Consider the following 112,660-nt stretch of genomic DNA (forward strand, 5'->3'; position numbering starts at 1 on the left):
TTCACTGCCTACTCCCGACTTCTTATTGAAATCGAATAACTGTTATTCTATATTTTTTTGTATCAGGGGCATTTGTGGTCTCCGAATTGTAGGAAAACAAGGCCTAATATTTTCGTAATATCTAGAGAGAGAGAGAGAGAGAGAGAGAGAGAGGGAGAGAGAGAGAGAGATACAGAGTGGGAAGATGGGAGAGAGAGACAGACAGAGAGAGAGGGACAGAAAGAAAAGATAGAGAAAAGGAGAGTGAGAGAAACACAGACACAAACACAAACCGTGATGCCCATATCATCAGGTGACTAATCATTGTTGAACTTGTATTTCTTTTTCTGATCACTTATTGGTATACTATATTTAGTTTTATTATTATTATTATTATTATTATTATTATTATTATTATTATTATTATTATTATTATTATTATTATTATTATTATTATTATATATACACACCTTTGATGTATAAACGTTTTTTTTTGTTTCAAAGAACTGTATGATTTATTTATGTTTTCACTTGTGTTTTTCTTTATTGATTATTTGTGATTTGAGCACTAATTGTTTCTGAGACATTTTCCCAGGAATCCCCATATTAACCATTTTGCTACTGCACACCGGCACGTGATAGGGAAACTAATAGGGTTGACGGTATAAAGGTAGCCAAGGCAAACACAAAAGGAGAAAGAAAAAGGGACAGAAAAAAGAGACCATGAACCAGACGCACAGGGGGAACGGAAAAAAAAAATCACTAACCAGGTGTACAGAACGAGACACAGAAGACAATATGATGACATGCAGAAGATACAACCAAGGCAGGAAGTGTAACACCTCAAAATAAATTAACAGGAAGAGAGAATGAAAGCAAGGACAAGGAACGGGATGAGAAGTAAATAGGAACACTGAAATGGATGTGTTGTTTTAAACTATTTAAAAGAAATTGAACCAAAATAAATTTGTTCTGTTTATTTTTTTAACAATTGTTGTTGTTTTTTAACCACTCTGCAGTTTCTTTCTGCATGCAAGTTTTACCATTGTTTTAAAATCAAACTCCCTATTTTTATTTAATAAAAATACAACTTTTAAATTATTTACCTGTGGTGTCTCCTGTTCAGTGCCTGAGGAGTGGACATAGACAAAGAACCTGATAAGGAAAAGCAATGGTTACAAGTAAACACTAATGATTATAGAATATTTGATATTATACTTGAGGTGTCCGGGAAGCATCTTTCCCCCACATACTCCAAAGGGACCTGATGCTCGCAGATTCTCCACCAGGTGGCGCAGTCTGCCTTCAAGTGGTGACACCCCCACACACAAGGATGGACACACTTCTATTGCATAGCACTTTCACTCATTCCTAGCAGCCATTTCATTCAGATAACAGCAAGAAATAGTTGGTCAATTAAATGATTATTAAAACTATATTACAAATACAATTGTCAAAAATACCAGATGTTACAGCGATTATTTCTTATTTGACCATGCATCTGTGTGGTTACTTAGTACTTTCTGCACAATTTTCTTATTGTTGTAATATTTCACATAGTATGGGTAATGTTATTGTTTATCCATTGGTTTAGAGTAAAAGTAGAGCACAGGTGAATATAAAAAATGGTATAGTCTGTTACGCAATGTAATTTATTGTAGGGCACACAACACTTTCGCTGCAAAATGGTCATGTGCACCAAACCTCTACACTAATCCTTATTGCCACTACCACACAAGGAAACAACCCCATTGCAAACCTGGAACGGCTACAAGCAGCTGACTCTGTTGCAAAAGCACAAATGCCCCTGCTATTCGCTCCGCCACCGCTGCACATCTCAGGCACACATTATGTTGACACGGTCTGTTATCTTTGACTCGAGATCCTAAGAGAGTACATATAGACTGCTTTGGCATAAGCACTTTATTTTTTCTACTCCTCACGTTAATTCAAAATGAAAGCATGCTCAAATGTTTTCTTGTTTTGCGATGCTGTTTCCGTTATGGCTTTGCAATGAAGTTGTTTTGTTTCAGAGCCTGAGTTAGCTAGCTCGTGCAAGAAAGCTGGTAAAACACAAGCTGGCTGAGAACATGGATGCAGACAGATAGGGCAGGTGGCCAAAGCACAGATCAACTTCACCTAGGGGAATATGGTTTTTAACTCTTTTAAACCATGTAACACTGAGGTACTGACTTGCAAATGAGCCTTCAATTATAAGTTGTCAACCCCTTTGTGTTTTACAGTGTGACGAACCCTATTTTTTTTTGTTTAAGGAATGGATCAGAGAGCATACTGACTTAGCATGTGTGGTTGTTGTTGATCAGAGAGCTAGCGACAGCACAGTTATATTTGCTGCTGCCACTTTATCCCCTTTTGAGACTTTTGTAGAAGTCTTAAGGATTATTAATAGTATGGATTAAGTTATATTGTTGCTAGGTAAACTCGGGTCTAACAGTAAAGGATGCTTCATTATTGTGCACCTGTCTCCTGTGTGGCCTTTTGGAAAAGGATCCAACACCATTGAAGGTTTGGGACCCCACCTTTTGGACCCTTTTCACTTTTCACTTTTTGATATTTGATGTGTATTTTTGAATGTGTCCTAAATATCCAACCTTTGTCATTTTAAAGCAGTGTTTATCAAAGTATTCTCTATTTCTCTATATGAAGTGTGATTAACTTTACTCCGTAGATTTCATACCAAAGTAAAACCTATGTAAAATGTTAAACAGCTAATGGCTTCTTTGGTGTGAAGAAAATATAATGTTATCCAAAGCCAACCAAAGGCTGGGGCTTTTTATACTCTGAAACTGACATATTAAAACTACCAGCACGTGTGGTTTCAGTAAAGGTTAGAAAAGACTTCCTGTACAGACACTCAACTGACATTTGCTACAATTGGGCAGACATGTCTATCAGAAGAAAGATAGTCTATGCTGTTTCTTTGCTGTTAATATGTATTGTTGAAGGTAAGTTTGAACAACATTTATGGAAATATTTTTATATTTATTCTGCTAATGATTAGCCTATTTGTAGTTCCTTAGCTGTTAATGTTTGATAACTATAATTCAATCACTGTTGTAGCAAGAAATGTAATAATGTAAGGCCTTCCTGATTGAAAATCCAGCAAGTTACATACAGCCTGTGCCTTGATTTTCAGCTAGTTCAGAAGACTTGGTGCTGATTCAAGAGCTGGTTTAGCTGGTCCAAGAAAAGAATTATACTTGGTGTCCCTAATGTACACAACTGCTAAATGTTAGTAACGTTATTTTTTCACTAACAAAACTTATTTTCAAAATTAATTTTACTAGTTTCTTTTTAGTACTAAAACATCTTTAAAAAAGTCTAGTTAAATAATAATAATAAGTAGTAGTATTGTTGTTTTTACGTTCTTACTAATGCTGTACTAATGTTGATTTTAAGTTCTCTTATTTTAATATTTCATTAATGAAAACTATCAAATTTGACCCACTTGGAAAAATGGTACAGCATTTCAATTTATATAGTACATGACAGAAAGTAGGGTTCACACAACCTTCTGATCACTAATTCTGGTCATGTAGTTTCAGTTTGTATAATACTGAGAGCAATGTATTCAAAATACTTTTTAAAACAATGAAGTGTAGGTGCCTACTTCTAGAAAAATTGTTCATCCCGTTGTAGCACAAATATCTCAAATCATTCAAAATGTTATTTAGAATAAAAATCTATTATTAGGTATTGTGATTTCATGATCAGTGTTCTAAATTCAATGTCGAAATTAAATAATTTCCAATAATAAAACAAAAAAATATCATTTTTAAAATCAGTCCTATCGGTGAATAAAACTTATGAAGAGTGCTGAGTTAAAAGATTACCTCAGGTCAGAAGGGTATAGTGACTATTTTGTTTGACTACAAAGTTGCAGTGAAAATACATTGTGATTATATAATTATGTTAATTAAAACAAAATAAACCCATTGTAAAATAAGTTTAGGTTGCTATTGCTATGATACTATATTGTATTATGATAATTGAGTGAAGCTCTTTTCCGAACAAATACCTTTATTACGCTCTTTGACACAAGAAATATTAAAAACAGTGATTTATTGCACTTATACAGTAAAATATAGTACTTTTCGAATTTTGCATCAGCGTGGATGAACCTAATTAACTAAATTTGTGAAAATATTAAGGGCACACTGTTTATTATTTTTCAATAAATTAAACTAAAGAAAGAACTGTAATAAAGTCCTTTCTTAGTAAGTCAGTTCGCTTCCCATCTATATGCAGAACAATGGAAACATTAGCCCTATTAGAATTATTTTCTGCAGTAAAGATAGACAACGCTCTTACCACATTGTGTGAACCCCATCCGTTTTGTTTAAGTAGCTTTAAGCTGTCATGTCACTGTTCATGCATATATTCAGGTTAGGTTTCTTCTATTGCTCTGTTCTGTCTTAGTTTGTGGTTATGCTTAGACATTGTTCTCTTCACTTCCTGTAATGACGGCTAGACAAGGTTAATTCTCACATTTTCTAATTTTGGTGGTGGTGGTGGTATTTGTCATACTGTTATGGGTCCTTTTGTTTTGATTTCATACCTTATATATTTCAGAAGGTATATGAGACTTGTGAAAATATATGTTTTCCTGTAAGTGTAAAACTCTTGCAGAGTTTGTATATTATAATTATAACCTTCTAATGCTGCAGTTGCCTGGACAGACAGCTAAACTACGGAACCAATAGCAAAATCAATCACCATAGGTTTGTCCTACTCAGAGCTAGTAGTTGAGCTGGCTCTGCTGGTTTTGCTTGACCTGATCTTGTGCCCTGTTCCAAATGCAAGAAAAATGACTTTCATACAGTGTTTTCTATTCACAGTCAAACTGTTTAGTATCACTCCGAAGGGACAAAGCAATGCTTAAATTAAGCAGAGGGTAGTTCATCAGTTTACAAATAACCTGGCAAAAACACACATTTTGTTGATAGAACAAACATTATGGTTTTGTCGTGGAAATTGAAGCATACAAGTATTCATTAATATTCTGTAAATGTAAAAAAATTAAATAAAACAAAAAAAACTTCCAATCTAATCATATAAACAGTAGTGGGTCTTTATACCTCCTTATTCTCTGAGTAAATCATTTTACCGTATCTTGTTTTATGCAATCAGTGGGTAACCATTCACCCCTGGGGGGAAAACGCCAGTATAATTAATTTTGAGTTAAAATAGACCTCATCATTATAATGAAAAACACAAAAAAGCTGTAAACATACACAAAGAAGTGTGTACTGGGTCATACGTTTTTTTTCAGAACATTTCAATACTGTACAGCAACTTACTTACATTTAAGCCTAATTGTGTTTTATTATTCTCAATATATTAAATGGGATGGAAATCAGTTTTATATATAAATAAATAATAAAGAGAGGGTTTTGAAACCCACAGTGATATTATGAAGCGTTTTTTCCCCATTGACTCCCATTATACTCTAGGTTATTTCAATGGTGTGATAACACCGTGTAACAATTTTTTTTTTTTTTTTTGGTTCCTGGGTAGTAAGTGTTATTTCCTAATTGCTTATGCCTCAAAAGTATAGAAAATGGCTATTATTCCCCATAAACTTTGCTTTTGTGACCAGGACGGTGATATTTTGAAATGTACCTATTTTCCAGAACATTCCAGATAGATTTAGTGCTGAGTAAACTTGGAGTAACTTCTAGAACTTCTAGAACTTTCCAGTAATATAAATAGTAGTATAAATACAGGGGCCTTAAGCCCACCAGTTCAGTTTAGTTCCAGCTGCCTAAGTGGATACATATCTGCATTTTTCTGAGATGGCATCAAGAGGCTGCAAGCATCCGGCAGACTCATTTTGCAGCCAATTTATCAAGACAAGAGCGAAAAAGTACTCCGTGGAAGCATCTGCTAAGATGTGTGAGGCCTACAAGGCATATTTCGGCATGCCTGTGGGGGATCAAGACAAATCCTGGGCACCTCATTTCACCTGCGAGCACTGCAAAAAAACTCTGGAAGGTAAGATGGACAATTGTTGCTCGGAATTTTATGTTATAAAATTTGTTAATTTTTAAAATTGTAAAAGTTTTTAATTTTAAAATGTTTTACAATTTTCAATGTTATTGAAAAAATATATCATATATGAAAAATGTTGCGAGAATCTCTTACACATTAGTCATGGGTGAAATAAATGTATTTTTGTAGGATGGTACAGAGGGGAAAAGAGAGCCATGAAGTTCGCTATCCCAAGAATTTGGCGGAAACCCACTGACCACTCAAGCAACTGCTACTTCTGCATGGTGGACCCTTCCAAACGTCGGACTGGCAAGAATGCACCTGCTATCACGTATCCGGACCTTTCTTCATCCATCGCCCCGTGCCACACTGCCATGAGCTTCCCGTACCCACTCCTCCGGAGAGAGAGAGCAGCCGTCTTTAGAAGAGAGCAGCAAGTCAGAGAGCGAGGAAGACGTTGTAGATCCAGATGACAATTTCAGAGGTGGAGCTGAGGAGAGAAACCCATACTACCCCAACCAAAAAGACCTCAACGACTTGATTAGAGATCTTGGTCTCACCAAGTCCAATGCCGAGCTTTTGACGTCTAGGCTCAAGCAATGGAACTTGTTGGATGAAAGTGTGCAAGTCGCAGATCAGAGGAAGCGTCACCAACCTTTTTCCAGCTTCTTCACCCGTCAAGATGGACTCTGCTTCTGCCACAATGTGACCAGTCTGTTCGAGGCAATCGGAATCGCCTGTAACCAGAATGAGTGGCGCCTCTTCATTGACAGCTCATCCAGGAGCCTCAAAGCCGTGCTGCTCCATAATGGTAACAAGTACCCGTCTCTTCCCCTGGCTCACTCGGTGCACCTCAAAGAGGATTACAACAGCATCAAGACCTTGCTCAATGCCTTGAAGTATGATGAGTACGGCTGGGAGGTCATAGGAGACTTCAAAATGGTAGCATTCCTGATGGGTCTCCAAGGCGGTTTTACCAAGTTTCCCTGCTATCTTTGCCTTTGGGACAGCAGGGACACCAAGGCGCACTACCACAGGTGGGACTGGCCACAGCGGACCGAGTTCTCTGTGGGGAGGAACAACGTCAAGTGGGAGCCACTGGTGGACCCCCGGAAGGTGCTGATGCCACCACTGCACATCAAATTGGGCCTTATGAAACAATTTGTCAGAGCTCTAGATAAGGAGTCGGCAGCCTTCAGGTACCTTCAAGACTTCTTCCCTAAGCTGTCTGAGGCAAAGGTCAAAGCCCGTGTCTTCGTCGGACCACAGATAAAGAAGATCCTGGAGTGCAATGAATTCCCCAAGAAGCTCACTAGTAAGGAGAAAGCGGCTTTGAACTTTGAACGCCGAGACTACATTTGGGGGCTGATTCGTGAAAGTGATTTACAGTATAATTGTAAATCTCGAAAAACTACTCACTTCTAAATCTTTTGTAGTCATTTTTGTATTACTTTAGTATAAATACATATGTTGTATTCATATATTGTTTTTTTTCTGACTTTATGTGAACGAAAAGACACAAATTCGCCCGTTTTCTCATTGGAAATAGGTAAATTTCAAAATATCACTGTCCTGGTCACAAAAGCAAAGTTTGTGGGGAATAATAGCCATTTTATATACTTTTAAGGCATAAGCAATTAGGAAATAACGCGTACTACCCAGGAACAAAAATTGTGTTACATAGTGTAATAAGTGTTCAGTCAGGGAACTCATACAATAGATAGAATATTTCTTACACATTAGACACGGTAACACATTTATGCGTATTATACGTTCTTGGATAAAGATTTAACATATAATACATCTGTGGCCTTTGGCCTCACCTCAGGGAACCCCTGCCCATATATTTCCCACTGATAAGTGGAGAGGCTGACTGAAGGGAAGCCATGGGCAGGGGGCAGGATAGCTGCCCTCCCCCTTAGATGAAGCCAAAAAACAGGTGGAGGCTGGGGAGAAGGAGGCAAACTCTAACTCACAGCGGGGAGGTAATGGATCAGGTAAGATCTAAATCCTTTCCTTGACAATCATTGGACAAGTAATTACGTTGTTAGAGATAAGGTACTGCTATTTCACGATTGACAATGTCTGGTTATTGAGACTTAATAACTTGATTTGATTGACTGATTAAAAGTGAGTTCCCAGCCTGCACCACTACTTTGCTTAATGAGAGTGATATTAGCAGGTTTGACTGTTCAAGAAGCATTGAACCTCATATTAACTTAATTGGTTCAGTTTTCTGGAAAACAAAGTGTACAGTTATCAGCTGCTAACTTTACCAATGGTTTAGTTCAATATGAAGTTTTAGTGTGACTGCATTTTCCATCCCTTAACATTAGCCTTACTTTGAATCACGTAAAACTGATTTTGTTGTCTTATGTTTTTAATTGATCTTGCTTTAAAAGGTTCACCTGAAGACTTTCTTGAACATGGAGTCGTATATGCTACTGTGGGCCAGAATCTCACCCTAAACTGCTCTGTGGATGACAATGAACTAAAGGTTTCTCAAATTCAATGGGAAAAGACCAACAATAGAAAAAAAGAGATATTAGTGGTGCATAACCCACAATTCGGGACTGATGGTAAACTTAAATCTAGCTTTGCACCTCTACAGAATAAAACATCTGGGCAACTATATGGTGCAACTCTAAGTTTATACATGCTGCACATGTCAGACAGCGGTCAGTATTGCTGTGAAATTGTTACATTTCCGAAGGGATCAATTAAGGACATCACAAATCTCTCCGTAGGTATGTTAATCCCTCTTTAACTTGTTATTGGCACCTGGAAGCAATGCATATCTGTAATTCAAGTAAACGTGTTTCAACAATGATAATGTTTCTGGTGTTAATAGAGGTATTGTAGGAACATAACAGGTTAATATAGTCTCTATGACAGCCAAAGAGATAAGGAGTGTAGTTTTGTTGTTGTTAGTGTTTCAACGGTCTTTAAAATTGTACTGATCCTGCAAGTCTGTAACCAGGATATGAGAATTGAGTGAGACTGGCTCAGTTCCTATAGCAACACTAATAGGGTTGAGACCCGCTGAACAAAGGAGAGAGCAGGAATTAACAACTGAACTGCACTGCTAATAGCATCCAGCAAATACTCACATCAGTGAATAATGAGAAAATGGAAGGCAGCATGTAACAGCTGAAACTGCAAACTCTGAATAATAATAAAAAACATCAAATAATTAATAATCTTGAAGGGACTTACAAAGAACTTCACTACCTGGGATAGTCATTATAGAAAAAGACAACCAATGATTAAAGACTCAATTAATAGACTGAATTGATCTACCAGGAATTGGTCAATTTTACAGGAAGAATTTATGTGATGTTAAACAATGCCTGAAAAGGGACACGCTCTGCGGAATCATTACACAATGCATCAGCCATGCGAAATAAATTGAGTATTCCCAATTAAATTAAAGCATAGAGATTTACAGAATGGAATGGAAAAATGTGTATTTGCAGAAAAGTTGATAGTTGTGTAATGTAAAAGCATGTATGTTATATTTAGGGGTTTTTTTAGAAAAAAAAAAAAGACTAGTTTTAGTCTTCCATGAAAGTGAATTACCAAATAGCTACAATAATTACAAGGCGATCTATGAACTTGAATAAGGGGTGCTGAATCTTATTCCCCTTAAAGAACAGATGAATGGGTGTTAAAATATTTTTCTGGTGTGATTCTGAACTAAGGATATATTTTTAACAACAGACTGATAAAGAATTGACTACAATTTTGTAATATCCTGTTAATTAGAATCCATTGAATTTATATTAATTTATTTGCTAAAATGTTGATAAAATGTATACAAGATATAACGGTGTTGTGTGTTTTATTGTGCAATTGTTTACTTTACGATCTTGAGCTCGTTTGAGAGAAATTTGTAACTAAAGCCCCTTTCACATTGGCACTTCTACCTGGGTGCGGACCCGGGTTCTATCTACTGGGGTCACAATCTTGTGTAGTGTGAAACCACATACCTGGGTGGTACCAGGGTTAACCCGGGTCTCAGAGACCTTCATGCCTGCATGAAAGGGGCTTAACAGTGCTAACTGAATTAAACCATTACATACATCAATTACTTATATTAATTGGGTATCAAAACACCAAAACGCCCTACAGTACATTTTCTAAAATAAATATAATTGCTTAATAATGAAATTTACAACACTGTGTTGCTCTAAGTGGGCCCTAATGCAATTTTTTCGTAATAAAACCCCTTACAGATGTACAAGAAGAGGAGCTTTCATTCACCACTGTTGATGCACAACTTAACTACGAAATACAAATACAATGCTTGAAAAACATGACTGGGATCATGCAATCTGGAATGGTTCTCGAGTGGGTTGTGGTATGTATTTTTACCTTATACTGTATAATATCAGCATATAACTGCAGCTGGGATAAAAAAAAAAGAGAATAATATTTAGAGGTTATAGTGAATTGAATTATTAATACTAGAACAATTGCACAGCCGAAACGTTGTACAATTAACAATTAGGATAAGTCAAGAACGGACAACCGCGTATCTTTCGGACACACAGAGTAATTTAAACTTTAAAAGTGAAAAACGCCAAAATGACTGCTGTGGTGGTTCTAGTGTTAAAAAAATTTACATCCACTGTGTGGGGTGCAGTTGTGTATAGGTTAAAGTACGCTATCAGTGTTCTAAATCAATGAGTTTGGAATGGTCAACACTTTTTAGGAACTTGTATATTTTACAATGAAATATCATCAATAGCAGCAATATAGTTAAGTAGAACCTTGGTGTATTTCGGTGGGCCCAAGTTGGGCCCCCCCCCCCCCCCCCCCCCCCACCCCCCTCCCGATCAGACAGTCAGTCTGTCAGTCACCCTACAGTCACAGTGTAGCCAGGTCACCGTAGCCAGCTTCCTAATTCTCGTCTTGCTTTTCAGTTTGCTGCGGTTATCCTCGCAGACTTGCAGACTCAAACTTAAAACAAACCTTGGTTTCAATGACTAGTCATCTGAGGCAGCTTTTGTTTTTATCTGACCCAGATAAAGAATTTTTCTCTCCTTCTGGCTGTCTTCCTTCAACAAATAATCCACCGTAAAAACTTTAAAAGAAATTCGCCCGTACCACTTCTCCTCCATTTGACAATGCTACTGCTTCAACCTCTAATTATACAGCTGTGCCCACTGCCGTTCCTCTTCACCGCCCTAAACGCATTAGACCTCAGGGTGATTCTCCAGCGTAACTTTCTTTTACAAAAATTGGCCTATCAACAAACTTGAGAAAGCTCTTTTCAAAAAAGGATTGCCATAAAAGCAAGGCATGATTGGGCTGCTTTATCTGTTTCATATTGCAGTTACATAATGACCGAACCTGTCTTTCCTCCTCAAAGCAGAAATCCAAACTAGTCCATTCAGCTCTGCCCCTGCTACATTGTAAGCTTTTCTCTCCTCTGATTAAGCAAACACAACTCCTCTGTTTTCAATTTCATCTTATCCTTCCTCCGATTTGCTTTATCAGATTTTTGACAATATCAAGCAACTCATTCAACCTCTTTCAACCACAATTTCTACAGTATTTGATCACCTGGATGCGCTTGATAACAGAATCAATGGCTTGGAATCAGCAGCCATTTTATCCTCATCAGGGACACCAGCAGCAGAGCGTGCCTCTCCGACTGCTTCAGTAACGCCCACACCTGCTCTTGAGCTACCAATCTTCACTCTAGCAACTGCTTTTAGTTCAGAATCCTCCTCTGTTTCAATAGTTCACTGCCACTCTATCTCTTCTCAACTGAGACACAATATCATTGAAGGTAAAGATGCTAATTTAGTTTCAACACTTACTGGAACTTCAGAATTTCTGGATCACAGCGGTACCATTTTTTATGAATATCATAAAGCTTTTTCAGCCAAAGTAGCATCTTGGTTAGCATTGGACAATACACTGATTGACTAGTCTCAACCTGATCAAGATTTCTTTAAAGATTCTTCAGTGGTCTCCATGCTAATGTTGTGGAATGTGTGCTTCCACTGCCCATTTTACCTCTCTGTGTCCAAAGGCAGCCTCCTCTTCAGTCTCCTCATCAGCCTCAAATTATTCCCCCCTTGCTCTCTTTTTTTAGGATTTGTGTTTCTCAGTTTCTTCTATTCATTCTTCAGCTCCACCTGATGGAAGACCCATCATATATTACGTTGGCAGTCAGCTGTGCAATAATTTAAATTCCTCATTCTGCATTTCCAAAGGATGCTGTTTTTTTTTACATCTGTGCAGTTTATGTGGTGATGCTCATTCACATTCCATCTGCCCTCTTTCATCTAAATGACAGCCCCTCTAGCTGAAGCACTCCTAGAACTCAGGTCTCTCTTGTCGGCTTCTCAGATGTCTGGCCTCCAGAAATCAAAAACTGTTCTCCTCAGCTTAAATCCACAGCCTTACTTGATGTACTCCCTACGGTCATTGTAGTCTTTGAGGCCCATTTTCACAAAAACCAAAAATCTTAATCTCTTGTGATAATCAATCTACTGTTCATATTATTAATAAAGGTTGTTCCTCTTCCCTTCTAATTATGCAACTTCTTTACCAGCTAGTCTGTATTTCAGTTATCAATAAGTTATTTTGAAAGCCGAACACCTTCCAGGTATCTTTATAGTTTACAGATCGCGCAATTCAAACGTCCCTCAGCTCAAACCTTTCCCTCTACCCATCCCTCCATCCAGAGAACTGGTTTTCAACTAACATTTACATTTGCAATCTTGTCTTCAGCTCATTCTACAGCTGTTCTTCCTCCCTAATTGCATTCTCCCATTAATTCTGTATAAGTGCAGCAACATCAGCAGCTAACCTTAAAATCAACCAGTCCTTCCTAAGCGGCGGAATCTTACATTCGCTCTTTTCTTCTCTATATTATTCCACCAAACAAAGTATTGATAGCTTGCCTAGAGTTGGGTAAGTACAGCTGGGGGGGGGGGGGGGGGGGCAAGATCCCTGGCCCTATGTGGATGGGAGCCCTACCCCTTTGTATAAGTGTGCACTATATTATTTGTATTATTTCCATTATAATTATGGCTGTTTTGTTTTGATAATATAACTGTATATATTGGGTTTATTAATGTGATATGTTGTTATCATTATTATGATTTGGGTCTGTGTATTTAATTAAATATTATGATGAACTGCATTATTTTGGGTTAGCTGGCAAGGATGGGGTTAACTCCCCATCCTAACTGAATGATTGTGGAATGTGACAGGTGGCTAGGAGTTAAGTGATTGCCAACTGTGTAATTAACTCCTAGCCACCTACTATGTAAGAACCCAGCTAGGAGTAGGAGTGGAGCGTAGTTAGGAGACAGCTGGAGAAGCCGAAAGAGAACTTGAGAACCCGAGTAGATACTCATTTCATTTGATTTATTTGTTCCTGTGTTGTGTTTTGAAACCCTTTTGTTTGGCCTTCATGCCATTTTGTTTTGTATTTGAAAAGTGCTTTGTTTGTTTTACTTTTATTCATTTAATAAATACACTGCTATGGCAGTTTAAGCCCCACATTTTCCTGTGTATCCGTACTGCTTCCTGGTCTGTGACATCACCACTACAGCCATCCTGTCACACCCTCTTTATGTGTTTATTTCTTATTCTCTCTTCCAGCGCTTTTGTTCTCCCTGCGTAGATCGCAAGGCTCCCCACGCAGCCTCTGCGTGTCAGCCGAGTCTGACCTCTCTCAACTAGATGACTCAGTAAGCCAGGGAGCCCTTGGTTCAACCTCCTATCCTTCCTTAGTTTCCTCTTGGGGAAATCCTCGCTTCCCAGCCTTGGAGGTCGATCAGTTTGGCCTCACCTCAGCGAGGGCAGTTTTCTGAGTAGTCAAGGGGAAACTCCTATTCTGTTACTAAGTCACAAGCACTTTGTCTTTATTCAGTAATCCCTTTTTCAGGCATGGCTCCTGGCTTGTGAAATAATAGTGACATAAAGAGTATAATGAATTCTACAATTGTTTTTTTACATGCAAGTAAATGGCAGATGCACCTTGAAAATGCAGCCATCTGTGTCCCTAGTCACAATTAGTCATCAAGTGAGATAAAGATCTCAAGCAGTTTGAATCCATCAATATAGGACAAAAGGCTGCCACATTGAGAATATCTTATCAGCACTCCCATGAAGAGAACATTTTATTTCCTGTAGATTTAAATCTTTATTCCAGTGAATATATCAGGGTTGAGTAGCTTGCTTACAGGCATACAAGACAAGCCTCTAATCAGCAAAGCAGTAAAGGCTTGGGTTTCTGGCAGTACTTTGGACAAAGTGGTATTACTAATGGTATTGTAGGATCTGAAGTCTCAGGGTCCAGAATCAGGCCAGCCTGGTGAAGGACTAGCACAGCCTGCTTATAGCTTTCACAGGTTGGATCCAAGTCTGGCTAGGTTGTAAAGTAGCCAGAATTTTTATTATGTTTGTAAAAACTCTCTTAGACTAAAAATTGCATTGCAATTTTGAATAAACTGCTAACCCACGCAAAAACATTCCTTTTTTCCCCCAAGTTTTGGGAATATAACCCATAGTCTTTGAATTAACACATTATTTTAATCTTACAATAGGTGCCAAATTCTTTAGCGCATACACCTGGAACAGTGATTATGCAGCCAGACAGCCATATTTTTGACATTTTGACATTGTGTTGTTTTAGCAAGGCAATGGAACTGAAGAATTAATCGTAACATCCAACGGGACGAACAAGATTGATAGCAACCTTCCAACATATAAAGGTCGTTACCAACTGAACAGCCATTATTCACTGATTGTCAAGTCAGCAAAAACTGTTGACCATGAAAGAGTATTCATTTGTAAGATCAAGTCACCTTATAGACATCTCAAGAGCAGTTCCAGAGTTAAAGTCTTTGGTAAGTCTTATATTTCTTTATCCATGTTGTCACACTATCATTTCTTTGTCACTTAACATACTGATAGCCTTTTTAAAAGGTGTTCAATAAATCAGGGGTGTTTTCAGCCATGAAAAATGATGAGGCACTTGCCCAATCTAGAAAACAATTGCTACCCGTGCTGGTTTAACACCAGAACCATACTTGTTTGTCTGTTTATTTTGGCCACTGTGCTGTTTTGTCAGCTTTGTGAAAGTGCTTTGTTTAAATCTTTTATTTATTGTTAAAACTCGCGCACCAGTGCATTCAACCACAGTACAGTGTCCGGTCTCTTCCTGGTCTGACGTCACCACAAGTCATCCTGTTCACATGCTCTTATAATGCAAATGCATAATTAATCATCGCAATCATTATTCATTTTATTTGACTACTTTAGCAAGGGTGAAGTCTTTGTTTGATGAAACAGTTAGTGTTGTAGCTACAGCCTCCAAGCAGGGAGGTTAAAGCGATCATCACTGTGGTTTTAGGAATGTATAGGCAAAAAAATAATTGAGCTTATTGTGTCATTATTATTTTTCCATGATTAACTTATGAAACTGAGATGGTTCAATGATGCTTTTTTTCATTCCAAAACTGACAAACTAAATTATCTGACAGACTCGATGCAAAACAGCACACAACATGTACTGTCTCCCTTACCAATTCTGCATTCATAGCAAGATTGCATTTGCTGAAAATAATTGTGAAAGCTTATAATTAGGTCTGTCACTCTATTAAAAATTGATCGGTTAATTTATGGGCTAGTTGATTACTCGGTAGATTTAAAAAATAAATAAATAAAATAAAAACCCAATGGGGAATTTGGTGTTTTTAAAAGCATTTTTTAAAATTATTTTTATTTTAGTAAATGTAACACATTTTTACAGAACAACCATTCTTTTGGGTCACTGTCAGTCATATACCTGAAAACACAAGGTAGCTGAGCTGCGTTTCCATCATCGGTTGTTTAATCTACCGTTACAGTTATTTCCTTGGCTTCCTGTACTTCTGCTTTAGTTCATTTTGAATCTTGTAAGAGGTACCCGAGAAGACTGTGGGTATTAGCAAGTGATTGCTTAACATGCTGTCATAGTCAGAAATCAGAGAAAGTAATTCCACATACATACCTCTATTTGAGGAATTGGTGCATCCATCGTGCCCTCTGAATGCCAGTTCTTGTTTGCCAAGGTAAACAACAGAATCAACAGCTTCTTGTTATGTATTGTATCCCTATGCTTCTGCTCATCCAGTTGAAGATCAATCCGGATTTGTCCAAAAGTTTTGAGTGTAACAGTGGCTCGCAAGTGACTTTGAGAACGCTCATGTTTTTGTGCTGACTTCGGTAGGCATGCTAGATTGCTGTAGCTAGTGCTGTTTGATACTGCCCTCCCTCTACTGAACAAAAGATGGTTCCAGCAATATACTTTTTTTAAATTGATAGCTACCGTTAAGCCACGGATACTTTCATAATTAGAATGTTGGAAGTGGCGAGTATATCCCTTCCCTTCCTGCACCAGTTTTGTTATTTATGGTGTATTTTTAACCATCTACAATTTTTCTGAGAAAGTTCTTCTTCAAAATTGATTCGTAACCAAATCGACTACGATGTCTCCATTATCTGATGACATTTTTATGTTTTAATAGGTAAAAATTATAATTCTAAATATTACTTTGAAGTTCTCAATATAATTTCCCAATAACAGTCTATAATATTAGCAATATTGCACAAACTTCAGCTATTGTTACACCGCTTACCCTAGCATATTTATGTCCCGCCTTTGCTCACTAATGATTGGATTTCAAAACCAGGGCAGATGTTTGACTTTCCCATTGCATAAACCTACTCAAAACCTTAAATTGTTTATGTCCCGCCTCCGCTCACTTACGATTGGACTGCCACAGAGAAAATGCAGATTTCTATTGGCTGATTTTATTTAATATAAAAAAATGTAATTCTGCACGATTAAAATTAAAAAAAAAAAAAAAAAATCTGTGATCACCTCTTTAGTTAAGAGCATAAGAAAGTTTACAAACGAGAGGAGGCCATTCAGCCCATCTTGCTTGTTTGGTTGTTAGTAGCTTATTGAATCTCATCAAGCAGCTTCTTGAAGGATCCCAGGGTGTCAGATTCAACAACATTACTGGGGAGTTGATTAATTGGTCCAATTAATCTGTTAATAGGAGCAGCTCTACTTACAATACAAAGTGAAAGGTGTTTAATATCATATCAATGTTTACATAGACACCACACACCTGTTTTTACTAGGCTATAATATAAATCCTTCTGTATTTTATTGCACACATTTTGTTGTGATTATTTTTTATTTGTTTAAATCTTTTATTATGTTATTCATTGTTTGCTTGTTTCTTATTTCTATGGTCTGTGATGTCTGTATGGTCTTTATATTTTTTCATTGTAAAAGCTTTGGGATATTATATTGTATGTAAAAACGGCACAAGTATTAGGCTAATATTGTCAGTTTATTTGATTTCATTTTTATTTTCGGCCTGCAGTTGCAAGGTCTTTTATCGCTTAGCATGCAGCAATCTTATTTATTCAATTGGACACATGCTAGTCGTGTGTATGCTATATTACTTTTCTACTTTGTGAACGAAATATCTTTATTCTCCTTCAGTTTAAAATAGTCATTGAATCCTAACATTTTTTTAAACATTATACTAGATATTTAGTGTACGTGAAATAGCAGGTTTTTATTTTTTATTTTAAATGCTTAAAACAGTTATTGGGATCATTTAGGAGAAGTGAATAGTCAGATTGTTTTCCAGATGGTTTCATGTGGGAACATCCAGCATTAACATTTTGGAAAATCCAGTATTGAACCAAATATAGCCTTGCAGCCAGATAATATTTCTTAACAGGCAATGATAGCCCTCCTAGTTTAGAGAATGAGAGCCCCCTTATTTATTCTGGGCTGGGAACCTTCCATAGAAAAATCTACCCAACAGTGAGATTGGCAGCATTTTCCAGTTCAGCGTGCACCGTTAGTCCACCTTGCGTAACCCTCTAGTCCACTCACTATTTTCTGTAGGAGTCAAACCCTGTTTTAAATTACACAGATGTTAGATTTAAACTCAGCTTTTGCATTTCTTCCCTGGCTTTAAGTTTAACCATTGTTCAAACAATCTTACAGCCCACTTACATACTTCTCAAAAACCGATCACTTGCAATGATATTAGGTCTGCATCTTTTTTAGGTTTGGCAAAACTATCGATAACTTACCTCTCCGTTTCTGCAATGTGAGACAATTGGTTGAACTAAATGTAACAAAAGAGCAAAAACCAAATCCAATTACTAAATCATCATCATTTATTACACTATGTGACACAATTTTTGTTCCTGGGTAGTAAGTGTTTGCTTTTGTGACCATTTTCTAGCAGGACACAAAGTTCTGCATCACATTCCCTCTGAGCTTGTAATATACTAGAGTTTCAATACAACTAGGGGTTAAATTCTCATGGAATATTTCCCGGAGTCCAACCATGTCTCTCCGATCCATTTTCTAATTCATTGTAACATTTCATACTCATTAAGCTTATACATTATCAGGTAGTGAAACCGATATCTTGTTTCAGGTCTGCCAATAGCAGTGACTTATAACTTGGTTTCAGCAGGTCTTAACACACTGCTCAATTATCTATTGGGGACCCTACTGCACTGTCATCAGAATCACTTGGGCGAATATTTTATGCTTGCACTTGAATTTGCACTGTGATCAGAATACAGCCCAAAGTGCTGAATCATTTATGACCGGTACACAACATATTTCACTATGTATTTGGCTAAAACATATTATATGGAAAGTAAAGCATGCTTTATTGTGCCAAAATAATATTTTTGCCTTCTCTTTTTTGTAGGCCAATCAACGAAACCTGAAATAATTTTCAATTACCAATATAATAACCTCCATACTTTAAGGATGGTAAGTATTTTAGTGATGTGGAAAGAAATGCAGTAGGCTGAAGTTTCAGTCATGATATTACTGTTTGGGCCCACAACACACTCTATAGGCCTGCACTTTCTCAGGACTATGTGGCAGCAGATAATCACAGTGCTCCTCCAGGTCTTTTCGTCAGGTTCACAATTGTGAGTGGTCCACTTTTCCTTTCCCCAGTTCTAGCATGTACTGGCTGCACTGTACAGTATTAGAAAGCAGCATCAACCTAGAAATCTGTCTGTGTTAACTTCATTTTTTATTCCATTATGATCCTACACAAAGGGGAAATACATAAATATAATATGTTTTTTGTGTAAAAGAGAAACGATAAAAAATGCATTGCTATCTGAAATCAAATGAACTGAAGCTACAATCTTGTAAATGTGCCATTGTATTACAGACTTAATAAAAGTGCAAATCCAATGGAAGTGAAATATAACGTTTCTGTTTTGCAAGACAAATAATACAAATATTACTAAATGTACTATTTAAGAACACAGGATATACAGTTCTGGCAATGTCTAAATCAGATTGGCAGATTTTACCCAAACTCAAGTCCAAGTAGATACCATAGTCCATGGCTTCAATGAAAGTGAAAAAACAGCATCCACAAACTTGAATTTAAAATTTATCTAGAAACTTCAGGTGCATTCACATAGTATTCCAATTCCAATCCCAAAAGAAAATAAGATAGTGACAGACAAGTTGAAAAAGTCACGTGAATTGAATAATCTAGCTAGAAAAAATAAATAGAAATCATCTTTGTTGTATATATATAATATTTTTTATTATTTGTGCATTTCTCCTGAGGGATATATACTGCATATATACTTTATTAACTGAGTGTCTTTCTCTTTTCAGTACAGTCTCTTACAATCATTAAAACAGTAACTCGTACAAAGCCAAAGAACTGAAAGCTTAAGTGCAAATTTCAATTTCTGTAGCACTGCACAATCTTACAGGTCACAGTTGATGCATATTTGTGAAAATGTCCTCTGAATTTTTTTTTTTTTTTTAGACTGGTACTTGTCTTATTAGGAATGCATTTCCCAAACCAAAGCTCACATGGTACATAAATGGACACCTTCTACAGGATAAGGAAAGAGGTACTTTGTCTATTTAAGTATTATCCAGTTTTTAGAATTTATAACAGTGCATTAAATCATGTTCTCTTCATGGATAATGTGTTTGTCTCATGTAAATCTAACACAATTTCATTGTTGCTATTCAATTTAGGAGCTTCGATACAATCTGAAGTGTCCAGAGATGTTGAAGGACAGTACCAAGTGAAGACTACTTTGCACTTACTCATTAACCAGTCAAAGGGAAATCAGTCCTTGTGGTGTCAAAGTGTGTTTATTCATCAGAACAAAACATTGCAGAACCAGTCTGAAACAATGATTGTCCTTGCCTGTAAGTAAATAGCAGTATGATGTACAAAAGTATCTTAGAAAAGTGTATTTTCCAAAACAAATACAAACAACACCATAGTGTAAGGTCATTTCAAGTCCATGAGAATTCGTCCCCCCACAGTCACTACTGTCGCTTTTGCATCTCACTCTGGTTAACTTCACAAAACAAGAAAGCTGTCCAAAAAAAATCCCAACATGACATGAGTTGCTCTCGCAGTCTATTACCAACATATTACATTTATAAAGCCCCCCACCCCCCCCCCCCCCCGCTCCAGGTGAACCACTAAAAACAGTCTCATCAACAACAATAGCTTGTTGAAGTGAACGATCAACAGTTTCTATGTGGTTACACAGTCAACATCTTAAAAGCACACACACATATTTATATTATGACTCTTAAAATATGTACATCTAGTAATTGGGGCAAATTGTCAGAGGGGGGGATTGTCGGGATTGTCGTGCACCCGGTTATTTCAAAGTGTATACGTCTCAAGAAGCACATCACACATACTTTGCTTGGTGCCTGGAACATTCTGTGGTTTATCTTGTTTTATCTTATCTTGTGTCAGGTGTAGATGTCAAGAATTTTGTTATGTTAACCTTGATGGGGGAAAGGGAAGCAGATGTTACCTAGAGGCTCAAATGTGCTTGCTCCCTCTCTTGCTATTTAATCATGCAGTGCAATGCAGCCTAAATATGAGCACAGAAGTCATGTAAGCTGAATGTAAATGAATGCTTTACAGAGTGACTCTTTTGTTCAAAACAACATCAGCTGAGACACTGAGGAGACGCTCTTCATACTCTATTCAAGCTACCTTGTTCCTTGCTGTTCGTACAATAAAAAATGGGTTGATTTAAGGAATACTTTTGTCAAGACTGCTTCAGAAAAGGAGCCGTACACAGGTATAGGACAAATTACAGTGTATATGTAATTATGATACCTCAACAAATTTCCCCATTATACTCTATCTTGAATGAATGCAGTTGATGAAAAAAATCTATATTTCATTTAAGCAATAGAACCAGAAGAGGGCTTTACCATCTGGTAAGGCTCGTCTTGTGCTGGTAAATATCCTGAGCCAAAGGCAAGGGCTTTTAACATAATGAAAGGGCCTTAACAGATGTAAAGCCCTCTTTTGAGAGTTCTATTGCTATTAGGAAATGGGTATGTTAAAAAAAAGTTTTTCGGTTTGTTTTTTTTGTGATTTTATGCAGCACTGGTTGCTAATGAATATAAATGTGTTCTTCTATATTCCATGAGTAATGCAGTTTACTCTGAATTCCATCTGTGGTCTTAGTAGCCTTTAGGCTTCATTATCCCAGCGGTGGACTATGACTCTTCGTGGGTATTTCCAATAGCCTAAATAATACCACAGTACTAAATAAAAATCCTCTACTTGCATGGAGCTGTTCTTCAGTTCAGGTACCTCATAAACAAAAGGGAACATGGTTTGTGAACTGTTTGTAAAACATGTAAAAGAAGAGTAACGTTAACATTTTAATTTTTTATTAGGGTTTTAGTGCAGGTTTGTGTATATAGTTACTGTTAGATCCCAAAATGTATTAGCAAAAATAAAAACACATTTTAGTAATTAAAAATATCCAGTCGTCTACATGTGTTAATGCTGATCCTGTTGTTTGTTCAGTAGCTTGTTCACAATGTGTTCATAAAGTTTATTCAAAGCCTTGACTTTGATAAGAGAAGAGAACACCATGCCTGTGTTGTTATGATATGCTGAAATAAAGTTGTTGAAAGTTATCAAACTGCATCCAGTGGTTTGAGTTCTCGTCATTCAAACAGGAGACGAGGTGCTATTGTGCTTACACTGTTGCTGCTGATAGCAAACCATATTCTTATTTTTTTTGTTTAACTTGATTTACTTAATACATTTAAATAGGTAGATTGAATGTATATAGGACTGCAAGGAAGCAGATCTAGTCTTCATTGACAGATAACATTCAGACGGCATAATCGAGAGTACAAAGAAGATCAAATGCATGAATACTGTATTGATGTATTTTCCTACGGATTGATTTGGAACAGTGATTAAACATAGTTTGAAGGTCCTTTATCAGACATTAGGGACCTCATACTGACCAATCAGGTTAAAGGAACACTAATCAATTTTTCAATTTATTGTTTATGCTGTTTATACAGTCTATGAATATAGAGACACTAAACAAACACTTACTCTTTTTTTCAGATCCTGATCTATCCATAGAAATAACACAACCGACAACTTTTATAAAAGAAGGGGACGATGTACAAATCCAATGCAAGAGTAGCCTTCCAGCAGATCAATATGTGTTTTGGTCAAGCAAAGTAAGACATAAAACAGTTCATTGCAGCATTATAACATAGTTATTGAACAAATGGCTGTGTAGTTACAATGCAACTGCATGTTCAATTACAAAACATTACACCGTTTTTACACATGTTGTTAAGCACAATGGAACCACATGCACAATTACATTTGAATAATAATATCCCTCACCTTTAAAGATGTAAGCAATCATTGGCAAGCAAAAAACGGCCCATAAATGCTGGTTCTTGGGTAATCGTGTTATATTGTGACCTTTCAACTCTTTTGTCTGCTTCATGCTAAAGTATAGACACAAGTGAAGCCCCCAAGTCGAAAGGTTACAATATCACATGATTTCAAGCAAGCAGGTTGGCTTCCAATAACACAGAGCAATAGATAAAAGGTATTTGAAAAAATCTTGGAACCGGTTGGATTTTAATCTTGGAGCCGGTTGAGTTAGGATTAGATATTAATATATATATATATATATATATATATATATCATTTATTTTACTGTGTTCACATTTGTTTTCTTTACTTCCAGAATACATCTAAAATCTACAGCAGTAAAGATGGCAATCTGAATTTGAGACAAATAACAAGACACCAAAGTGATGCATATGTTTGCAAGCCTGAATGGTCAAACTTTGATTATTTTAAAGAACGGAACATCACAATACCAGTTCTAGTTAACTGTAAGTATTGCAGTTGTATTAATTTAGAAATTGAGCTCAATATGTTGAGTTATAATAGTAATAGCTGGAAACTCTTCAAATACAGCTGCAAATATACCATATGATGTGGAGGTACATCTTTGCAACAGTAAAGAAGAGACTGGCTAGGGAGTTAACTCCCCCTTCAAACTTTAATCCGTGGCAGCTACCAATAATATTCAAGCCAATATTCTTGCCAGTCTCTGCTGTACATGTTGAGTTTACAGTCTTCTCCCCATCCTCCACATAATCTCCGGGCTCCTCGGCTGGGTTAGCCATCGAACCTCTTAACTGCCTCTCAGATGTATATCAGAGGCAGCACTGAGTGCTTTTAAAGGCGGGGTTGCAGAATAAAACAGGTCAAAATGCTGTAATACATGAATCAAAATAGTTTTTATATTTCAGGTTTTCCTAATTGAAACTGTAGACCCAATTAAAAGGTTGAAGCTAGGGTTCATGAAAGGATAATGAGTAAGCAAGGTGCTGGCAGTAAACATGAATGATTCCCCTCACGCTGCAAACGTACCTAAATCCTGAATCTGAACACCCTTTGCCTTTCAGCCTTGCGCTGTGTTGAATTGTGCAGTGATTGTGAGACTAATGTCAACGGAAGTCTCTTATTAATATTACCACGACTTCCGAACTCATTTAACCTAGTCAGAAGTGTCAGACCTAGGTGTCAAGACGTGAACAGCATGGCAGGCTAGTGAGTTAGCCTCTGCACAACCTAACTCTCGTTACTCATGAAACTTTACTCCAAGAATATGTGCAAATGTTCTGTAAAGTGTGGAAGTGTTGTGCAACACAATAATAAGCTCCATACCCTCTTTAAAAAAAGAGAAAGGTTTCATGAAAACCAAACCTTATTTAATTTTTGTTTTGCTCTCTAGACATAGATATCATTCAATGTGATCGTAGTAGTCCAGTTGAGGTTGAAGCCTACAGTCATTTACAGATTAAATGCTTCTCACATGCTTCAGAATCTCCAGAGTACATGTGGATACAGGTAATATTATAATTCCACAAACTGTATATTGGATAAATCTGACATGCCTTAATCACCATTTTGGTATTTGCATAATTATATTATGTCTATAAAAATTCCCCTCTGTAAGTTCAATTGTATGTACTGTAATTCAAACATACTGTTTTTTCTTGTTCAATGTAAAGAACAATTTCAAATCTAAAACTGTATATAAATAAAATGTTGTATTTTTTTCTGGCAGAATAATTACACAGTTTCAAATTCCAGTACTCTTGATTTTGAAAAGATGACAAAAGAGAAAACCGGAATCTACAAAGTGATTGCAACAATTCCAGGAATATCTCTTCAGAGTCACGCTGAAATTGTTGTAACTTTAAAAAAAGGTAACTGATTATATTACAAGCTTGAAAAAGAATTGACCAGAATCAGGTTTTTTGCAAGTGATAATAACTAGAATAATGTACACCACTGAAGAATGAGAAAAAGGCAATGGTCACTGGCAACAGTTTCTTGTTTGCATTCAAAGCTGATGCCCTTTAATTCAATCTGGAGATGGCACGCCCCGCCCCTGTGTGTACTATATTATTTGTTGCATTATTATTTAAAACGTATTGTTTATGTGTATAAAAACACATTGTTTTTATTGTTAATGGTTTTGCAGCATGGGTGGGGTTAAACTTCTCTATCCATGCTAAACCTGTACAGAATGTGACAGTCTCCAGATTGATTCATTTACTGTCTGGAGATGGTCACATGTATATAAACCCGTCGCTTTGGCTGATTGAGGTTAGTGTGTTCAGAGGTGAGAGTCAGGAGATGAAGTAAAAGAAATACAGTAAATCATAACAATTGCTACCCGTGCTGGACTGTCTGTTTTGGCCACTGTGCCGTTTTGACCTTTTATTTTGTTTATTTATTATTAAACGTGTGCAAGGGGCGATATCAGTTACCCCAGCGCTGTCTGTGTGTCAATCTCTTTCGGATCTGACGTCACCACCAGCCATCCTGGTCACATAGTCCCTTACTGTAGGATTCAATTCCAATTATGAAGCTGCTATCCTTTATCAATTATCAATGTTGATAGTACAAAAAAAAACATTATCACCAGTTATCATTATCATAGCTGCTATTTTTTTGCCATGTATTACTTCTTAAAAGCTGCTATAAGGATCATTACAATTTAAGCCTGGGGCTAGTGAGTAAATGGTGACGGAATCATTCAAAATGAGATCACATCTTCTCTAAAGTAAATGCAAAGCTTATACTACTTTTTACACCCTGACCTTCATAATGCAACACAATGCAAAACAAAAGGGCATCTAAACTGTTTCCCTGGTTAAAATTATGGCCATTATTATGCCACTAATGGGAGGTACTACGACCTCTGGCTCATTTGTATGGATACATTTGCTGTATCCTATCAATTCCCTCTTAAAGATTCTTGTCACAGGACCGCATCAGACAAGCTGACAAAGGACTGCAGTGCATACCCGACAGAATGAAGTTGCACTGTTGGGGATAAATAAAGCAGCTCAGTACTTTCTCTGTTATTTTAACTGAACACAAAAACCCAGTTTATAATGTGATGCTTTTTCAAAGGTCTGCTCCTGCACGTGCCTGTGGTACTTTTTTTATGCAAAATCTGAAAATACAAAATCAAGTTACAGAACAAGAAACCTTTTTTTCAAATAAACAGTTGTTCTTGTTACAATAACTTCTACTGATATTTACCTTTTTTGTATATCCTGTATGGTTATATACTGTAAGACAATCAATTTGTTAGAAAATGCAATTGCAATCAAATAACAGAAGTATCAGGTAGCAGCTTTTCTTGGAGCTTGCTTTGCATATGAGTGATAATTAGGTCAAAGCCTTCCATTTTACAAGAAATTGTTGTTCAACGCTGAACCTTGCGGTTTAAAAAGTCCCTTTATATCAATCTCAAGTCTGACACAAGCTACTGTGGTCTGTGACACCAAGCTGAAAAACACAGAAAACCATTGATGTAGACTGTTGTCTTCTTTATTGTGTTGTCATACACAGTATGAGACATTTCCCCTATAAAACAGGTAAAATGCTTAAGAGAGATTAGAAACATAGAGCACTGAATTTATGCGTGAAGAGGTGTTTAACAAACCCTTTGTAACTCAACATTGCTTGCCGTGAGAAGAACACTGAGCACACACCAAAGTTGTAAGAGATAAAAAGTCATTGTATTTTATATCTCGCTCTTAATTGTACTGTAATTCTTGATATACAAATGTAAGTCGCCCTGGGTAAGGGTGTCTGCTAAGAAATAATAATAATAATAATAATAATAATAATAATAATAATAATAATAATAATAATAATAATAATAAAAAGACAACATACTGTCCGCACAGCTTAATGTTTGAGGTTCTGCAGTTGCTGGTCTGAAGTTGGTGGCACCATTACACACTTCAAGTCAAGCTAAATGCCAGAGCATGGTCTTCTATAGATGTAAAAGCTGTCTTAAATCCCCTTGTGTATATAGGAGTCAACTGGTTGTTTGCGACTCTCAATGCTATAAACACAAAACTCAATTGCAAATTCACTGAGAAATATATTTTAAACTGCATACCGGTACATACAGCACTGCCATCTTGTGGTTTGTTTATGTGTAACTGCTCACTGAAATGAATGCTAGCAACATAGTTAAAAGAGCCTATTAATTAAAAACCTGTTACCAAACACATTGTTATCTTTTTTATCTATGATTGTATGACATTGTTCTTTTTAACATACTACTTTACCCATAACCTCAAAACACTGTGTAAACTTATAAGGAATTTATAAAGAAGCAACATGTTGTAATTATACAAAATTCTAATACAAAAACGTGTTGTAGGTGACATTTTAAACAAAATGTTCACCATATGAATCCCCTTACTTAAAATGTACTTAAATGTATTATAGACTGCACTAGTTGCTTGAAAAGTTGCCAGATGTTACATGGTGTTACATTAGGACAAGCAGAAAGTTACGGCTAGTGCTTTCCTAACTGGTATAAGACTGAATCAGCACACTTAATAAAGCACTGCCTTAACATTGGTCTAAATGACTGTGGTTCTACTAAAGATATATATATGTATATATATGTATAATAATTTGTATATTGTCTATAGATGGCATGACCCCTTCATATTCAAACTCAACCACTTATCCTGACGTGACCCAGGACACAACCAATTCCACTGAGAGAAGTGAAGAAACAAGTCGGTATACTAACACCACCTCTCAGACCCAAGAAACCAATTGGTATGAGAGCACAAGTTACAGTCCTGATGTAACCAATGAACATGCCTACACAAACTCTTCTGATGGAGAGCCAAGCTGGGATAGCAGCACAATCTCTTCTACTGAAGGACCTCTGTCATATACTGAAACAAGCTCTACTTCTCAGTACTCTGAGGATTTTAATACAACTGACCCAATTAAGAACTCAACAGATACAGGTACGTATAATATTGTATATCACCAGTCACTATTATAGTTTATATGTGGATTGTTTAACCTTTGGAGAAAAGAAAAAAAACATACATTTTGCAGCAAAAGTTATGTACTTTTTAGTAAATAAACCATATCTGTTAAAATAAATGTCCTATTTTATGTGTTTTACATCATTATTTAAAAAGACATTAACATCTTTTTTCAACCACTGAAAAAGATGAATTTCTGAAGTGAGGAAGTTTGTACACTAGAGACTTGCAGCTGTAATTTCTGTCCCCTGTGAAACCGATTTGCTCACTCATTTAACTCAAAACTTCCACAGTTTCAGAGGGGGCAGATATTACAGTTGCACATCCCTAGTACTTATTTCCTAAACCAACTTCAGAAATACAGCTTTGTCGGTAGTTGAAAAAATACATTTGTTTATAAGTCTTTTTAAATAATGAAGTGAGAAGAAACAAGTACAGAGAATGATAGAGAATGCAGGTACTAACAGTAGCATAGCCAGGCATGAATATTTGGGTGGGCAATGAATAGTTTTTTCAAAATGTGTTCTTAGGCTATATATGATTATGTGAAAGCTACATGTTCCACTGCATTTCCTGTAATTGCTACCACCCATGAGGAGAAACTCATACTGTATATATATATATATATATATATATATATATATATATATATATATATATATATATATATATATAAAAAAGAACCCAAAAACAAAGATAAAGATTGTAGATTTATCACTTGGCATCAAACTAAGAAAAACCTGTTTGAAATTTCATGCAGGATATGATTGTAGTACAAGGTTCTTTCTTTGATGCCTGGAGATGTGGAACTTCAGTTCTATGCCTAATGTTTAAGCCACTGTGATAGCTCAAGATTACATGTATCTCTGATGGCTTCAACTGAGTTAGCCTAAAAAGAGAGTAAACTCCCTGGTCCAACTGAAAACCTCTAATGTCCTGACATATATCCTGTTACCTTCAAACACAAAATATTGCTGATTTATATTTAATGCTCTTAGATTATGTGCTTATTTGATTACTCATTCTAAAATAATAAGTTTTTAACAAACTGTTTTTTATTTTTATCATTTGTTTCAGGTGATGTGAAAAATGCAGAGAATGGCAGATTAAAAGGACTTGTCATGCTGCCTATAGTGGTGGTATTTGTAATAATAATCATCTTTATGATCAGAAGATTTATTGAACAGAAGAGGTAATATATATATATATATATATATATATATATATATATATATATATATATATATATATTTTTATATCACACTCAGCATATCTCATACATCATTAGAGATAAAAATGTGTAAAAGCTGACTGTAGAAGCAGCTGCACTCAGGCAGTGCTGCAGCAGTTTTCTGCTCTTTAATCATGTTTAAACACACCATTAATATGGTGCAAACTCTCCTTGCAAGTCAAACCCATTAAACCTCAATGAGCCATACTGCATAAAACTCAAAAGTCATCTGTTGGACAGCATTGGCCTAAATAAAAGATCCCTCCATTGGGCAACAAAGCCCTTAGGCTAATATTATGGATTTATTTTGCTACTGTAGAAAGGGATGCCCTTAAATTATCAATTGGTGTAGTATTGTGGTTTATTTTAGAAGAACGAATTGTGTCTTCATACAGACAACTGTCCACAGTACATGCAGCCCAGGGATCAGTTCAGACTCTACAACTGCAATAGTGCTGGATTTTGAGATTTACATCCTAAACATTAGATCTCTGATTACAAATTAGAGGTATAAAGTATTGTTGTTTGATAACTTATTAGCTAAAAATAACTTCTCTAATAATAAAGAACAAAAACTGTGTCATACATTGACTAGCTCACCAGATTAGACTTTTTTATGTTAACATTAAAAGAAAGTCAGAAATGGATGTACATTTGATGTGTATGACTAGGTTCTCTTGTTCACACTTGTTCTTTCATCTTTTTGAGTCTCTTTCCATGAATTCAGTGCTTGATTTTCATTAAACATTAAAATTGTAGCAGAGCAATGTTAGGAACGAGTTAAAACACAATAAAACTAAAACAGCTAGTGTTTGTTAAAATGTTCTACAATTGTTTTTTTTTTAATAATTTAAATGCAAACATAATTAACCAACCATTTTTTTTTACTTGTTTTAAGCAATGTACCAGAGCTGTTGAACAAGAAAGAATTGACAGCACAGAGATATATTCTTAAATGTATAGTAAGATTAATGAAGTAAGATGTTACCCAATGATAGATGCAGGTTACACAGGTAAATAGAAAGTACAGGTTACCCAGATACCCAGATAAAATATTTCCCCCAAATGCCTAGATTGACAATACCCCACTTTCACAGGTGCAGTGCAAGCTATAACATGTCATGTGACTTGTTTTGAACCAAATAAAAGACCAGAAAAAAAGTCAAGGGTGGTATATGTTTAGTGGTAGATGTATTATCACTTTTCAAAATTCTGAGCTGTGTGTATGATTCTTTTTTTTTTTTTTTTTTTTCAGACTGAATGGACCACCGCCTTTTAAACCCCCCCCTCCACCAGTGAAGTACAAACCCATTGTGCCACATGATATAATAGAAATAAACAGGATTGGTTGATGTGATTAGAAGAACCTGTCCTTTTGTTACAGGAGCCTTTTTAACTAGAAATTATGTGAGCAGTAATGACTGGACAGCTTTTATAGTTTTTTTTTTTGTTGTTGTTGTTGTTATTTAATTTTTATAAATTTTTTTGTTGTCATTTTTTGTTAGATTTTGTTAGTTTGCAGTTTAGATGTTGAAAAGCCTTAATCTTTTTTCTAAAATATAAAAAAAAAAAAATATGCTTTTGTAGAGTGCAAAATTGTTTAAATGATTTATTTGTATACTAGCATTTTTTTGAACAGTTCATAATAAAAAAAAAACTTTTTGTATATTTTATAAATATTCTGTATTTTCATTAAAAAAAAAAACATTTAAAAAAATGATCACACATAAAAAAAATGTATTCATTTCTGTAAATAGAGCTTATTGAAAGCAAAAAACGAAAAGCTCCCCCCCAATCAGATTAGACAGTCTAGCCACATTCTCCAGTGATTGGCTAGCCATCCTGTTGGGGGGGAGGGGGAAACACTAAACAAAAGTCTCAGCATTTCAATGCGTTTGTCTGGAGCACAATATCGTCTCAGGATATAGATACAACAGTAAAATACACAATACAAGAACTGGCAACCTATCTACTCAATGGGCCTTATTCTTCACTGTGATGTCATATTTAATTTAATGTAAAAAAAATAATGCTCTAAACACAAACCCTGTTTCCATTTATTCTTAAATTACACTTATTTTCATATTGCATGTTAAGAACTGTATAACTTCAATCAAGTGGGCATTTTCCACACAACCTAAAGTACTTTCAAATGACATTTCTTCATTTTTATATTCAATATTTGCAATCATTCTGAATGACTATTTGCTCAAATGTCTAAACAGTAAAAACGATCTAGTGATCTTCCCTTTTGGTTTCCTTTAGTTTTTCTAGGAATACACAGCTGTGCACTAGGTGGTGCTGGCGCTTACTGATCTATCCTACATTCAGTGTTGCCAACTTAGCGATTTTGTCAGTAGATCTAGCGACTTTTGCGTTTCCCCGCTGAGGAGGAATGCAGTGCAATCCTTGACCATGAGCTCTTTGTCTTGGTCGATGTTTGGCCATCAGATAATGTTCCTCAGTGCTGTTTAAGTTTAACCACCCCAAGGTGTTCTTCATGTGCCATTCTCAAGACCTGTGCTCGCAGAAGTGCTACAATCAGGGTGCGGTGACCCTTGGCGATACAGATGTCTATCCAGCAGAATAACTCTGCTCTCAGTCTGTAATAGGGCAAGAGCTCCCCTTCCACGCTGGATGGCCAATCACCTCTGATGAAGGTGCGGAGCATGGTAAACAGTGCATCGTCCTGGGAGCCTTTACACAGAAGTTCCATGGAAACAACCACAGACAGGGGTGCTTGAAGCAGCTGCACTAGGTCAGGTTCGGTGACTGTTACCTGCTGGACTGCTGACGGTGGAACGACTGCTCTTGACAGAAGATCAGAAACTGTTCTGTCGCCCTGGTGTGAATTCTAGAGTATAATTGTACTGGTTTAAGTGGTCAGCCCATCTCAGTAGCTGTAGTGGTTTATGTCCCGAGCCGCTAATGGACAAAAGTGCAGCGAGAGCTTGATGGTCAGTTTGCATTGTGAAGGCTCTGCCATAAAGGTAGAGATGCCAGTGCCCACATGCCCAAATGCAGGCTAATGCTTCCCTCTCACCCACCGAGTACTTTTGTTCAGCTGGCTTGAGAGAGCCTGATGCGAGCTGACGGCAAATCTGAAGTAGATGGGCATCATGTTGAGACCGGGTGGCTCCATGAACTACAATATCGTCCAAGTAGATGCACACCCCAGGTATGCCAGCTAGAAGAAGTGACATTATCTTCTGGAAGCAGCTGAGGGCGGAGCTGAGGCCAAAGGGCATGTGTTTATATCGAAAAACCCCCATATGTGTGACAAAGGCTGTTAGGTCTCGGCTGGCAGATGTCAGGGGCACTTGAAGATAGCCCTGCTTTAAATCCAGTTTGCTGAAAACAATGGAGCCATGGAAATGTGTGGTGAATTCTTCTGCGGTGGGCATGGGGTATTTATGTGGAATTATGACTTTTTTGACTGCAGTTCTCCAGATTTTTTGCGTGTGATGACCAGGTTCGAAATCCAAGGGGAGGCGTTGATGGATTCGATGATGTCTGAACTGAGGAGGTGCTGTAGTTCTGCTGTGACCTGATCGCGGAGGGACAGAAGCACTCTCCGCAGGGGTTGGATGACTGGGGTTACAGCCAGGTTGACTTTGGGCCAGGGTACAAAGTCAGTGATGCACCTCAAACCTGTAAACAATGCAAGGAATGTGTGGTGCCAGATGGCTGTGACATGCAGGACATCTGTGCCACAGGAATCAGACAGCCGAAAGTGTAGGCTTTGAAATAAGTCCAGCCCCATCAAATTGGCACCAGTAGCAGTGATGTAGAAAATTGAAGGAGCAGGGGTGTGGTTTTTTTACTATACAGACAGGTAGACAGTGCCCAGCACGGTGATTGGGGCGTGACCATAACCAGAGAAAGTCACTGAAGTCTGCTGTAGGGGAATGTGTGAAAAAAAAAAATCATCATAAGTTGTCTTATTTATGAGCGAGACCTTGGCGCCAGTATCAACCAGCAGCGGAATCAAAATGTCATTCACATGGCAACCCCAGATTTTAAAGGAAGTGGCTGACTGCGACTCCGAGTTGATTGGTACTGGTGATGAAGTTGCAGTGTCGGATGCGGTAGCAGGTGAAGTGGGTGCTGAGTGGCACCACCGGGCAAAGTGGTTCAATCTTTGGCAATTCCTACAGCGCTGGCCAGTTGCTGGACACTCAAGAGAACGAGTAGAATGCCTGAGTGACCCACAATTAGTGCGCTGCCTGGGACGTGATGGAGAACTATTTTGCACTTTTTGGTGGTGAACTAAACAAAATGCACGATATTCACGATATGTACAGTAGTTATAACATGCAGGGCCTTAGCCCTGCCACTACGGGTAACAATTCTGGGGCTTCCTGCCTACAAGAGCAGGGGACCACTTTTATTCAGCTGTTGATGTGACTGCAGTCATGGATGGGGCAATCGTTATTCATGTTCCTTTTACTGATTTCCTTTATGTTATCTTCCTTAGGCCAAAATGCTGTAGTATAGTGTGTCCAGAAATAAGTGGTTGTGAGAACCGCTTTAAAAAAATGTACAGAAACAGTTGAATGAAGTATATAGTTTGTATGTGATGATTTTTCAAGGTTGTTACTGCATGACTATATATGTTACAGTAAAAGTCAGAATTGGTCCATTTTAAGTTCTACCGGTAAATGTCAACATTTACCAAATAAAGGTGCTAAATGTCAGAAATTATGAAAAAACAAATAGCTTTTCAGGTATTTACTTGTTAATTTTATGATTTACCATAGCGTATTGATAAAAGTTCAAAATTATAAAGAAATGCATTGCTTTTTTGATATTTACCAGTTAATGTTATGATTTACCGAAGCTTATTGGTAAGTGCAGGAATATCATCAAAAAATGTATTTATTCCTCCATATAAATGGTCAATTAACACAATTATATATATATATATATATATATATATATATATATATATATATATATATATATATATATATATATATATATACACATTTTCCACTAACAAAATGATGTCAACAATATATGTATTTATGCATACAAATGTTCCATTATCAAAAACCATTAATGTCAAACAATATATCTATTTCTGCACATACATACAAAGTAATCATTAATGAGCTTACAGTAATGCACAATTGAGCAATTTAAATAGGTTTAGCATGGTACTGAACAATATTACAATCCACTTACATAGAACAACCAACACTCTGGTAGATTTGCGTATAAAACAATGGTGCTCAAGGATTGTACTCCAAATACATAGTAGTTTGATGAAAAATAATATTCTGTTAAATGCAAATTAAATAATTTCAACAGAAAATCACACTTTGGTAATGACACAAAACACAACAAATACAGGTACTACATAGATATATTTATTTATTACAGCATGGTAGACTCTTGTGGCACTTGAAGGTACACAGGACACCTGCAACATTACAATGCGCGAAAGCGAGTTATTCGGTCATTAGTTCTACACTCAACATGATTATGTAATCATTTAACCACTAGATGGAGATAAAGAACAAATTATGTTAGAAATTCTAACGTAGACATTTTTTAATTTATGCTTTTTAGTTTAGTGTATGCTTTTTTGTTTTTGAATCTAAATCACACTTTGTTTTTAAAAGTCATGGAGTACAATAGGGCTCTTCAATGATTGGTCATTATATTAATCCTTTAATCATATGTATAAACCTCAAGATTTGTACTTTGACACTTACTGGTATGTATAGTACATTCTGTATTTAAAATAAATGCTGTGTTTTGGTGATGGTATAAACTAGTATAAGATTACAGATTTTGTTTCATGCACAACAGTGAATGAACTATTGTCTGACTATTATCAGTCATATCAGCCTGTAGTTTTATTATAGAATAGTATATTTTATCTAGAATAGTGCCAGATATAGAAAATTATATATTCCATGTCCATCAAAATATCCCCCAATTTTACAATATATAGCATTTGTAAAGTTTTACACAACATTCAGACCACTCTCAAGACACTGCTTCCCTTTCAAGTACGAAATGTAACCATTGCTGAATGGGAGATCAATTAAGTAATCAATATTTATTTTATATAGCGCCTTTCATAGCAGACCACCATTACAAAGCGCATTACTGTATATATCTCTTTTAAAGCCCCAATTACTTGAGCGCTTATGTCAAAGCTGGTTTGTTTGAGCCCTGTCTATGTCAGGCGTTGCCTCCGCCCCCCCAGGAGAGCTCAACTACTGTCAAGCAGGGATCAGGGCCATTGTTTCAGCCTGCCTGAGAAAGGAGTGAGCTCTCTTTTCAGTCAAGACTACAGTAATAAGTCGATCATTCATTTTCTCAATTCTGAAATAATTTAACAATAAGTGCATAGTTTTATCTTAGCCTAGTTGTGATTAAGTCCCACCGTGGTATTGTGTGCTGTGAGAAGCAGGCGACTCTTCCCCTGGGATTCAGTCCCTTTCCTGCAGTTACATTTTCACACTCTCTCCCTGCTGCTCGGCTTTTCAAGAGTCGATATTATTTCTTGCTACTGCCTTGGCTCATGGAAGATGTTCCCGCTGCTATATGCCAATGTTTAGCCCCCTGGTTCTCCCGGATTTGTTTGCATGCTATGCAATCATCCTGGGCGCCTCTGTCGACTGTCGATAAACATATCCTTTAGAGAAACCGGATAGTTTAAAAAATTAGCTAGATTTCATAGATTAAGCTAATTGAAGACAGTTTGGTTTTAATATTAAGTGAAGCAGTCAGATGGCAGGGAAGTTATAAAGTGTACCCTACATTTTATGATAACTTGAAAGATGATTGCACCGTATTGTTTTAGGGAACTGACACCTTTGGCTAAACATCCTTTCCCACAGTTTTAAATTCAAAGGAAATAGGCAAAAGGCTTATTCCATCTTTCTTATATCTTCCTCCCTTTTCAACTTTAGTTTTATTGTCTTTTGAGCGAAACACCTTAGTTGCATTAATTTAGAAAAGTGAGATCCTCGTGGTCAATGATATTATTTAAGCGATAGAGCCCGTCGATGCAGGCTCTACCATGTGGTAGATGACCACAACTGGAGTTATGCATCCCGAGTAGACAAGGGCGCTAACGAAAGTCAAGGTCATCTACCACACGGTAAAGCCTGCATCAAGAGGACGCTACTGCTATTAGAACACTATTTTTTTATTTTCTCTTTCAAAAAAACAACAACCTTAAAACCTATATTTACCTTGAACTTCTGATATTTCGCTAGGTAACATTCCGCTGAGGAAAATAGTCCCTAATTAGAAATGAAAAAGGACATACACGTAGAGAAAATATTATTATTATTATTATTATTATTATTATTATTATTATTATTATTATTATTATTAATATATCTAAATATATCTCTTTCTTATTATAAGAATATAAATATATTTATTTGGACATGTACAATTGTTAAATAGTCCGTGTAGTAACGAGTCTGAAACTTGTTGTTGGAGGCGGGGTCTCATTCAACCAGGCAGGGAGTGGATTGGCTGGTGCTTGGATTGGACCAATCTGAATTCCCTGTTGATTTGCTGTCCATTAGCTGCGAATTGAGCCTTCATTACAGTTTCCTATCAGACATGGTTTCCCTTGTCTTTAGACCAGCGTCAGAAAGTATGTTTAAGTAGCTTTTTATGTTATCAGATTAGTTGTAGATTAGATTGTTAAAGGAAAAAGCCTGTATTTGTGCTCTGATTGATTTTAAAATATAATTCACAGTTAAGCACTTCAACATTCCAGCGGGCATCTTATCAAAAAAGAAGCCCGCTAGATCTGGAAGCTGATTGGCTGTTTGCATGCAATCATTTTCTAATGGTTGATAGTAGGATTGTAAAACTTGCATCAGTATGTAATTGTTTCTTCTGATGTTAAGGAATAAGGGGTGATGTCATATGAGAAGCTATATTAATCCCAATATTGTATTGTCTTGTTGATTCTGTTATGACTTGTGCTTAAGGAAAATAGAATACCCAGATGCTGTACTGTATTGAATAAAATATATTTGTTGAAATCCAAAAGATATCCTTGTTGAAATCTACAAGTTTGTAATCACAATAATTTTCAACTCACAGATGCATAGAGGAAAAAAGAACATTAACAAATGTGTTTCTTTTAATTTCTTATTAATAAAACAGGGCCTTGCCAAAAGTTCAGGATGCTGACAATGTCAGGTCAGGCAAATGGTTCACTACGCTGTTGTTGTTGTTTCTGTATCTCTAATAAGTTCCCAGTTGAGACTATGGTTCTGAATGATCAGTGCATGCTTTCTTGCATGTTAAAGGGAAGTGATTCACTTCCAATCAACAAGTGTAGATTGTACTGCAGATTGCCCCGCTACAATAAACACTTTATTTCTATAAGACATGGGGCTGGACGGAGAAATGTAACTTATTTGATGGTTAAAAGACAAAAAGAAACCTCAAACCACAATGGTCTGAAATGGCCCCTTGAAAGCATTGCAAAATAGTTGCTAATCTCATTTTCAAGTAAATCTTGAGTGTTAAAGTGGAGATCAACATACCCTGCTGCACTGGCTCCCATGTGAATGTGCAGTACTGTCTGTTTAAAGAGGGGCGAGGCCTACACAGTAAGAAACAGCTTGAATTGTCTTCATAAATACAATACAGTTTCAATATTCACAGACTATTCATAAAAACAAGACTTTAAAAATTAGAGGGAGTCATGGTGTTTGAGACTGCCACCTGCTGAAAGCCAAGGGAAGTACAACAGGTATCAATATGTTTACTTTTTAAATTTAAAGGGTTCATTAATTTGTTCACAATTGTGCGCAACAGACACTAAAGGGCTTTACGCTTTGTAAATGAATGTGTTTAATAAAGTGTGTTTATAATAATATTCTCCATATTAAGTAAAAATGGGCAATGTTATTGCAAACATTCTGTACCCCCAAGGTAGGGTTCAATTGCTTCTCAAATACTTTAGTATGCAGGATATATAGTAAAGCAATGTTCGTGGGGAGGTCTATTGTCAATGTAGTTTCTCAAGTGTTTATTTCACACCAGTTTTTCAGTGTGTTACATAAAAGCAAACCCCCTTGACGTTGTTTCCTTTTTTGGTAAATGTGGCTGCACTCAACGGAAAAAACAGTAGTACATTCAATAAGGCACTATCAGCATAAGATGATAAGTAAAAATAAACCCTTGTGTTGAAATATTTATCAAATATAACATGCTAAACTATCAGAAATCAACCACACCTGGTGAGCACAATGCTTTCTACTGCTGCTGCTTTTTTTTCATTAAAAAGAAAAAAGATAAAAAGCAAGAATAAGTGCTTCCTGTTCTAGTTTTTATCGGAAATGGAAATATATTTCTTGTTATAGTCCAGACAAACCACCAATAACTAAGCACAAAAAGTAAGCCCAACTACTTTTGACCTTTTGTTTCAGGCAGTAGTCTAGTTTCTGCTTATTCAGTGTAAGTGTTCTTTGTCTGAAAGAATAATCTTTTTGGTTGCTTTCACTATTATGAAACTTAACAAAGGGATTTTTCTTTGTTGCAGGAAGTGGAGAATCAGATTGTTTAAAATGTTTATTTTGATGCTTGTATTCACTCATAACAGTTATTGCAGTCAAATAAAGAAATACACAGTATAAGAAAAAACAACCCAAATAAGAATTAAACGTTATGCTTATACCAATGATAAAGTAAAACTCATGGTTCACTTTATTTTATCTTAAATATATTTAACATTTTAGTTGTTTGACCCTTCAGGGCATTGTTTTCCAGTCCTAAAACAACCCCAGAATTTGACAACTGCTTTACTTACACTTTCTCAGGGCTGTTGTATGAGCTTATGGAATCAAACATACTCAGTATTATGCATTATGCAGTGATACACAGATCAGTGAACAAATTGCTTAAACCCCAAGACAAGAGCCCCTCAAAGAGTAGACGGGGCTGGCAAAGTTGAAGGGTTCCACTGTCCCATGACATACTTAAAGGAAGCCTAAAGTCAGATAAGGGCAGGCAGGGTTATAGTATAACGATACAAAAATATTAGAGAAAAATAACCCAGAACCAATGGCAATGGGAATGTAGAAAAGCAATTCCATACCTCCATCTGGTTTCTCTGCTGTTTTGGGGTGGGTCCGCATCATCTCCGGCGACATCTCAAAGGGCCCGAGAAGCAGTGCGGACAGGGCAACCGGAGCGCAGGCTGGTCCTTCTGACTGCAGCCAACTACTCTGTGCCTATCTTGCCTTGACTCAGCAGAACCACTGACATCCCACTCCTAACACCTAGTGTAACAGGGTGACATGTTACATGTATGGGTCGTGTCTGAATAATACTGAATCAGATACAAAGCAGTGGGTGTTGACATGCCACACAGGCATGCAGATTTAATACAACACAGGCCCGACACTTGGGTACCAACAAAGGTATTACAAGAGCCGGATTTAATTAAAAAAAAAAAAAAGCAAAGCTAAAAATAAAAAGTTGCCACACAAGGTGAGCACTAGTCCCACTGAAAGGAATGTCCCGCTCCAGAAACCTACTACCCTATGAAACTTCTCTGTACTTTTTGGGATCAAAATCCCCTAAACTGACCTAGTGAAGTCCTGGCATCCTCCAGTCGACTCTGGCCTCTTCCTGATGGCCTGGCTGGGCCATGCCTTCATGAGCAGTCTTGGAGTATAATGGTTCAGTAGTAGTTGCTGCGGAGCAGATGCGCTCAGTCCTGGAACAGGTGGTTGTGCTGGCAGTGCAGGTGCTCCAGGCTGTAGTGCTGGTTGGTAGCTCAATCCAGACCTCCTGTTCAATTGGTTGCTTAGCAACATGCCTCCTGTAGCGCATCCAAGCTGCTTCCATAAAAGCACACATGCACTCCAGAACCAGGGACAGGGTCTTCCCATCACACCCCTCTGAACTGTATTTATTAGGTAGTTTTGTAGACCCCCTAATGCTTACAAAGATACCCAAGCCATATTGTTAATAGTTTGAAAGATAAAGCAAAACTATTATGTTTTACAGATATGATTAATCTATAAAACCTTGTTTTATTTCATTTTAGGAAATTAGTTTATTTAAGTTCTAATATGAACTGCTTTCCTGGTCCAGAGCAAGAAACATAGCAAAAATGGAAAGATATTTTTTTTGCTTTTTGGGGTTTTTTTTAAATAAAGATCATTTTCCAATAAAAATAAGTGGAGAGAAGGCTTTCTTTCATTTAGTAAAAGCATTAAGCGTTATGATATTAATTATCTAATTATGGCATTACTATATTAAAAGCATAACAAAGTGTAAAAAAGCATAGTGAAAGCAGAGTAAATGCATTGTGAAACTGCAAAATTACTGTGCACATTTTTTGTGGTATACTTTTATGTGTAATTCAGAAACGTTCATGTTGTGCCCTACAGTTCATGTAGAGCTACCTACTGCATGCACATGACATGTCCCTTACTATAGTATAGATTTACTACTATACTTAATTGCCAGCACAGACAGTTCCTGACAGTTTAAATAAAATTACAATAAAAACAAATCATAAATCTGTTTAATTTTCATTTGTGTGGCTCAAAATACAGGTCTTTATTCTTTGCTAAAGCTTACCAGTGATAGATGTGAGCAATGTTGATACATATCAGAGGATATAATTAAACGCACATCAATGGAAAATATTACGGCTATCTAAGTACGTATGTCCCTGTAAAGCAACAATAACGAAAATAGCCACCAAGACTACTTAAATGTGAAAGACAGTGTGCTTTACATCTGCATGTTTAATTATTTTAACTACTGTGCCTACAAAAAAAATATATATTTGTATCAGATTTGGTCGACTCAAGGGACTTTTTTGAACAAGGACCAGGGGTCAAAAGGGGCATTCAGAACAGAAAATAGAAGGCACTTTTTTACAGAGAATTGTGAGGGTCTGGAACCAACGCCCCAGTAAAGTTGTTGAAGCTGACACCCAGGGATCCTTCAAGAAGCTGCTTAATGAGATTCTGGGATCAATAAGCTACTAACAACCAAAGGAGAAAGATTAACCGAATGGCCTCCTGTTGTTTGTAAACTTTCTTATGTTCTTTTTTATGGTCCCTGTGGCACAATATAGTTCTTCTGATTTAGAGGTGAAAGAAGGATATCTGTAGCTTTTGGTAGAGCAAAACAAATGTGTGTGTGTGTGTGTGTGTGTGTGTGTATAGATATATATAAAACACATGAAACTTTTGTATTTGATATCTGAAACTGAAAGTATTTTCAAACTGTAAATTTCAGATAATGAATAAATCATTTAGCTGACTGACCACTACTAAACTAGATTAATGAGTGGGGATGGTAAGGTAATTGTGGCATGTTACAGGTAATGAATGTGTATGGAGTCCCTTGGGTTAGTTCATGGAGTTCTTTCGGGGAACCCCCAATTGTTGACATATACTTGACCACATGTGTTGCAATTCTCATTATCCCCTGACTTCACAGAATTGGAGGTATAACTGGGCTATAAAACCTGAAATTCTGAGGAGTCGATCCAGTATTAAAACATTTTCTTTGCATTTATTCAAATCCAACAGCAGAACAACTGGGGCGACCCACTCAGCTCTGTTCGGGTGATCGGTTGTTATTCACAATTGGCCATTGAGACCGCGGGAACCAATGAAATACAAGAAGCTTGATAACATGCAAACTCAAGATGTGCAACATAATTGGTGTGTGTATTGTTCACGCATTAAATTTAAATATCATACGTAATTCATATATTTTAATGAGGAAATTAAAGACTATTCTAATCTCTCAGTAGAACCCCCCCCACACACACACACCCACACCTTCCTGTGTGGGAGGGCACCTTTGGTGGTCCCAGCGGTGGCATGGCCTGCACAGCAGCCATGCTAGCAATACTCTGTTGGGCTAAACAGATATCAGGGAGAGGAAACGAATGTAAGACCCCACTAGGAACCAAATACTGTAGAGACTGTGAGAATGGTGGAAGTGACAGGTGTGCTGGAGTGGTTGGTGGGGGGGGAGTGAGCGCATACGGGTGGTCAGAGAAACAGCGGAGTTGAGAGGTTGAATAAGATGCTGGATATCGGTAGGTTGGAGAAGCAACCAGGAGAAACAAAGATCAGGTAAACAAAGATCAGATTTATTTTTTTAGTTGAAGAACATCCAGAAGGAGGAACGTGGTCACCATTCGGTAAATTCAGCAAAGCATCGTGGTTCAGGCAGGGAACCCACTTTTAAGCTAGATTAAAATCATAACCATCAAGCATAGTAGGCACCACATTAGTCATTCAATAACCATGTCCAGTGATCAGCTAGAAAGGGCTTTATATGTTACATCAATGCATTTGTCCCGGTTGTGCATCAGAGTTGCCTCCTGTTTTTCTGCTTCATCTAAGCTTAGATTCTAAGGGGAGAGCAGCTACCCAGCTGCCCATGGCTTCCCTACAGTCAGCCTCTCCACTAACAGCAAACTGTGCCTAAAATTATGGGCAGATTTACCTCGAAGGCTAGACCAAAGGCCAAAGATGTAATGAAAATATGTATAACTTAGTATTTGTTGTCTATGCTTTAATAAATATTGTTCTTTCTAGCACATGAGTTTTCCTGGCTGAATTCAGATTCAGCATTTGAGAATTCAGATTCCAAAGAGAAAGAAAGTGTGGCGAGTGAGTAGCAGTTTTTTTTAAATGTAAAATTGATAATGTTAGATTGAGTTGGAGTCTGCAGGGCTGTGGGTAGATTTGTCAGCTGTGTAGAGATAACATAAACATATATATATATATATATATATATATATATATATACATACAGGCACCTCCAAAATTATTGGCACCCTTGATAAAGATGAGCAAAAAAGGCTGTATAAAATAAACAACACAGGTAATGAGCTATATTGTAATTTTCCAACATGTGGAATATATTGTACTTTATTAATGAGTTAAGGGAATCAACCAAAATTACACATTTCTCAAATTATAAAATTGGTTCCAAAAAAATTAAGTGTCACAATTGTTGGCACCCTCCCCTTGCTAGGATAACGGCATTGAGCCCTTTTCTATAATTTTTTATGAGATTGGAGAACACATTGGAAGGGATCTTAGACCATTCCTCCATTCAGAATCTTTCCAGATCCTTGATCTCCTTCGGTCTGCGCTTATGGGCTGCCCTATTCAATTCCAACCACAGGTTGTCAATGGGATTCTAGTCCAGAGACTGAGCTAGCCATAGCAAAATGCTGATTTTGTGGTCAATTAACCATTTCTTTGTGGGTTTTGATGTGTGCTTGGGGTCATTGTCTTGCTGGAAGATCCACTTGTGGCCAAGTTTCAGCCTCCTGGCAGAGGCAACCAGGTTTTTGGTTAAAATGTCCTGGTACTTGGTGGAGTTCATAATGCTGTCGCCAAAAGCTTTGTATAACCTAGAATTTTAGGATTGAGAATTAAAAAAAAAAAAATCCAAAACACACTATTTGAACATAATTTAGATATTTTATTTAACATCACGTAATCAAAGAAACTACAAAATGATAATTGCAAAAGCCTACCTGAAGCCATAATAGTAATACAGTATTTCATGTTAGATTTCGAAATGTCACTTTTTTTATTTTTTTTTTATCAGTTTTCCGTTAAGCATATGGAAAACTACAAAGCAGTGTGTAATTCAATATGTTAAAGTAGCATTATTCTACAAGTTTCACTCGACTTTATGAAGCAAAGTGATTTAATTCTATAGGGCGATGCAACACTTGTCAGTGCGGTACACCAATGTATTGAATTGCACTAGATTAGTATTAATTGTTCTACGTTCGCTGCACTATAAACACCACAACCAAGCTTCTTCAGCTTTGTGTTTGATAAAAACTAAAATCGTTGGTTGTTTAGCTTTTTTCAGCTGCACAACACAGTTGAATACATACTGCACAGAAGACTGCAAAGAGAGACATCTCACCACATTTCCTGTTTGTAACAGAAAAAAGGCAGTGAAGGAATACAAATAGACAGAACAGGTATTGACGAGCAATATCACTGAGAAGAACACACATTTTTAGTTCTGATAAGAAAGGCTTTTCTTTTTTTTTGCCATCTACAATGTCAGGTAAATATAATTAATTTGTACGTTGCAGTTTTTTGTTGTAAAATGAATAATTTCAACTGTTTTTATTTTTGGGTAACAGAAATATACAATTCAGATGTTCTGCTGTGCGCTGATGTAAACTGTTGATTGTTCATCGTTCTTATTACTTTATTTTGGTTGTCATTTTTAACTTGGGTTCCAATAATGCCCATTATCTTCGATACATTAAGTTAAGTGTACATTTGTAAATATAAATAATAACGCTAATGTAATTATGCAGACATCTCATGTTTAAAATACATTACGGCAAACTAGTAGGAGTACACAGATAACTTATTTTTACTTAAGGTAGTGATTTGTTATTTATGAAGAAATGGGTACTCTAGTGTATTGTTATACAGCCCAACAACTTTGACTTCCACTTTTGATGAAATAGTGATTGTTTTAAAAGGGCTCCTCAAATCTATTTTAAAAGAGAGTTTTTGCAATTAAGAATAGGCTTGCTGGTACTCTACCAATAAAGTGTAATGAATAGGACTCACATTACAACTGTACATGGCCTTTTTGGGGGAAGTTTCCAACAGCGCCCAAACACAAAAGTGCTTCTTTGGGGATGACCAAATCCCATTTTCTTTCTCTGTGCCACAATGCACATTGATAAAACTGGCCAGCCTTAATGTCCGAATTCAAATTTTCTTTACTAGCACTGCATTGAATACCGCGGTCAAAAAAAAAACGTAATTTAATGAAACACATTATATGAATTATTGTAGGACAATATAAATATAAGCATAACATTTTTTTCATCAAGTAGGCAGATTTTGTACAGTGCAAACTCTAGTCCATGAAATGGAAAATATGCGTTTCAACATTTTCAATCTTCATAAGGCCTTTAACCTTTAAAAAGCAAAAGTGAATTGCACATTCTTTGTGTGCCATGATTTTTTCAGCCGAAATACAGAAAGACTTAAACATACATTCAGTTACTAAAAAAAAAAAAATATATATATATATATATATATATATATATATATATATATATATATATATATATATATATAATCTTAAATTTGTAAAGGAAATTTCAAATCTGACATGTTACATTTTTAGGTCACGTATTTATTGGCTTTGATTTAAAGAGTAAACATTATTTGATTTAAACATTAATTAATATTTCATTTATCTTTTCCATCGTTGGGGGGAACAAAAAAAAAAAACCCCCCGTGGGTTTATTTTATGTTAAACTTGACTAAAAAGGCCTGGATTTATTTTGTATTTCTCTGGGGTGGGGTTACCACATTGAATTATGAGTAATATGAACTGCGAGCCATATCTTCATTTCAATGTATGTTTAGCTGGCAAGATACCTATTTCTCTGATTTCTTTAAGATTAGCAAAACTAGTGCTGGATGCTGTTTGTTTGCAAATGTTGGTAACGTTAACATTTAACCTTTCGCTGCTGTGGCAAGGCACAATATCCATGTAACGTTTGATTTTCACTTTGATTTCATTTCAAGTGCTCTGAAGAATATGGCCAAGTTATTTTTAGATATACCAAACGTGATCATACTTTAGGTTCTCTAAAATTCCACTTTTTAATGACATTTCATCCCCAGTTGTGTACCATTGATCCATTAGAAGTCAACCTCAGTTAATGACATTCAGAAATGGAGCCCTATTGCTTTTAACCACCCTTGTCTGTTCATTATGAATTCATGTTAGCTTTGTGGTAGTGTGATATATCATGTAATTATGTTTATACTAATTCCAATGTACTAATGAATAACTAGTTACTGTGTAGTTACATTGTTATGTAACTCACACTCATATTTTACTTCTATAAGACAATCTTACATCTACAACAACATCAGCGTTGCCTTTATGTAGCGCATTTCAGTAGAAGTGCAGAGGTCATATCAAAACTATTAACAGAAATGTTTGATATAAATATTAGTATTACATTACTAAAAAACAACACAAATTGTTAACCAGCTAGATAAAAGTCTAATACCCTGCCTCTGGACAATATATAAACAATGCATTTAAAATAATAATAATAATAATAATAATAATAATAATAATAATAATAATAACACCGTGTAACAATTTACAGTATAATCATAAATCTCGAAAAACTACTCACTTCTAAACATTTTGTAGTCATTTTTGTATTACTTTAGTATAAATACATGTTAATTTGGATTCATATGTTGTTTTTTTCTGACTTTATGTGAACAAAAAGACACACATTTGCCCGTTTTCCCATTGGAAATAGTGATATTTTGAAATATCACTGTCCTGGTCACAAAAGCAAAGTTTGTGGGGAATAATAGCCATTTTCTATACTTTTGAGGCATAAGCAATTAGGAAATAACACTTACTACCCAGGAACAAAAAGTTGTGTTACATAGTGTAATAATAATAATAATAATAATAATAATAATAATAATAATAATAATAATAATAATAATAATAATAATGTGATTAAGGTGGTAGGGAATTCCAAAGGCCAGGTGTGATCCTGAACCTGGGAAGTCACCACAAGCTTGCATTGTGTAAGCGCAAGGTATAGTCACTGGCACTATAGACACAGCAATTTGCTGATGCTGTTCAGTTGGTTAAGTTATTGCAAACTTAAAACCGAGGCTCTCAATTTATTATTATTTTTTTTTATAGGGACCCTTAACTGAAAACAGAAAAAGTACATTCGCAAACAAGAAAGAAAATCTGTACTCCATTGTAGAGGTTTTTTCTGTAATTGCTGTATATCCCAAGGCCCACAATATTTACTGTATATGTTGTTTTAGAAAGAGAAGTTTCTAGAATTTATTTTGCACTCTTCAGAGACACCCAGGAATCCAGTTTGAGAACCGCTGACTTAAAAGCTACTAGAATAATTTAATTAAATATATTAATTTTAACTTTTTTTTTTTTTTTCAGGTAACACCTGTGCCACTCCTTGGGTAATTGTTTGTCTCACGGTTATAGCTTTGATCATATCCTTATGTATTCATATCCTTACCTACCATACAAGACGGAAAAAAGGTGAGGACTTTTTGTATAGCTGAAAATTACAGCATTTTATTAATGTACAATATAAAAATAAATGTAGTGATGGTGTCACTATAAACATATTTTTTACCTCATGAAACTAAATAAAAAGGAAATCATGAATAAGAAAATATCCTTTTGTTAAATATTAAAATAAACATGACATTTAGTACAATTTTCAGAAATGTTATTACTGTAACCGGATATATGACGAGTGTACTGTACTATTCAAACATTATTTTATTTTGGTACCTATGTCAACGCAGTTAAAGTCAAAATTTTCAATAATGTTGGTATACCTCAAGAAAATAAACACGACATACAGCCCTATTGTGCAATTTTCTTTTACAATAACTTATCCTTTTTTCTTAACATTGCAGAAAAAAAGCCAATAACATACAGAGATTATGAACCAAGGTATGGCATGTTATATACTTTCAACATAGATTCATCATTATTTTACTTTTTTACTGTTCAAAATTGTAAGTTTCACCGGGCTTTAATTCCACACATTCACATGTGGGAATCCTAATTTACAATACAAAAATCACACGCTTCACATTTGAACATACTTCCATTATTATTATTATTATTATTATTATTATTATTAATCACTTAGCAGATCCTTTTATCCAAAGCGACGCACATAGACGAGGAGGTGAACTATGTACCACAACTGTTGCTGCAGAGTCACTTACAAGAGGACCTCGGTTTTACGTCTCATCCAAAATATCTTTTATATTTCTCAAGAATGTTTTTTTTTTTAAATCAGATTTAGCCCTATATTAAAAGTTCCATTCAAGTCGTAGAAATCAAGGTTTAACCCTAAAATCATTATTATTATTATATTATTATTATTATTATTATTATTATATTATTACTAGCTCATTCAGAAAGGCCTATGATAGAATAGGAACGAGATAAGGTTTGCCGCATTCCATGCTAACTCTATAAAAGAACACCTGTTGCCAGTCATTTAAAGCCGTGTACTGTTATCATTCAGGAATAGCCTTGCAAATGATTGAATAGCCACTATAATATGTAAACTTTGACTTAATGGGTTAATCTTACAGTAGTTTCCATTTAGAATATTTAAATTGGCTGACAGAGCTTTTTAATATTTATAAGAATAACTTGAAAATTACATTTGGCTCTGCCAGATCACAGTACCTCCATATGATGTTAAATGCTTTCTTCTGTTGAGCGATAGGCAGGGAGTGCCAGTTCTACACTCAGAGGCTTGGAGTGAACCGGTAACCTTGTTCCCATAGCGAACACCTTAACTAGTGCACACAAGTATCACACAGAACCATCTTTAAAGTGAGATGGCTCCAGGGAAGACTGACTGAGAAGCTTGTCGGTGATTTTCATTGAGAATTGTCTTTTTTTTTTTTTTTTTAAAAATGGTGTTGAATTACAATTGATAGAATAAAACTTGGTATTGACAACATAAAAACAACGGTGATGTATTGCCTCCATGATGGTCTTAAAGAAATGGATGCGATAGCTTTTTTCATTTTCACGTTTTGGGAAATGTTACATTTTGCTTTTTAGTCACAAAATATATGCTTTCAGAATACGTAAGAATAAATAATGGATACTCCAAGAACGTTCATGGAGTCCTGCGATTATTCCACGAATGAGGAAGGACTGTTAACTGAAGCTTCCTGATGAGAGTATTCTGTTTATACAACAAGAGTTTTATATAAATCGAACATTCTTTTTGTTTAATCCAACACTTTAGAATTTGTCCCTAGAGGAAGCTCTTCATCTGCTTAGAAATACGCCGTACTTTGGAAAAGTTAGATACATTTTAAAATGAACCACAAAAATCACGCTGTAGTGTTGAATGCAAAAATTGTATTAAATGGATAAAAATAATAAATAAAAAATTGAAAAAAGTCTGGTACATTTTGGAGGCTATTCGACTAGTTAGTGAAGGTTTCTAAATGCAAAATGATATTTGTGTGTAGTTGTGTCCCATACATGATAAAATATTAAACGAAGGGTGTTACTTTATAAGGCATCGTTGATATGCTCCACTGGTGTTTCTTCATGCTTTAAGTATAGACATAAGCTATTCTGCTTTGCTTTGCGAGTTATAACAGTACGTCACTGCCGCAAGTTTAGCAGAATGTACTCAAAGTGACAAAGTAGAACGGAGGGGGTGAAACTATATTTTGTAATGTAAATCTTTGTTTTATGAAAAGCAATATTTGATGATCTGGTAAAATAAATCTCTCAATCTAACATATCTCAATACTTTTTGCAGCTTTTTGGAGCCAGAGTATATTGATGATAACCCCATTTATGGGAATATTAATCCTGAAGTTGTAGGTAAGAGTACTATAATTATATATATACTAACATTTAAATATTGGTTACTTTTGATAACATAGTGCAGGACTGTTTAAAGTGTGTTTCTTGAGTTATATACAGTAAAACCTGTCTAATCCAACCCCTCTATAAACCGGCATTCTGTATAATTCAGCATGATTTTTGGGTCCCAACCAAATCCCTTTGAAATAAATGGAGCAATCTCCTCTACAATCTGGCAAAATTATGTTTATCAAAAAAAAAAAAAAAGAGTTTACCAAAATACAAACAAAAGAGCTACTGTAGGTGAAAAATGCAAAATGGCAAAGCAAACCATTTCAGACATTCTGACAATAGAATAGGCCTACTTCTAGCAACACGGAGAAAACCTGACAGCCAGCAGAAAGTGTCTGAATCCTGCATGCATGCACACTACAAACTAGAACACCTTTCTATGGGAATGGTACAAACACAGGCTTGTGCTAATAACAGGTACAGATTTTGCAGAGGCATTAGTGTGTTATACTGTGTATGAGCAGTAATAAACACTGAGAGAGTTTAGTCATTTTACCTTTTTTTAGGTACTGTATTAGATTTTTTGTTTTTTACAGTAATCCAGCACAGTCCCAAATGATGCCGGATTGGACAGGTTTTACTGTTCCATGGGTTCCACAATATGGGTCTTTTGATTTAGAGGTGAAACATCCCTCAAGGCTGGTAATGGGTTTTAATAGAGTTCAAGGACAATTTGTTGTTTTTGGTAGAAGTAAAAACAGACAGAAAACAGCACAAATAGACATGTTTAATGAATGCAGAAATTGGAAGTGTCTGTAGACTACCTTGTGTATTTTTGTATTTAAATATCATTGCTACTATTAACTGCATTCAGATTTTTTCATTTAAGTAAACTAAATATATTTCAGATGACTGCTTTTTCCCCAGTTACTGACATTTTGTTGTGACTCTCTTAGAACTGACTGGTTAATGGTATCATGGCTCTTTTGCCAAATTGTTGGGACAGCTCTGGTGCTCTATTCCATATAGTGAGATCGTAAGTGCAAATACGATAGCGCTTTCTACCACCAGGGATTATGAATCAGTTACAACCTGCTCCTAGATTTCAGTCAAATCATAATTTGTGTCTGATTCAATACGACAGGTAGGCCAGCTAAAGCAATCCCATCATACGTACCATATATCTGAAAATACATTAACCACGCAACACAAGGAAAACGTGTGCTTAGAGTGGTCTTGGAAATCACTTTTGTGTAATCGTGCAAGAGACATCCCAGTTTCGAACTAACCTGTAGGGTGCTGTATGTGTAATTACAACTTCCCATGTAATTCACATGTCTTACAGCGCAGTTCCAACACAGTATTGTGTTAAATTTGTTGAGCAAGGCTACTTTAATATTTAACTATATAGTTATTAAATCTGTTAGAACATACAAGACATTTAAATGTATAATGAGACTTAATGATGAACAGAAATTGTGGATAGTGTCAGGAGAAAAAGCAGACATGAAAATAGCAATGAAATGTACCCAAACAGCAAAAAAAGAAAGCATTATATTATCTTTCAGATACTGCTAGAAGCAGAAATTAATAAAGGACAAGGACAATACTGTATCAGCCACAATAACAGTCTCTGCATATACCTAAACATACAGCATGACTTAGAGCAGAGGGAAATGACTGATCTACCTGTGTGGTATTTATAGGACAGGTAATATGAGAGGTAACATGAGCAAGTAGCGTGATCCACTTGATGCGGAAACTTTACCTCTATCTTCTATTCTGCTCCCAGCCTCATACGCGACATTGTATTGGTAAAGTATATAGAAACGAGACCCTGGCATCCACAACAGGTTTGCTACATCTCTTTTACAGTCACACATGTCTTCATTGCTTAGATACATTATGCATTTTGCATTCAAGTTTTACTGAAAATGTTAAAGTGTGTTTGCATTTTTCATTTAAGAAGTTGAAGAAGTTCCCGAAGTTTGTTATGAACAAATGAACATAAAAGCTCCAGTGCGAGTTCAAAGAGAACGAAAGGTACCTTTTATTTGTATATATTCATTTTCAATTTTAAATCTTCAGTTAGTACCACAACAATTATAAAGAGGACACAAAACAAACATACAGCTGCACAGAATTGCACAGAATTGTCATGAATTTCCAGGGGCTCAAACTACAGAAGCAAATAAAGTTTCTGTATTTTTTTATCATTTTATTTACAAATTGTTGGGGATTTCCTTTCCCAAAGGCCACTGCACACCATATCACTTTATCCTAATTTAATGTATAAATGATTGTACCTACAATACCAAGTGTTGCTGACCAGATCTTGAATTGTGTTTGGTACAATGAATGGGTGTTGTAGCTTTTCTTCATACAAAAATACTTTTGTTTATTATTATTTCAAATTTGGTCAGATCTTAATTGATAATAAAGAATTGTTTGGTCTTTAGTTAGAGTAGGTTACGTCACACTCATCCTCTTCACTGCTGAAGTCTCATGAACATATAGTACAGCTTTCAGCCTTATTGCCTTGCAAAAACAACTTGGTTTTTGTTACATTTCTGCAGGTTCAAAGCATAAGAAAGTGATTTACTCACCCTTTTTAGTTATGCCATATTTTGGCCCCTCACTTCCTATATCATGAGGAATATGTGCGCTATTTCACATCCTCGCAATGGAAAGGCAATTTTGAGTTTCTAAACTGCATGTAAACCATGTCTAAGAGACTGCAAATTTGCCAATAAATGGTGTTTTATTGTACAGTCACGTTTATCTTCAATTATGCTTTTGATCACTACTGACCTTGTCTGGATTTGAAGGACTTAGGATGAACGGTTTCTGTTCAGGTATTCTAATTTTAGATCAATGATATTTAGATGAAATTAACCCCTAAAATAATTCATTTTGAGACATCAACACTGGAATTCCCACATTAGAGAACAGGATTTTTATTGCATAGGCCCAATCTTCACTACCCTGATAAGACCACTGAACACAAACATGTTACAAAGTTATTAGCACCTCATAATCAGGGTCACTAAAAGCTAGTTTTTGAAATGCTTGATCTGACAGGCCTTGACTTGTAACCACAAACCACAAAGGTCTAAATTTGTATACATCTGCAGTGGAGTGCTAGATGGTTTTAAAAATAGATTTGACATCCTTCGTGTATCCACGACGATTAAACCCTTCAGCACAGTGTGTGTGTGTGTGAGAGTGAGACGGGTCTATGACAATCTATAACCAACAATTCATCACCAGCTGTTCATCATCAGGTACAACTTATCACGGAGGGTACGTTATCATATCACAGCTGTTTAAAATGCTACAGGTGAAAATGGCCGGTGCAGCTCTTGAAGGTAGTTTGAAATTTCGGCACTTCTAGTGTTAAAATAAAGGTTTGAAAAGCAAACTTGTTATTTTTGTTTTGTTTTTTTTGCTTGTTTGTTTGTTAGTTGGGTGATCACAAACTAGTAAAAGTTAGTACATTATGGGTTTTATTTATGTAATTTGTAAGTGAATACATACTGTATCTGTTATTTATGATTTATGATAGGTCTATTTGTTTTTAGTACAGCTTTTATGATATATTGTGGCCACTGTGTTGTATGTAATCTGTGCGCTGCCATTGCTGGCAGCGTCACATGAGCTGTTCAGTGTGTTGACATGTAAATAAATCCTGTTCGTCTGCAGGGCGTATCAACTTCAATCTCCATCTTGATCTCCTGTCTGTCACTCAGCAACAAATGCACGCACCCACACGGCAGACAGCTACCCTGTCCAAGCATTAATACCCTGTATCTTTCTAAAAAATTTAGGGGAGCTCCCTAATACAAGCCAAATCTCAAAGCAATAATTGTGTGAACACAGTAATTTTTACAGCTGTCTGTAATGGAATATAAAACAGGATTCATTTATCTTTGAAACTTGGTTTCAAGTAAAGTCTGGACAGACAAATTGATTCTATAATGGTCTATCACCTGTATACCCTGCAATAATCCTATAAAAGAAATTTGTCTCTGTGGATTGAGATTACATGAAGTTTTTAGCTGGTAATTGTAACCCTCTAATGCTAACAAATGTCAATTGTTTGTGCCTGCAGGCAGCAGCTGAACACAAGATGTGCTATGCATCTCTTGAGTTATCAGCACAGAAGAAGCAAGGAAAGCGTGGAAAAAAGAATTCACTGGACTTTGTGGATACAGACATGGAGAGGAACATGCCTTCTAGAACAAACAGCATGTACCTGAACAGCCAGCAGCTGGCAGATGGAAATGGGGATGAAGCCATTCACGAGGATCCCTCTTTGCTTTTGAGCATGATTAATACAAATAGGTACTAGGCAACAGAAAACCTCTTTCTTTAACTCCTCACAGCTTTCATACTTTTATTAAATTTAAAATGTTCTGTACTTTCCCTACAAGTTTAGAATTTGTATTGCACTTCTTGTAAGTAGCAGGGTTCCAAAAAACATAACGTTAAACGTCCCCACGTTACAATTGTTAAATAACATACCTCAGTTTTCTTCTCATCGTAATATTGTGACCATTTGTTACTTATAACTTTTTAAAATCTGTTTCAATTCTCTTTTAAAAATGTCCACTCTAGTGCACTGATAGCGTAAGGATTATTGCTCACATTGTCAAATGGGTAAAACAGCAATAACGATCCAGGATGTGGTATGGAACAGAAGCCGGAGCACTTATGTTTTATTTATTTTTTGTTCTTTAAATCACTTTTCCTGCAGTCATTCAGAGCAGTGGTACGCAGTGTGGGAGGGAGCGCAACTATGACTAAAGGGGCAGTAGTGCAAAAAAACCCAATATTTTTAAATAAACAAACAAATAAATAAATAAATAAAATGACAGCTAAGTAGTCCAAGTTCTTACCTTTCAAATGAGCCATTGACGATCACTCTAGGACTTGTAGAACCAGAGAAATCGAGTGGCAAGAGTCAGTGAAACTGCAGCGAACAGAGCTGAAATGGCGGCTTCCACATATGGGGTGCCAAGTGTGAAAAAAAATAATTAAAGACTAATATTTTTTTTAACTGATTTATTTGTTAGAAATGTTGTTAGCTAAATGTTGACTTGCCAAGTGTAAAAAAAATTAAAATTCACCGATTTATTTGTTAGAAACTAAGATTTATAGACTGATTTTAAAATGTTGAATTTGTCATACGCGTTTTCAATATTTAGAAATTATATCTGAAAGTACAAATTGCGAAACATAATGTGTTTGTTAACATTTATGTATTCAGTTAAATCTGGACTTTGTAGTTAAATCTAGGAAAAAATATGCAATTTACATTAAATCCGGAAAAAAAAACACCATCGCCTTTTAAAATATAAAGTTTATAAAAAACTTTAAAGTTATAAGTGTAAAAAGTTGTCAGGGTGTTAGCAATGAAAAGAAAAATTACAGGTACGTTGTTTAAACAGTTGTAGTACACGTGGAGGTATGCAACGCTATATTTTTCAGAACCTTGCTACTTACTCTAAATTTGGTATGGCTAACATATTCATTTCATAAACCTTTTGTGCACTTCCATTCGCTAAGTCACACATATAGCAAGCATGTATTTTAGCATTAAAAAAAATGCTGTCACACTATACAAGTTAAAGACTGCATCTGCATTTCACCGGCAGAGTGAACTTGTCCTCGCCCATTTAACTCTGTATTAACTGTCGTTAACCAACCAGCCGATTCACCTCAAACTAATATGTTCTGACCCTGAAAACATGTCAGAGGGTAATGCCTCAGGAAAGTAAAGCCAACAAAATAATTGCTTTATGTATCATAGTACCAGGTATCGCCACGTGCACGGCCGGTAAGATTTATGGAATCATTCAGTTATCCATTACCCCTTTGAATAACAAAACCTCAAGTTATATCTGCAACATTTGCCACTATTCACAATGCTTATATAACACACAAATTTTGTGTGTGTGTATATATATATATATATATATATATATATATATATATATATATATAGCTTTGTGAAATACAGCTTATATCGTGCACTTATTGTGGTTGCTTCCCATTTAGTGTGACCACATTCTGGTTTGGTTATACAGTTGTACTCATAGCAGGTGCTTTGAAAAATGAGGCTTGACAACTCCTACAATAGGGAAAGGTGATCAAATTAGGAATATATCAATATCTAACAGTACTGGCTTTACTTGCGAAATAATTAAATAATTCACCAAATGCAAGGTTAATTAACAAAAGACACACATTGTTTATGAAGCAGACAGTGTTTTTCAGATAGCAATTACAATATGTATCAAAAAAGTGTATGAAGACACAATTTGAGGGGTTTTTTTGTACTGTTTGACAAACAACTGCTGTATAAACGTTTCAGTTAGAGCGAGGGTTTCAGCTTAGAGTCCAATGCTGTAATACATTGAAAGGGCATTTACTTAATGGAGAATGACCATTGTGAGGCTGAGGTGATCCGTAACCAAACATTAAGATATTCTGCTAGTACTAGTTCTGCTTACTAGATTGTAACATTATTGCTCATGGCAATTGTATTTATTTTTTTAATAGTTTTATCTAGATTGCAACTGTAATAACATTGTCTCACGAAAAATGGCATTTAAATATGTACTGTAAGTATGCTTTGACGTGTTTGTGCTAGTTGTGGGTTAGTTTTACTGCAATGTTGACTCCTCACCTAATTTGGATGCAATACAAGGGGACTGTGCACTACACTGGATGCCCATTTTCTGTGCAGCACCTGCATGAGTTATTTGCTTCTAGTCGAGTTTGGTGCCTAGCTAGTCTACATTTAATGGTTGATCTGACAATGATCTTTACCTATTGTTGGCATGACATCATTAATATAACCAGTACATTTGTCCAGTTCACTGTACTGTACTTCCTAAGAAACCAGACCTAGCTGGCTTTCTAGTTTATTTGTTAAAAGCATTTTCAGCTGGAGGCAAACAAACTTCTTTCTGTGAAGCCTGTTTATTACTCTTGTGACCTAGACGGGGAGGCTTGCGCTGAACCAGTCAAATAAGGACATTATATGTTGTTTTTGTTACATTGACAACATTTATGACACCTTTGGGAAAAGGCCTCAATTGGTTCCCATCTAAGTCTCTAGGAGCTCCTGACTTGGAAGTTCTCATTCCAATGTCAGGGTACTGTACAATAAGGTTTGCTCAGCCTAAATCTGGAGCAAGAAATAGCCCTGTTGAAAATAAAATGTAGTTGAAAACATTTTTGTAAAAAGGTAGCACTCGAGTCACCTGGAGTATTCCTCAACAATTGAAAAGGTTGCCTCACCACAGCTGCCTCGGTCAAGGCAATGGTATTTCACCTACTTAAGAAACAGGGACTAGTCTGACCAGTAGGGGTCACCAAAACACAATGGAGATCAACCAGTTTTCTTCCACAAGCCCGCAAAGGCAAATTTAGCACTTGGTAGAAGTCAAGATTAGTGACGATTTGAGCGTCATCTAACGACAGGTTGAATTTCTTTTTTATTTATTTTTTTTAATTGAACTGCTATTTGTTTATTTCCCATGATGTTTGATTGTACTAAATGATTGTATAGCTGTATGCTGCTGTTGCATGCTGTGATGCACCCAGGATACCCTTGTAATTGGGAAGTTATGTCTCAGTTACATTTTCCTGATAAAATAAAAAAACAGAACTGTAAAAAAAAAACTTAAAAGGGCCATGTGCTTGACTTTTTAAATACACAAGAATATCTGGGTCCAAATATTCTACAAGTGCCCATCTCAAATGAAACCAGTTGTATTGTTTCATAGTTCATTAAACAGAATTTGAGTCTGCTGGCATTACCATGAAACTAATGATTGGACTTGCCTGGGTAAGTAGCGTTGCAGATTATCTTCTGGCACACCCCAATGTATTCCATTAAATCATGTTTTCTGCACTTTGTAGTTTTTTTTATTTTTAATGATTGCAATTACTACCCTCAAAAAAAAAAAAAAAAAACACCACGAGCATATGCATATATCTGGTACACAATATAGAGTACAAGCAATTTCACAGTCCTGTAAACTAACAAACTAGTCCACAACATCTCACAACAGGGAACATTTATTAAGGCAAGTTTTAAACTCAACAAACCACAGGGGCGAAAGATCTATTTCCCTTTGTGCAGATGCAGCACATGTTCCAAAACCCTTCACACTACTTCAGCTGCTTGCATTGCAGAGGCTGTGCCACCAGGATGGCTACAATATGTTCTGCTTTTTTTACAGATGAGAACTGAGAATTTGTACAGGTATTAAAGCAACTGATACACACGTGTGCCAGTCTTATTTAAATGTATTTAATAAAAATCAGATTTATAATAAACTTGGCATCTTTTCAGATCTTGATGAACCCAAACAGATTCAACTGTTAATTGCCTTCTCACGGGATGTGGTTCCAACAGATTTAACAGCTTTAAGTTACAGCTTTAGGGAAACAATTTCCACATAATAACATGCTACAAAAACATTAACAAGATCTTCTGAAACATCTTCAAATATAAAAAGGCAACTTTTGAAATATAACATTTAAAAAACAAATGGCATTCTTTAAATATTTTGGTGTGAAATTAAAACTACAATTTACAAGGTTTGTGACTAACAACAATTAATTAATCTACGTCTATTATCCACAGTGATGGGGTTGTAATGATCGTACCTGAATACTTTACTCAAGTCAATAGATTTCCTGTTTTCAGGTGCTGAATATCTCAGACTGTTTGTCTCTTTAATACAGTTTTTTTTTTTTTTTTTTTTTTTTTTTTCTTTTTTTTTCACTATTAAGTTTGATGACTTCCTGTGTTTTAGACCAGATTTACAGGAAGCAGTTTGGTACCAGGAATATATACCACTGTATTTGAAAAATACACATAATGAGCTTAAACTTTTTAAAAGCAAGTCTCAGTGTGAAAAAAAGAAACAATAATAAAACCCCTTTCCATTCTACCTTTCACACTGTGATTACCACTCACTAAAATATAAATGGTTAAACTTTTTTTTTTTCTTCAATGAATCCATTTACACATATAGAAACAAACAAGTTATTAACAACCCTAACTAAACAAACAGGTCAGAGAATGACACGTTTCCAGTTGACCTGGACAACAATGATTTGCATACAATACTGGCACAAAGTTATGGAAACAAAATGAACTTCTAGAACGCAGAGTGATGACTATTGCCGATTTACCCCCCCCCCCCTCACTCACACATTAAAACACACTGGTCACCCTGAATAGATAACCACCTCTTAAAAAAAGATGCAAAATATTTTCAAGATCAAAGCATCTCAAGTGTCTCTGAGAATGGGGAGCTATAACCTCCTTCACTCAGACTACTTGCTCACCAAATATATTGGTATCCCTGAATAGTTCCTTGTCTCCATTAAAAACACATAATCTGTCACTTGCGGGATTATTTTGCTTATTTTTAAAACTAAATTTTCCATTCATGGATACCGAGATATTTAGTGAGCAAATAGTCAGTGAGGTTATCCGGCAACAAACTTCCCAAAAAGGAAAACATTTTGGGGCACTATTATACTTGAGATGGCTCATTAAAATCTTTTCCATATTTTTTAGAGAGATGATTATTCACAGACCCAAGGCATTTAGGAATCAAGCGGTCTGAGCTGAAAGGAAAAACTGGCAACACCACTAGCCTTGCTGTTAATCATTTGCTGCTTCCAGAATTTATGTTGGTACTGTATAAACATTTAAAACAAATTTAAAACAACTTTCCACATACACTTGGGGGGGCATATTCCACATTTTCACACAGGACAAAAGATAGGTCAGCAGTCTGGATGCCCTGAAAGAGTTTCAGAATATCCCATTAGTTCAACAAGTATTTCTGTAACACACCTGACCAAAACATCTGTGTGTAAAAAAATAAATAAATAAAAAATAAAAATAACACCTTTCAATTCACTTGTATGTTGAGTTTCCTTTAAAGGCTGAAGTGGATTTTTTTAAATTGAGATTAGCACATGATGATTTACTCTAGAGCAGTGTTCCCCACTAAAGTATTCTGGCGGGCCACATACCTAACTCTGATCACTGGCGGGCCACATGTAAATATTATAACCGCCTAATCCCCAAACATTAAAACGGAATACATTTTTTTTTTTAATTATCCTTATTTGTTTGAACTTTGGAAACGAGTGAACTTGCTTGTAATGTTCTGATAACATGGCTGGTAGGATGAGGTTGCGGCACGCAGGCAATGCTGCTGGTGGTTGTGTCGCAGTATGTTACTCTGCTTGTTCTTCATTGAGCTCATTGCCAAAAAGCTGGCTCAGCACACACATGCTACCGAAAATTGACAGTCCCTTAAAAAGCACAGAATACCAATGTGGGATATTTTTCATCAAGTACTTTAAACCAGAATTCCAAATTACCACCACTATTATTTTTACGTTTACATAAAATCCCTATAAAATTTGAAGACACTTAAGTAACTATAGATTCCTGCTCTGTTGCTTGAGTTAACAACTACTCCTGGTAATTCAGGGAAGCTTTCAGTTTCTTTATAACAGTTGTGCAATTCCAGATTGCTCCGTTTCATGACTGACAAACCATACAGGTGGCTTTATTTGTTAACTCCGTAACAAAAAAAAAAAAAAAAAAAAACACCTCATCTTCCCAGAGTTACATTTTCTGCTGTCTTTAAGAGCATCCGTTTTAGTCATCACACTCTCGCTTACTTGTGTTGATTGAAGTTGAAGAAGACTTGCAGCCTGGCGTGAACTGGGAACTCAATGTTGACTGGGAGCAGTCTCGGTGGCTTCAGTCAAAACCAGTGCATCTGCCTCAGTTTCAACTATTGCTCATTTTTTATTAATTTAACGTTTTTTTTTTTTTTTTACGGCAATACCCTCCTTATTTCAGACTACAGTAGATGCAACTACAACCATTGTACTGTGATGCAGGAGCTGTAGGCTTATGATTTAGATTTTTTGATTGGCTGAATAACTAAAAAGTAGGCGGGTTAACGGATTAAAGTGACGGGAGCTGGTGAAAAGGGAATTAAAGAAAAAAAAAACTAAGAAACAAGCAATATCAATAACAAAGATGCACAAAAAATGCAGAGTGTTACATGGTGGCAGCTGGAGAGCCACTCCTTGGGTTTCCGAGGGACACTTTTGGCCGTGGGACATATAATGAGGAACACTGCAAGTTACTTAAGAAGCGTGCTACCTTTTGTCTCAAACACAACTTTTAAAAACCTCAATAGCGTTAAATTTAGAAATACTAAACAAACATAATAAAATTCAAGAACATGTTTTGAATATACATTTCCTTTTGTTTTAAAATGTCTTCAATTGTATTCTATCGTTTCTAAATACCTAGAGTCTGTATGTGGTTTTCTACCGGTGAATAAGGATAAGCCAACAACAAAGGTTACACAAGTGACAACACAATTGCAAACCTACAGCCATGTAGAATTTCATTACATACCATCTTCAAATGTTTTGCTTATTCACAAAAAGAGCCACCAAAGTCGTCTTTTTTTGTAAAAAAATGTAATTAGAGAAATCCCATTAAGTAACAGGCTTCATGGGATACCAGCATGCTGTGTTCTTCACTGCAAAATCACTATAACCTATGCAAATACCACAAGCATGCAGCACCAGATCCATAATACTGCGATTAGTAATCAGTGGAGAATATTTTTTTCAGGTCAATTTTCAATGGTCACATTGATGTTTTGTATATACTGATACACATATTAGGTGCATTTACTATTACTGATAGTTTGCTGGCATTTTGTTTCTTTGTGTATATAATGGGATTCTAAAATATCAGTAACTGTAGGTTATCTTTGGCTTTAAATGATGAAAACACATGTTATCTAAATGGATATATATCTGTCCAGAATATTTGTATTCCAACATTGGAATAGCTGTAGCAAAACTTTTTATTTACCAGAACGTTTGGTCCTGTATTTGGAGTAGATTAGGCTATGTGTAAAAAAGTCCAAAAGGCAATTAAATTAATGTAATGCATGATTTTACACCTTTATCATGACAAGTTACCATACCCTTTCTGTTGACCTTTGCACTATATAGGAGATAAACTTACCAATTTAAAAGAGTTTAGAAGAGGGAATCATTGGCGAAACAGTGTTCTGCAGCTTTACAAAGATTATACCATCTTTACCATGTATCACTTTCAAAGGGGATTGCTCTGTTATAAAATGAGAGCACCACATTAAAAACAACAAATCAGCAGGCAGTTATTAAATTCTGAAATGGCTTGAACTACTAAATAAAGCAGGAAGCCAGAAGACTCTGCTTGGTGTCTATATACAGCAGCCTCTTGCCGATCTGAACCCTGGTATTCCAAACTGATTTACAACCATCACAATGCATACCAACAGCAGCTGCAGAAACCCTCAATTCTACGACATACGGGACATGTTCACAGCGTTCTGCGTTTGATTTTTATTTCAAGGGCTATTACTTATTTTTGATGAAACTGAACTACCAAAATCATTAAACAAAGCCTAGACAAGGAATGTTTCGTATAAACCACTAATCTGAACAGGGTCTAGTCCCAACAGGTTTGGATTAGCGAGAGTCTACTGTATTACACAAACCAATATGACCAGAGTTTAAAAAGAGAACATACATACAATCCAGCAGCACATATTACATTTTTCCAATTCATGAAAGGAAGTCAAATCATCTTTGACAAAATATGAGTGGTTTTGTGTAATAACCAACAGCTTAAAACAAGCAGTAAGAAGTCAAACTTACACACATTTAGACTAATGCCTTCATCAGTTGTATAGATTTGAAAGACAGACCCAGTTGTAAGCATATTTCTTCAATGTAAACAGAAACACGGCAGAAAAGATTAAATTAGAAACAAGTTTGTCAAGAAAAGGAAGCTAATCAGTTTTATACTTACTATGTCCACCGCCAACTACAGAAGTATAATTCTCAGGTATCTGAAAATAATACAAATAAAAGTGACTTCCAAGAAAGACCTACAACTAAGTTTAATTTGATTTGAAATGAATACACTACCAGTCAAAAGTTTTAGAACACCCCCATTTTTCCAGATTTTATTGAAATTTAAGCAGTTCAAGTCCAGTGAATAACCTGAAATGGTACAAAGGTAAGCGGTAAACTGCCAGAAAAAAAAAGTTTAGGTTACCAAAAACTGAAAAATAATGTACATTTCAGAGTTATACAAAAAGGCCTTTTTCAGGGAACAAGTAATGGGTTAACAACTTACAGCTGTTCTGCAGCAATGGAAGTAAATTAAGCCTTGAAAGTTGATGCTAACAATTCCTACAGGTGTTCCAACTTTTGTTGATTACTTACAAACCCTCTGTCTGTATAAAAGCAGTGTTGGAACAGACTGTGTTACTACACCCTCTTAAGCATTATTTGGACAGTATTGTACTGCAGGAAGTAGTATATTGCTATCATAATGGCGAGAAAAAGGCAATTAACAAAGGAAGACAGACCATTATAACCCTTAAAAGTGTAGGTCTTTCCTTTAGAGAAATTGCAAAGAAAGCCAAGGTGTCAGTGAGTACAGTTTCCTACACCATCAAAAAGCACTTGGAAACTGGAGGAAACTCTGACAGGAAGAGGTCTGGCAGACCCAAAGACACAACAGAATCAGAAGACAAGTTTCTGAGAGTCAACAGCTTGTGTGATAGGTGGCTCACAGGACAACAGCTTCAAGCACAGCTAAACACTGGTCGAAGTAAGCAAGTCTCAGTTTCAACTGTGAAGAGAAGACTTCGAGCTGCAGGTTTGACAGGTCGAGTGGCAGTAAGAAAGCCATTGCTAAGATGGCAAAATAAGAAAAAGAGGCTTGCCTGGGCCATGAAGCACCGCCAGTGGACTACTGAAGACTGGAAGAAGGTCTTATGGACCGATGAATCAAAATTTTATATCTTCCGTTCATCACGCAGGGTTTTTGTACGCCGCCGAGTAGGCAAAAGGATGGTTCCTCGGTGTGTGACACCATCTGTCAAACATGGAGGAGGAAGCGTGATGCTCTGGGGGTCTTTTGCTGGATCCACAGTCGGCGACTTGCACACTGAACCAAAACGGCTACCACAGCATTTTGTGGCGCCATGCAATACCCTCTGGTATACGCCTAGTTGGTCAGGGGTTCATCCTACAGCAAGATAATCTCCAGACTTAAACCCCATCGAGCTGGTTTGGGATGAACTGGACAGAAGGGTGAAAGCAAAGCAACCTACAAGTGCAACACATTTGTGGGAACTTCTACAACTGTTGGGAAGAACTTTCCGAACAATATTGATTTCCATTGTAGAAAGAATGCCACGAGTGTGTTCGGCTGTTATATCTGCAAAAGGTGGCTACTTTGAGTCAAAAATTTAGATTAAATTTTGTTAAACAAAACGATTCCATGATTTCTTTTTTTTATCTCCAATTGTTTATTTGTTCTATGCTTTAATTTTAAAGTACATTGAGACATTAAACTGCGTAAATTTCAATAAAAACTGGAAAAAAATGGAGGTGTTCTAAAACTTTTGACCGGTAGTGTATTTCATTGATTGATCATTAGATATGTTGATATGGCTTTTAGAAATTAAGAAAAACTGTACTGTCTTATATTTGCATATACAGCTATGGTCAACAGTTTTGCATCACCCTATAGAATTAACATTTTTGCTTCATAAAGTTGAATGAAACCTGCTGAATAATGTTACGTTAACATACTGAATTACATACCACTTTGTAGTTTTCAATATACTGAATGACAAATTGAAAAATGTTAAATACTATACTACTATTATGGCTTATGGTAGATGCCTGTGATACATTTGTGCATTTTCTTTGATTACATGAGGATTATTATTTATTTGGCAGATGTCTTTATCTAAGGCGACTTACAGGTGTTACAGGGCAGTTACTGGATTACAATGCAAGATTAAGATTTTAAAACAGTAGTTTACAGTAACTGTAAATAATACTAGTAAAATACAATATGAAACAGAATGCAACAAGTTAGGATTACAAGTTATATCTAAAATGACATATTAGTAGTGCAATAGTGCAAGGATCAATAGTGCATCTGCTGAGGATCCTCCAGTAACGTGGTGTGAAGGTCAGGCAAGTCCAGTGCCTAGTAGGTCTAAACAGGTGGGTTTTGAGGAGGCGGTGTATGGCAGCGAGAGACGGGGCAGTCCTGTAGTTCTCCGCCAATGTCAGTGTAGGGAGACACAAGGGATTGGAGGTAGGATGGGGCAAGTGGTGAAGAGCGGTAGGCAAGAACAAGAGTCTTGAATTGGGATATGAGCATCATCAGTGTAAAGATGGTAGAACTCAAAAAAGGGAGATGTCTAAACTGTTAACGTTTATTTTTAATTTTTTAAATTAAATGTCTCAATCCTAAAATTCTAGGTGATGCAAAACTTTTGGCCATAGCTGTACATGCCATAAACCTAATACCAGCGCAAGTTCTTACCTGAGTAATCTTCAATGGGCTTGTTTGGAGTTCAGCATGCTGTAAGCTAGAATACGAGTGGGTTTTTCTTAATGAGGATCTGTATTTCATTGCATCCCAAGCACTTGCCACACGAGGTCTTAGAATACTCCCTGTATTGCTCCTAATGGGGGATGACTTTGGAGAGTTGTTCTGCTGCATGTGATAACTGCCATTTTGAGGCAAAGTCTTCATGGAACTGACTGCTTCAAATTCACCACAGACTCTTTTGGCTTCACATGGATAACAAGAACTTGGTCTTTTCACAGCTCTAAAACTGGGAGAAAAAGATATTCGCTCATTTCTACCAGCTTCCTTTAGCAAACTATTGCTGCCTTTTGGGGAACACAGCCTTTGATAAAGGCTTGCAAATTCTTTGTTCACTCCGCTGTTTTTCTGGCTTAATCCTGAATATGAATGACTCCTTCTTAGTAAACGACAAGCGCCTTTTGGTCTTAGCACCACATTTTCCATAGCAGCAGAGTTTGCTGTTTGTGAAGCCACACACGATCTCTCTCTTGCTGGATTAACTGCAACAGACAAAGGTTCACATCCTAGCAGTTCATTACCAACAGAACACTGCATCACTCTCTCTATGCTTGGTGAAATTGCAGGAGAACTTGGTTTAGCAGAAAGAAGTGCCCTTCTTGACGTGGTTTCAAAAGATCTTGCTCTTGTTGGTGTAACTACCAAAGAACTTGGCATAGCAGAAACACACCTTCTTGGTGATTCAAGTTGAACTAAACTTTCACTGGCATTGTACATTTTCTCTTTTGGAGAAATAATCATGGTTTCATTGAGTAACCCTGGCACAAGGGAGCTATGAATGTGTTCGCAGAGTCTCCTCATTATTGGTTTAATAGTCATAGAACTTTTGACAGAAAGCAGCTCCCTTCTTGGTGATTCAACTGTAAAAGCTTCATAGGATCTGCCTCTTGTTGGTGTAACTGCGACTGAACTAGACATGGCTGACAGAAGAGATCTCCTGGCCATTTCATGTCTAAATGGACTTGCTGTAGCCTCAGAGGAGTCCCCTCTTGGTGGCTTACTGGACAAAGAACTTGGATTGGTTACGTATGGACTCCCTCTAGGTAATGTTTGGTAAGAGGAATCATTCAAGGTTTCACAGAGGGGTTCATGTCCCACAGAACAGGCTTTAATTGATTCTCTTAATGGTGTACGAGGAGTGGATGCAATCTTAGTTTCACTCAGGGATTTATGTCCAAGAGAACCTGCAAAGACTACATGGGGACTGGTTTCAAAAACCGCTGAAGAACTGGTTAGACAGGAATCTCTAGGCCGGAAATGTCCCCCAAGAGAACTAACATTGCCATTTGAAGATGCAATCGTGGTTCTATAGGGCGACCCCTTATCCAGCTGGTTTGGAGACTGAACTATATCAATGCCTTCAGAGGAGGATGCATGATCAGCTTTTTGTAGAATTACAGTCTCGCTGTGTTTACTTTTAGACTTCTTTCTCCGAATTATACCCTTGGAAAAGGAAGACTTTGAATTGCTATACCAAGAGTTTTTACGATAATGTTTTAGCACATTAGTTGCAGCATGTGCCCTTAACTCCCTCTTTATTACGTTCTGCATTTTAGCCACCATTCCAGGATACAGGTCAGCCAGGAAAGAATCCGAGGAACTGTTACTGCTCTCCAATCCAGACACATTAGTTACATCAAATGTTTCCTCCAAAGGTTTCAATCGATTAGGTGCTTTAACAGGTGTGACAACTGAAAGAGAGAGAACGTTATATTAAAAACACAAACCAAATATGAAAAGAACAAATATTTTACATTTTGAATAATTGCTAAAGTACTGCATAATTAATTGCTCTACTACTTATGCAAAAGTACAAAATGTACAGCTCTGTCTTTCAAAACATTAGTGTGTTTTCAAGGTACAGTCAATCTACAGAATCAAAGATTGGTTATTCTAGACTGTTCATATACTGTAGCTTTAAGTTTTTAAACCAGAGCATTAATCTAAATGACAATTGGTAGGAACTTCTCATGTGGATAGCGAGGGAGGTAGGGAGCAAACTAACCAGGACACAAAATAATCAATGGCTGCATTTAACAGCAACATAATTTTAACATTTGGCATTAAAATAGTTCAGATTCCTTATCCAAGTCATAAATACTATACTTAAAATCAGTAGGATTTTTAACTTTAAAATGTTTATAATGCATACCAAAAGAGGCATTTTCTTTGTTTCTTTCCCCATGGTATCCCATTGAATTTTCAAAATTGTTTGGACTTTGTTGAGATTTCTGCACCCAGTCAACCTAACATGCAAGAGAACAGTAAACAAAATAAATAAATAAATATTTACATTAGAGGTTAAAGAAAGAATCGAACAAAACAGCTCAATGCAATTTCTCCCTAAGAACTTCATTTCATACGTCTCATAACGTGCAGTTTATTATACCAAACCTTTATTTTAATTTTAAAACATGATATCTGGTACTATACTAGGGAAAAGAAAACTATTAGGAATCCATGGATCATTTCACCCCTATACTGGTTTCTTTTATGACAATAACCAATCAGCTATTTCCCAAACTGACTAACATGCTTTCAGCCAGTGACATGCGGTGACCTAGGGAGCACAAGTGATAACAGATAAGAAAAACAGCATATAAACCTTTAACCTAGAACTGCCTTCAACCTCAAGTAGTATCAGATATCGTATTTTAAAATGTAAATGCATGCATGTGTCCTTTTTTTGTTTAATGCATATTTCATATATATGCAGCTAATGTAATTTATGAAATTATTTTGTTTGACACAATTACTTGTAGCGCACAAAATAGGTAGTGTGAATAGAGTGGTATTTTACAGAAGATTTTACAGATGATAAATAGATCAGTTTTATAGGCCATCATCCATACTGAACTATGCTGCACTGGACATTAGTTGTTAAAACAATGCGACAGTGAAACTCAATTACGGTATACAGCTGCATATGGATTTTGGCCTTTTAAACCACCTCTCTCTGCAAGATTTAAAAATGTAATAAAATGTTACCAAAACATAGCCGGGCAGGTCCTCCTCATCTTGCATCAAAATGTCAACATCAACTCGGTACTGTTTCCCGACATCCATCGAAAGGACACCTCCAACTCCACTTGGACCCTTTCAGAATCAAAAATGAAAAAAATAAAAATAAAAAATAAAACCCACAAGGGTGTTTGTTATGTGTTCCAAAATACTTGATGCAGCTTTTCTACATTTCACTTGTCAAGCATGCTATCTGCAGAACTGAAATCTAGAGTGACCACAATATTTTCACACTGTATTGCGGTTGTTTTACAGCAACAAAGTAAGAACATATTCTTTGGGGTTAAAATTACAGTTTTTTTTTTTTACCTGAAGAGTTTCATTATCAGCTGGGTTTTGACTAGCTTCCAATATCATACAGTCATCACCTAAAAGAAAAACAGAAGAACCGTTCCCATTTGTACACTTGCAAACTCACAATAACTTCTGGCAGCATTAGAATGGGTCCCTTGACAATCAGATTGCTCTGTTCACTCAAATTTTAAGGCTCGCTTTGTAAAGGGTTTTTTACACACTGGGGAGCAGCTCAATGCTGAACAAAAAATGGAGCCAGTCTTAATACTGATACCAAGAGGAAATGTTTCATTGAGCATAATACCTTAAATTAAAACAGTGAAGAGCAGCAAAAACACAACCAACCACAAGAGACTCCAGTTTCTTGATTTAAAAATACACTCTGATCAATATTCAATTACTATATTCAAATTTTTATCAATGTTTTGTTTCTTCTTTTTTTAAAAAAAAAAAAAAGACAAAGTTCATAGATCATCCTGACTCATTTTATTTAATTTTCTGAATGTGTCATCCATTCTTCCGTTCATGAAAGTTCTGCCTGTTTATCCAAAGCATGAGACACAAGCATGCCTCAAGCCAGCGACCCTTGAGGTAGTATAGTCTTCAATGTCTTATCTTCAATCATTTAGTGTACTGTAGAGAGACTAGCGAGTAGAATAATAAGCATACAGAATTTAAATATATACCTTACCTGCTGTCTCAACACTGCAATGTTCCTGGGAAGAAAAGCAAAAATAAATAAATAAAAACTTCAGTACAGATTGGGCATTCAATTTTAAAAGAATTACACCATTGTCTTTCTATAATAAGGTCATTACTAAGACCTACCCTTTAATTGTAGGCTCTTAATTATGTGAGGGAGCTGAGGAGCACATAAGTATTTAAAGCATCCTTGTTTTGAAGCTCTTATGAAAGTTTGTCACCCTTAAAAGCTTACAAATATCTAGTTGGGTGGGTTTGAAATTGATAAAGAGATCAATGACTATGAATAAATCTATGCGCATAATCATTTGAGGTGGACATTGCTGTGGTTTGCTTTGCTGGTTTGCAAATTCAGTATGTAAAGTACAGTACCTGGTTACTAGCAACACAGTCGTGTTCAGTTTCAGAAGACATGCTGTCATCCTCATTAACTTTAAAAGAAAAAAATCAAAGCGTAAAACACTTTTTTTGCAATAGCAAAACATACATTCCAACCTAAATACTTTCAAACAGTAGCCTGGTGGTGGTTTTTTTTTTTTTTTTTTTTTAAAACTAAACTAACATTGTCACAACAGTAAGGAAAGATAAAACAAGACTCAAGTTTGAAACAAACAAGACAGCCTTGATTAAGAGGCTCTATAGGAACGTGTTCACATAACTTATTAGGTTCTCACACGAGTACTAGAAGAAATGGTTTAGTGTGCACCAAAATTAGGGGTCCATCATCCAAGTCGCTGTCAAGCTCCCCCTCCCCTCCCCTCCCCTCACAGTTCACACAAGTGGGATGGCAGTGTCAGAGACCACAACAATAGTTTCTGAATGTTTAAGTAGGAGTCTGGATTGCTGGTTATTAAATTAACAAATCACGCATTCTCCATTTATTTAAAATGTCCTACTACCATATTGTCACTCTGGGGATTCAAAAGCAAAAACACCTCATCACTTTATTAGTGATGCTGAACACGTTAGCTTGACGGCACAACAGTATTTATATAAGGATATAACCAAGGGTGAGCAATATATTTTATGTAAAATGGTTAAGTAAACGTATTTTTTTTTAAAACTCAGATTTAAATGTAACAGCTTTTAAACAATCGACACCTCCTCTCACCCGCTCAGTGAGCTTTCTTAATGCCACTCCCCGTAACTGCATCCCTCTCCTCTGAATGGACGGCTTAATAGAGATTCCTGCTATCAATTCCGGTTTCAAGCGTCCATAAAAGAGAATTACTGGGGGACTGTCGATACATTGCAACCCTCCCAGAGACCATTGAGGGTAGGCAGATATGGCTCACCTTGCAAACGTGAGCACACTCGCTGCCTTTATGAAAAATGCTTTCCTGTTAAATGTACTGACGGTATGCTTTTGCATCTTAAACAATATGAAAGGCTGCATTTTTCTTTATTGGTTTGCATGCGCACCAGTTATGTGAACCCATGTCTATAGGCCTACATCTCTAACAAATCAAATAAATTTGACGGTACCTTGCTTGTATCCCTGTCAAATTGCAGGAAAACGCAAAGTTTAATAAATACATTTTAAACATTTGCATTTCAAATCTTCTTTAAAAGAGCTCTCTTGTTGCTTATAAAAGGAATATTTGTCCTCAGCATAGAACACAAGTAGCACCAATGTGAGCTTCCCAAACTTCCAAATTCTCATTTTTAGTAGAACAGATCACGACAAGCCAACAAAGATAACATAATCATCTTACCAGTTTTCTCATCACTGTGCAGATCCTGTAAAAATGAAAGATATTAAAATGAGCAAGATTAGAATGCATTTAGGAGTGTATCCATGTTACTTGTATCTCTTACATTCCTTCTGTATGCATTAAAGACATTACAAATATAGCAGTGAAATGAACAGACAATAACTAAATAATAAATAAACTTGAAAGAAAAGGACATATGCAACTGTTGAATTAAATATTTTGGCTAAATAAACCTAAAGAAATGCCCTTTATATTATCTGCTTTGTGTGTGTGTTTTTTGTTTTTTACCTGAAGAAAGTTGCTGTTGTCCATGGTGTCCTCCAATATCCTGATGTCACAGTCATGAACTTCAAAATAAAATCAGTCAATAAATACACTTGTAAATTGATGGGGGCTTTGCAAATACAGAAAATAGATAGGTACTTGGGTTTGCTGAGTTTGGCAAGCATAAAGCACTGGCCTTTTTTTTACCAAATCAATTTAAATATACACCCAGCACTCCAGATAAGCTGCATACTAGGTGTTTTACGCATGATATTTAAATGTAATGCATAAATAAGCATAGCAATTTTGCTTCACAGCTTGAGCTTGTATGTTATCAAGCTTCTTGTACATCGTTGGATCACAGCGTCCCAATGGTCAATTTTAAATATACTGCGTGCTTAGCTAGAGTGGACCACAGAAATGCCAGAACAGTTACATTGTAGTCTGTCTAGGAATTAATAAAAACATGTGACCAATAATTAGATTTTCATTTTATTCATTTATTTATTTTTTTAAACACATAAGGCTGAATCAGTTGCAATGCGTGCTTGTGACTGATGAATAAGCAACTGGATTCTTGACCCTTACAATTTCTTGCCGCTGTTTTAATCCCCCTCAATCTAACATACCAATTTACCTATCGAGCAACTGAATTTTTGAAAGGTACATCTATATAATAAACCCAATATTGTGTTTGGAGAGTCGGGATGTTTTATACTGCTATAGCAAAGCGATCAATATGGAATACAATATTATCTGTTCTTTATTTCCATTGGTGCAAGATCCACACAGCTTAAATATTAGAAACATATAGTATGTGCATGCAGGCCTTTTCTTAAGTACTGTATACTCCATCTGCACCGTTGATATAAAGCAAATAAGAATAACTGCTATTTTTTCTTTTTATTGTCAGAACAAGTTTTTGTACTTTTCAATTTATTTTTCACAATTACCTGTAGTCTCCTCATCTTGTAAATCCTAAAAGATTTAAAAAAAAAAAAAAAAAAGATATTGAATAGAGGGAACCGACAGAAATGTATTCCATAAGGGGTGGTGGTGGTGAGTAAGATGGTATTAAAACCATGCCTTCCCTGGGACATAGCATATTTTAAGACAAAATCAAACTGTTTGCACTATTGGAGATGTATTTGTCATAACCTTGGTACAAAAAAACAAAACAAAAAAAGATACTGCAACAGTATTTTGATCTGACTCCAATTTAACACGTATGGGATATAGGTGAATCTCGAGATTTTTGGTGGATCTTTGGGTAAATAACACATTTATTCAAATGTATGATGCACATTAACCAAAACAGAAGTTAAAATTTTGGGGGAGAGACTTGGATTCGAGGATTTTCAGCTAGGGTAGCAGTTTACATGTGCGCATGTTATAACGGCTGGTAGGTTAATTAAATTGTATGTCATTCAGGTTGCTTGCACTCTATGGCAGTGCATTTTTAGCAAAGTGAGAACGAGGAGGGGGCAGTGCGCGAGGAGCAAGCTGCTAAGAAGTGACTGGAATAAAAAGTTAATAAGTCTGCTAACTAGAACCAGGACTGTTAAAGTATAGCATGCTTCAGGACTGAGATTGCAGGGTGTTGATTTTCCACACGGAGTTCAGCCGCAGCGCTCCCTGATTAGGTTGACACCGCACTGCACAGCCAGCCTGTTGCGTATACCCATCCAGCGCATCACCAGCTCACTAATGCAGATTCAAAGACGTACAAACCCGGGCGTGGCTGACAGGTCATTGGAAGGACAGAGACTGTGTTAAGGGCTGCAGTATAGGGAGTTAATCCAGGGCTATATTATGTTGCTGTACATAGCCCCCCACCAACACATTTGCAATATAGTAGGTGGGTTTTTTCTTTTTTTTTTTTATTCAATGCAACTTTATTCATGGTCTTTTTTTTTTTTGTTGGTCTTCGTATTTGTGGCGTGCGACTTGAATTCAGGGGTAACTTAGAATAAATACGGTAATTTTACCACTATGCATGAAAATATTAATAGTTTCCAATAAGGCTGATTTCATAATACAATAAAAATACCACACCCGATTCCTGTTTTGCCTTTACTGTCTTCATGTTTGTTTAGAAGTACTGTGATTATCTGCTTAAAAGAAAGTCTATCTTACTGTACCTTGGGATTCATTGATGTATTGGTTTCCCCCACATATCATTTTTAAATCAGGTTCTCTAAAGTCTTAGCTAAACTTCTATTTACCTGGAGAGAGTGTCCATCGGCAGAATCTTGTTCATTCTCTGAATACCTGCTGTCATTGCCTAACACGATAGACAGACACACCATTGGTGAGTTAACACCACCAGAGAGAAAGGCGTGCAAGGCATCCAATGCTTCTTTTGTTGTTTTGCTCTATTAGTTAGCAATACTAAAATAAAATGTTTTTAACAGTACTATGTACCATGGTATGCAGTCTCCTATCATGAAGTCCATTTCATCAGAGAATTTTACAGCTCTGCAGAATCCACCTGGATTGCATCAACCACCTACTTTTAGGGGTTACACCAAGATTTCCCCCAGAAATGGGTGGCTGGTGCAATGCAGTGTTGTAAAAGCGCCAACAAAATCCAGCTGTAGGTAATCCCTGGCAAGGTATAGGCTTATCAACCCCCCTTCCCTTGTGCCACCTACGCTTTCAACTGGAGTCAATGATCACCTCAAAACAATTATCACTCAGCTCATCTCCTACCCCCCACCACCAATATAAAACTGCTGCCTATCTAGTCTGCAACAAAACAATACACAAAAGTTTTAAAAAAAGCAACTTAAAATCAACCTTACATCAAGGATATTGTCTCTTGTGGAGGTTCTAAAGCTTATTTTAATGTGTCCAGGAATATACCCCTTACTATATACCCATATTTACACAATCTCCACCACTCTGTATGAACAACCTCTCGGGCAATGCTTACATAGTACCTTACCTACAGTCTCATCATGCAAATCCCAAAATAGCAACTGTCCTTTTATAGAAGTGTCCAGATCTCAAACTTTCAAAGCGCAATCAATAGGAGAGGTTTGCACAAACACACACACACCCCCACCCCAAAACATTTCTTAGCTCTATAACTGTGTATCTTACCCATCATCTCTTCATCATTTACAGCATCCTTAATGTGAAAGAAAGGGAAAATGAACACATTAATCAGATTCTTTGCATTTAGGGCTGTAGCAACATTGTTATTGGTTTTTAATGTAAAGTACATCTGGACAACAACTTTTTTGCAGGCAAACAACTGCAAGAATAAAAGTGATCAGCCATGCAGTGCTGTTTACAATAAATAAATAAATAAAATTACTGTTACTAATTTAGCTTTTACTCAACCAATTTGATTTAAAATAAATAAAAGCTTGTACAGTATTGCCAAGACACCAATCTCTCTCTCTCTCTCTCTCTAGTATGATCACTGTCTGGATGTTTCTATGGATCAAGTAACAATAATGCCATACTGTTCCAGGGGGCTTGGTTTCACCAGGAGGTACAGTTTCATGGCTTTAGCTACTAGAATGTGACTGTGGGAGGCATGGTTCTATGTAACAGGTCACTGCAACCTATATGTATTTCTTACCTTTAGCTTTTCTGCGACATGTTTTCCAGAGGCACTCGCAGGCTGACAGAAACCATCCACACTCCCTGCATATTAAAATAATAAATAAGTCACGTGTCTGCTTTTTTTTTTTTTTCTGTAGTAAATCAAAATCAGCAGCTTTACTACCATACAAGTACAGTAACACCTACATGCATGCTTAAACGCTTTAGTGACAACACTGTAAATACAACAATCAGTATGTTTATATGAACGCATTCAGAACACAGTATTGTGGTAGGAGTATTCTAGGTAATCTGTTTACATTCAAGTGGAATTTAATATTCCACTGTTATTCCAGATTTACATGCAGGAATATGAATACTGAACACATGTGCAAAGGCTGGTTTAACAGGATTGTATTCCTTCCGATAAACTGTCAATTGCTTCATAATCGTACACTGCAGAAGTATCTATAGCGGATCAAAGCCATGAAAACTCCAACCAAACGCTCTGAATACGTCATTTATAACCATTAGAGGAGGGGGGGTTCATTTTTATCTCCATTTATTTTTGTATACATTCTGTTTGAAGTGCAGCAACCTGGCAGATCCAGACAACACACGTTGTATGTTTGTAGTTAACAGAATTTCAGCCCAACAAATGTTTTTAAACTGTACACTAAAACCAAACAATGATAAAATACAATATCCAGTGGCTGCTATGAACAAGCTTCACTTAATTAAATTACAGTCTATATCAAAGTCTTAAACTCCACATTTCTGGGTATGTACTTATGTACCCAATGCATTCTTCCTGTCAACAGTAACACAAACGCTGCTTGCCGTGACATCACAAGTTTTCTAAATCCCTGACTACAGGGGCAATGCATGCGCAGGAAAGAAAAAGGCAAGTATTTGGAATAGTGTTTACATGCAATATACCACAAGATAGCTCCATAAACCACAAAATCTTTGGTATACTCCACATATCTTATTCTGAAAACTTACTCTGAATACTGCTTAGCTTATGGTGAATATGCCAGTTACATGACTAATACTTATTCTGAATGCTGAGTATTCACTGCATGCCAGTGTCGTGAATACTTTATCCTACCTTCCTTGGTCTCCCCAGGAGGACAATCCTACCCAAAAAAAAGAAAATACTTAAATTACAGTGAACAAATATATGGATATTTGGATTACCTTTTTGAAATGTCAAAATAAAAGGAACAGGATGAGGGAACAGCAGGTATTATTAAATTGAATTTGTGTCTGTTCCACTAGTACATCACTATAGTGTCACAACCAGGGTTTTCCTGTTACCCAGGCAGCATATTACAGGGCCTACTGAAAATAGTGTGGGTTTGGAACCCAAAATGGCACCCAAAAGGAAAGGCTGATATGCATTTAAAAGGAAGGAAATGTACTGGTGTGTTTATGATACTGGTTAACAGCTTGTGTTAACCAGTATCCCACAGCCAAGCCCACAGACCTGTGCTCCCTTGTCGTGTTAAATAAACAACGGTTTTGTCTATTTTATTTCTCAAGAAACTGCTCAATAAATGGAACTAAATATCCAAACCTTGCATTTCTTTTGCTTGTCATGTAACTTCTTTCTCTTCAACTCTTTGCTGTATACTACTTCACCGTCCCAAGGCAGTATACCTATTCATACAAAAACAGGGGTTATTCTACTTCAGTTTAAAAGGGTATCATTGGTCTGTACACCACACTGTTTAAACAGACTCAATATTAGGAGTGTAACAGTATGTAAGGTCCAGTAAGACCAAAAGTAAAAAACTGCCTTACCATCTGGTGTCTGGCAGGTCATAGTTTCCAAGTCAACAATGATTGAATCCTCTTTTATTGCTGAATACTGCCAAAATACAAACAAATACATCAACACACAGTACGGTATACTTTATTTCCCATGCTACAATTACACAAAAAATACCACCTTGACCTGCAATTCACAGTATCATATGTAAATATAAAATTGTAAGCAAGATACTTGTGCACTCAGTGTTCCCTAAATTCTGATACTCAATAACTTTGTTGTCACCATAATGTAATCACATATGGGCTTGTCTCTGTAGGGCAAAATGCCTCCCCATGCAGTATATATAGCAGGTCTAGCAGATGATATTGAAAGTGTATTAAATTAATTGCTAAGAGGCTAAAAGTCCAAAAGGTAACAGGAGCTGCAAAAACAATAAAGTATTTCATTTAACACCTTTGCAATAAAGTGAGCTTTTAATTTTCATTTACAGTCTGAAATCGTAATTGTCTGGCTCTTACAGAGTCCACACTAGTTTACAACATGGCTTTTGGCTGGCAGCGTTTTTTGTTTGTTTTGGTAATTTAATTAGATCAATTAAATGTGAAAAAAATAATTCATTTAACAAGTAAATGCCCCTATGAGAGTCCAGGAAGGCACAGTCTTCAAACATACAAGTTACACTAACAGGCAACAAGAATACAAATCTTTAGAACGAGTGCTGTGCCAGTCTTGACAATGCGTCGACGCCAGACATCTTGTAATTTCCACACAGAGGAAAGTATGACAAATACGATGAATGCATATTTTACAATTCAGACTATATTTGTCCATTTACGTTAAAAAAAATAGATGCTTTGGTATAGATTGACTATGCTGTTAATAATAGCGATTAGTCTCCAAGTTATCACGGGGAATTATCTGACTATTCTCATAGAAACTGTAAGGCAGTAGGCTATTTATTAATTCCTTTTCTGTATAGTTTAGCCTTATCTGCAAACTACCTTATAAAAATTATACACGCCATTTTGTGGAAGCTTTTTTGCACTATGGTATATAAAAAAATAACCATGCAATTAGTTTGGCATGACTGAGTTACTGACAACCAATACTGTTTGTATTGAAGTTCTTTCGCTGGACTACACAATGCATTAAAAAAAAAAACACTGCCGGTTCAGAAAGACACAGCAAACCATGCACAGATACTATTACCATCTCACCTTTCTACAAATCTGCTCCAGTGACTGCAGATAACGATCTTCGTTTCCACTAATTTCACGGAAAAAGTAATCTAAGTCCATGTTTATATTATAAGATTCAGACAATAAAACAAAAACAGGGCATATTACTCCACAGCGCTGCTGAAACAATGTCGGGTTTTTTCCACTCCTCGGATTCAAAAATAAATCCCGGAATAAAGAAGCAGCATGATTGGACAGCGCATGATCGCGCGTTAGTTCTTCTGTCACATGGTTCATTAGTTTAGCAGCTGACAGTACACTGGCTTGCAAGTAGTTTTTTTTTTTGCGGATTTGCGCACAGATGGCAAATATTGTTTACAAAAACATGCTGATTTCTGAAAACCAGTGTGCAGATCTGCCCCCAGTCGTCACGTGTGTGCAACTTCGTCATAAGGGCGTTGGAGTCTGATCATAACAGAGAATTAGTAAACGATGAAGTAAGTAAACAAAGAATATAAACCCAGTAACAATTCCCCTTTGAAACTGAGCATTTTAGTGATATTATTTCATTGATAACAATGTAAAACAATGTAATTAAAACCGAACACAAGCCAGTGGCGTTAAATTTAGTTTTCCCGATTTATAAAATCTTAACGACTGGTTGCAAAAAAATGTTATAACCTGTTTAGCAGGTAATTTTCTCTTAAATACGATTTAATTAGAGTAATTAAACTTCACTCGCTTTTTGTGTAAGGTTTGAATTAACAAGGGTTTGTATTTTCTTTACATGGTTCAACATCCCTGTCAACGTTTTCAAAATAAGGGAGCTTTTGTAAACTGAAATTTTTAGTGGCCTGAATTACAGTGAATACCTACAAGCATATACTATTTCACCTTATTGGTAGAATGATATTGTGATATCAGCGCAGAAAAACAACCATGATATGCTTTACAATGGGATTCTCTCTTGGCCCCTGTGATTCGTATTGTACTGTAGTTGTAGATGGCTGATTTGGCAGCAACCAATACTTTGTACGAGAGCAAATCATATACACATTTGGCGTTGTTACTTTCATCCCAGTCAGAGCCCCGACCTAAATCCAGTCGAACATTTGTGGCATGACTTGAAGATTGCTGTCCATCAACGATCCCCAAGGAACTTGACTTCAAACAGTTTTCTAAAGAAGAATGGTAAAATATTGCCAAATCTAGATGTGCAAAGTTGGTAGAGACCTATCCCAACAGACTCACAGCTGTAATTGCTGCCAAAAAAAGGTGCTTCCGCCAATTATTAATTAACTCGGGGGTGGAAACTTATCCAAATATGATCTTTCAGTTTTCTATTTTTATTATATTTTTTTTTTTCTCAATAAAAACTTTTTTCCCCTTAACAGTGTGGAGTATGGTGTGTAGCTAAGTGGGGGGAAAAAATCTGCATTTAAATGCATGAAACTCTGAGGCACTGACAACAAAATGTGAAAAAAGTTTGACTCTTGTGGACCGCAGTTTTCAAATAGTGCCACATATTCTCAGTGGGATTGAGATCAGGGCTTTGACTGGGCCACTGTAGGACATTCACCTTTTTGTTCTTGAGCCACTTCAATGTTGCTTTGGCCTTGTGCTTGGGATCATTGTCCTGCTGAAAGGTGAGTTTCCTCCCAAGCTTCAGTTTTTTAGCAGACTGAAGCAGATTCTCTTGCAGTATTTTCCTGTATTTTGCTCCATCCATTCTTCCTTCAGTTGTAACAAGATGCCCAGTCCCTGCTGATGAGAAGCATCCCCACAGCATGATGCTGCCACCACCATACTTCACTGTAGGGATGGTGTGTCTTGAGGCATGGGCAGTGTTAGGTTTGCGCCACACATAGCGCTTTGAGTTTTGGCTAAAAAGCTCTATCTTGGTCTCATCTGACCACAAAACCTTATCCCACATCGCAGCTGGGTCACTCTCATGCTTTCTAGCAAACTCCAGACGTGCTTTCAGATGGTACTTTTTGAGTAACGGCTTCTTTCTTGCCACCCTCCCGTACAGGCCAGTGTTATGCAGAGCTCTTGATATTGTTGACTGGTGCACCATTACTCCACTCCCAGCCACTGAACTTTGTAGCTCCTTCAAAGTGATTGTTGGCCTCTCTGTGGCTTCTCTCACAAGTCTCCTTGTTTGAGCGCTGAGTTTTGAGGGACGGCCTTTTCTTGGCAGTACCTGGGTGGTGTGATGCAGCTTCCACTTCCTGATTATTGATCCAACTGTGCTCACTGGGATATCCAAACACTTGGATATTATTTCTGTTACTTTATCTCTAACTTCTGTAGAATGCTCTTTGGTCTTAATTTTTCTTCAGATTCACAGCCTTACCAATGATCCTTCAACAGTGGGGTTTTTATCCAGAAAATGTGACAGCAACTTTAATGGTTCACAGGTGGAGGCCAATGGTAAGGTAATTGTGTCCTCGTTAGGGCAATTTCTTTCATCGGTGCAAACTGGGAGCTTCCACAGCACAGGGGTTGAATACTTATGCAAGCAAGATATTTCAGTTTTTTATTTTTCTTAAAAATATTTCCCATCATAAAACCAGTGTCACCTTACAATAATTGATTTTGAGTTTAAGTGTTTAAAAATAAAATATCAAACAGAACGAAATTTCAATGTACCATTTGTAATTCGGTAATATGAGAGAATTGGTCAGGGGTCTGAATACTTTTGCAAGGCACTGTGTGTGTGTGTGTGTGTGTGTGTGTGTGTGTGTGTGTGTGTGTATGTATATATATATATATATATATATATATATATATATATATATATATATATATATACACACACACACACACACTGAGTGTACAAAACATTAGGAACACCTTCCTAATATTGAGTTGCACCCCCTTTTGCCCTCAGAACAGCCTCAATTCATCGGAGCATGGACTCTAAAGGTGTCGAAAGCATTCCACAGGGATGCTGGCCCATGTTGACACCAGTACTTCCCACAGTGCTTCTGTCAAGTTGGCTGGTAGTGGATCTCTACTCCGAATAGCTCATTCCATCTCATCCCACAGATGCTCAATTGGATTGAGATCTGGTGACTGGGCAGGCCACTGCACTAAGCTGAATTCACTGTCATGTTTGTGAAACCATTCCTGGACAATCCTAGCCTTGTGGCATGGGGCATTATCCTATTGAAAAAAATCAATTAGCAGATGGATACACTGCTGCCATGAAGGGATTCACCTGATTGGCAATGATGTTAAGATATCCTGTAGCATTCAAACGTTGCTCCACTTTTACCAAAAGGCCCAACATGTGCCGTGAAAACACACCCCACACCATCACACCACCGTCACCAGCTGCAATGTTGACACGTGGCATGGTGGATGCATGTACTCGTGGTTTTCTTCATACCCTAGTCCTTCCATCATGATGAAACAGCAGGAACCGGGATTCATCAGATCAGGCAATGTTTTTCCAATCCTCCTCTGTCCAGTGTTTTCGTTACTTAACCCACTGAAACCGCAGTTTCTTGTGTTTTGCTGACAGAAGTGGAACTCTTAGGTCGTTGGCTGTTGTGCATTCTTTTATGGGTCTTTCTGGACTGTCTGTTGACTAACTGTAGCCCATCTGCTGCTCTGCACAATTCGTGTCAGCCTCCTTTGGCCTCTTTCATCAATGATCCTTTTTTGACCACTGGCCTGCCGTTAGCTGGATGTTCTTTGGGTGGTGGACCATCCTTGATACACGCGGGAAACAGTTGAGCGTAAAAAACCCAGCAGCGTTGCAGTTCTTGACAAACTCAAACCAGTGCGCCTGGCACCTACTACCATGCCCTGTTTAAAGGCACTTAAATCTTTTGTCTTGCCCATTTACCCTCTGAGTGGCACACATACACAATCCATGTTTCAATTGTGTCAAGGCTTAAAAATCCTTCTTTAACCTGTCTCCCCTTCAGCTACACTGATTGAAGTGGATTTTACAGGTTACATCAATAAGGGATCATAGCTTTCACCTGGATTCACCTCATCAGTCTATTTCATAGAAAGAGCAGGTGTTCCTAATGTTTTGTACACTCAGTTTATATATATATAAACTTGGTAATTTAATTCACGGATTGCCCAGTCAAAGTCTGAAATGAATCATAAAGATCTTTCATTCCGGGTTTTGCCCGGGCAGATCTAGGAGTATTCATAATTGCCCGGTCAAAATCCAATATTAATTTGGATTCGGGGTTTTCAGGGGACAGAGGCAGCAGCTATGATTAAAGAGCTTGTTTGACCTGCCAACTTGCATTGTGTCATTCACCCACTCATTCATAAAAACTACACAGTGGGGTGAAAATATATACTGACAGGGTCAGATGAAAGTTTTCCGCCCTTAAGATATAGATAAAAAAAATTGTTTGAGTCTCTCACCTCAATCACATCACTCACATCGCTCATGTCCAGCATAGAACCAGCTTTAGTAAACAGAACGCATTAGAAACTTGTATACAGTAGATGAAAATGTCCCAGAACAATGAAAGATGAAAAAGTAGATGAAAATGTCTACAACGACTACTGTAAATAAAATACAACTGTTCAACCTGTTTTTACAAGTAAACAAGACATTTCTAAATGGCAGTTTTTAAGTGGATCTTAATAATATATGCTATTTTTCAATTTGTTTCTCCTAAATGTGCTGTGGTAAGCATGTTGTAAAGCAAAGACTGTGATTAGATAGTTTTGTTACTTAAATAGATGAACAGATGTTGATGCTGGCTTTGTTTTATTAACACATTTAATATAATAGCAACCAAATGCATGGCTTCCATCATATACAGGGGTGTGACGAGGAGAGAAGGAATTTGAGCTGCAGGTCTACTTCCAAACCAGGAAGGGCGTTAAGTAAAGAAGTGGTGGTACGCTTTCACAGGGATGGGCCAGCTTGATGGTAGGACAGAAACGGAAATCAGCCATCTTGGAGAAAGGGCGTACTTGCAAGACTGCTAAACAAATCTGTTGTGATCAGCTGTGGGGCATGCAACGATTGGATAGAGCGTGGCATCGTGCTGATCACAGGGCGGAGTTTGGCAGTACAAAGGAGACACAGCTACGTGAGTACGGCCCCTTCCGTTGAAAATACTGACGCGCTGGAACGCTTTTTGTTTGTTTGTTATTGTTTGCAGATGAGTAGAAGCTAGGGAGGTGCAGCCACAGAGCTAGCACAAACCCCAGAGCACCACTACCTTTCGTGGAGCACTTTTCCATGCACGGATGGATTAAAAAAGGATTGTTATTATCTGTTGAACCTTTTTGTTGGGGACTGTAAACCTGCCGTTTTACCCCCACACCATTGCTGGTATAGGGGGTGATTGAAAATAAATTGACCTTTTTGTGTTTGAAATTTCAGTTGTTACTTGGACAATTACTTCTTTCCAGGAATGGAAGGAGGGGGACTGCTAAGGTGGGTTGGATCGAGTGGTGCTAAAGGTCGTCCCAGGTAGGGGGCCAGCCAATTCCGGTGCAGCACCACCTTGTGTCCTCTGGAACTCAGCTGTACGTGGTAGGCCATGTCCCTGATCCTCTCCAGGACCTGGCAAGGCCTGAGCTAGTGTCTGTCCAATTTGGAGCAACGGCGTACTGAAGTTCCATTCGTAGTGCTTCAATTGACTGCTTCCATTAGTTTTGTATATGTTTTACATACTGTAAATACTTCCTATAGCATAAGAGTTATATGTGTGTATATATGAAATGTTACATAGGTTTGTAGGTGTAAAAGCTAACTATACAGCATATACATATATTTATTGCACAATTATTTTTTAGCAAAATATGATAAAATCATCAAGTACAGTATATTGTATTTTTCTCTTACAATAACAACAGCTTAAGTTAGGTATTGCCTTGGTCTGATAGGTTACCTGTTTAAAGGGTACATAAGGACCTTTTTATTTTATTGTATTTCATCTTCCCATGTGTTGCTACAACTGTTTCCATAAGGTGTGTGTATTGTTTTATTTTTTTGTTTGTTTTTTTTTTACATTTTGACCACTTTTTTAAATTGCATTCCCTGCATCAAGACGTCTTCACATTTTCCTGCATGGACCTCTCAGAACTACATTTCCCTTCACCCTCCTGCGCACTGGTAAATCCATCGTTACTATGTGAGCAGGAGGATGATGGGAAATGTAGTTTTGAGAAGTCCATGTGGGTACATGTGAGGTTATCTTGAGGCAGGGAATGCAACTTAAAAGTTTAAAAAAGTGGTCAAAAAGAAAAAAAAAAAAAATTTAAGCAATACACACACCTTACGTAAACAGTTGTAGCAACACATGGAAACACGTAGCACAATAAAATTAATAGGTCCTTATGTACCCTTTAAGTCAAATAATGGCGAATACAATGAGGAGATTTGGTTTGGAAAAAGCAGGGTATCTTTTCTATGATGGGGATCTTGACTAATGCTGTTTAGGCATGCAGTAAGAAAATAATTTTGACACCTAACAAGAATTCTGTATTTTTTAAACATTGATCTTTGTACTGTGACCAGCACAGTTCAATAATTACTATTGCATGTAAGGAGCTTTTTATATATAAACAACTTCTGTTGAAATGTTTTGCTGCGGTAGTTTCACAGAATTGCCACCATCACATTGCACCTTTCTACTTCTGCATCTGTGTCTTCTTGACCATGTAAGCCATGCAACTCTTTGGAGATCAGTCAGTCATTTTTGAAACAATTTGTTTATTTGTATTAGTTCATGCAGCCACTTAAACATAAAATGAAAAATCTCAGCCAGACTTGCTTGAAGTAAACCTAGGGGCCTTGCATGGATTTCCTCCTTGCTAGTTCCTTAAGTATGAGGTTCCAGGCAGGCAAGGATGTTTTTTAGCCAGTGTTTCAGTCATTTACTAATAATAATATAGTAATAAGCCACTGCATGTCACTTTCTAATGCTGTCAGTTAGTGAGGCAAATTATTTTCATGCATTATTTTTCGCTAGTAAGTTAATTACATTGGATTTGCACACTTTTAAAAGCTAAAACAGATGTAAGCTAGCACTCCTGAATAATACTCCATTTTGGACTGTGGACAGGGAATTAAATAAGATGCAGTGTCAAAGTGATGCGTGTTTTCACATTATGGAAGTAGGAATACATAGAAACTTGCAAATATAATCCTAAAAACATAAAAGATTACTGTGACAAATAATATGACCCAAGGTTAACATTTATATTTGTAAATGACCACCAGTTATTAGCCTGCATTAGAAACCACTGGCAACCTGTTTAATAATGTGTTTTATTCCAGACACCACACCAGTTATCATGTGGCATCAGAGTACTACAGAATATTCCCATGTTCTAGTTCTCTCTTCAGCAGCTTTCCTGCATATTTATTTAGTCATAATCAATATAGGAAAACAGTGCAAACTTTCTTTCCCTAAAGTGCCTAACAATCCCCAAATCCCAAACAAAGTAATGGAGCTTTCCTAGTTCTTCAGCCCAGTCCTGTAACCTGGTCTGCAAAGAGTTTTTATTAAACACTGTTCCTTCTGCCGTTTTTGATGACTTTCAGGACATTTGAGAGGTCTAGGGTCTTTTTGATTATGTCCATGATCACCTGGTGTTGTTGCGCTCCACTGGTGAACTCTTCTAATGTCAATTCACCTGAGGAAATGAACAGATATTATAAATCACATATCGGAAATCAACATATCACAATTAAGGATTTGTCAACAAGCTTACATGTGTTTAGATGCCATCCCATGCATAGAACATACAGCATTATAAAGTTAAAACATTTTATATTTAATAGTAGTTGATAAGAACAATCAACAATGTTATGATTTGTAATAAGTCAGTGTGTTGTGTGTAAGGTGTCTCTTACTGTAATGGAAATCATTTCTCACAATTTAGGACTTTGATGTCTTAATAGCAGACGTAAGTATAGTTGAGAATTGAAAGGTCACAGAGTCACTTTATAACTTCTATTAGTGTGACCTTTAAATTGACTGTAGTCTGATTTACAATAAAATGTAGATTTTACTATCCAAGATCCTCGACACTGAAGGTTTTCAGTTTGTGTTTCCAAGCCTCTGTTTCACACTGACTTCTGAATTGAGCTGTAGGAAGAATAACCAAGGTGCTTCAGTACTGTATATTCAAGTTGCTTTTGCAGAGTATGAAGATGCTGCTTGTTAAGACAGGTGAGATTTATTTGCACTTATGTGTAAATGAAAAGTACAAAAAAGAATGAAGTGATATTGCAAAAATATAACTAAACGTTAATAATACAAAGAGAGTAATATTCCTGCATAGGATACTGAGTCAGTGTTTATAGCATTATTAATGTTACAACTGCTTCTTACCATCTCCATTTTTGTCTATTGTATCAAACACCAAGGCTGTGATCTCTTCTGGCAACATGTCAGTGTGCCGATTGATAGCTTGTACTGCCTAAAACAAAAATCATAGTATGCTAGAACCCCATTAGGAAATGTGACTGTAACATCACTTAGAAAAAAAGCATATCAAAATGTGAGTAGTTTTGCAGTCATTTATAGTTGTTCCATGCTTTTCTATGCATTTACTATAGTTACCATGTTTTATTTTTTTTTAATATGCTTTACCATACTACTCTGCAATGCTTATCTATGCTCTGCCATGCTTTCATGTTCCTTTATTACACTTTGCTATGCTTTTACTGTGGGATACTGGAAAAAAATTTAAAAAAAAAAACAAACAAACACTGGATTTACTTGCTTTCTTTAAAATTGTATGACCCAGTCATTTTCAAAAAATGGGAAGGTAGTTTATAATACACCATGCAGAAAGACTGCTAACAGAGTGTAGAACAGGTCTGAAAGCACCATTTACTTTATATTTCACTTGTATCTGAGCATCAAATGCTGTGTCAAATAGGTGGGTTCCATTGGCAGAGCAGAAAGACGCTATTCTAGGATGATTCCAGAATATTACTCGCACACAATTTGTCTTATGTGCTGTTCCCCATGTTTCATGGTATGTCAACAATGTTTTGCAGTCTTGAATATTAAAAAATAAATAGAGTCCTGTGTCCCTGAGTGGCTAACCTGGTAAAGGTACAGGTACATGTTGTGCAGGTTGAGACACACCGGCTGGGGAGCACAACTTCGCGTTATCATCATGCTACAGTGGACCAAACTGGCCGGGCAGTCTTCTCTGGGGATTCCACTGGTAGGGTAACATTGGCTCAGTCTCTCCTGTGGGTTCATCACCGTGCTACAGTGACCCCTACAGGCCAGGCATCTGGTGAAGTCAAAGCATTGTCCTTCAGGGGCCGGTAGCCGGCTGAAATCTGCTTTTGGGTGTAAAGAGGCTTGGTGGTGGGTTCAGAGGATTCCTACTGACGTTCAGTTCTCCTGAGCTGTTGTGGGGTTCACTATAGTGAGGGACATAATTGTGCATTCTAAAATGTGGAGAAGACGTTGAGTTTGACATGGTGTTATTGAAAATCAATATTTAGCAACTTACCTTAAATATGCTAAGCAATTCTTCTCTGTCAATCCTTCCGTTTCCATCAGCATCATATAATTTGAAATACCACTTCAGCTTCTGGTCAATTTTTCCTTTTAAAATCAAGCTTAGTGCAGCAACGTATTCCATAAAATCTATGTATCCATCCTAAAACAAAAAGATATAATATTATTTATTTTATTTTTTAATGGAGCAAGATATAAACTCAGATTAGCACAGTGTCTTTCTCATACAGATAGCAGAGAAAAAGTAATTTGTGGCTGTGTTCCCCTTCTCTTCCTATTTTAAATGAATTGCAGGTGTGGCCTATTAAAGTCATCAATTACATTAGACTAATTTGCCTATTGACAATTTTCCACAATTCAGTTACAGTAATTTGATTTCATATTCACAGCAAATCAAAACAACAGAAGTAATGGGGTGTTATAATAAATGTGCACAGTACTGTACTTTGGAGAATGTGGTATATTGTACAATCACACATCATAAGTATTGTTAATTTATGTACACCTAAAATGTTTATTTCTAGTGTTAAAGCAGTATTTTATCACCATTCCCTGATAGAAAAGTTTGAGGAATGCCACTTGGATACCATAATAATTGTAATCTATTATCCCAATTAGATCAGAAGCAATAACACATTACACTATTAAACAAATGGCAACAGAATGAATTTGGAAGAAATATTACAGTGGTATTCATACAGCAGCATGCACCATGGCACAGTATTGCAACAGAATACCAATGCATATTGTTGTATTTACCATTACTGTGTCAATGTACTGTGTTCTGTAAAAGTCTAGGGCAGGGGTTCTCAAACTCTGGAAACTCAAAAGCTGGAAACAAGTAAAAAAAAGGTCTAATTAAGCAAACAATCAGTTCAATTAAGGGTCTAGTTAAGTAATTGAGAGCTCGGTTGGCATGAAAACCAGCAGCCTCAGGGGGTCCCCAGGACTGAGTTTGAGAAGCCCTGGTCTAGGGGACTGTTCTATCAATGGCTCATGCTTTACCATTACAGCTGCCCTTGTGCTTTTGTATTATCCCATACTACAAAAACATTGGAAAACATTGGTAAGAAAAATGGTGCAACAACTTTCTAACCTTATTCATGTCAAACGTTGCAAATACTTGTTCAATATATCCATTTGCTTCTTCATTCATTCCCTGAAGACCGAGGATTGCTTTAAGTTCATACACAGTTATAAGACCAGATGGAGAGTCACGCATAAACTTATTGTACCAATAGTGGATATCCACGGCCATCATATCTTCCATTGTAGAATTATCAGCACCCATTGCTCACTTAGCTTCCTGACAACTTCTTGCTGAAGAATCAGATGTGGACCGCTTCCTCCTGAGAGCTGCTCTGGACCCTAGACTAAAACTGAACAACTGGTACAGATTGTTAAACTTCTTACGGCTATATACAGCATGAGGTTAAATAAAAATAGCTTTTTAATGAGATAACGAGCTGTAGAGATTATCAAAGGAAAGGTCTTGACATCTAACTGAAACAGAACACTTACGCAACTTTTTTTAGAGGTTTATCAAGTTGAAATAAGGTAATATGTTTTGTTTAGAATTCACACCCTAGCCTTGTATTTAATGTATTATGCCTGTATTTGTATTGTTTTATTTACTGTTTGTATGTAATGTACTATGTTCCACTGTATTTAATGTATTATGCATTGATCATTGCTATCTTGTAAAGCGGTTTGTGATGGTTCTCCATTGAATATAGTTACAATATCTATTTTGGGGGGCTCCCAAGTGGCGCATCCTGTAAAGGAACTCCACATAGAGTGCAGGATGTGCCCTATAGCCTGGAGATCACAGGTTCAAATCCAGGCTATGTCACTAACAACTTTGACCAGGGGTTCCTAGGGAGTGGCACACAACTGGCCATGCACCACCTGGGTAGGAAGGGCTTAGGTCAGCAGGGGAATCCATGGTTCGCCACACCTATGGTTCTGCAGTGGAGCTATCAGATCTGTGTTGTCCTCCAGCACTATAGTGTTCCAGCCTCTGTTTCCCAAGTTGTCAGGGGGTTGCAGTGGTGAACTGGGATACAAATAATAATTGGGCATTCCAAATTGGAGAGAAAACATTGGCAACAACCACATTTTTAAAAGAAAAAAAAACTATTTTGCATTGAACATGGTTGCTGCTAATTCATAAACTGTTGTTGAACTTCAGGAATCCAATGCATGGTGTATCAACTATGTCTTAAATGTCTCTGAAATATTGTGGCCACTTTTAATACTTTTAAATATATGTGCAGGTCAAAAATAATAATAAGGTTTTGGGAGGCTGGGCTGTGGGAATGAAATTAGGGGGACATTAAAATGCATTAAAGTCAATAGAAGTCATAAGGTATATATATATATATATATATATATATATATATATATATATATATATATATATATATATATATATATATATATATATAAAGGTAATGTAGGTACACAAAAATGTGAATAATTGGTCAAAAAAAAAAAAAAATCTATTACATCTGGACATTTCAGACTGTCCTTCAGCTAACTCTGTTTTGTTTTTCAAATGTAAAATTTGTTACACTTCACACAACCAATGCAGTATATTATTCCTTTACTGGTGCAAGTATGCAATGTTAAAAAACCCACCACTAAATTGGCCCTTTAACTGGCCCTGGCCTTGACCACAAAGCAGTCCTGATAGTCATGGACCAGCTCCTCCTATTCCTCCTGTTGTTCTGCACTGGCACAGGTCCTGGAGCAGAACTCTCCTGGGCCTGCGTTAGTTCCCCAACCTAGTGGATTGCTGAGTGGCAGGCAGGGTAGCTGGCAGGCGAGTGTGCTGATGAGCAGGTGGCAGGTCGGGGTGGGGAACTGATCTGAGGGCTGGCACGGTAGCTGGCTTTCTGGTGTGAGGGTGGACAAGCAGTGATGCTGGGAGGCAGGCTGGCTTGTGGGTAGGCAGGGTAGCTGGCAGGCAATGGGCAGTGGCAGGTTGGGATGGGGGGTGGGTTGGGGAGCGTTGGGTAGTGGGGCTGGCTAATAAACCCAGATTCCCTAATGTCTGGTTTTTAAGTGAAAGGGATAAGAAACACCAACCTTTCTATTATATTTTCTTTAACATACATTAGTTGCTTGAACAATTTCCACTATCTTATTACAAATGTACTGTTTAGTACTGATCTGTACATTGTACTTTGTCCCCAGCATTTCAATAATTTGGAATTTGTGACCCCTACTGTGCACCCTCGGTGAGCGAGCACACTTTGATGTGACTTGACCAAGTTTAATTTGTCCTTTTAAGAAAATGTACTTACCTGTACATGTTATTAAGAAAATATACATTTTCAATAGTTTGTTACAAAATACAGTACTAAATATGAATTTCTATACAGTATTTCTATGTTCATATATATAACATCTTTTGTTAAATAGTATATGACATATTTGGTATAAGAGTATCATAACGTTGTACGGGGATAAAAGAAAAAAACTAAAAAAATGTTCTAAGTAACTAGAATTTGTAGATTTCCTGTAAACTCAACTGGAGTGACTGCCAAATGGTTAATCTAAGGAGACTGTACTAAAGGACTATGCTCTGCAAAAACGAGCACAGCATTATAGATGAATGCTGTTTGCATTATTGTGCATTTAAATATGTTATAAATTTTGATGTTTTCGTGATTTCATATTGAGGTTCATGTTAATGTAGGCAAATCCAGTCTGTTAACGGTAAAGGCATATTTTATGTAAGGACTGGGGATCACCAACCTGCTTAATTGTGTTAAACTGTATTACAGTATACTGCAGTTTTGACAGATGAAAGCTGATTGAGAAATATGTCCAGGTTTGGTCTGTGGAAAAGGTGGCAACCCTATGTGGTCCCCTTGATGCGTCGGCCATGTGTGCTCCCGTAGACACAGAAACTCCAGCTGCAGTTTCACCAGTCATCCCTCTCTTGGTCTCCCTTCTCTCTTTCACAGTCACCAAATTTTATTCCTTCTGGCTGCCCATCCTCTCCCTCTCTCTCTTATGCTTCCCTCAGTGGAGGCATCCAGGGAGTCCTGCAGTCTTTAATAAAGGGCCTGTGCAGCAGCTTGGCCATAATAATGGTGGTTATTGGGTGGTTCACCCTCTCTGTGTTGATCTCTCCTTAGTGTTCAGTTTGCCTGTCATCTCCTTCTCCACTTTACAGAGCCTGCAACCCTTATATAGTCCCACCCCCTCTTGCTTACAAGAATCAGGTTGGCGGAGACCTCTCAGTAGCCATCGCCTCCCGTCCACTCAGTTTTGTCGTGCTTAATTCTGTGCTCATTTATCATTGTTAGATGGCTAAACACGTACCAGGAGCTGTTGTTAAAGGCCAGCACAAACCTGGACAACACTGTATTAGTGTTCATGTATGTATTGTATGTGACCACTTACACATTAGCACTTACTTTGGACTTGTGACCGTGTTGTGTTTCGTGTGTGTTTATACTGTGTTTATTATTTCAGGACTGAACCTCTGGGTTATACTGTGTAGTACACATTGCTGTGTACTACCATTCATTATTATTTACAGTTGTCAAGTGACTTTGGATTATAAAATAAAGACCATTGGATATGAATTATCGTTGTCTGTCTTTCACTGATCACCGTATCACTCCTGCACCTGCACACTGCAAGCCACTTTGCCACACCATACCAAGTTCTTCTTTAAGTCAAATTATTAAATGATTGATTATATATATATATATGCAATATATATATATATATATATATATATATATATATATATATATATATATATATTTTTAAATGCATTGCAATTCCTGTGCACAATTTACATATAGAAATACTTAATCCATATCTTCATTTTTCAGTGTAATGAAGACATTAACTAAAACATTGACTGCTTCAATTAGTTTTGTATATGCTTGACATACTGTAAATATTTCCTATAGCATAATATAGTTATATGTATGTATATATGAACCGCTATAGGCTTGTAGGTGTAAAAGCTAACAATACAACATATATTTATTGCAGGATTCTTTTTATCAAAATATGATCAAATAAAATCATCGCATACAGTATATTGTATTTTTCTCTTACAATAAAAACAACTAAAAAAAGGTATTACCTTTGTCTGATAGATTGCCTGTTTAAGTCAGATAATGGCAAATAAGATTAGTAAATTTAGTTGGAAAAATCTTCTGTGATGGGAATCTTGACTAAAGAAAATAGTTTTGACACCTAACAAGAATTCTGTATGTTTTAAACATTGATCGTTGGACTGTGACGAGCACAGTTCAACAATGACTATTGCATGAGAACGGGGGGGGGGGGGGGGGGGGGGATTATAATATATATATATATATATATATATATATATATATATATATATATATATATATATATATATATAACATATCTAAAAACAACATCTGTTGAAATGGATTGTAATTGTATTGTCTGTGGTGGTGGATCTGTGTTTCCCTTTTGAAGGGCAAGTGGGAGGAACACAACAAGACATAATAATGTTTTGCTGCAGTAGTTTCACAGAATTGCCACCATCACATTGCACCTTTCTACTTCTGCATCTGTGTCTTCTTGACCATGTAAGCCATGCAACTCTTTGGAGATTCGGTCACTCGTTTTTTAAATTATTTGTTTATTTGTATTAGTTCATGCAGCCACTCAAACATAAAATGAAAAATCTCAGCCAGACTTGCTTGAAATAAAACCAGGGCCTTGCTTGGAGTTCCTTAAAAATAAGTTTTCCATAGTTCTCTTTGGCCCTGTCCACACTACATAACCGATCTCGAGAACCGTACTCAAAACTGTTTTAATTAATTCAGCTCAAAGCATCCACACTGAAGTACTGTTTCATGTTTAGTTCGGCTTAATGTGTTCAAACCCTATTAAAATAGTCCGGTTGCAGTTGCTAGCATCAATGCACTGTGGGACTAAATACAATAGTATCCCACCATGCACTGCATTTTATTTTAAAATAATGTAATATGCACCATATTAATAGAGGTCCATATTGCTAAAAAGAAATAAAACAAGTATTTTGGAAAAAGTAAATGTGAACACACACACACACACAAACACACACACAAGTAGGTCTTGATGTTTTCTGGTTTTATTTTTAATCAGGTGACAACCCTTTAAACAAAACACGGTGATTCTGTTTAATAAATAAATCATTTAAAATAATTTGTTTTTTGCCTTCATATCTTGCCTGAGCCTAATTCTGGTCCTCTTAATTTTATTTCAGACAGAACTAACAAATTGTTCATCCCCGATCCTCCTTTTAACTCACATTTCATTTTTGCAGTCGTCTAATTTATCGTTGTGCTTTTGTTATTTTTTCCCACTAGTTTAATGGAGAGATGTATTTACATGTTTTTTTTTTTTTTAAGCGTAAAAATTAATACCTAGTGCTGAACGTACACTAATAACAAGTCCTTCAGGCTCCTGTTCTAAGTATTTCAACAAACATAACACAAAGCATTTCGGGATACTGGAGGACAAACTGGACTACCTGATGCGATCTAATTAGAAGTGGACTCGACACTTTCCCCTGAGGTGGCCTCGAGTCTGGTTCTCGAGCACGGTATTAAACGCTGCATAGCGTGGACGCAAACCGTATTTAAGACTTTTAAGCTGGCTTAAAGGCATAGTGTGAACAGGGCCTTTGTATTTCACAGGGATAATACTTACAGATATTTCTTATGAGGTTCCAGGCAGGGAGGACGTTTTTTAGCCAGTGTTTCGGCCATTGACTAATGATAATGTAGTAATAAACAAATGTGTCTTTTTCAAATTATGGAAGTAAGAAAACCTAGAAACGTGTTGCAACAGCTTTGCTGGGCTTTATTTCAAATATAACACTCCTAAATATTATTGAGTTTTTTAAGCTGCTGTAGTGAACAATATAACCCAAGATTAGCTTTTATATTTGTAAATGAAAGTAGCTTCTGAAATATTGTAGAAGTCACTAGTCATTAGCCTGCATTAGAAACCACTGGCAACCTGGTTTTTATTGCAGACATGACACCATTTATCATGTGGCATAAGAGCAGTACAGAATATTCCCATGTTCTAGTTCTCTCTTCAACAGCTTTCCTGCATATTTATTTAGTCATAATCGATATAAGAAAACAATGCAAACTTAGAGAGGTTTCTTCCCCTACAGTGTCTAAGAGGTTTTTTTTTTTTTTTTTTTTTTCCCCCCCAAGTACAGAATCCCAAACAAAGTAATGGAGCTTTCCTAGTTCTTCAGCCCAGTCCTGTAACCTGGTCTGCAGAGTGTTCATTAAACACTGTTCCTTCTGCCGCTTTTGATGACTTTCAGGACATTTGAGAGGTCTAGGGTCTTTTTGATTATGTCCATGATCATCTGGTGTTGTTGCGCTCCACTGATGAACTCTTCTAATGTCAATTCACCTGAGGAAATGAACAGATATTATAAATCACATATGGAAAATCAACATATCTTAAGGATTTGTCAGCAATCTTACATGTGTTTAGGTGTCATCCCATGCATAGAACATATGGCATTATAAAGCTAAAAAACAACACATTTTATGTTTAGCAGTAGTTCATAAGTCAATGTGTTGTGTTAAGGCATCTGTTACTGTAACAAAAATTATTTCTCACAATTTAGGACTTTGCATGTTGTCTTAATAGAAGACGTAAGTGTAGTTGAGAGTTGAAAGGTCACAGAGTAACATTATAACTTCTATTAGTGTGACCTTTAAAGTGACTGTAGTCTGATTTATAGTAAACAATAAAATGTAGATTTTAATATCCAAGATCCTCGACATTGAAGAAAAAGGTTTTAAGTTTGTTTCTGTTTTGAACCCTCTGTTTCAGTCTGACATCTGAATTGGGCCGTAGGAAGAATACTGAGGCAGAAAACGAGAGACGCTTGTTTCTTTCCAAGGCTTTATTCAGCACACCTTTTTCTCACACACAGAAACTCAGGAACACGGAACCATGGCAACCAGAACAAAAACACAGAAAATGGCAGCGCAGCGCCTTTTATAACTTTAACTCCACCCCTTTATGCTAATAGGTCACTGGAGCTTACACATCCCATTGGTCCTCAGCCGCATACTTTGTCTCACGCCCTTTGCTGGAGCCCTTGATAGGGCTGGCTCTTACAGCAGCGTTGGCTCCTCTCTCTGGCAGTCAGCCGGGCAGCACCTCCCTCTCTGACACACAAGATGGCACCGGCTCCCTTGCTTGCCTTTGGGAATAGCCGCCCCTCCTCCGCTTTCGTTTTAGGGCAGGCAATTTCTCCTTTTCTTCCTGGACACAAGGAACCAACCCTGGTCCTCGAGGTCCCTGAAGACCCTGAAAGCAGGCAGTATCACCTTGTGCCCGAACTTCCCCCTGGCAAGACACCAGCCTTGGTCCTCAATGGCAATGAGTTATTTCAGTCCGCCGCCAGTCAGGTCCACCGGTCCATCGCTATTGTCTCCTAACTGCTCCTGCTTGATACTCGTGGGTTTCCTCCGAATCCCGCTCTGACGCCAGTCCCGCTCTGCCATGTAGCGTTTCAACAGGAGGCAGAAAACAGAAGACATGCTTTGTTCCTGGTTCTAAAAACTATTTGTTTTCTCCTCTCTATGCTCTCTCGGCACCCAAGTCTGAGGTACTACTCTGTCCACTTCACAGCATACAACTTTACACAGGAACCAGGGCAACCCAAAAAACAACACCACACAAAATGGTAGCGCAGCATTTGTTTTTTAAAACTTTAGCCCTGCCCCTTTATTCAAATAGGGTACCACAGCTTACACATCACATTGGTCCTCAGCTGCACACTTCGGGCCAATGGGAACACACGGAACACATGCAAACACTGGAAACGCAGGAAATACAGAGCGGGAAGGGAACACAATTACAGTACAGGAATTACAGTACAACATAAATGCACAGATTGTTATAATACCAAGGTGCTTCAGTACTGTATCTTCCAGTTGCTTTTGCAGAAAATGAAGATATCGCTTGTTAAGACACGTTAAATTTATTTGCGCTTATGTGTAAATGAAAAGAACAAAAAAAAGTGATATTGCAACAATATAACTAAACATGTTAATAGTACAAAGAGAGTAATATTCCTGCATAGGATACTGAGTCAGTGTTTATAGCATTCAAAATGTTACAACTGCTTCTTACCATTTCCTTTTTTGTCTATCGTATCAAATACCAAGGCTGTGATCTCTTCTGGCGACATGTCAGTGTGAAGATTGATAGCTTGTACTGCCTAAAACAGAAATTATAGTTACAGTAGAACTCTGCTTTTGGGTGTAAAGAGCTTGGTGGTGAGTTCGGAGGATGCCTGCTGACGTTCAGTTCTCCTGAGCTGTTGTGGGGTTTACTTTAGTGCGGGACATAATTAGGCATTCTACAGTGGTGAAGACATTATTGAGATTTGCTCAAAATTGAGTCTGACATGGCGTTATTGAAAATCAATATTTAGCAACATACCTTAAATATGCTAAGCAATTCTTCTCTGTCAATCTTTCCATTTCCATCAGCATCATATAATTTGAAATACCACTTCAACTTCTGGTCAATTTTTCCTTTTAAAATCAAGCTTAGTGCTGCAACGTATTCCATAAAGTCTATGTATCCATCCTAAAACAAAAAGATATAATATAAATTTTTATAAAACTATTCATTTTTAAAAAATGGAGCAAGATATTGTGTCGAACCAGGTTTTCCGCAGGCAGGGGGTTCTCACAGGCGGAGGTGAGCCGTCTCCCTTGCAGAAGCAGATATCGCTCCCATGTCTTCATGTTTAGATTGCATAACCTACCAGCCCTGAACCCTACCCCCGTTCACGCTATTAAGTCAAATTAGAAGGGTGTCTTTGTCATAAAGGTAGCAGAGAAAAAATTGGTTTTTGAATCTAAACTCGACCTATTTTGCACATAAATGCACAAGCCAGTATTTACATAATTATAGAGCAGCATTTGTGTAGCTGGATTGTTTTTCTAAAAGAACGGAAATGTCCACTCTAACATTTATAGTCTCTGGGTCTCTCTGTTTCACCATTTTTGAATACACTGCAGTGAGTTACAAGTTAAATTTTATTTTATTGTATTTTATTTTTCTTTCAGTGGGTGATGTAGGCTGCTGTACTCTTTTTTTACCTTTTTTAAATTGCCTCCTGTTCACTACTTGTAACTATAAACACGTCATGGCGAAATTGAGACTTGGATTACTTAACCCCTATTTGAGGTGACAACAGAGTTCATTTGCAACAGTGTTCTTTGCTTCTATGATGCAATTCAGATGTCCTCATGTGCTACTCTTTTACCAGCAATGCACACAGTCCACAGCCAAGCTAGTGCTGCATGTCATCAACACATTACATGGAATATTATCAAGAATGATATAACACGTGCTTTACCATTTGCTTTCAAGGCATACAAAGTCACGTTATCCTGTGATAACACACCACTGTACAGTTTGGATAAAACACGTTAGTAAGGGTCCATAGCAACGGCAGCTTGTTTGTGTTTTTTGTTGCTGTTTTGTTTTTAATATGCCTTTAATCTCAAATGTGCCTAGTTTTACTGACAAGCTCCACTCAGAGTTGAGCATTGTAAAAGTGAAGTGGGAGGTAAGGTGATTTTCAAAATGTTGATTTCTAGTGTTTAAGCTTTTTTATCACCATTTCCTCATAGAAAAGTTTGAGGAATGCCACCGGGATACCATAATAATTATAATCTAGTATCCCAATTAGATCAGAAGCAAGAACACATTACACTATTAAACAAATGGCAACAGAATGAATTTGGAAGAAATATTACAGTGGTATTCATTTTGCAGCATGCACCATGGCACAGTATTGCAACAGAATACCAATGCATATTGTATTTACCATTAATGTGTCAATGTACTGTGTTCTGTAAAAGTCCAGGGGACTATTCTAGTAATGGCTCATGCTTTACCATTACAGCTGCCCTTTTGTATTATCCCATACTACAGAGACATTGGAAATCATTGGTAAGAAAAATGGTGCTACAACTTTCTTACCTTATTCATGTCAAATGTTCCAAATACTTGTTCAATATATCCATTTGCTTCTTCATTCATTCCCTGAAGACCAAGGATTGCTTTAAGTTCATACAATGTTATAAGACCAGATGGAGACTCACGCATAAACTTATTATACCAATAGTGGATATCCACGGCCATCATATCTTCAGTTGTAGAATTATCAGCACCCATTGCTCACTTAGCTTCCTGACAACTTCTCACTGAAGAATCAGATGTGGACCGCTTCCTCCTGAGAGCTGCTCTGAACCTTAGACTAAAACTGAACAACTGGTACAGATTGTTAAACCTCTTATGGCTAGATACAGCATGAGGCTAAATAGAAATAGCTTTTTTTTAATTGGATAACGAACTGTAGAGATTATAAAAGGAAATCTCAGTAAACACCTAATGGAAACAGAACACTTACACACATTTTTCTTAGAGGTTTATCTAGTTGAAATAAGGTAATACAGTTACAATATCTATTTTGCATTGGACATGGTTGCTGTTAAAACATAAAACTGTCATAAACAAAGGAATCCAATGCATGACGAATCAAATATGTCTTAAATGTCTCTGAAATATTGTGGCCACTTTTAATACTTTAAAATATATTATATGGGTAAGTTACATTCCAGTATACGGCAAGGCCAAAAAATAATAAGGTTTTGGGGGGCTGTGCTGTGGGAACGAAATTCGGGGACAATAAAAATGTTTTTCCCACCAGATCATAGGGGATCAATCAGCACACAGGTTCAAAACCTCACATCTCATTTGTTGGCTTCTGTCAGGGGTGGTGTCCCGCTCTGATATCAGCCTGTCAAACACTCACAACAGAACAGGTTACAAGCTGAATGCAACACATGAAACAACACAATAACAATGCAACAATCAACTATTTACAAGTCTCCCAGTAATCCCAGTCCTTCTGATAGTCCAAAAACCAGTCCTCTCATGGTCAAAGGTATTCATAGCGTCATTGGTTTGTTAATCTCTTGGTGGGATTTCTATTTCTGGCACATGTCTGATTTTTTAAAGTCCAGTGTTCCATACAGTTTTAAAACAGTTTTTTTAATATATATATATATATATATATATATATATATATATATATATATATATATATATATATATATATATATATATATATATAAGCCAAATTGGAAAGCAATGTGATTTTCCTGATAAGAGTACAATGAAGATAGAGTAATACTATAGAGTATATTACACACAAAAAATTGTATATTTGTGTGAAATTGTATCTGACCAATCATTTTACATATACATTTACTGCCAAGTTGGGATGAAAGGATCAGCCACATTACAAAAAAAGCAATGTAACAAAAAAGGATCAGCTCAACTTAAAATAGTCTAGAGTGTGTCCCCATTTCTAGTCAGTGAAATGGTAAGTGACAATTTTCCAAGCAAGAAAAGTTCATATTGTCAAATCGAGTATAATACCGGTCTGAAGATTACAGTTGGACTGAGGCAACTTGAAATTATGTAATGAAAAACAGAAAAAAGACAATTGGAAACCAAATAACCGAAAGACACATGGATAGGAGATTTTGTGAAGCTGTTCAATTCTACCTTTAAGCTATTCTAATAATAATTAACTTGCAGTTAGTTGGTTTAACAGTGTACAAAGACAAACACAGTTAAAATGTATGTGTATTGGATGGCTGATGGCTGTAAACCTGCAATCTCTTTTTAGTAAATCCATCAGAGCCTAATGAGATTACAGTTAAGAGTTACAAGACCAAGCTCTGTCTCACTGTGAAAGATAGCCAGCAAGTGCTTAAGCAGCTGTAGTATACTCAAGGAAATGTTTTAAATTGCAATCCTGGCTTAGAGGGGTAGTAACTATGTTTAAAATCCACTTTCCTACCCTTAACATCCACTTTCCTACCCTTAACATCCACTTTCCTACCCTTAATATCATGTTCACTTCAGTGTCTCACCTCCTTTCGTTTTTAGTTCTTAACATTTCCGATTGTAAATTTTAAACTACAGGACCATTTACATGGATATCGGTGTATAAAATGATACTGAAAAAAAAGCACAAAACCCAGCGTATTGTTTATCTGGTATGGTTTTGTACTATATGTAAAGAAAGACACTGCTCTATAGTCTTTTTAATGTTTTAAATATTACCTAAATCCTGCAAAAACCTTTACTTCTGGTTTTTCCTTAAATATTTTTAATCCCAACATTCTTACATTTTCTTTCAGTTTTTTATACTTGAATGGAGAAGCGATGTGACCAACCTGGCCCCCTTCCATGAGGAAATGGACACCCGCTTCCTCCTACATGTGTCAGATGCTGTACAGAAAGGGTGCTGGAAAGCATATGTGCGAGCCATAGATACCGACGTTGTGGTGTTGCCGATTGCCACGTTCAACGTCTGATGAGCTGTGGGTGGCACTTGGTACTGGATCAAATTTTTGGTATATACCAGTCCATGAACTGGCTGCTGCAATGGATCCCAGGATTTGTGCCACTCTCCCTGTCTTCCATGCATTCACAGGGTGTGACACTGCCTCTGCGTTTGGGGGGAGAGGCAAGAAGACTGCCTGCGACACATGGAAAGGTTTCCCAGAGGCTACCGAGGCATTCGAAGACCTCCTGCTCATACAAAGTGCCATCAGTGACTCAATGATGTCAGTACTGGAGAGGTTTGTGGTGTTGCTCTGTGACTGCACAAGTGACACCATGAAGGTCAATGCAGCCAGGAAGCAACTGTTCACCCTTGAGAACATACCACCAACACAGGCAGCATATCAAACGGGCCAGCTACTAGAAACAAGCCCTAACACCTCACCCTGAGCTTCCAAGCCTGTCAGATTGGGACTGGAGGAAGGAAACCGCAGGGTGGCAACCACTGTGGACCACCCTTCCAGAAGCATCACAGTCGTGTTATGAACTCATTCACTGTGGGTGTAGGAAGGGATGCACTGGGCAATGCAAATGTGTCAAGGCCGCCCTCAAGTGCACTGCTCTCTGTTCCTGTTCTGGAGAATGTTAGCACTAAGCTAGCTCTCAGATTATTGCTGACATCTAATGTACATGTAGACACCAAATTTATAATAAAATGGTTTATTTGTGGCATTCATTACAACTTCCCAATCGGACAGCACATTTGAGCCCTGAGTGAGGTCATTGACCTCTCAAGGTCAACAGAGGTCAAACTTCCAAAGATTTCACATATGAAAATAATGTTCCAGGACACAGAAATGCACATAAATCTATGTAATCTATCATGGTGTCAAAATACCAAATTATCATTGTCAGAGGTCATAGCTCCACATCTGAAAACAAACCTTAGGGTATGTACAAATACTGTGGAAAATGTCATGCTTTTATCATACAGTGCACAATACCTTTTATATATGAGCTTATCAGCTGTACTATAAAGCTGGACCAGATAAAGACAAGTAAACATAGCTGCTTAACATGAAAGGCTGCTGACTGACTAGTTACCAATGACCATACCACTTTCATTTATATGGTGGTCTTTATGTAAGCGCATCCCGGTGCTTTGCATAATTTAACAAACTAGAAGACCTCTAAACTGCTCAGTAGCAAATCAGTCAAATACAAAAGATACGAATGGTTTTCATTTAAGTGTACATTTTAGTTGTTGTGGTATTGGAAGGATATTGAGAATACCCAGTCATGTTTATTTTATATAGTGTACTTGAGCTTGGAAGGGAAGGAAGCATATAGTGACAGCAGGACACAGTGACAGCTATAGCTAAATTAAACAAGTACACAAGTACGCCACAGCTGTACATTCAAAATGAAAATATCAGTATGACAAAATAGCAAATGATGATGTTTGTCAACAGTAAGTACAGAATAGAATGGAATATGCAATGGAAATGTCTGATCACGTTATTGCTGATGTTTGCTATAACAAGATCAATAACAGACCTTCGTTAAAATAAAACGACAGTGACCCACTGAATTTGTGTGACCAAGGTATAATGAAAATTATTTTTATTATTCATTGGTAAACATCAGCATGGTTTAAATGGAGTAAATAATGCCCAAACCATGCCATTTATATGGAATGGTTTATATGGACTACACTAAAATCCATCCTTCTAGTCAGTTGTTAAAGAAACCATAAAACAGATATTAACATTTCTAGTATTTGAATATCAAACTTTATCTGAATCAAAAATAACTCATGAGCTGAATAGTGTCCACTAACACTAATTAAGGCTAGGGATACATAAACAAAACAATAAACAATGGGACAAATTGAATGAATGATAAACAAGGCTTTGAAATACATTTCTTGCCTTTTAAGAATTTGTAATTCCTTAATGTAGCTGTGCTAAAGATCTCTTGGCTCTTTACCAGTACTTGTTTACTTTGACTACTAATGCAGATACAGTGTGCAGAATTATTATTGTGTGAATACAAAACGGTTCTGCTACCTAATCACTTACTTTGCTGTAGGTCAGAAAAGGGTCAGATACTAGGGTTGTTAATAAAAGGTAAGAAATTTGATTTAAAGTCTTAGGTTATCAGTCTGTCAAGAAACAGCCATGTGAAATAAGCTTAACCTGTGCCAAGCTAAGATTTAAAATGATGAACCTCAAAGAACATTTCCTTGAATAGCCCTGCTTGTAATACCTCCAGCATGTGATATAGCTAGAGCCCAATATAGGTTTTGCATAACATATAGAATGTGTAACATGTTTTGATAAAAAACAAAAGACTTTTAGATAAGATTTTTGAGTATTGTATAATGTGCACATTTGCAATTGTAAATGCACTTTCTCTACTTTGAAGTGCAAAGGAAACATTTTCTGAGCGGAAGAAAACAATAGTAATGGAATAAAACAATACAGATATTTACAGTAATTTCAGGAAAATATGTTAGAATGAAGTAGTTTTATTTCTCTTTGCACTTTATTAAAAAAAAAATGGTGCAAATGTAAAAGACACGGGTTTGATTCTCAAGGGTAGATGTACTAAAGTGTTGCGGCTGTCGCAATAGTCGAAACCAGTTGTAAACGAGTTGAAAGTCCAGGGTAAAATAACAAGCTGTGAACATGTGGGCTGCAGTGCGTAGGTGAAAAGGTGATGCAGGTGATGGTTTGGAATTGTGCACAATTTAGCACTACACCCGTGACTAACGTAAATAAAAACTGACAGTATACATTTGGCTTATGGGCTACTCATGATAATATTTATTAGTGGTATAATGCAAAATGTGTTGCTGGTCCCTTGAAATTTGTATTAACGAGAATTGACTGTCCTCCTGTAAGTATCATAACTTGTGATTGCAGCACCACGATCTGTTTTGTGTTACTTGTATAGACTACTAAGTACTAAAACCAGCTAAAATTATTTAGTTTCAATTTAAAATAATCTTTTATTCGCATTGTACACCAATGTGTGTGTGTGTGTGTGTATATATATATATATATATATATATATATATATATATATATATATATATATATATATATATATATATATATATATAGCTGGTTACAAGCCCTGGACTTTAACCACTGGACCACACTGCCTCCTAAGAGAAAAATATTAACATGCAAGTTTCTCAGATTGTTTCAAACTGTACATTTCAGTATCCAGCCCCACCCTGATTTGGAACTGCACTGTCCGCTGCACACTGAGCGATTTTATTGTATTTTTTTTAAACCCAACACCACCTTATGTCAGACAAACATGTCTGGTTTAGCGAGGCGCTACTGTAGGATTATGAAAAGCTTTTTAATAGAAACATTGGGGGTGAAGGTGGGGGCTCCACTATAGAGTCTGATGGGATTAAAGTGCCTTTCGTTATTTATTAAAAAAAATGTTGCACGATTCTCGCAATGCTAGAAATTTCGTCAAGAGGATGGAACAAATATTTAAATTTGTATATTGCGGCTGTCTTCATTAACATATTTTTTCTCAGTACATACAAAATGTTTACTTTGCAAACGAAAATACAATTTGCGGTATGTTTTCTCTGCGACTGGCCCATCTTGGTACATCTACCCCTCAGTGCTTTTCACACTAGCCTTGTCAGTTACCACTTAAGCTACAGTGATAACAAATATTAAAAGGCATTTACTCCACCTAGTGGCAAGCCTAAGACTTTCACAAGCAAGAATGGCTGTACATGTTTCTGAGAACTATATAAAAACTATGTAATTAGACTGGTTTATTAATATTGGGAGTGGCTCCTGCTTACATTTTCAGAAGAAAATACTGTCAGTTAAATGTGGGGTAAAATTTCTGATATTTTTCTTTATAACAGCCAAAATGTAATATTTATATATTTTTGCAAAACAAATATATAAATAAATAACTTAATATAGTGAGCAGAAAGTTATTATGGAACATATACAGAAATAATGGGTGCTTTTTTTCCCCCATTCTTTGGGATTGATCCACTGAGAGTTTCCTCCACCTTACTGTAGATAAAAGCTGTTCATGTTTATAAAGTAAGAACACAAGAAGTAAATAATAGTGTTGGAGTAGTGACTATGACATTCAATTTCAAGTCTAGAAATGGAAACAGAACAGAATTCAGACAGAAAGTCCAGTCTTTCTCCACCTGTTAACAAAATTCATTGACTACAATATGTACATTATCAAATGTATTAACATGATGTTGATGATACAGTTTGAAGAGATGGTAAAAGTACGTTATCTGTGATCTGATCACTGAATCCATTTTCAATGATTTACAAAATCACTTGTGGGTTAATAATGTCAGATCATCATAGTTAGCAAGCACTGTGACAGAAGCTACATTATACTATTAACACACAAGAGTCAATAGCATTCACTTTTTATTATTAATGCTCATATTAATTTTACCATTTTCATAAGACAAGCCACATTTATTTATTTTTTGGTCAGTGCTCAGCCAAAACAGGTGTATATAAAACACTTTTATTAACAAAACAGAAACAAACAAACAAACAAAAAAAAGATTTAAAAGATTGACGACATTTCGTGTTTGTCATTGAATTTACAAAGTTTGCTTTTGTGTTTCTGTATAAAGAAAGCAGTTTATTTCGTTTTAAAGTTACACAAAAGCTGTTTAAAGTATATGAACATAATATGCATTTCATTTTTTTTTCTCACAAACCACCACCACAACATATACCAAAGCATTTTTGTCTATATTCTTAAAGCACATAGAAAGAATAATTATAGTTATTAGGGTAACAAAGCTTTAAAATACAGCCTTTTATGCGAGTAAAGCCAGACAGGTTGAAAAACACCGCTAAACATTTTCTCTTTAAAAACACATTTAAAGAACAGCCTCTTTGGTAACAAAAAGTTTTAAACCAAATAAAAAAACACAAAAAAATTAAAAAGGAATCATTAATTTTAACAGTATGGTTTAATATTTTAATACTGGGTTCCTATCAGGTTTAATAACAGTTTCCCTGACATAGATGAAAAGGATGGCCCTGGAAACAATTCATTGTGTATACATTTACGACAGAAAGCGGTGCTTTCCATCATAACTTTGGTTATATTGGTTTGCAGACACACACACATTTATATATCTCAAAACAAGTCAATTTAACTGCAAAGGCATTTAACAAACTGTCAGCAGATAGCAAAATGGTGGTATGAATTTCAATAAAATGGCTGTTAGTGTGAGTAACAAAATAAGCTGTTAGGAAAGAGTCAGGAAGCCTGAAACATTCTCGCAAATAGTCAACTGATCCAAAGTGACTTTGTTATTTAACTATCTGCCACCAGTTAGTCTATCTGTCTATCACATTTACAAACAAAAATAAAACAAAAAATATATCATGTTAAGATTTTATGTTTTTTTATGAAACAGGATCTTGAATTCAGAGTGGACGAGGAATGACAAGTCTTAATTATCTTCTGTGCCATTACCAGACACCTGAAAAATAAGAAATATATCATGAGTAATGTATGTTCAGCTAATTTTACTTCATTCCACTTCTTACCACCACCTTGAAACAAACACATCACTGTGGAATCAGCTTACAATATTTCCATTTCTTTTGATTTTTCAATTCTCTTTTCAGACAATCAGCTAATAATTTAATTGTTTTATGTTTTTCAGTGAAGAATGCTATTCATGTTTTGTTTTTTTTGTTTTTTTAATTTAAGTCAAGCAGCTGTTGTATGTAGAGAGTTAATTGGAGAATGGTAAAAACTTAGTATAAAACACAAGCACACTGTGGGAAGTACAGGAGTTACTAAAGGCGGTATTGGGTATTGCATTTCCTGTCTACAAGTATTGTTCAGGGAATGCATTTGTGGAGCTGTACCTGATTCACACTTTATAATTCAAATAAATGTAGTCTGGAATCCAACATTTTATATGCTTGGCCCTAGCACCATAACATGATAGGTTTGACAGCATGCATGACAGAGCCCACAACCTGAGTTGCAATTCAGACTGGCTTCACATATTTGTGTGTATACTAAATTTATTTTTATCGTTACATTTCATCATCACACATTAGGGGTAAGAGATAGGGTTAAATGACTTCGTTAATGTTGAAAACTTGCTTAGTTTGTGAATCACAATGATGTTTAAGCCAGGCTGTACTGCAAGTTCTCTTACATACTCTTTAAGCATATTGTAATTGGGCCACTGGTTAAGCATGCAGATCTCAAAGCGACTAAAATGTTGGATTAATAATGTGACTGATAACACCGTGTAACATTTTTTTTTTATTTTGTTCCTGGGTAGTAAGTGTTATTTCCTAATTGCTTATGCCTCAAAAGTATAGAAAATGGCTATTATTCCCCACAAACTTTGCTTTTGTGACCAGGACAGGTACATTTCAAAATATCACTATTTCCAATGAGAAAACGGGTGCTTTTGTGTCTTTTCGTTCACATAAAGTCAGAAAAAAACAACATATGAATCCAAATTAACATGTATTTATACTAAAGTAATACAAAAATGACTACAAAAGATTTAGAAGCGAGTAGTTTTTCGAGATTTACGATTATACTGTAAATTTACAGTAAATATTCATATTGCACTGAGAAATAGCAACTTTTACCAGAGGATTATGAAGACATTTACCAATAATCAATGGGTGATTGACAAATCATAAGAAACAGTAAGCAGATTCCACTTTGTGTTTTCATACACCACACTCACAACGAAGGACCTACCGCAGCATAGTTAACTGGTTCTCCCTCTTTTGACTGTGAACAAAATACATGATATTATTAAGTTTGCATTAAAAGGACAGTGTATAGTCTTTAAAATCTCAATTTATGACGTTTCTGACAAAGATTTTAAGTTTAACAGCTTCTTCTCGCGCACAGCCTTTGAGTGGGTTTGAACTAAATACACTACGGACTTCCATATTTTGTTAGATTGTATGTTATAAATCTACTAAAGCGCTGTTCTAAAAATGTTAAAAGCAATGTTTCTGGTAAGTCAAATCAATTGTTCACATACTTCAATATTTAGGATACGAGTATTCTGAATAAGTACTTGTCACAAAGACGGCCGAGTGGGTGACATCAGAACCAGGAAGGAATGAACACAAAGACAGGACAAATTAAATGAAATGATGAAGACACTTGCTTGCGCCGGTTTATTGTAAATAAAAGGTTTAAACAAACAGAAAACAGAACATGGCACTTTACGCCAAAAGACACACAAAATGGACAATACTAGACAAGCACGGTGAGCAGATAGACAGACTAACAAGTATCGTGCTTGTCCTACCAGCACGCAATAGCAATTGATAATAAGCTCTATTACTCCTCTCTCTCCCCTTCCCTACTCACCGAACACCCAACCGCGAGTGGGTGAAAACATGTTGCTTTTATGCAGCTCTACCAAGACTCAACTGCTAATCAATCACTCAACTGGAGTCTCAGTACAACTGCACGTGAATTAATAAAGTGCAATTCCCCGTTCTCACATATTATTACTTTTTACTTGCACGTGAAGCGCTGTGCAATCCTCGTGTCTAAATACAAATATACATTTTAAACACTCGTGTTACACAGACCCGTTTATATCCCGTGCACCAGTGACTATACACCAACATATAACACACCACACGCAACATATAACAGATAATATACACAGGGGCGGGCACTTTGTCACAGTACTCCTTGAGTATTTCACATGTAACGCCAACGAAACAGAATACTTACTGCGCTGAACATGCGTATTGGGCAAATATAGTGGATTCCATGGAAAATGTCCCCGGTACCATGGTAAACTTGTAGTACCTAGAGTCACGTCACCGTATACCAAGGTTACCATTGGTGCAGCTTAAAGTGTAAAATCAATACTTTCTTTTTCCAGCTGAGTGCACCATGGAGCTTTTAAGAATTGAATGGGCTGTATATCATTCCTGAACAAGAAGATTTCTGTTTTAGATCTCTCTCTGTAGGGGTACCGTGCGAGTACTGTAGTATTTTACTAAGTATACTAGTATCCTAACTAACTTGCTTGATTTTTTTGAGGATGCAACATCGATAATGGATAATTGCAAAGCATATGACATGGTTTATTTAGATTTCCAGAAAGCTTTTGACAAAGTCCCGCACAAAAGATTAATTCTCAAACTGAACGCAGTTGGGATTCAAGGAAACACATGTACATGGATTAGGGAGTGGTTAACATGTAGAAAACAGAAAGTACTGATTAGAGGAAAAACCTCAGAATGGAGTGTGGTAACCAGTGGTGTACCACAGGGATCAGTATTAGGTCCTCTGCTATTCCTAATCTACATTAATGATTTAGATTCTGGTATAGTAAGCAAACTTGTTAAATTTGCAGACGACACAAAAGTAGGAGGAGTGGCAAACACTGTTGCAGCAGCAAAGGTCATTCAAAATGATCTAGACAAGATTCAGAACTGGGCAGACACATGGCAAATGACATTTAATAGAGAAAAGTGTAAGGTACTGCACGCAGGAAATAAAAATGTACATTATAAATATCATATGGGAGATACTGAAATTGGAGAAGGAATCTATGAAAAAGACCTAGGAGTTTTTGTTGACTCAGAAATGTCTTCATCTAGACAATGTGGGGAAGCTATAAAAAAGGCTAACAAGATGCTCGGATACATTGTGAAAAGTGTTGAATTTAAATCAAGGGAAGTAATGTTAAAACTGTACAATGCACTAGTAAGACCTCATCTTGAATATTGTGTGCAGTTCTGGTCACCTCGCTATAAAAAAGATATTGCTGCTCTAGAAAGAGTGCAAAGAAGAGCGACCAGAATTATTCCGGGCTTAAAAGGCATGTCATATGCAGACAGGCTAAAAGAATTGAATCTGTTCAGTCTTGAACAAAGAAGACTACGTGGCGACCTAATTCAAGCATTCAAAATTCTAAAAGGTATTGACAGTGTCGACCCAAGGGACTTTTTCAGCCTGAAAAAAGAAACAAGGACCAGGGGTCACAAATGGAGTTTAGAAAAAGGGGCATTCAGAACAGAAAATAGGAGACACTTTTTTACACAGAGAATTGTGAGGGTCTGGAATCAACTCCCCAGTAATGTTGTTGAAGCTGACACCCTGGGATCCTTCAAGAAGCTGCTTGATGAGATTTTGGGATCAATAAGCTACTAACAATCAAACGAGCAAGATGGGCCGAATGGCCTCCTCTCGTTTGTAAACTTTCTTATGTTCTTATGTTCTTATTTCGTATTATATAAGTCGAAGACAAATGCATGCTGCCAGTTTTTAATAAAGTTAAAAACAATTTGAAATTACAGAACAATGAAAAAATATTACACATCTGCAGCAACACCTTTCTTTTTATTGTATGGTGGTGCAGTATCCACCACTTTCAACACCTCCACTTTTGTTTGCTACATGGAAATAGCATTGATGCCTGAGCGCTATGGAGACTCAAAAATGCATCACAGGGTCAGTAGCCCCAAACCAGCACTAAAATACAGAACAGAGGCGATAATCTGGATGCAAGTGAATGCATTTCCCAATATCCTTTGCACTCAGCTGTTCAAACTAGGGTGATCCGTTTTAGTCACATTTCTCTTCCCTGGTGGGGCTGTAATTCGCACTAAAAGGAAACTCGTTCTAAGTTAATTCGTATTGTAAGAAGTAATTTCTAACAAGTGACTGCTAAATTTGGTCGGGACCATGTCAAAAATTCATAGTATCAGGAAATTCATCTAATCCAAGTTCATTTTAATGAGAATTAACTGTATTTACATTTTTGGGAAAAGCACTTTTAGAATGTAGTTTAAAACCGATATTAGTATTTATTATTTGATTGTTATTGTTGTGCAGTGCTCGTAAAATGATCTCAAATCAGACCTCTGGTGCACACCCTAGTTGCTTAACATCAAAGCATAGGTCCTTAAGTTATCTCGAGCTGTTCAATTTCATAAAGGACGTTGCATTTCCATGAAGCACAATGGCTCAGTCTTTTCATTTTCATTTAATGTACGGGTCCTCCCCCAGAGCGGGAGCAAGTGGCAACGGCCCCCAAGAAAAACGAATTTCAGGGTTTTACAGGGCTCCAAAGCCTGCATATCCTGGGCATAAACATGTGCCTTAATAGGGACCCAAAATTCAAAATAAGTGTATAACTTTGTTAATTTTTTTATGATTTTAGGCGTTGAGATTTAAAGAGCAAGTGAGCTGGGAGACATTGTGCATACGACAACAATAGCCCTGGTGCTTCACAAAACTGGCCTTTATGGGAGAGTGGCAAAAAAAAGCCATTGTTGAAAAAAAAACTCACATCAAATCTTGGCTAGAATTTCCTAGAAGGCAGGTGGGAAGACTCTGAGACCAAGTGGAAGAAGATTCTATGGTCTGATGAGACCAAAATAGAGCTTTTTGGCCTCAACGTTAAGCGGTTTGTTTGGCGCAAGCCTCACAACGCACATCATCCTGAGAACACCACCCCTACCGTGAAGCATGGTGGTGGAAGCATCATGCTATGGGGATTCTTCTATGCGTCAGGGCCTGGAAAGCTTGTGAAGATACAGAGCAAAATGGATGCAGCAAAGTACAGAGTAATACTGGAGGAAAACCTGCTGAAGTCTGCAAGAGACCTGGGACTTGGGAGAAGATTCATCTTCCAGCAAGACAATGACCCCAAACATACAGCCAAAGCCACACTGGAGTGGCTTAAAAACAAAAAGGTCAATGTCCTGGAGTGGCCCAGTCAAAACCTGGACCTCAATCCAACTGAGAATATGTGGAAAGAGTTGAAAATGGCTGTTCATCAAAGGTCCCCATCCAACTTGATGGAGCTTGAGCAATTTTGCAGAAGAATGGGCAAAAATTGCAGTGTCCAGACATGCAAAGCTGGTAGAGACTTATCCAAATAAACTCATGACTGTAATTGCTGCCAAAGGTGCCACTACCAAATATTGACTCAAGGGGGTGAACACTTATGCAATCAATTATTTTCTGTTTTGTATTTGTAATTAATTTAGAACAATTTGTAGATTTTATTTTTCACTTTGACATTATGGACTTTTTTTGTGTTGATCAGTGGCAAAAACTCCTAATTAAATCCATTTTGATTCCATGTTGTAACACAATAAAATGTGGAAAAGTCAAAGGGGGGTGAATACTTTTGAGAGCCACTGTAGCTGGTGAGTGTGTAGGAGTAAAACGTTTCAAAGTGAAAGCAAACGCAGTGTTAACCCATTCATTAATACTTACATTTTTATACTATGTAGCTATGTTTACACCATGCCTTTTATACCCTAAAAGGGCCTGGTGACACCAGCGCTTCGCGTAGTAGGCAGTGCCACACCAGCGCATCTATACCCAAGCCTCAGTTACATTAACAGGGTAAAAAAAAAAAAAAGTACTTTATGTTAAGCATTACATTAAGCGTGAAAATACCCTCCCTCCCCCATTGTGATCTTCCTTAATATACAAAGAAAATATGGCTGCACTGTGAAGACACAGGCAGAAGAGGAAGAAGAGATTTGCACTGTACATATGTTTGAACATACATTTCCATTTGACTTGAACTTGTTAAAAATTGAATTTAGTCTTTTAAAAATAACAAACTTAAGTACTGTGCCTATTTAAACAGATAGGCAATCACAGTATGTGCTTATGCGTATTTGTACGTGGTTGTTTGTGTGTGTGCTCTATGGTTACTGACTCAGGTATGATTGAACAGTTTGCTTGTACCAACATTGCTTGCAAGCTCGAAACTGATTGGTCCTTTCACGGTGTACATGGAAACATAAGCCTAGAAACAAAATGCCATCAGTCAGAGAAGGAATGTTTTACTCGATTTACATACGCAATGAACTGTGGAAACTGCCGCTATTTTACTGGAACTAAATAAACATTCTGAATACTATTCACTGGAACATACAAGCACTATATTTTATTATTATTATTTTTATTAAAATGTATCTATTTTGCCTGGACAGAAATTCAAAGAATTGGTAACAGTTTAATGGTAAAGGGCTCAGAGATTAATAATTGTATTATTATTAGCAGTAGTCATAGTCCTCATAGTCTAACTTTCAAATATACTAACTGATTCAAATGAGAAGTTCAGAAAAACATGAACATAGCATACATATACTGAATGCATAGGCAGATCATTGTGTACAGATACAAAGATTGCTGAAACCACAGTATGAAATTTGAACTTGGAAAACTGTTTATGCTATTTAA

General features: G+C 36.6%; 5 protein-coding genes and 1 long non-coding RNA gene across 9 annotated transcripts; 2 read left to right on the forward strand and 4 right to left on the reverse strand.

Moving 5' to 3' along the window:
• Positions 1–2,866: 2,866 nt before the first annotated feature.
• LOC121328170 (T-cell surface protein tactile-like) lies at positions 2,867–30,438 on the forward strand. 3 transcript variants are annotated; one of them, XM_041272718.1, is made up of 14 exons: positions 2,867–2,945; positions 8,394–8,738; positions 10,227–10,351; positions 14,654–14,867; positions 18,762–18,826; positions 19,860–19,947; positions 20,078–20,254; positions 22,458–22,576; positions 23,101–23,251; positions 24,160–24,275; positions 24,496–24,637; positions 27,401–27,730; positions 28,832–28,946; positions 30,241–30,438. In XM_041272718.1, exons 1-14 carry the CDS (start codon positions 2,885–2,887, stop codon positions 30,335–30,337), a joined length of 2,145 nt encoding a protein of 714 aa, XP_041128652.1. In that variant the 5' UTR covers positions 2,867–2,884; the 3' UTR covers positions 30,338–30,438. The 3 variants fall into 3 exon arrangements, with proteins under 3 accessions (XP_041128652.1, XP_041128653.1, XP_041128654.1); XM_041272719.1 differs by lacking the exon at positions 28,832–28,946 and having other exon boundaries at positions 30,241–30,316; XM_041272720.1 differs by lacking the exon at positions 28,832–28,946 and having other exon boundaries at positions 27,401–27,533; positions 30,241–30,316.
• A 13,466-nt stretch (positions 30,439–43,904) lies between these two features.
• On the forward strand, positions 43,905–54,034 carry LOC121327752 (T-cell receptor-associated transmembrane adapter 1-like). Its single transcript, XM_041271936.1, has 6 exons — positions 43,905–44,066; positions 46,986–47,090; positions 47,477–47,513; positions 49,369–49,433; positions 51,394–51,470; positions 53,539–54,034. Exons 1-6 carry the CDS (start codon positions 44,060–44,062, stop codon positions 53,776–53,778), a joined length of 531 nt encoding a protein of 176 aa, XP_041127870.1. The 5' UTR covers positions 43,905–44,059; the 3' UTR covers positions 53,779–54,034.
• A 1,418-nt stretch (positions 54,035–55,452) lies between these two features.
• On the reverse strand, positions 55,453–77,843 carry LOC121328091. Of its 2 annotated transcripts, none has more exons than XM_041272576.1 (19): positions 77,526–77,843; positions 76,338–76,404; positions 76,111–76,193; positions 75,643–75,670; positions 74,569–74,633; positions 74,082–74,109; positions 73,202–73,260; positions 71,930–71,954; positions 71,001–71,059; positions 70,713–70,737; positions 69,370–69,428; positions 68,987–69,011; positions 68,311–68,369; positions 67,969–68,076; positions 67,133–67,226; positions 64,915–66,671; positions 62,368–62,407; positions 61,537–61,641; positions 55,453–60,465 (listed from the first exon to the last, which is right to left on the reverse strand). In XM_041272576.1, the coding sequence occupies exons 1-18, from the start codon at positions 77,781–77,783 to the stop codon at positions 61,541–61,543; spliced, it is 2,940 nt and encodes a 979-aa protein (XP_041128510.1). In that variant the 5' UTR covers positions 77,784–77,843; the 3' UTR covers positions 55,453–60,465; positions 61,537–61,540. The 2 variants fall into 2 exon arrangements, with proteins under 2 accessions (XP_041128510.1, XP_041128509.1); XM_041272575.1 differs by having other exon boundaries at positions 55,453–59,263; positions 77,526–77,842.
• Positions 77,844–84,751: 6,908 nt separating this feature from the next.
• On the reverse strand, positions 84,752–88,594 carry LOC121327619 (guanylyl cyclase-activating protein 1-like). Its single transcript, XM_041271732.1, has 4 exons — positions 88,071–88,594; positions 86,967–87,116; positions 85,823–85,910; positions 84,752–85,121 (listed from the first exon to the last, which is right to left on the reverse strand). The coding sequence occupies exons 1-4, from the start codon at positions 88,263–88,265 to the stop codon at positions 84,991–84,993; spliced, it is 564 nt and encodes a 187-aa protein (XP_041127666.1). The 5' UTR covers positions 88,266–88,594; the 3' UTR covers positions 84,752–84,990.
• A 5,614-nt stretch (positions 88,595–94,208) lies between these two features.
• Positions 94,209–98,272, reverse strand: LOC121328080 (guanylyl cyclase-activating protein 1-like). Its single transcript, XM_041272560.1, has 4 exons — positions 98,012–98,272; positions 96,455–96,604; positions 96,143–96,230; positions 94,209–94,402 (listed from the first exon to the last, which is right to left on the reverse strand). The coding sequence occupies exons 1-4, from the start codon at positions 98,204–98,206 to the stop codon at positions 94,272–94,274; spliced, it is 564 nt and encodes a 187-aa protein (XP_041128494.1). The 5' UTR covers positions 98,207–98,272; the 3' UTR covers positions 94,209–94,271.
• A 6,550-nt stretch (positions 98,273–104,822) lies between these two features.
• Positions 104,823–107,569, reverse strand: LOC121328108. The gene is made up of 2 exons (XR_005951643.1): positions 107,171–107,569; positions 104,823–105,914 (listed from the first exon to the last, which is right to left on the reverse strand). It is a non-coding gene; the product is annotated as an uncharacterized LOC121328108 (long non-coding RNA).
• Positions 107,570–112,660: the final 5,091 nt, after the last annotated feature.

Source organism: Polyodon spathula, chromosome 15, assembly GCF_017654505.1.
Source record: "Polyodon spathula isolate WHYD16114869_AA chromosome 15, ASM1765450v1, whole genome shotgun sequence".
Lineage (NCBI taxonomy): Eukaryota > Metazoa > Chordata > Actinopteri > Acipenseriformes > Polyodontidae > Polyodon > Polyodon spathula.

Coding starts and splice junctions, on each gene's coding strand:
- LOC121327752 (XM_041271936.1), top strand. Junction 47,514..49,368: donor TACAGAGATTATGAACCAAG/GTATGGCATGTT, acceptor TACTTTTTGCAG/CTTTTTGGAGCCAGAGTATA. Junction 51,471..53,538: donor GAGTTCAAAGAGAACGAAAG/GTACCTTTTATT, acceptor TTGTGCCTGCAG/GCAGCAGCTGAACACAAGAT.
- LOC121328080 (XM_041272560.1), bottom strand. CDS start 98,206: ATGGGTGCTGATAATTCTACAACTGAAGATATGATGGCCGTGGATATC. Junction 96,605..98,011: donor GAACATTTGACATGAATAAG/GTAAGAAAGTTG, acceptor TTTTTGTTTTAG/GATGGATACATAGACTTTAT. Junction 96,231..96,454: donor AATTGCTTAGCATATTTAAG/GTATGTTGCTAA, acceptor TTTCTGTTTTAG/GCAGTACAAGCTATCAATCT.
- LOC121328170 (XM_041272718.1), top strand. CDS start 2,885: ATGTCTATCAGAAGAAAGATAGTCTATGCTGTTTCTTTGCTGTTAATA. Junction 22,577..23,100: donor ATGTGTTTTGGTCAAGCAAA/GTAAGACATAAA, acceptor CTTTACTTCCAG/AATACATCTAAAATCTACAG. Junction 24,638..27,400: donor TGTTGTAACTTTAAAAAAAG/GTAACTGATTAT, acceptor TATTGTCTATAG/ATGGCATGACCCCTTCATAT.
- LOC121328091 (XM_041272576.1), bottom strand. CDS start 77,783: ATGAACCATGTGACAGAAGAACTAACGCGCGATCATGCGCTGTCCAAT. Junction 76,194..76,337: donor GACCTGCCAGACACCAGATG/GTAAGGCAGTTT, acceptor TTGTATGAATAG/GTATACTGCCTTGGGACGGT. Junction 61,642..62,367: donor TGTAGTTGGCGGTGGACATA/GTAAGTATAAAA, acceptor ATTTTATAACAG/AGCAATCCCCTTTGAAAGTG.
- LOC121327619 (XM_041271732.1), bottom strand. CDS start 88,265: ATGGGTGCTGATAATTCTACAATGGAAGATATGATGGCCGTGGATATC. Junction 87,117..88,070: donor CAACGTTTGACATGAATAAG/GTTAGAAAGTTG, acceptor TTTTTGTTTTAG/GATGGATACATAGATTTTAT. Junction 85,911..86,966: donor AATTGCTTAGCATATTTAAG/GTAAGTTGCTAA, acceptor TTTTTGTTTTAG/GCAGTACAAGCTATCAATCG.